At 46.2% G+C, this 119429-nt stretch overlaps 4 protein-coding genes across 5 annotated transcripts; 1 reads left to right on the forward strand and 3 right to left on the reverse strand.

Annotated features, from left to right (window-relative positions):
- Positions 1-24757: 24757 nt before the first annotated feature.
- LOC119456491 (beta-alanine transporter) lies at positions 24758-48837 on the reverse strand. The gene is made up of 10 exons (XM_037718305.2): positions 48578-48837; positions 44708-45119; positions 43685-43788; positions 42028-42182; positions 40722-40890; positions 39615-39741; positions 32601-32698; positions 29243-29454; positions 26561-26742; positions 24758-26473 (listed from the first exon to the last, which is right to left on the reverse strand). The coding sequence occupies exons 2-10, from the start codon at positions 45107-45109 to the stop codon at positions 26213-26215; spliced, it is 1710 nt and encodes a 569-aa protein (XP_037574233.1). The 5' UTR covers positions 45110-45119; positions 48578-48837; the 3' UTR covers positions 24758-26212.
- A 1682-nt stretch (positions 48838-50519) lies between these two features.
- LOC119457093 (uncharacterized) lies at positions 50520-70994 on the reverse strand. The gene is made up of 9 exons (XM_037718919.2): positions 70760-70994; positions 69786-69958; positions 67660-67839; positions 63998-64111; positions 61592-61778; positions 61017-61106; positions 60171-60196; positions 58898-59020; positions 50520-51070 (listed from the first exon to the last, which is right to left on the reverse strand). The coding sequence occupies exons 1-9, from the start codon at positions 70893-70895 to the stop codon at positions 50876-50878; spliced, it is 1224 nt and encodes a 407-aa protein (XP_037574847.2). The 5' UTR covers positions 70896-70994; the 3' UTR covers positions 50520-50875.
- Positions 70995-81410: 10416 nt separating this feature from the next.
- On the forward strand, positions 81411-99799 carry LOC119456492 (trans-1,2-dihydrobenzene-1,2-diol dehydrogenase). 2 transcript variants are annotated; one of them, XR_005193135.2, is made up of 8 exons: positions 81411-81605; positions 88998-89109; positions 91425-91588; positions 91800-92052; positions 94249-94373; positions 94923-95073; positions 99488-99552; positions 99625-99799. XR_005193135.2 is itself a non-coding variant. In XM_037718308.2 (7 exons), exons 1-7 carry the CDS (start codon positions 81510-81512, stop codon positions 99717-99719), a joined length of 996 nt encoding a protein of 331 aa, XP_037574236.1. In that variant the 5' UTR covers positions 81412-81509; the 3' UTR covers positions 99720-99799. The 2 variants fall into 2 exon arrangements, 1 of the variants encoding a protein (XP_037574236.1); XM_037718308.2 differs by lacking the exon at positions 99488-99552 and having other exon boundaries at positions 81412-81605.
- An 11782-nt stretch (positions 99800-111581) lies between these two features.
- LOC125946459 (testis-specific gene A8 protein-like) lies at positions 111582-116955 on the reverse strand. Its single transcript, XM_049669905.1, has 2 exons — positions 115641-116955; positions 111582-112511 (listed from the first exon to the last, which is right to left on the reverse strand). The coding sequence occupies exons 1-2, from the start codon at positions 116340-116342 to the stop codon at positions 112344-112346; spliced, it is 870 nt and encodes a 289-aa protein (XP_049525862.1). The 5' UTR covers positions 116343-116955; the 3' UTR covers positions 111582-112343.
- Between the last annotated feature and the right edge of the window lie 2474 nt (positions 116956-119429).

Consider the following 119429-nt stretch of genomic DNA (forward strand, 5'->3'; position numbering starts at 1 on the left):
AGCGGCAACACAGCCCGCTGTGGAAGACGACGACGACGACGAACGCGGAAGCAGTGGCACGAGCACGAGAGCAATTATCAAGTCCTAATCACAATTCGCGCCTACGAGACAGCTGCGGAAGACGACGACGCTCGAGCCAATGCTGATCACGATAGTTTTCTCTACACAGGCGATTTCGCCTAACCATATACGATTTCGCCTTCACATATAAAGGTTTGCTTAACAAAAAAAAGGAAAGAAAAAAAACAGAACAAAAAAAAAAAACGTTCAGTCGATTGCGGCCTCTTGTCCGGCGCTAGGGGTGTCGTGTTCCGCTAGTCGGCTATATTAAATAGCTTTTTTGCACACATGAGCAGTACAGACCCCCGTTGGTTTCGGTCATTCTATTTTTTTCTTCCCGTTTTCTTCAGATAAGAACAGCTTACACTCCTTCGGTAACATTACGTGGCATCCTGCACGGGAGGTCTGCATGAATTGGTGAAGAGGGCGTTTCTGCGTAGATCCTGCGTGTCGCCACACGACGTTTTTCGGTTGTCGCCCATTGATCCCTCTGCAGTGCACGGTGAGACAAACGTATAAGTCAATAGCGTGCGCACTCAACCCGTGGGATTAGATTCGAAGACCAATGATTTTGCTCGCCACTATCGTTGCGATTTGAGCATTGCTTGCCTTTCTGGGCACGAGCTCACCAATTGAAGACTTGTAAGAGGAAGCTTTAGTTCGGGGCCGTCATCTATTTCCCTATTCAAACACAAGAACACTGATTTGTGTGAAATTTATTGCGTTTGAGAGAAAACGTTAAATTCTAGCAACTCTATCGGCAGTGAAATTTTTATTTACAATCTCAAATATTTTTACAATAGCCTAAAATCGATAAGCTTCAAAAGAATAGAAGCACGAAGTTTACAAATCCACAACTCTGCAGCAAAAACATACATTGCATTTCTCAGAGCTACACCGGTTTGAACATCACAATCAGACAAATTGTACATAAAAGGTAAGAGCTTCACATGAAATTCTTACAATGCTTACTAAGGTTGTGCAAAAGTCCTAATCACAAACTCCCAACATATTTCACATCGGTGAATAATATATCCTTTTTTTTTCGCTTAGATGTATTATTAGGTGCAGTTTGCAGAATTGTAACATTGTGTTTTTATTGCTGAATTACAGGGGTAAAGTTGAGGTTGATGTTTTACGAAATTATTTTCAGAAATTAGTCAAAATACTGACGGCCTAATAAAGAAATACGCTTCATACAATCACAAGATTTTAAATTTAACTTTTAAATGCAACCAATTTCATCAACATCAATGTAGTAGTTGCTGAAAAAACCGGTTTCTCCATTCCAATTTATTTATATAGGAACTAAAGCTTCTTCGTAATTCACAGGTCTGGCAGTGTTCAGCTCTTCAGCGCCTCTATACAAAATATTCATGCAGCCTAGGAGGCTCCTCTTCAACACGAGAATATCCTGAGCGATAATCGTTTATTCAACTTTCCTTCAAGTGTAGCGCCGTTCTCCCTGTGTTCTGTTTGGTTTCTGAGTCGGGAGCAAGGCACCTGTTTCAATTACAGCGAAGCTTGCTTTACTACAGCGGAAATTCGGGCTAGTTGGCTGTTCATGACCATCTAATTACAGCGCGTCAAACGAGGAACGGACATAAGATAGACTCCCGCAAGTACAACTTAGACGAACATAAATAGCGCTGTGTATGTCTTATTTTGATGAAGGAAGAAGAAGAAGACGAGAGCGGATGTGCCCCGCATCGGCTCCGTCTCGTTTTTGAATGATTCTGCAGGCAATTTTGGCAGGACCACGGTTTCAAGCACATCATTGGATTCGTGAAGTTAACGCGAATCGGTGGATACCTTTGGACAAGGTGGGCCAGCTTTTTTCGGACTTTTATCGCCTGCTTGTGTGCATCGAACGTGGGAGCTCCGCTAGGCCTAACGCCACGTAGGCCTAGCGAGCCCGCCAAGTCGGCATGGCTGATACACGTATGGACGACGACGTCTCCTCGGAGACGGAAGACGGCGAGGAAGGAATGGGTTGGTAGGTGGTCACCAACCGAAGATCGCGATCTGCGGGAAAGACCTGGGGAGCTGGTGGAACCGCCCATTTGACCCAAGAGTTGCAAGGAAAGGAGATCGCCAGCAAAGGTGCCGATGGGGCCGACAAGCTCAAGCGCCGGATTGTGAAGGCGTCAAGGATGCCGCAACTGCCAGAGGAGCACAGGAAAATTATCGTTAGGCCTCAGGGAGGGCTCAACCTGAACAAGGTCAGCACTACAGCTATTGGAGAAGCGATCGTCGAGGCGGCCGGACTTACAGAAGACCAAGCGAAGGGAGATATCGTCTGCCCCAACTTCACACAGAACATCGTGGTGGTTAGTACACCGGACTTCGATCATGCCGAAAGGTATGTGCGACTCAAGTCTATTACTCTCATGAAGGCGGAATATGAAGTCAGCGCTTATGAAACGGCCCCCCACTCTACGTGCAAGGGGGTTATTAGAAGAGTGAACCTCAACGACAGTCAGAGTGTTATCACGAAAAAGATCGTGCATGAATACAACCCAACGGCGTTGGCAGCACAGCGTATCAAAGCTACGGGCTTGGTTATTGTGCTCTTCGACGGATTGAAGGTGCCCAATTTCATCAAATATGGGTCAACCCTAGTGAAGTGCTTTCTGTACAGGAAACAATTTGACGTATGTTACGCATGTGGAAAAATTGGACACAGATCAGACGTTTGTCCCACACCTGATGTAGTGTAGTGCAGGGGATGCGGTGTGCAAGACCCAGGGGAGGATCATATATGCTCTCCCAAATGCAAGTTCTGCGGTGAAGATCACCCCACAGGTGACAAAGCTTGCAAGCAGCGGTATCAAATACCGTATGTAGTGAGAGTGAGGAGAAGAGAACGCTTGAAAGAGGACACCGAGATGGAATCGGCTCAACCGACAAAGGAGACCCCTCCGGGCGCTGGGAGGCGCTCACGCTCAAGGAGTGGTTCAAGATCAAGACAGCGCTCACGCTCAAGAAGTAGTTCAAGATCAAGGCAGCGTTCAACATCGAGGGGAAGAAACCGTTCGAGGTCTCGGGAGGCGCAGGTGCGCTTCGAGGAGCAGGAGCTGAAGATCAACAAGAAAAAGGAGCCAGGAGCTACCTGGGCAGATAAAGTCAAAGGTACTGTGAAAGCCACAGGTAATGTGGCAATTGCCTCGCAGATACACAGCAATGATACCAGAGTAGAACAGCTCATCAGAGAGGTTATATCACTAAAGAAAGCAAATGAAGAACTTAAGAAGCAGATTCAGGAAATGAACAAAGGGTTAAGGGCAGAAAGCGGTAATGTGGCAGTAGCTAAGCCGGTGAGTAGAAGTAACAGCCAGGAGGAAGAAGGCACACCGGCGCCAAAAAAAGAGAGCTGTAGTCCCAGAGGTGGAATCAATGTGCTCGGTTCTGGAGGAGATTAAGAATGCAATTAAGGACCTAAAGGACACGGTAGACAGCGTTAACCTTAAGGTGGACAAAATATGGAAGTGGAAGTTAACAGCCGAGAAACGGCTGAAAAAATTAGAGGCCCAAGGAGATGATGAGGAATATATGCCCTCGGAAGCAGAAAGCGTTAGAACACTTCCAGGAGCGGTGGGTAGCACAGTCAAGAGAACAGTGACAGGGGGTAGCAAGTCGGGGGGTAACGGCAATAATAATGGATAGCAGAAAGAGACTTAGTGTGTGGCAGTGGAATTGCAGAGGATTTCACCAAAAAAGAGCGTCAATAGCACAGATAATCAAAACAGTTGAAAATAGGCCAAAATTAATAATGCTGCAGGAAACTCTAGCGGGGGAGATCGGGCTGTCTGGCTTTAACTCGATCTGCAAAGGCAAAGACCCGGGCAGGGGAATCGCCACCCTAATTGACAAGAAAATTCCTTACATCGAGCATGATTTAAAATTAGGGGCGAACAAAATTGAATATATATTTATAGAAATGGTCCTAAAAAGGCACAAAGGTAAAGCGCAAAGCTTGTTCTGCCTCAACATATATAGCAGTCCCAGAGATATGAGACAGAGCTTCAAAGCAATATTTAATAAGGCCATGGGGGTAGCCAAAAATGCGCCCCTCATAATAGGCGGGGACTTCAACGCCCCACACCAATCTTGGGGTTACCACTGGAGTACAAAGAAAGGGGAAGGAATCTGGCATCTTGCCACGGATTTAGGCCTCTCTCTTATCACAGACCCAGCCTTTTCAACTAGGTGTGGCACTTCCACGTGTAGGGACACTACCCCGGACTTAACCTTCACTTCTAACTTACCCAGGGCATACTGGATCAACTCTGGGACGGATCTGGGGAGCGACCATTACATACTACACATAATGGTGGAAACGACGGGGGTGGAGGTAAAGCATTTCACTTATATAGACTGGGATCAATTTAGAAAAATCAGGAAGGACAGAGCGGAAAAAGAAGGAATGGGGCAAATCACACCACCAGAGTGGGTAGCTCAGCTTAGGGAGGACTTGAATGCAGCAACTAAGGCTATACAAACTGAGGAAGAGGTCACACAAATGGACAGTAGATTGGCGCATTTGATCGAAGCGAAGCAATCGATTTTACAAAGATGGAAATCACACCGCTTGAACAGAAGACTTAGGAAGCGAATTGCTCAGCTCAATAGGGATATCGAGGAGCACGCCCGATATTTGCAGAAACAACAGTGGAATGAGGTGTGTAACTCCATAGATGGAAGAATAAAACGTGGAGGCAATTGGAATCTGCTCAGGCATCTGCTCAATGAAAAAGGCACTAAATCGAATAGACGTACGGCAGTGGCGAAGCTTGTACACCAGGAAAGTTAGACTGCAAGCACAGAGAGCATAACGCAGCGATTGGCAGCTAAATACTTGCCTCTCAGGACAGCAGATCAGGAAGTAAGTTACCCCGATTACTTAGGGGCAGAATGCAACTTTATGGATCAGGAATTCAACGAAAGTGAGGTACGCACGGCATTGTATGATTTAAATAGTAGGTCAGCATCGGGCCCGGATGGCATCTCTAACAGATTGCTAAAGAATTTGGACGACGACTCCATAAAATATCTGACCACATAAATTAATGAATTATGGAAGAATGGGGTCTATCCAGAAGAATGGAGGACGGCCTGTACTATCTTAATACCAAAGCCGGGCAAACAACTCAACTTGGATAACCTCAGGCCAATTTCGTTAACATCATGTCTAGGAAAGACAATGGAGCATGTCATATTGAACAGGTTAACGAAATATGTGGAGGACAATGACATCCTACCGTATAATCTGATTGGTTTCAGACCAGGCTTGTCCACACAAGATGCCATGTTGTTAATCAAACATAAATTGCTTTTAGCCAGTCCAAAGCACACTAGAGCTCTCTTGGGGTTGGATGTCGAAAAAGCTTTTGACAAAATTAAGCATAGAGCAATACTTGAGGTCATTTCTGAACTGGGATTAGGCAGAAAACTATATGAAGTGGTTAAAGCCTTTCTTGGCCATCGCTCAGCACACCTTAGATTCGGGGACATTAAATCAAAGAAGATAGATCTCGGTGACAGAAGTAGGCCACAAGGGTCGGTCTTATCACCTATGCTTTTCAACCTGGCGATGTCAAAAGTGGCAAAGGGATTGAAAGGGATAGAGGGCATTAACTTTACCATTTATGCAGACGATGTGACAATATGGAACGCTGAAGGAAGTATAGGACAGGCGGAAAGCAGACTTCAGGAGAGCATTTATGAGGTAGAGTCCATTTTAGAAGACATGGGACTGAATTGCTCTGCTGAGAAGTCTGAACTCCTAGTACTCAGTAACAGGAAAAGGGGTAGAAAACCAAGGGGATATGTTCCCGAGGAAGAACCCAGGTTAGTACTAACCACGAAGGCAGGCAAAACTATTAAGCAAGTCGAATCCATTAGAGTCTTAGGGTTATTCCTGGAGGCAAACGGGGCAAACGGAAAAACAATACAAAACATCACAAGCAAGACTGAGGAGGTAATAAAACTTCTAAGGAGAATCACTAACAGACTCAGAGGGTTGGGAGAGGAGAGCGCCATGAGGCTGGTCCATGCTTTCGCCTTGTGTCACTTCTCATATGTAGCAGGGATGCTTAGATGGACACAGACAGAACTAAAGAAGTTGAACAGATTAATTAAAAGGCTTGTCAAAACAACAGTGGGATTGCCGGTTAGCACACCGGATGATAAATTAATGAAACTAGGGCTCCACAACACAATAGCCGAAATAATTGAAGCTCGGCAAATTGCCCACAGAGAGAGGCTTTCCGAAACAAGGTCAGGTAGAGCAATACTCGAAGAGCTAAGGTGGTACCCAAGCGAATCAGAAAATTCGGAAGACACAGTAGAACTAAAATATAGCGTAAGAGAGATCATCAAGACGACTCCTTTTCCCAGAAATATGCACCCGGTGCACAACCTGGAAAGAAGAAAGGCAAGGGCCAAAGCTCTCCTGCAGGAGATAGAACAGGACAGAGAACATGCGGCTTTTGTAGATGCCGCATGGGTCAGAGGAAAGAAAGCCTTTACGGCAGTAGTAGTAGATGCAGATGGACTCACTCGGGATGCTATTACAATCATGACTAAAGAAGCGACAGCGGCAGAACAAGTAGCGATAGCATTGGCTTTAAGGAATAATAAGTGGACGCGAATTTACAGTGACTCTAAGATGGCTATTAGACATTTTACCAAAGGCTTTGTAACCAAAAGGGCTGCCCAGCTGATCGGTGAGATGGACAGCCAAGGGATCGAAATCCGCTGGTTTCCTGCACACATGGGGTCTGTCGATCCATCTCGGAGGAATTTGAACGAGGTGGCTAACGCAGCTGCACGAGGACTTACTATCCCTGCACTACGCGACCAGGACCCCAATAATATGCTGGAGGAGAACAGGGACCGATTACTTACATATAATGAAGTCACGAAGCATTATTACATGAACAGAAGGGAATTCCCAGTGCCACATGCTAAGCTCAATAGAGCTCAAGCGGTGACTCTGAGATTGTTACAGACAAGAACTTACCCTAGTCCAAACTTTATTAACAAGCTATATCCAGAAAGAAGGTACCAATCAATTGCGAGAAGTGTAATGGCATCATTACTCTGGATCATATGCTTTGGCAATGTCCTGTGGCTTTCACAGACTGCGACAAGGAAAGAGACTGGTGGCGGCGAGTGCTTCACAGTGGAGTGCTTTTAGATCAAGTACAGGCCGTCCAGAAGGCCCACGACACGGCGGTAAGGTTAAACCTTACTGTCCCGACGTGGGAGCCGCCTGCATCATCCTAAGGGTTGATCTTCAGGACCTGAATAAAGTTTATCATACCATACCATACCATGTCTTATTTTTATGTTCGTCCCAAGTTGTATGCGCTGTTATTAGATGATCATCCTCACTATGGCTCTCAATTTCTACACGGTTATTATGTGACTGTTCGCCGGATATCGTACCCCTCCCCTTTTTCCTTTCTCTCTCTCTCTCTTCCAAAGTGTTGTCGATGACGTCCTCAGCTTTGCTGCTGCGGGGAAAGGGAGGGGAAAAAGGGGGGTTAAGAGGAGGAGGGCTCGGAGAAGGAGAAGAGGAGTGTGCGAAAGCATGAGGTATTAGAACGTTCAAGGCGCCATTGGAAAAAAAATATCTAATAGATGTAGCCAATGATAAGTTACCAGCACGGACACACCGAGATGCACACGTAGGGGGTATTTAGTTCCCAACAATCTATAAAGATGGCAAGGCACAATTAGACTATAAAATCAGAGCTTAAAGTTCCGTTATATTTTTACAACATCGATAATTAGCTGGTTTTTTTAAGTTTTCATTTATTCCTTTATTCTATTAAAATTATGAGATATATTCTACCTATTCTCGTATACGTGCCTGTTCCCAAATTTTGTTTGCATTATTTTATAATTATCCGTTCTTATTCTTATATCGAACTACCCGGATCTTGGCCAATCGCGACAGAGCAGGTATGTGCCACTACCATCTAGGCTCTACATCGACACAATTGCCAGTTTTCGCGCGTCTATTGTGGACCGATTAAAGTTGTTTCACTCACTCACCCACATAGTGGTGAACATGAACAACGCAACAGTAGTTCTTTGCAGATGTAACCTCGTTAGTTAGTAGCGGTGCACCACCATACACATTCACTAACTCGCAAATATATTCGTGCTAAAACACCCCCCCGCCATGAGCCACTCGGCCAGTTTTCCTTCTTATGCCGTGTAAGATGAATTCAGCAACGAAGAAGTTGAGGAGAAGCACGTGCAGTGACTGAGAACGACCCTGTCTATTTTTGCATTGTGCATGATGAAAACATCATCATCATATTCTGAAAAAGAGCGACAGGCATGGATCCAGCTTGGGAAGTCGCGGTAAGGCATTCGGCTTTACGATGCGCAACCTAAGATAGTAAGGGTCGAGGAGCTATAGTACAGAGCAATCGAGACGGTATGCGCGGCGAAAGACAGCACAGAAAGGAATGCTACATCAGAACACACCATAGTTTCAGGTGCTCTTTCGTACGCAAGGAAGCTCAGCTGGCACGGAACGAACGGTGGTGATGTTTCACGAGTGTGTCAACACCTGCTGGGATTCTTGGCGCGAAGACATGGTTTCTGAAGATAAGCGGGCACATTTGTCTGGCTTAGCCAGATATTTTGGTGGCTGCGTCAGGTGTAAATGAAACGATCCTTTATATGAAGTATGCTAATACCTGAGCAGTGACCATTTTCATTACGTGCAAGCATGACATATTGCTTGCACGTAGTGAGGAATATGTCAACAAGCGGACGTGATGCGGCGACCTTCAGTTTGCTTAGCTCCCACTCCGACGCCACCGGTTGCAACCATGCCAGTGAGCCACCTTTCGGCAAAGCTTTTGCAGCTGGGTATCACTAAACTTTATTTGTTTTTCACCTGCTACTGTGCAACGAAGCAGAAATGAGACTTAAACGATTCCAAGCGCCGTCAGAACAGGTTAAAGTTGGAACCAATATCTTAATCATCGCTCTATGTCACTTTCGCGTGTGCGCTCTCAAGACTTTGATACCTCTGGCGATGATTCAACAGTTTGCTGGTGCGCGTTCTTGCACTAATGGAGAACAGCACGAAAGTAACACGCGACAGAAACACACTGGCGCAAACGCTGACACTGTGCGCGCCGCGGCGTGCATAGGTCTTCCAGCGGCAAGTGGAGATCCAGGGCGAGCGTCGTGAAGACAACGCGGTGGTGAGCGTGCGCGAGGCGTCATCGCACCAACGTGCGCCGGTCTGGTGGAGGCGCCAACTGATCTGGGTGCTGGTGGGCGTCGCCTGCATGCTCGTGCTGCTCGCGTTCGCCGCGTACCAGCTACGGCCCAAGAGGGCGACAGGTCAAGCCTTCCTCGGCGCTGCCTGGCCCACCACCGCTCCTTCCTGGAACCGCACCACGGCACTGACCTGACGCTGCTGCCCCCCTGACGTGCTGGTGTGCCTGTAGCGCGAGTTGGCCCAACTGGACGCGCAAGGGGGCGCTGTCATCAAAGACAGTTGTGGTCAAAGATCCGCCAATGCTTTCTTCATAGCGTTCCATATCTGGAGAAATGTTTTTACGGACGCGAATGTGCATTCATTCTCTAAAGCCTTGTGACTGCAGTAGAAGAATAATTAAGTGCGCAGTACTTTCAAATGTTACCGACACTCCTTTCCACTTGATTAATCTTCCTTTCAAACTGTTTACGTCGCGCTCCGCTGAGCTCACCCGCTACCCAATTGCCACTGAGTAAAATTGATTGACAGGAGCCTCCAATCGCCTGATAAGGTAATACAACAAGCGTCATACCAATACAAGCCTCGTTGAGCAGAGCATAGATGGTACCACTAGCAACAGCCGCGTTAAGGCGGCCTAGTAACCACACAGAACGGCGTGTGTTCCCCCTCGTCACGCTGACAACACCGCAACAGCTCTCGGCGCAGCAATTGGCTTATCGCATTTTTAAGCGAAGCTTTATAGGCTCACAAGTGTCGGCGGTGGTGGTGGTGTCACGCTGAAAAGTGGGCTGATCCTGGTGATAGTGCAGAAAGGGTCCAAGCTCATTGGCACATACCCCTGAGGGCTCGGGGACCTGTAACGCACCCTTCAACTACCCTTGTCACACGTGGGACCCAAAGACACAAAATTACCAGCCCTTCCCCTGTCGAGAAAATGCGGGTAAGCGAAGCTTGTCGTCCGATTCTAGCCTGAGGGCTTCCGCAGCCCCGGCGAAACGTCAGCGAAGAGCCGCCGACCTTGAGTTTAGGGCAAACGAAGCGGAACGCCTGCGACAGTAGAGAGGTTTAGTTTGTCCGGTAATCGGGTAAACGCGGGCGGATGGGGCGTTTTGCCGGAACCGTAAACGTGAGCGGCCTGTATGGTACTGCCACCTGGTGGCGCAGAAGTCACAGACAAAAAACAGCTAGTATTACAGTAACCAAGTGTATTCTACTTCGCTGCTGGCGTAAATGTTCGATAGTGGCGTAATCGTGTTGCCGCCGAAAATTTACACCAGCAGAGAAGTAGAATACACAAGGTTACTGCAATATTAGCTGTTTTTTTTTTGTCTGTTTGATTTCTGCGCCACCAGGTGGCAGCACCATACAGGCCGCTCACGTTTACGGTCCCGGCAAAACGCCCCAACGCCCGGTCCGCCCGCGTTTACCCGATTACCGGACAACCTAAACCTCTCTAGTGTCTTTTTACAACAAGTTTCGCTTACCCCCATTTTCTCGGCAGGGAAACGGCTCTGAATTTTCTCCCTTTTTTTCGCTGCTGCAGATAACGAGCTCTAACACTTCGATAACACTCGTTTCGTGCGACGACCTGGGTTTTTTGCGATGTGTATGCGGTCCCATCGACCGATGAACACATTTCATTTTCGTGGGCAAGTCGCTTATTTTTGGTATCATGTCTCCACTCTCAACTGCAGCGGCGCTCACATTTAGGGCTAGCAGCTAGCGCAGAAAGTGGACTTCATGAGAGAGCATGTCACAAAAGTGCGTAGAAGCGAGAAGCCGTTTGATGAAACAGAACATTAGAAGACTAGAAATCTTGGCGCGAAACGTCGCCGAAACATTAGTCGGCTACGCCACAAGAATTGTGGCGAGGCGTGGCGTGAACCGGTCGATGCATGTTAAGATATGGCGGTTGTCCTTGTATGGCGGCAAAGAACCGACCAAGTCCATGTGCACGTGGCTGAAACGCGCGTCGGGAGGCCTGAAGGTGCCCAGCGGACTGACGGTGAACTTTCGTTTGCTTACACTGGAGAGAAGCCCGTGTCCAGCGTCAGGCGTCGATATTCATGGGTGGCCACAGGTATCGTGTAGTGACGAGGTGTTGAGTCGCACGAATACCAGGAAAAAAAATTATGGGGTTTTACTTGCCAAAACCAGGATCTGATTATGAGGCACGCGGTAGTAGGGGACTCCGGAAAGTTGGACCACCTGCGGTTCTTTAACGTGTACCTAAATCTAAGTACACGGGTGTTTTCGCATTTCGCCCCCATCGAAATGCGGCCGCCGTGGCCGGGATTCGATCCCGCGACCTCGTGCTCAGCACTCCAACACCATAGCCACTGAGTAACCACGGCTGGTATGAATACCAGGATGCGACAAGGAATGCATGGCATCGAAGACAGTCGGAGCGGCGAAATTGTGGCGGAAAGTAGGGGCGAGGATTGCCCCTACGTTCCGCTAGTCATCGGTCGAACGCAGACCACCGAACGCTGCTGGCCCGCTCGTTCCTTGTTCGACTCATATCCGCGCATGACATGTTACGCTTGCGAACAAATCCCTCTGCCACAGAAATGATTAACGCGACAGCATTTAGGGCCCCGTGTCGCAGAAAATCCGCCGTCGGCAACCGGCGTGTGATCGCGGGGGGCGGAGAAAATCATCCAACCACATCGACCGCGCAGGCCCTCCACGTGGTGCAAGGTTTTGGTGAACAAAAACTGAATTTCTCACAGTGAAATGTTTACCAATCGGCGTTGGATTATAATTTGAATGTGCGAGAAAACCTAATTCTGCTACGAGGAAACTCAAACACAAACCCCTTTTCCAGCATTTCTACCAGACCTGCGAGCGTCGGGGCAATAGCAAACAATTAATAAAATAATTTTAAAAAGGGTGCTAGGACCTTCACATTTTAATATAAGACCACTTATATTGCCCCTGGAAAAACACCTTTCCAGCAATGGATTTCAGTTTAAAAGTGAAGCCGACTTTAAGGTGGCGCTCCCACTCCGGCGGCACGAGCCCCCCGTTTTCAGTACTTTTGGAGTAATCCGCGGCGGCTCTTCTACTTAGGATATGAAGTTGTCGTATAAACAATAAAAAGCTTAATTCCTGTAGATTCCAACTATATATAATATAAAAAAATTGATTGATGTGATTTAGAAATAAATGTTCAAGAACAAGCATGAGATACATGGTTTTTGCGAACTGTGTCTCAGTTGTGACCATATTTAGAAGAAACTACCGCACTTACTGCATTGCGGCTTGCTCTGTAGCTTTAGGACATATTTATCTAGTTACTAGACATAGCAAAATAATTTTGAATTTTTATTTTTTGGATAATTTGCTTTTGAAATTTGCCATATATCGCAACCTTCTGTTGTAAACAGCCCGGAAACTACAGGCTCAAACAAGCCAAATTTTGGATAAAGTAGAGTTCAAGGAATTTCCATTTAGGACGCAAAATTTCATTCATGTACCTTTATTAGTTTCAAACCACAGCTTCATAGCTTTAGTACCTTCCCGCAAAAATGAGCAAAAATAAAACCAGAATTCTAAATATTGGTTAATTTCGGCCCAAATATTAGGAGAACTAATTAAGTTACATGAATGAAACTTTGCGTCCTAAATGTAAATTTCTTGAACTCTACTTTGTCCAAAATTTAGTTTCCTTGAGCATGTAGTTGCCGGGCTGTTTACAACAGAAGATTGCGATATTTGGCAATTTTCAAAAGCAAATTATCCAAAAAGTAAAAATTCAAAATTATTTTGCTACGTCTAGGAACTAGATAATTAACTCCTAAAGCTACAGAGCAAGCCGTAATGCAGTAAGTGCGGTAGTTTCTTCTAAATATGGTCACAACTGATACACAGTTCGCAAAAACCATGTATCTCATGCTTGTTCTTGAACATTTATTTTTAAATCACATCAATCAATTTCTTTATATTATATATAGTTGGAATCTACAAGAATTAAGCTATTTATGGTTTATACGACAACTTCATATCCTAAGTAGAAGAGCCGCCGCGGTTACTCCAAAAGTACTGAAAACGGGGAGCGCGTGCCGCTGGAGTGGGACCGCCGCCTTAATGGGATCGGTGTAAGCTTGGTCTTTGTAAGCTGGCTTTCCGCCGTTCAGTGTTGAAGTCAATGAAGCCTACTTGCCGTATGCAAACGATGCAATGCGAACGGGTCCCGATAACGCTATCGCGTTCAACTCTTAAAGGCGAAGCTTAAGCGTCCTCCAAATTTTTTTTGGCAAGCATGTTCTAACGGTGTTGCGAGGAGTAAAATCAGGGGCCGGAAACTCCCATGGGACGCTCGGTCCCATGCCGATACTAAAGTCCCTATATAAGAAAAGTACCGCCATCCTTTGATCGACGCCGCTTCGCTCTCTCCTGTATCTCCGATTGGACGATGATAGCGCGCGCTTTGACTTCTTTATATTTTGTTGCTGGTTTTTTTTTTTTTTTCGCCTCAGAGCCATGTTGAAAGTCCTCTGCGCAGCCGCAGTTGCCGGCGGCGGCGCGCGCCCGGCCTGAAAGTTTCAATGTGGACTTTCTAGGGCGTCCACCGTCGACTTGCTTTCGCAAGCAAAAAATAAGGAAAAAAGCACGCGCTTTAGGAGAGGAGACGGCGGATGAAAGAGTAGATGGCGATACTTTTCTTATATAGGGACTTTAGCCGATACGCGGCGGCAGCGCCGCTTCCACGACTGGCGGCTGCCGGCTGCTGGAAATAATTTACAAACAAAACAATGGCTCCATGACGTCACTGATGAGTTCAGAAGGTAGAGAGAGAGGGCGTGCAGCCGGGAGAACGCTTTTGTTTTTATTCACACATTCGGTGCTGGAAAAAACTGACCTGCACGCAGTGCGAAAGTGACAATCTACAGAAGCAATTTTCATTCACAACGGAAATTTGTACGTAATCAGTGAAAATAGATTCCAGAAGATCCAAACCATTGCGAAAATTATTAACCACCATGGTTGCGTCTTTCTTTTCTTTTTTTTTTTTCAATCTTGGCTGTGCATGTCGACCAAGAGTGAACAAAATGTATAGCCCAAAAACACGCACTCAAGCCCTTCTTTACAAGTATTTCACAGGCTAAACAAATGAGTTGTGGCGCGAGGAAAAGAAGGAAAACCAAGGGGAGACAGGATAGGGTTAGGGATAGTCTCCGCTTGGTTTTCTTTCTTCTTTTCCTCGCACCACAACTCATTTGTTTAGCTATGCACCAACTCGCCCAACGCACTACCTTGCTAAAGCATATTTCACCGGCAACAGATGGGCTGCCGTCATGACGAATGAGTCGAGCGACACTGCTCTTATGTCAGTCCACTCAGGCTTGCACAGAACTGGTTTACTCATGCAAAATGAATACCTGCTCGGAAAATAGAGTAAAATACTTCTGCTTACCCGTGGTCATTAGGAAACCTGAAAAGCTTCGCAAAATTGGAATTCCCGGTGTTCGAACACCAAAGAGCCGCGCAACACATGTGATGCCCCGATTTAGCCATCTTCGACTAATGCTTGGTCGAGCTGGTTTCCTGCGTTTTCCGTTCGTTGCACGCCTGATCAAGCTTCTCTGTCTTATCTTTCCCATCTTCACACTTGAGACGAGAACCGAAGAAAACGACCAAGCGCGATATGACTTGTGATATCGCTGAGCGAGTGGGAAGGGTGAGCGGAGGCAAGCTCGACGGACGCACGATAGCGACCACTTCCCACGCTTCGCCCGATTTAAAATTCACAAAAAGAGAAATAAAAAAAGATAACGTAGGATGTCCGGCAACCGCTAGGAGCGCGCATGTTGCTTGAAACCGAAACTATAGCTTTACTTTTCGGGGGCTGGTAAAATGCAATAACTGGTTTATTAAGGGCGAACCTTTGCCCTGAAACTAGCTATGTATACGAAGAGTTCACAAGAAAGTTTTGCTTGCTTGCTTGCTTCCTATGCCATGGCGCATACCCACCACGGGGGATTGGCCAAGAAGCCGGCGGTGGAACAGGTGGGTTGAAATTATTCAATGAAACTAACTGATGTTAGAGCCGTATTTTATTTTATCTTATAGGGAATCGTGTGTTTTTTGGAAGGAGATCAAGGTAGAAGGTAATAAATTTCAATCAGTTTAAAAGTTCCACACGAGCGTCTCTGCGCCGAACGCACTTCTTCCTTTTCTCTCAGTGATGGTCCGCGCCACAGTCTCGTGCGCATGCACGAGCAGCATACATTGCGCCACCCCAAGAAACCAAGCAGGCACGCGAGACGTAGCAGACGCTCTTCTGAAAGAGTGGCTCGCTGGCTACCGTCGTAGAAAAGATGTTCAGAAATAAGTTCAGCTGTATTAATTTGATGCTGGGATGTGGCAGCCGTCATAAGTCTGTCCACGGGCGTACAAAATGTGTGGTTAAAATAAATAGAACTTGTTGCGTTCTACGATAGAATAGAACTTAGAGCACTGCACGGGCTCGGGCTTACCCGAAAGCCCGGGCCCGGCCCGGCCCGTGGGCCGGGCCGGGCCGGGTAGAGCAGTTTTCTCACGGGCTCGGGCCGGGCTCGGGCACGGCGGCTGCTTTTTGACCCGGGCCCGAGCCGGGCTCGGGTTTTTTGACGCGGGCCCGGGCCGGGCTCGGGCTTTCTGCGAGTTATTGTCGGGCTTCTCAACTCTGAAAAACATGTATTTTTCGGTCTCGGGCCGGGTTCGGGTCGGTTTCGAGCCGGGCTCGGGACGGGCTCGGGCTTAAGGTAAAGAGGTGGCGGGCCGGGCCGGGCGGGTAACGTAGATTATTTCCGGGCCCGGGCCGGGCTCGGGTCTCGCCATAAAAGTTTTGATCGGGCTCGGCCGGGTGGGCCGCCCAATGTAAAAACGGGCCCGGGCCGGGCCCGGGCCGCAAAAATCGGCCCGTGCAGTGCTCTAATAGAACTTACGCTAAAATAGAACTTATTTTAGCGCTTGTCCGCGTCCCTCACTACGTCCTTGTTTGAATCTTGCGCAGTATATTTGTTTTCCTCGGAGTTGGCCGAGCAGAGGCTCAGCGCGGCCGCCGCCGTATCGTATCGGATATCATTTTACGTTGAACTGCTCTAGCAGTTGCGTGATGCAGTTCGAACGAAACGTGTTGTTTTGTTGAGCTCAGGCGAGTTCACTGGTGCACCACGACAACGCTCGCGCTCGCGCTGCACTCAGTGTGTAGCGCTTACAGACAAAAGCAAGATGAGAATGCTACCGCATTATCCTTATGCTTTCAGTACCGTAACACTTTAGATCTTCAAAACGGAAACGAGGACTTGAAGGAAAGCGCTTTCAAGATGTACAGGAGGCAAAGAAGAAAACGAAAGTATTGAGGGGCATCAATTTCTAGGAGCCACTGAACCGTATTGAATAATAGATAAAACTCTTGGACAACAAGAAGAACGTAAACTTTATTATCAAATCAATAAGATTTGAGTCCGGCGTATTTTTAGTGGGTCTGGGCACCCGCCGCGGACGCGGTTCCGAGACCTTGTCTCGAAGCGGCTTCCTCGGCTCGCTGGACGGCCCCGAGTTGTACTGTCAGGTTCGAGCTGAGCAGTGCGGTCTTCCAACGCGAGCGGAGGCTGGCGGTGGAAGAGACGGAGGTGTCGGCACTGCCCGAACTGTTTGTTATGTCCTGACATTCCCATAACATGTGATTAAGTGTGGCAACCTCGCCACAGGATGCCCATCTGTTTGTAGTGTACGTGTCTGGATACATGGCGTGCATGAGTCTTGGGTTTATGTAAGAATCAGTTTATAATTGCCTGTAGTGTACTGCTAGCGCCCTGTCTAACTTAGCGTGAGGGAATGGGTATACGCGTCTCTGTAACTGGTAGTGTGTCGTGATGTCGTGGAACCTGGTCAAACGATCCTCCCACGCCCAGACGTTTGCAGTACCCCGCGGGGGCTCTTCCTCCGATGATGCTCGGTGAGTGAGGCCTCGAGCAACGCGGTGAGCCGCTTCGTTGGGGGTGCTCAGTCCTGTGTGTGCCGGGATCCATAGCAAGTGCCTTCGGTTATCGACGTCGGCCTCTCCCTGGTGTATGGGATGTCGCTTGAGTATGTCATACGCCTCTTGCGTTATGCGCCCATTTGCAAAATTTCGAATTGCCGTTTGCGAATCGCAGATCACGTATGTAGCCTTGGTTTGTGTGAGGGCTAGTGCTATGGCCGCTTCCTCTGCGGCTTCGGCATATGCCGTGTTCACGGTGGCGCTCGTGAGGTGGTTTCCTCGGTGGCTAGTAACTGCCGCCACGAAACTCTTCCTGTCTCGATAACGGGCTGCGTCGGTGAAGACTGGCTCCTTGTCATTGGAGTAACTTTGGTTCATGGGTTGTGCCCTGGCTTTACGTCTCCCCGTGTGGTGTTGGGGGTGCATGTTGCGAGGCAATGGGGGCACGTATAGTTGCTCGCGCATGGTTTTTGGAATTTGCACTTTAATGCCGTGCTGCGTGTGGTATGTGATTCCGAGCTTTTCGAGCACGTGCCTGCTCGGGCGGGTCTTGGATAGCCGCTCGAGTTGGGACACTTGTTGCGCCTCCACGAGTTCCTCGAGCGTGTTGTGCGAGCCTAGTTCTAGGAGCTTGGTGGTGCTCACTCCGGGCGCAAGTCCCAACGCACATTTGTACGCCTTGCGTATGAGGGCATTGAGCTTGTTTCTTTCCGCAACCGTGCAGTTGTGAAACGCTGCCGTGTACGTTATTTGAGAAATAACGAAGGCTTCTATAAGTCGTATGACGTTGCCTTCGCGCATGCCCGCGTGTTTGTTGGTGATGCGTCGGATCAGCTGCATCGTGCTGGTGGCCTTTGTTGTTATCTTGCGAAGTGCTTCGCCATTGCCGCCCTTGTGTTCAGTCATCATTCCTAGTACCCGAATCTTGTCTACCATCGGGATGGGTAGGCCGTTTGATGCCGTTAATTGGATCTCTTCCTTTTCCGGGGGGTTGTAACCTTTAGGTGGGCGCCCCTTTCTGACCGGTCTATATAGCAGCAGTTCGGATTTTTTGGCCGGGCAGGTGAGTCCCGTGCTCACCAGGTAGTTTTCCACGCACTGGATGGCCTGCTGTAAACGTTGCTCGATCGCTCCCTCGCTTCCCGTTGTCGTCCAGATCGTAATATCATCCGCGTATAGCGTGTGGTGCAGTCCTTCGATTTGCAACAATCGGTCGGGTAACCCCAGCAGGACGAGGTTGAAGAGCATCGGCGAGATGACCGAGCCCTGCGGGGTGCCCGAGCTCCCGATGTTGATTTGATCTGAGTCTAGATGTCCTACTCGCATGCGAGCTGTTCTTCCCGTGAGGAAGTCTCGGATGTAGTTGTACGTTCGCAGTCCGAGATTTAGCTTGTCTATTTGTCGTAATATGGCATCGTACCGAACGCTCTCGGAGGCCTTCTTCAGGTCCAGCCCGAGGATGGCTCTTGGACTCTTGGACAAGTCTATTGCAATTTAGGGAAGTACTATAAAGGTGATTAAAGTTTGGCAATGTTAGCAGAAATATATTGGATATAGATCCAATATATTTCTGTTAACTATTCTCGTTACTTTATAGCCTTCTCTTGTGTAGCGTATTACTAGAATGCAATAAACGTGGTAAATAGTTAATGGTGCTCTGCAAGTGTATTGTCGCAATACCGGAATGTGAATGGTGGCTCTGTCTAAGTGCACGCAGATAACTAAGCTGAGATGCAGTGGAATATTTTAATCATTTATTTTTTACAGTTCTAACTTGCGCCTCTAAATAAAATTATGAATACCTAAACTCGTCTCCTCGAATGACCTGCAATGGTAAACAATTTGCAATTTGCAACGGTAAATTCGGCAAACAATTTGCAAGGTAAATTCTTGCTTATCTTGGGATGAAATAACCTTACAAATACACTTTAAAATAGTCTGGACATGAGCTTGTTGGTATGGCTTACAAATATCTTCACTGAACATTATGTACAAAATGTTCGTTTACGCACAGTGGATCGCCGAGGCAAACGGTGTACAGAGAGGAACAAGTAAAACATAACATGATGGTAACATCAATGCACAGCATTAATGTTTTTAAACAAAGTAATGCTCTGGCGAAGTCTTAATTTTTAATTTGTTAATATAATTTGTCCTTCGTCACCCCCACATTTTGTACACCCGTGGACAGGCTTATGACGTCTGCCACAGCCGAGTATCAAACTAATACAGCTGAGCTTATTTTCGCTAAACAATGACAAATATATAGCACAACAAAAAGCTTATTGATCAGACATATAGCATTGGGCAGCAAAAAACTAATTTCACCGATGCCACCCTGAAAAGCCTTGCTGCTCGTTTTATCCTATAGGAGCACCTTTGAGTTACCATTCATGTATCACGCTACACATTAATTCGGTATCGTCAATAGACAGCGATATGTCACTGAATTTCATTCACGCTGATGAAACGAACAACATTGCAGGAAGCATTGCAGTAGAAACACCTTGCTGAGTTCTGCCTTTGAATCGGATTTTTCATTTGCATCATGAACCTGAAATTATCGCAATGCTGCGTAAAGAAACATTTATAGATAATATATGAACTGAGTGGTATCGATATACTCGCGGGGTAGGTATAGCTGCCTGTGAGTGCGAAGTGTCATGCGCAATACTGCTGAATCCCTCGGTCTCACAGGCGATATCTCCACTGCCAGAGATAAATATTTATTCGTCTACTAGGCTCAACGTCGCCGCTAATAATCTGATTTAGGCACTGAATGTGACGGTTCCTTTTACTGGCAACCTGTTGGTTCAAATCGCAAGAAATGGAAAAATAAAGTTTAAGGCGCTGGTTTTCTCGCCGAAACAAGTGACATATCAAAATTTCAGTTTAAGTGTATAGTATATCTTTATTCAGATAAGCTTTGCTGTTTGCAACTAAATTTCTGAGTTTATGCATTATCAGAAATAAATATAAGAGCAAAAGTACTTTTTCTTAGCATCGTCACAGGTTATTCCAAAGAAGCAAGAAAAAATATTTTTTGCCGCTAACTGCGCTAAAAAAACAGAAAATTAAATTAGGTGATCTTAGACCAAATCATGCAGCTTTCATCAACAGTACAGGTCTCACTAACCCGTACATTCAAAAGTTCGTCAGGTGTAATACTCTTGTAACACAAGAAGGCGAAAGCTTGCTGCACCTTTGGTAATACATAAGTTATACAATCTTTGTAAGACATATTGGTAATGCATTAAGTCATACAATCGGGGATAGACTTCTTGCAAGACACAACGAGCCGCCATGGGAAATACACGTGTGGCACTCAGGCGACCTCCTGAACGCCATGTGTGAACACTTAACGTAGTGCCTAAAGTGCAGCATGTTAATGCACCCACTAGGTCAAACCTTTAGTCAGCGAGTTGGCTGCGACATGACGTGTGCAATCACGCGCGCGATAGGCACACCTTCAGTAAGCCAGAACCGTGGAGCAGCCGTGGCTTCAGGGAAGCGTGCTCGTCTCGCAGCCAGGAGGCCCGGGTTGGATTCCCACACAGACCGAAATGTACGAAATTGTCTTTTCAAGGCCACTAATTTACTTTGTTTGCAGGAACCTCCCTGTGAAATGTGACGTCAATCTTTTTTTTTTTTTTTTTTTTTTTTGCGGCGTCGGCCACTTTTCGTCACGGCGCAGTTTCGCCAAGGTCACCGCCAAGGACACACCAAGGGTACTGCCAACATAGACACCTGAGGCTTTCGCCTTAAAAACGAGCCTTGACTCGAAGGTCTACTTTTGATTTACTCTGCTCTATTCAGCTCCCTGAAGCAAGCCGCAGCCTGTAAAGTGAATAAAGCACTGAACTACTCAGCGATTCCTACTGTAAGAAGTCGGCTTCAGAGGCTTTTTTTCCGCTACGATGCCTTCGTATGCATTGACGTTTGGCGTGCATGGTTAAATGTTTGACACAAAGGAATTTCCTGGGAACGGAAGCGCAGTCACCACTTTAGCCAAATGTGGCGCTGCCATCCTCCTTCTTGAGTCGAGGTAGAGGTGATTCCTAGAAAATCCGACGGTTTTATGAGCAGGAACCACGATCTAATTAAGAGAGACGCCGCAGTGAAGGACTGCGGCTTAATTTTGACCACCTGGAGTTCGGTAACGTGCACCTAGTAGACGGGAATTTTTTTCATTTGGCACCCATCGGTATGCGGCCGCCACGGCCAAGATCTAACCTGAGATCTTGAGCTCAGCAAGCGCAACGCCATAGCCACGGGGCTATCGCGGCGGGCAGACTTAATGAGCCAAATCGAGTGGAGAGAGCATCCCTTGAACAGCTCCCGGCAGAGCGTTCTAGTGTGCAAGAACACTGTGCAGCACTGCGCCAACTACGGGAGGTCGCTAAGTCAAAACACTTAGCTTCTGAACCAGCTGCGCCTGATAACCAGGACACCACTAGGGGCGCTGACCTCCGTTGCACTGCCCACAACTTCAACCTGGAAGACTTTTCTAACCAGCTCAGACCTGCAGAGCAACGACAGCTCATCTTTCAGACACGCAGAAGGGCGCGATCCAATGGTACCCTCAACTACGGGATCGCATTAAGAGAGAGATACCCCACTCTAACAGAAATAGAGTTTCTCTCTCTCCATGCAGCGAAGGTGGCGGCTGCAGTGAGGGTTAAACCAGTAGCAAATGAAACTATCGTAGCGGCGGCTAGCCCATATGTCACTGCTCGCTAAACGCAAGTTATTTCGAACCAGTGGCTTTCGGTGTACGGCGAAAACTTGCATCAGCACGCACTTTCTCTCGACTGACGTACTGGGGGTTTCACTGTAAGGGAGCGCACACAGTATACGACGCACTGACATTATACATGAGTGAACTAGCAATAGACATTCTTCGATCATGCCTATACGCTGTAAAGCGTTTCCTAAAAATAATATATTTCTACAAAGGATTGAATGCTAGTATGACTTAATTGGCAAACAGTGATTTTGTTCTTGTAGCTCGTTACGCGCTGTGTTTAATTTAAAATTTTTGTGGCACCACAAAATGTACGAAACTGCAAGAACAGTTCATCGGCAAGGAACAAGAACCGAAAATACAAGGTATTTACAATGACAGTCCTCCTTCGCAGACGTCATGTTAACCATCACCTCTGGCTTGCGCTTGCGCTTGTGAACAGCCCTGGCATAATAATTGCTTCCTAAATATTTTCACTGGGTCCATATTCAAAAAGCATAATGTCAAACAGTTCGCGAAACTGTTTGTCATTGACCAGCCGGATTTCCTAATCATATGTTTGCTAGCACAACTGGCCGGTATATCTTCTTGAACGGTTCTAGAGTACGAACTGCTTTGTGGGTGCATGCAGGCCTTAGGCCTCTTGCACAAAGCAGTTTACATGCAGCAGTTTTCGTAAAACAGAGTACCAATGACTATAGCTCGTCAATGACTAGAGAAGATAGCTAATCAATAAATATCTTAAAAGGATATACTGATGGACTAGTTGGTATTGCATCATGAACAGTGTATCGCAGACAGCGACAAGAAGACGGCGCTACTGACAGCTGAAGGTTTTTAACAGCGAAGCTGTTTATGCCATCCGTAATTTGTGGTGCGTATACCAAGAACCTGCCGCTCCGTAGCCATGGAAACCCGGAGGAGGAGACCGCGTGCACGCAGTCTCCTCCTCGCCACCTCCCTGCTTTCCCGACCACCGCCTCTCTTCTATCCGCAGTGCGCTGAGCCAGGAGAAAAAAAAATTGCCCCCACCTCCCCGAAGGGAATCGTGAGGAAATGCGAATGCGTTTCTTGCGCCGAGAGTACACGGCGTAGTAATTTTAATGGCGTAAATTAATGACGAGACGAGTATTTGTACCGTAACCATTTATTTACACATTCATCAGCCGCACGCGTTCCTGACCATGTCTGCGTCCGAAGTGCACTGGGAGCGCCTGCTCGAGACTCTGGAGCGGCTACGAGTCGGACCCGAAGGTACGTTCTCGGCTCGACGTTGTCGTCTCACAGCGGCGTATCGAGCACACATTTCCGGATCTTCGGCTCGGCGTTGGCGTTTCGCAGCGGCTTCCTGAGCACGGAGTTCGGTATCGGCAGCTCGCTTCGCTCGCTTGCGTTCGGGATCACGCGCTCTTCGCTTCGCAGCCTTGTCTTCCGCTTCTTCTCCTCCGGTTGATGAAGACGTTGAAGCTACTGCAGTGACGTCACCTCCAGCGAGAGGTGTAATGCTCGGGTTGGATTGTATTACACTTCTTGCTAGTGGTACCGTTGCCGTCAGACATTCGCCTTCACCGACTTCTGCCATCGCCTTGAGAGGCGCCCAGCCAGCGAACGGTCGAGAGTGAGGCGCGCGCTTCACTCCATTTATATATACGTGCGAGCGAGCGAACGGGAGAGTGGGGCGCAGGGAGGAGAGAGAGCGAACGGCAAGAGAAGGAGTGGCGAAGCACTGCACCTACCCTCTCCTACACTCTCTCCACACACGCGGGAGCTCCGCCGAGTTCCCGCGATGCGAGCGCCCTCACACGCCAGAGCGCGCTCCTCCTCTCCACTCACTCTCAGCTACTCCGCCCGCACCACTTGCTCCGGTTGCTAGGAGCGAGGATAAGCGCGCGCGCCCGCAGCTGTTGCTAAGGGAGAGGGAGTGAAAGCGGAGAGATAACACCTGCCGGCGCGCGGACACCGACAGACGCCTGACATGCCCCGACTAAGAAATGCATTCGCATTTAAAACAAAGGCGAAAGCTTGCACTAGGTCGCGCAAAGCTCAAGACACAGCGAAGCTGGCCGATTGATATCGAGCGGCTAGCCTCCAACGCGTTCGGCTTCGGCAAGCAGCAGCGTTCTTGGCACTGTACCAAACTTGGTTAGCCTACCTGCGTTTGTGGCATGCCAGGAGCGCTGTCGCTTGTAGGCGCCGACGCGTCCAGCGCTAGTCACGCGAAATGTCGCGAAAGGGAAGGTGCTTCCGAAAATGATCGCTCGATATTGCCTACCTACATGCGTAGTTCAGTTAAACCAAGTTAATACCTAGCAGTAGCAGCCAGTAAGATTCGTTGTGCCTAAGCTTTGCGCGACCGAGTGCAAACTTGCCTGATTTTTTTATTGCACGTGAGCGATGTATACGTATGTCCCACGTATGAGCAAAGGCTTACATCTGCAGCGCGCCTTTGTCCAGTCACACACAAGGCCTGCCAAGAACAGTGATCATAGTACTAGGGAAATGGTAGAAGCCGTAGAGATTAAGGTTAGTCAGTTGTCCGTCTGTATATTTCTCTGAAAAAGTAATTCTTTTTTTTTTTCGACAGTGACCTAAGACGTATGGATTTCAAGGTTCCTCTGTATGTGCCCTTTTTTCTCTTTTCATATTGTTGCGCGATGACATACGTATATATCGATCACGTGCAATAAAACCATCAGCTATTAGTAGCATCGTGTGCCCCGTCTTTCTGTCGCCTCTTGTGTTCCGCTTGCGCTACATTGTGCGTGAGTAACAAAACCATGTTTTAAAATGAAAACATTTTTTAATTTGGACACGGGGGGCCCACAGAACAGCGGAGCATTTTACGCATACGTTTTAGGAGTTTTCAGTAGCACTCGAGTGTCAACAAATGTAGCTCGGCGTGAATGCAGCGCAATACACCGAAGTGCGCGAAGAAGTGGTTAGCGGAAACATGAACAAACGCGAACGCCTGTGTATCGAACCAGTTACCGCTAACCAGCTCTTCCCGCACTTGCAGTGCTTTGCGCTGTATTCACGCCATGAGCTTGGACCATCTCGCCCAAATCACTGTCCTAATTATGTTCGGGGCACGTAGCACTTCATCCACCAGAGTGTGGTCCAAACGTGCGCCTTGTATCCCCTTTACACGAAAAATGAGATTAGGGCCGGTATTTTGTAGCGATGCCTTTCCGATGCTAATGCCTGTTCGCGCTTTTCGCGCTTGGTCAGTGGTCCGCTCACCTTATCAACGGGATCAGTCGGCCATGAGCGGTGGATGATAAGACTGGTATAGAATAAGGCATAAGGCATCCCTAGAAAATACCTGCCTAGAATAACTCTGTAGCCGTATATAATATCTGCAACGCCAGCAGAGCCAAGAAAATACAATAAACATGTGGTATATTTCGCGTATGTTGTTTGGGTGCCGCTGGTTTATGCTTTTCAAAATTTGTCACTAAGTTCATACAAGTGACAACCATTCTAGTTCACAGCGACCTAAATTCACAACACTTTGGGCGTAGTCTACAGTAATTACATATTGTGACGCAGCAGTTATCAGCGACCTTTATTACGCGTCGATATACGGCGAGCCGACCACGCCCAAAGCACAGCTCACACTCAAGAGAAAGCCCCACAAGCGATGATGAAGACGCACCCCAGTGAACTTCACGTAGGTTATGATGATCATGTACAGATGACAATGAATAGCTTAATAAGTGCCCACAATATATAAATTACGGTGTCTTAGAATACGAGATGAACTCAGGGGTTCGGGCACTGTGGCCTTGGTTCACCTAGCACACCAATAAGCAGTTGCAGTCATACAAAAATCAGCGTTTATGTTTGTCAGACGTGTTTTGGCGATACATTGTAAGTTTACATGACGTTGAACAGTCGCTAATTCGGGTGTTACTTCATTCTCGTGTTAGCAGTGACTCATCGAGCGAAATGTTCTTCGCAACAATAGCCACGCTATTCCAGGACATTAACCCTAGGGCATTGTCTGGCAACCGGGCTGCCACGTGATTCAAGAAAATCTTGCGGTGGCTTAGTTCTCCGCCAATGTGTCCGTCCGCTAGCAGCGTCATTAGCTCTCTTCTTGTGTCAAGCCTGTCTACGACAGTACTTTTTTCTTTCAACGCCGCACTGTTATAATGATCTCATAAACATTCGTGCTCTTCTAATGCGGACTGACACTATCGATAGTAGCTGCAGACATGGTGGACATGCTGCGACCCCGAGTGCCCGTTCCGCTTCGCTCCCGCTTCTTCTCTGCTAGGCACGGGAACCAGGGCTTGGGTAGCTCTCGCATCGCCTCGCCCTCTTCCAGCGTTTCCGGCAGCCGCTGGTTGTTGGTCTCCGGAAGAGGCAGTGTTATGAGCGCCGACGCACAAGACAGCCCGCCCAGTACAAACAGAGGCAGGAAGCGGCCGTAGAACGCCTGTGCAGAGGAGTAAGCCAGAGAAATGAACGAGATACTGTACGTATACTCCGTTTATGACATTCTAAAAGAAAATCAAACGCTCACCAGCTGTACGACTTGAGCGCTGAGGAACTTTCCGAGCGAGCCAAAGGCTTGTCTTATTGATAGCGCTTGCGACCGTATCTCGGTCGGGTAGATCTCAGCAGCGAAAAGGTAGCCCACGTTGTAGGCAGTGGTGAGAGCGAACCGGCCCACCATCAGGATGGCGAATATTGCAGCTGATTTCCCTGAAATACAAGATTGACTGTGTAGCCTTACGCTGTTACTATATAGCTGTTACTTAGCTCTTTCCCTACCATGGGGGAAATAGGTGTTTTTTGTATGTTACGGCAGATGTTTCTTTCTTATGGAACTACTGCACTCAATGCTTAATGTAATACATAAACAGAAAGCAAAATTAATGCACTTTTCACGCATAAAAGTTTTATTAACGAGATGTATGTCATAAAAAATATAAATTGTTAAAATCAAGATTGTGCGATAAAATTGAGCAAAGTTTGTATACTAAGAAAAAAAGTTACGAAAATTATGAGATATACAAAATGTATTGCCGTCTATTAGGCACTATCTCCGAAAAAATCTAATTTTTTTATTCAACGGGTATTCCGCTCCAAACATTTAACCGCAAGCACTACAGTTGGGCGTGCCGGGCTGCGGCCGCCGATGTTTCGGGCTGGTTTGCGTCGTCGTCGCTTTCAGACTCAAAGTCCGACGAAAATTCAGCATCCTCTGACTCGCTGCTATTCGATGCATCGATAAGATCAACCGCAGAGGCAGCGGAATCGCAAAATCGAAGCGCGCGTGCTGTTTCCGGAGCCGGACATTTTTGCGCTCTGCTATGACGATCGCGAAACTTCGGAGCTCGTTTAAAAATCATCGCCTCGCGGGAAAAAAAAAGCGAACTGCTTAGAAATCTAAAATATAGTTCTCCTCTTTCACGTCCGATAGCGCAGTATGTCCGTGAGCGGCGCGGAAGGTCTCGAAAGCGGCGTTTCAAACCATCGATAGAGGGATAACTATGCCCAATGGGCGCGGTATGGAAAGAGTTAAAAGAGCTCCCATTGCTAAAACCAAAAGACAATTTTTGTTTGGCAAATAAATTTCTTATTAATGCCGACAGACAATTCAGGACAGCGCAAAAATGGCTGTGCGCGCTGAGGAGTAGTCCGTAACAGCCATTTGGTGCGATATACCCGGCGTAGGGTAAATAACCGGTGGACCATTATAGTCACAGAATATGTACGAACGGACGGGAAGTGCAGTCGAGGAGGGCAGAGAATTAGGGGGGCGGGGGGCTGATGAAATTAGTAAATATGCAGAAGCAAGTTGGAATCAGCTAGCGCAATACACGGGTAATTGGAGATCGCAGGGACACGAGGCCGCGGGATCAAATCCGGGCCACAGCGGCCGAATTTCTATGGGGGCGAAATGCGAAAACACCCGTGTACTTCGATTTAGGTGCACGTTAAAGAACCTCAGGTGGTCCAAATTATTCTGGAGTCCCCCACTACGGCATGCCTCATAATCAGAACTGGTTTTGGCACGTAAAACACCAGAAAGCAGGAGATCGCGGAGAAAGCAGGAGATCCTTTAGTGGACATAAAAAGAGGCTGATGATGATGATGACCCGGCCTTTCCGCTTGGCTGGTTCGCAGGTGCCGAGAAATGTTCAGCAGTTCTCACTTTTTGCTAACAACGCCGTGAATTCCGCTCGCGATTAGCTGAGTCAGCTAATAGCTTCTGTTGTGCCACATGGACTTTTCGGCGACATAGATGACGAGGAGGCTGAATAAATGCTTCTGTAAACGTTCACGCTCGTTTTTATTTTTTGTTTGACGGCACCTTATGCAAGCATGCCAAGTGCTGGCTTGTCTTTGGTATACATTCTGGAATTTCAGCGATAATAATGCAAATAAATGTAGTCACACATGTAATGAGGCACAGTGGTGCAACAGCGCCAGATTAATTTTAACAATATTTTATTCGCTTATGCGCAGCGTTACGGCCTCCCCACCCGTGTAACAGAACACAGAACACCGCAGTACACTGGCGGTTTGAGGCATGAAATGCTGCGTTACACAGGTTTTTCTTTTTTTACATATATATTTGCTGCAATATATAAATTCGCCAGCAAACCAGGAGCGGTATTGGCAAATTTTACGAACATCAAAAACATTTATAACTGGACGGCACCTTTACATGCGGCAAATTAGCCATTCATATATATATATATATATATATATATATATATATATAAATCCGGAGTTTATTGCCACTTACGACAGCTCCGCATGTTTATGACATCCATTCGTGAATCCAGACAATCCAAATGAAGACTATGTGACGGCGCACCGATCAATTAGCGATCAATTAGCAATGTTGCATTACCGAAGCGTTATGTGCTATATCGAATTCGACACCCGGGCAGCGACCTTGTAGCGATTCCTTCCATTCAATTCTCTGCCACTCTCATCACCACGCACTGTTCACAGCCGGGTGATTTCACTCTTAACGCGGGCGGAGCGTCGCTCTGACCACTGAAGAAGCTCGAAAAGCACAAAAAGAAATAGCATAGGAGAAGGCGCATTGCTTCAAGATCGCGGCCCAGATTCAGTAAATCCCGCAGATGCTGATGCGGTTTTCGGGAGGTCATCTCTTGTTTTGCTGATGCCGCAGAACTGCAGACGAACTTCTCGTCAGTAGCAACAAGAGTCTAGCCCAGCTCACCATAGAAGCCTGCCACGCCCAAATAGCAGAGAGCAGCCAGGCCGTACGCGCACACCATGCTCGGTCGGCGACCCCACCTGTCGGCTAGTGGAAGAGCCAGCCCCGTGGCCAATATGTCCATGGCGTTGGTCGTCGACGTCATCACGAATGGGTCGTCGGTTGCAGTGGCAGCGTACAGCTGCCCGGCCGAGTAGGTCAGGCACGACATCAACCTGCGTCCCGGCACGCCATGTGACGGTGAAAATAACGCTCGCACCATGACTTCTCCGCTAACACGAAGCTTCAGTGGTCCGTTGTTTAGGGGCCATCTTTACACGTACCGCGATGAAATAAAAAAGATCATATAATTAGTTTTCAAACAAAGATTGCTCGTGACATCTGGATCAGAGGAAACGGGGAAGTAGATGCCGCGTAGCCTTCTCTTAAATATTTTGATTCGTCAAGCATTTGGTTATAGATGTTGAGCCACTGCACAGTGTACTGGAAGAAGAAGTAAACTTTATTGAAAGAGCCGGCAGTTTGGTGTTGGTGGCCTCTGGTGGCGGCTCGAAGTCCTTGCAATTTTGGCGAAGCCCTTCATATTGCTCAGGGAGGTAAACGGACGCCCATTATTAGAAAAAAAGTTTTTTAGGTCACAGTTTCGCCCGAAAGGCCAAACATCGTTTGCGATAGCAAATTAGTGTACAGCTATACAAAGTAAGGATATGAGTTTTATTAGCCGTATAAATTTGTAAACATAGGCATAGTAACCAAATTAACAAGCATGGTTTCACGCGCACACAAGCAAACATGAACGCATCTCACTCGATGACCACGGAGACTCGCTGTCAAAACGCTGGAGTGGGTAAGCGCGACAGCAGCAGCAGCAGCAAGCGAATTGACCTTCGTGCTGCCGCTCGCATCAACGCGAAATAAGCCGCTAAAACACAGCGCAGGGCGCACTCAGTCCCCGCCGGAAGATTGCTTTCAAGATATAGCGGCCCAGGCGGGCGCGCGCGGTCCCCCTCCCTACCCACCTTTCCCGAGCGTTGCGCGCTACTGGGAGACGGTGCGCTTCTTTCCCGCTTCCCTCCATTGTGTGCGCGAGATTGAGCCGCGATCGCCGGCTCACCCTCGCACGCTCTCACTCGCACATACAGCATACGGCATGCGCCGACGATTTTATCGCCCTTGGACTTGATACGGAACCTCACGGCAACGTGTCCATATAATTGCTATCGCAATAAAAGTAGTATTGACACGATGTTTTACTTATAAAAGCAACGAAGAGTGTGCTTTAATGCTGAACTTTCAAATATTTTTAACTCTTTTGGTAGATATTTTAAGTCATTTTCTTCTGATCACCCTCTTAACTACTCGCACACAGTCACACACTGTTTGAATATTTATGCGTCCTTTCATTTTGAGTTAAATTTGTTTTTACTTTTATTCCCTCCTTCAGACATGAGGTGTGAACGCACGCATGAGGCCTGACACACACAAAGGGCCACTTCCAAATACGTAAATGAACAGAATACAGTTATAGTTACATATTGCCAGGCTGTAGTGATGGTGAAGAACAAGGAATATTCTCAAAAGTGTGATGTTAGGAGTCGAACCCCCGTATTCCATGCGTGACTTGATTTAAATGACGCCTATTGGGAGCCCGCCGAAAGAAACGCAATGAGCTTCTTGGGCACATTCACGCGAGGCGTCATTTAGATCAAGTCAAGCGTGAGTTTCAAGATGCATTTCTGAATACAGGCGTAACTCTTTATTGGGAGAACGTGCTCCCATAAGACGGGCAACATTGAAATCACAACAGCGGCGACCACGGTCGTCGATCGTCGAAGCTAATCTCACGGGTCAAGTGCATCCGCTTTTGCACATGTCTCACTGTGCATTCCAACGAAATCGCTGGCTACCGCCCAGACACGCCTCCTTCCCTGTGGAATCGGTGACGTACCGTTCGAAAGATTTCGGATACTGTGGGTTCGTTTTGCGCCGAGCCACTTGTTGATAACAGTGATAACACGGTGAAAACGGAAATCCACACAAAGCATTACAACGACGCATGGTAGTAGGGAGGTTTAGAATGTGGCTCTACATCTTGGGGTGCCCCAACAAGCGGCCGCTTTGCATTCGCGGTCTGCCCAGTCGGGAAGGTGCTTTATAAAAGGATTGCGTTATCGTCACGCGATTGCACCGCCCTAACTGCACGAATGCCAGAGAAAAGAAAACGTGAAATATTAAAATATGTAATACTTTACAGGATGAAAAGTATAACTGAGAATTTATTATTTCCAATGAGGAGGCGTTGACGCGTTTTTGAGATGTTCGCGACGACGGTGAGACGACACAAAGCAGGTTTAGGGAGTTTTGCGCATCCACGATATATTTTTTGAAAATGAGCGTTAGGGGCCTGCGAGAACTCAAACCCAAATATACCATTTGGGTTCGGCGCATTCGGTGTGGTGAGACGCTAATGGTTAGGAACCCCCTATTTTTAGGGCCCCCTATTCTAAAACCACCTAATATCAGGAGATTTGCTAGCGTATTACTGTGCAGCCACCTCGAGATACTAAAGCAAACCTTTGTTTGCCGACACCCCCCCAAATTGTTTTTCTGTCCGTCGATCCGCTTCTAACTGAGTAAACTGGCGCAATCCAAGAGACACTGTAATACGCAAGTGCTGAATTGATCACAGTAACGGTGAAGATGCATGAAATAATTTTGTAAGCAGTACTAATGTAAAGCATTCTTGGCGAGTTCAACCCAGTTTTCTGTAACGACTATCTAGCGACTACCTGGCCGTTTTCCAGGAGCGATGCCGAAGATTGTGCAGTCTAAAAATGTGGGCTGATCCCGAATGTACGTGCCACTCGGTATGTGCCGCTCTTCATGAAACCTCTTTGACATCAACTTGGGTCACTGGGTATCACGACACATCTGAGTGATCAGGTCAACCTGTTTTACCATTACACTGGTCACAAGGGCGGGTTTCGCAACAACTAACACCATGCGCTGCTTCTCCGCATCAATTTTCAACACGTCGCAAAAACATTAACCATTCACTGATGAACAGGTGTAATTATGATTCTTCAGAACCATTCTCAACCAAACCGCGAGTGTTTTGCATTACGTAATTGTCAACTAAAATTGAGTCTGTTCAATTTTTTTATGTTTTTTGTTTCTTTTTTTAAGCGTTTAAGTCGAACCATATTTTATGTTCATGCAGACCATGTAATCGGTGCGCCGAGTTTGCTACTCGTTCCGTCGCCTGCCACTATTTTGTATTAGTCGCAGTCACTCCATCGCAGCCACTTCGTGCGAATGCACAGAGCCATATCCCACAAGTGCACGTTTTCTCTTCACTCACCAAAGAAAAAGTGTTATAAGGAAACTCCTGCGGAGTGTAGGGTACCGGAACACGTCCGTTGTTGACGACCTCTTAGAAGCGTCGGTCTTGTTCGGCAACTGCGACATTTAAACACAGATATCATCATCATCATCATCAACCGAAATTTATGTCCATGCACTGCAGGACGAAGACCTCTCCCTGCGATCTCCAATTACCCCTGTCTTGCGCTAGCTGAATCCAACTTGGGCTGGCAAATTTCCTAACACATATATACGCCGGAATAAAAATGAAATTAACTGAAACACGATTGCACTCGCGACGCCCGAATGTGGCGGAGCATAAAGAATTAGAATAGTTTGGTCACGAGGGTGTCCAGAATAAAAATTAAATTAACTGAAACACGATTGCACTCTCGCGAATGTGGCGGACAATAAAGAATTAGAATAGTTTGGTCACGAGGGTGTCCTCTATATTCTTTGAAAGCTCTCCGAACTTCATGCACCATGCACCAGGAGATTTTCGACAACTATAATCTGTATGCATAGAATCAGTCAAAGATATTCTAAAGTAGACAACAAACTCTGACTAGTTTTAACAGCGAAGCTGTTTAAGCCAGCCGTAATTTGTGGTGCGTAGCAAGACACTACCAAGAAATAAAAGAAATTTATTTTCTTGCCGACGCGGGATTCGAAGCCGCGTACTCCCGGTCCCAATGCAAGTGTCGTAACCACTACGCTATCGAGCCACGCTTGCAGAAGGTGCATTTATGCGAACCATATGATTGCGTTCGAGCGTCGTCGTCTTCGTGCACAGCTGGCGTCTTCGTACGCTCGTGCTCTGCGAGGTAAAGAGGATTTGCGCGCTATGAGAGAGGGAGAGAGACGCATTCACGGAGGGGGTCTCCTGGAACGCGGTGTCGGTATTGCAAGCTACGCTATGCAATGCGCAGTGACGGCCGTAAGTCCTAGACGTGCGAAAAGAAATTATCATCATCATGAGTAATAAGATGAGAAGTTCGCGCGCACTTCAGGAAAATGATGGGCAACGATCGCCCAGCTTCGCTGTTTCAAGCGCTGCGCGGTCGAGTGTTTAGTTTATATTCCATGTCGAAAATTGAACCAACCGTCGTTGGTCCAAAAGTTGATAAATAAAAATCTCACAGGCGTGCAACATGCTAAACGACCAAGCACACACAACGCGAACTAACACAGAAAGCGTAGAACGGTGCAAGTTCTGCCTACTTTTTTTTGCAAGTTGCTGTGTTATAATTACTCTGATAACAGTTCAAGATAGTGTTCTCTAAATTTAAAGCTTTGCATGATATATACATAGTATTTTGAGGCCACGTGAAAATTCAGCGAACTTTCATAAAGCAGGAGCCCATAGTTCCTGCCTTTGCTCTTTTCGGCTTGCGCCCTGCCTGCCCAGCCAACATTGCTTTTGTGCCACAATCAGGAACTCCTGCACTGGTATGCAAAAGTGCAGCGTTAGTCTAGTGTTAATCTACTGCTCATCTAGACTTCATTTGGTACACATTTAATATTTTTCTTCTGTTGAGTAATCTTCATGCCACCTTATCCAGCGTTTGTTGATTCCGAAAAAAATGGTTGGATAAATAACTGGTTGAAACAAGCGAGTGCGCTGTATTCAAGTTGTAGCAGAGACCATTTGACTTGTTGAGAAGGGTATCAAACGACCTCCGCAAAGTCCTGAGTAGCAATGAAGTTAAAGTGGCCTGCAGCCGATGGTAGTCGCCAGGAGAAGAAAGTTCTTGGCAGGCACACGTCCTCTCAACGTTGTTTTTCACGTCACGTACTCTTCAAGATGCATATAGTATACGGGTAGTAAGCAGACACGTCGTGACACAAACGAACCCCCATCGCTGCAGTGGCGAGTCGTTAAGGCACCAAAACTAAAGAGGCAAACCATCGCCCAGTGCTATCAGCTGTAAACCGTGGCCCTAGCCACGGAGTGTTGAGATAGTGTGTAGTTGTGCTAGGCCATGGCATGGTTCCACTACATTCATATCTAACGCCCAGAAAGGGTTAAGGGTAAAGCGCGCAAGCACGATATAGACAACAGAACGCCAACTACCCCAGCAAGTCACCCTTCATAAGAAACAGTTCGTCATTCATTGTCTGTTTCTTGTCATTTTATATACACTGGCACCTCGTGCTATCTCTATTTTTTCTCGAAGTTGCCCTGCTATGGTCAAACCATAACTACAGACGTGAATTTATTAATTTTGTAAAATTAACGTATGATGTATGCTTAGAGATACGGGGTAATCATTTTTAAGTTTTACAGAATTTAAAAAAAAATCACTTGTGGCAGATAGAAAAATTGCATTGCTCAAGTTGGCATATTCAAAGAGACGGCCATTACTTGCACAATAAACCGAGACAAATATTCAACCAATTGACAAGGATTCACTAATTAAATTCTTAATTAACTACTTTACGGCACATATTGTAATTTACGAGTTGTAGCCGGTTAGGTTGCAAAGCACATACGCTAGGTACAAATTTTGAGGACGGCACGCGTTTCGAGATATCCGCCAGCAAACTCGCGTAAAAATGCACTGTTGATCCACTTACTCTCTTAACAAAACACTTTTTTATGCATTGAAGCCCAAATATAACAGGAACGCCCATGTATTTCGTTGCCCACGTTAGCAATGAATACCTCGAAACTCGTGTTTATCCTTAAAATTCATTCGAAGTGGATACGCCTTGCAAACTCACTGTCTACAATTCGTAAATTGCAATATGTGCCACAATGTAATACTTTAGAAAAGGTAAATAGTGAGTTTCAGTTAATTCTGTGCGTTGTTGTCAGTGCTTGTAATTATTCTACATTATTTACCTCTTGCTTATAAGCTTATACTCATGCTTATAAGCATGATGGTCTTTTATAGTCTCCATGTAAAACTCCCCCTACCTCGTGAAGTCGTTTATATCGCAAAGAGCAAGAACATGTAGAAAAGCTATGAATTGGGCTAGTTGGTGCGTGTTAATTTTTTCTTGCGCTAAATACTTTAGGACGAAACAGGGACGAAACGAACACTGGATATGAAGCGGGCACGACTTTACACGGGGGAGCGCAAAGGACATATTTATCTATTTCCTAGACTGCAGCAAAATAATGTTGAATTTCAACTTTTTGGATAATTTGCTTTTGAAAATTGCCAAATATCGCAATCGTCTGTTGTAAACAGCACGACAACTACATGCTCAAGGAAGCTAAATTTTGGATAAAGTAGAGTTCAAGGAATTTCCATAAAGGAAGAAAAATTTCATTCATGTACCTTTATTACTTTTAAACCGCAGCTTCGTAGCTTTAGTACCTTCCCGCAAAAATGGGCAAAAGTAGAACCAGAATTATAAATATTGCTTAATTTCAGCCGCATTATTAGAAAAACTAATGAAGGTACACGAATGAAATTTTGTGTCCTAAATATAAATTCCTTGAACTCTACTTTATCCAAAATTTAGCTTCCTTGAGCATGTAGTTGTCGGGCTGTTTACAACAGAAGATTGCGATATTTGGCAATTTTCAAAAGCAAGTTATCCAAAAAGTAAAAGTTCAACATTATTTTTCTGCGTCTAGGAATAGATAAATATGTCCTAAAGCTACAGAGCAAGCCGCAATGCAGTAAGTGCGGTAGTTTCTTCTAAATATGGTCACAACTGAGACACAGTTCGCAAAAACCATGTATCTCATGCTTGTTCTTGAACATTTATTTCTAAATCACATTAATCAATTTCTTTATATTATATATAGTTCGAATCTACAAGAATTAAGCTTTGTTATTGTATATACTACAACTTTATATCCTAAGTAGAAGAGCCGCCACAGTTACTCCAAAAGTACTGAAAACGGGGTGCTCGTGCTGCCGGAGTGGGACCGCCACCTTAAGCGATAAAAAGGAAGAGATAGGCCAGGTAAAAAGCGGTTCTGAAATGATCACGCGAAAGAATTAGAACTGTTTCATTATGTTCTTCTAGTCAGTATTTACGAAGACGAGAACAGAGCAAGGAAACAATGAGCGTAGTGAATTGGGAGCTTGCGCAATGGGCCCACTAGAAATCACTCAAGCAGGCATATTTCAGCAATTGCTTGCACTTGACACCAAAAATTCAAGCGGACCAGACGAGATCCCAAGTGAAATTTTGCAGCGATATGCTGAACGGGTGTCATTTTATCTAACAATAATCTTTAGAAAGTCCTTGAAAACCAGTTCACTGCCTCAAGATTGGCGCAGCGCTGTTGTGATTCCGGTTTTTAAATCCGGCAGTTGAAGTCAAGTTAACAACTATCGCCCAATATCAGCTCACTTCTGTGACTTGTAAGCTTATAGAGCATGCAATAGCAAAGCATATCATTCTTTTCCTTGAGGCTAATAACTTCTCTTCGTCACAACATGGATTCCGAAGCGGTTTATCCACTGTTTCGCAACTCATTGAGATGGTTCATGATTTTTATCTAGCTTTGAATACCCAAGAACAAGTTGAGGTCATCTGCATAGATTTGCGAAAGCCTTGATAAGGTACCGCATTGTAAATTGCTTTTTAAAATTCAGAATGCAGGTATTGCTCCAGACATTGTGAACTGGGTTGTAGCCTATTTGAGTGGTCGTGTGCAATCCGTCCGCACTGAAAACTGCTTGTCTCATTCAATAGAAGTCTTGTATGGGTAAGGTTCCACAAGGATCAGTATTTGGGCCGCTATTGTTCTTAATTTACATCATTGATATTTCTAGTGTTCTCGAATGGCCTGTTAAAACAAAATTTTTTGCCGACGATTGCTTACTTTATTCCACCATGGCAGATAAAACCGATCAAAGGAAAATTAACCGATGCCCCCAAGGTTTATATGACTGGTGCATAAAATGGTAAATGGAAATAAATTACTCGAAATCGACGTTTGCTCATATAACAAGAAAGAAAACCTGCGCTTTCCTTTGACTATAAAATTGGTGACAACCCTTTGTTGAATGCACGTAGCTTTAGATATTTAGGGGTGATCATTCATCATGATCTGTACTGGCGTCTTCAGGTGGAAGAGGTCTGCTCTAGGGCTTACCGAAAACTCTGATTTTTGAGAACAAAGTTGCATCATGCACCAAAAAGCTTGAAGTTAATTGTGTACGAAACATTTGTCCGCCCGGTTTTGGAGTACGCCTCCTCCGTTTGGAGCCCTCATCAACTGTACTTGCGAGATAAACTCGAAAAAATTCAGAGAACCGCTGTGCGTTTTGTTTGTTCGCGTTATTGGAGAACCGATTCTGAACAGTCACGTTGAAATGTTGCGACCTGGAACTGCTAGAAACAAGACGAGAAAAACAACAAATGAAATTGTTTTTCCATTTCCAATAAACAAGGAAACGTACATTCGTCCCCCTCTAAAACACAGTGCGCGTTTAAATCACAGTACTAGTATACAGCCTTATAAAACACTCCTTGATAGTTTCCAACGCTCGTTCTTTCATTCGTGTATTAACATATGGAATATCCTTCCGGGCTGCACTGTAACAGCACAAAATGTTAAAGAATTTTATACTCAGCTAGAATTGTATTACAGGCAACGGGATACTTAAGAATGGATCATGCTTTCTGTTATCTCTTGCATTTCTAACAGTCCTTACACGTGTATACTTTGTTCATTTTTCCTATAATTTGTGTTTGACAATGCTTAATGTTGTTGTATTGTCGGTGATGATATTTATGGTTTCTTTGACAATTCCTCTCCTGTAATGGTCCTCAAGTGAGAGCTACAGAATTCCTAAATAAATAAATAAATGAGCAAGAACATACTTTTTAACAGCGGAGCTGTTTAAGGTCGACGTTGAGCCGTGCCGAGCGTACGCCAAGAATCGGCGCAGCTGGTTGAGAAGCGCGCGCCGGGGCGCAGGTGTTTGGAGAGCGGCGAGCGTGTGAGAGGAGGAAGACCAACACCCCCTAGACTATTTCTAGGGGGTGTTGGGAAGACGCGCGCTGAGCAGCAGGTGGATGGAGCTAAAGAGAGGGTAGCGCTGACGTAGTGGTGGAGAGATCGAGGGAGAGTGTGCGCCAAGCAGTAGTTGAGGCGGAGCTTAAGCGAGAGAGAGAGAGAGAAGTCATGACGTAACCATAACGAGCAGGGTTCTCCTGAGCTGAAGAGAGCGTGCGCTGGCGGCGCAGTCATTCTGCCTTGAGCATGACTAGGACGAAGAAGCAGATTTCTCCCAAGAAGAAGAGGCGCGGCGTCAACGGCGTCGTGATGCTACTCGGGAGCGGCTTCAATGACTGCGCGCAGATCCGAAATTCAGAGCAAGGGCTGCTGAAGCAAAGCGACGGAGGATGGTTGCAGATCCAGAGTTTACAGTGAGATAAGCTGCGTCTCGGCAACGCTACGAAGAAGCTCACCGTGAAGATAGACAAATCGATGTTAAAGCAAAGTTAAAGCTAAGTAAAAGCAAAAGTCAAAGCTAAGTAAAAATTCAAGTTAACGCTAAGTATAAGCCAAGTCGCATGGTATATTTTAACTGCGCTAACCCACACGGACAAGGACGAGGCAGACAAGACGTCCGTGTGGGTTAGCGCAGTTAAAATATACCATGCATGTCAACCAACCAGCCCGACTTGGAGCTCTACATAAGCCAAGTTATAGCTAAGTAAAAGCTAGTATAAGCCACAAGCTCCGCTGTTTCATCAGCCTTCGCGACGTGAAATCTGTGAAGCTGGCTAATTTTTTTTTATTCTTCTTTTATCATTTGTGAGTAATTGTTACGTTATATATCCAACTGTTTTCTTCAATTGCTTGTTTTCTGTGCCTGAACGCTTGTATGCACATCGTAGCAAACGTCTAGTCGCGCCTACTGCACTGCTCGTCAATTTAATGTAAACGCCAAGTCATTGTGTATGTGTGTTCATATGTTCTCGTCTGCTCATTTCTTCGTGTCATTTCTGTATGTTCATTAGGCATTGAAATGTTGCGGGAAAACCGGCGACATTTACCAGCATTTCCAATATCATCAGATAAACAACTCACCTGGAGAGAGTCGAGTGCCGATTCTTCCACTTGCTTGCCGTTAACACGGGCGACACTAAGCAAGATTTTTTTCGCTCTATCGGTCCGTCCTTTCGACAGCAGCCACCTGGTTGATTCCGGTATGAAACTTCGAGAAGAACAAAAACACACAAAAAAATTGTTATCCGCGACATTCGATTGAAATTACCCGCTTATGTAGATTTTCTGCGAGGCCCATATTTTCTCTTTCATCACCTTCTGTTCACGTTTTTATTGAACTGTAAACTTTATACCTATAAGTATCCGGGAGTACGCGACAAGGTGGGAACGGTTGGCTGCTTGAAATTTGGGCAAACAAATTTCTGGCCTCAGAAGTACTCAAAGTTGTCCCATGACTTAGCGCAAGCTCCTCGCTTTTTTCTTTCTTTCTTTCTTTTTTTCACGCTTGTTTCTCCACTGCTCATTTAAATATTGAGAATACTGGGGTCTTTTCAAAACTCCATTGATGTTCGAAGTAATACATCTAGAAGTCAGCGACATACATGTAGATGTTAACGGCATCAAATAATTAACGTTTGTTGATCATTTTTATATACTAATAATATGACACTGCACTCTTTCTTGGGCGTTCCACAAAACTATTGAACACAGGTTACTGCCCATTCTTCTTCATGAAATTTAACCTATAAAATATTTGACTGCTTGGTTAGCCTTTTTTCTATATACAATTTTCATGAGTGTTGCAAACATATGGCTTCGCAAACGTCTAAAATGCCGCTAAGAAAACTCTGCAGGTATCTGCATCGCAAAGTTATTTCATCAGCGAACATCCTTAAGACGAAGTCACATTTACGCGTCGGTCGATTCAAGCTCGTTATCAAAGCACAGTATTACTGCAGGCGTTCAACAGAAATGAAAACACCACAAACGCTGGCTTACAAGTGAAGGGATTCCATAGCAAAAAGCTACTCTACCTAGTGAAAAAAAAATGCGACGCCTTCTGTGGCATATCGCCATCGCTCGATTCCTTTGCACGCTGCCCTGACTATGTTTGTTCCCAATGGAAGTCATTCTAGGTCGAGCAAACTTATCCGTGCCGTAATAATGTGGGAAAGGGGCGATGTTTACATGGAAACCACGGGTCCGGCGAGGCAGGGTAGCACGACGACAGCGTTCAGGAGGCGCCAGTGGGCCAGTGCGTACGCCACCCACGGCATGCAAACTCCCAACAGAGGGTAGGCGAACCGGAAGGCACTCAGAACCAGCATCCGCTTCTGCGCAGGCACATACTCCAGCGCTGCAACAGAACGCGCACACATCCTTTCATCGTGGTCTCGGAATCCAACCCGACGTTTAGCACAACTAACGACTTGTAGCTTCACCTCTTGAACACGTGTCGAAAAATTCCAAGTCAAAGCGCTCAACTTTACTTGCTTTAATGACGTCACTCAAGCTTCAAAGATTTGTTAGGCATGACCAACGATATGAGTTTACGTCAATTCCCAGGGGCCTAATTCACAAAAGTGTTTCTTTCATTAGTGCTGTTTGGCGCTGATTGGCCGCCTTCCATAGTATACCATGTCCAGCAGCACTATTGGCTTCCATCTGATTTTACGAATTGTAGCATACCACCTCTTTCGGGATTACTGGCCCAGATCCTTTCCTGACGTTTCTAGGGTGAAATACCTGTTAGACAGCGTTACATTTGACTAACAACAAGCTACTCGGTGATCGTACCAGACTCAGCGCACGTTAATACAAACTGGTTTCGTATTAGGAGCTGCAGAATACATAGCAGCAGTAGCCAGAGTAAAAAAAAAAAAAAAAAAAGCACTTGCGTCAGGGCCACAGCATGCACATGCGTTTCATTGTCACTCAAAAGTAAGTAGCCTTCCGAAAGGCTCTACAAGTTTTCTTTTTTTAATATTCCAAAATAGACAAAGCATATCGCTCAATGGGTGTGCATAATTTTTTGCGTAGTTAGAAAAAAGAAACACTTTGCAAAATATATTCAAGATTTTGGAATAAGGCTCGTCTGGATAAAATAATTGAGGGAAAATTGTCAGCATTTATCGTTAATAGTGGTTACGATGCCACGTCTTGCTAATTAATTAGAGTAGTAATTTCGGGGTTTTCTTCCTCTTATTTCTCTTTCTAATTCCTACAGGAAAGGCGTCCGGAGATATTTCTATATTTTGCGAGTACGTTGTCATAGTGAGAGGAATTTTAACACAATACACTGCCCTCGCTCAACAAATAAATATGATGTAATTCTCAGAGTTTTCTTCGAGTTGCCCCGCCTTCTTGTACATCACAACATTTTGTTCAACAGTCGTTCTCGCTACTACGCGATACCGTGCCAATACCAACCCAGTCAGTTTAAGCCCAATTTGCTGGGCGTAGCTAAAAAAAATTAAATAGGCTCTGGACTCACCCAGTACGAAAGGGATAATGCTGATGGAGAGGATAACACCTCCTTGGATGATCCGAGTGACCAGGAAAAGATAGAAGTCTTGCGTAAAGTAGGTGGTCACTGCGCCCACCCCTGCCAGGATGTAGATTGCAATCATCACGGGAACGCGGCCGATTCTGCCAGGAGATTGATTCACATACATGTTGACACACCGACTGAATCGTTATACGAATTCACTGCCTTAACAAAGAGAAGCTGAGTGAGGTTGACAGGTCATGTACTACATTCACAATGTGCACCTTAGATGGTAAACACGCACAGGAGCTGAACGTTGTAATTTAATTTGTTTTTGCTAGCAATCCGCAAGGAGAAACAAAACCTCACGTCAATGTGTTCTTATTTCAATGCATAATTTACTTTTATTGTGATTATTATACATGCTGGCTCCAGAAAATGGCGCCAACATCAGCAACAACAGAAATGTCAAACACAACAGAACGCAAGCGGACATGACAAAAATAATCGTGTTTTTCCGATTTTTTGTGGTGCGTCCTGTGAACATATAGCTCTCGTGAGGTATCTCAAGTAATACGATAACATTTATTACAACACTGTAGCGACTGAAGCTGACTTTAATGATAGAATAGTGTTTCCCAAGGAATGGTTTCTTCGCAGCTGTAAAGGATCACAATGAAAGACAGCCTTATCGAAAAAAAAAAAGAAGCCATATGCCCCTTAACTGCCACACTCGATAATGCCATATAATTTATAGCAACACACAGATCCGAATATGGGAGAGAACATGTGCAAATGGCGTTATTATATATATATATATATATATATATATATATATATATATGACAAAGTTTAATTCAATAGGAAAGTAAGTCTCCCGCACACGCTTGGCACAGACAAGAAAAATCGTAAGTTTACAGAGTAGACAGTTCAAACCTTATTGCACAAAAAGAAATCGACATGCATCATATGAATAAATGATATAGCAAGCCGACCTTTGCTTTTTTTAACTTATGTCTTCTCGTTTTTTTGTTTTTTGTTTTTTTTTTGTTTTTTTTTTGACCAAAATACCCTTCCATTTATGACATTATAGACCTGTAAACGGCAAATATTGTCACACTTATCTTGTTTTCCTTTTTGTCTGTAACCGTTTCCACCGCTTTTATCGCTATTATCATCTAATCATTCAGCGCAAAATGTGCTTGCTGTGCCGAAATTTGGTGAAGGTTGTGATCAATTCGGTAGTGAGGCAGGCGTTTCTAATCATATCGGACGTGCAGTGCTAATAGCGTGATGCAATCTCGTATCTGCAAGAGCACCAGTTCTTCTGGAATGTGCACAAAAACATGTATGTACAAATACCGGACCGACTCGAGCCATGGGATCGATGACCGCCGATCGTGCTCGCTACTATTGTTGTCACTTAGCCTCCCAGGCTTACCAGCTTTTATTTGGCGAACTTAAAATTCCGTATTATTAATTCTAGTAGTGCTTCTGCTTCTTCGCCGTCACCGCACTGCGACTTCATTGTCCCTCCGCCTCACCCTCTTCCCAAGCTTTGAGGTAAACAATTCATCGTGTAATTTTCCAGCAGGTCATCCGCTGGAATTGAGATCAAATGCTACTGACAGCCACGAAGACGAACAATGAGAGTCCAACTTACTTGTCGCTTATGGCGCCGATCCCAATCACCCCGATGGACATGGCCCCAAAAAAGAGCGAGTTTGAGATGTACGCTTTCCAGGTCTGGCCACACACCCAATCCATCTTGGAAAAAAGAAAACGAAATCGTTCTCGAGTACGGTGATTGTAGTTTTTAAAAAGTTATTGACGACAAATGCTTGGTTGTTCTTTTTTTTAATGCTGGCACTATTTTTTTGAACAAGTCACACATAAATTAGCGGAAATAATTCCGATCCTTTGAAATCTTTTAATCTTGGCTCTCGGTAGAGTTCTACCAATTCAAAAGCTCGAAATATTTCAATCGGCTCTTTCACCGATTCTCTAAGGATTCCTTGTGCCACTTTAAATGAACTCTTGCAGGGTCTTTAGTGTCAAATTATCAGGGTTTAAACCTCATGATTGTAAAAAAAAAGCATCGGCTTCACCCATATCGATCACTTTTATTTTATTTCTTCCTGTCTGTATAAACATGCATATTATCCTACTTCTAAGCAACGCAACGCTTTTTTCGCCATCATTGCACGTGTAGCGCGAGCACATTTCAAAGAACTGCGATGACTAGGCAGGCCAAAAACACTGGCGTAAAAAAGAAAAAAAAACTTTTTTTTGTAGTGAGCTTTTCACTTCTATAAAAGCAGTTACAACGTGAGTTGGAGTTTAAAGTTCATGGCCAGCTTTTGCTTGCTGATAATACTAATTATAGTACCCACCACAAAAATTGGTAAAACCTCTTGTATATATAAAATAATACAGAAAGCAATTTATTCGGTATATTTGCGAGAAACTACCATAAGAAGAAACTAACGTAGTTTTTTTTTTTTTTCATGCGGCTTACATATGTTTATCGAAATGACTTTTTTATTATTATTCTATAGAAGAAGCAACTACATAAATGCGTGTACCCTCGGCTGGTTTATGTTCACAATGCCCTGATTCTCTGCAGTGTTTTCTGATTCAGCATGAATTGTCATAAAAGGAAGATTCTAAATATTTCGCTGGATACCTCGGACACGATGGTCGGATAGATGACGGAGTGGTCGTAGTGCCAACCGAACTGGCAAGGCACAACGGGCAGCAGGTCTCTGGCGGGCAAGCTTGCATTCAGGTTCTGTCCGACCGTCCAGGGGTCGAGTGCTGTCAAGTTGAACTCGTACATGGTGCACTTGCTCCAGCTCCCGTCGGACTCGCGAGGCACACCCAAGGCTCGAGCTTCCTCGCGCGTCAAGTTGAACACATCTTCGAGTTCGGGCTGACGACACCAGTGCGGCGGCTCCAATAACGTGAAGATGTGTGCGAACAGCGGTATCACTCGCATCGGAGCCACGAACACCACGAGGTACACGATGAGCAGCCATTGGAACACGCCGAATTCACCGACAAGCTGCAGAGCCTCTTCAAACAGCATGTCTCAGATGCTGCGTTACGGAAGCGTTGTGGAGACGAGGTCGCATGTTTTGAAAGAGCGAAAAAAGGAGAGTGAAGTAGGCAAAAAAAAAAAAGAGCGGGTGTAATTGAACAACAGTCCTTTTGAGGTGGCAAACGCATTCTACTGCAATGTGATTGTGTAACGCATGCCGACAGCTCCAAAACCCCGCTTCTTGCATTTACTTTCATTCGGGACAAAATGTATGACGATGCTGCAAGATTGCGCCATCCTATAGACGCCTAGCTTAATGAAAATTTTGCGAAGTCAGAAGATTTCGCGACAATGAGTCGGTAACACAGACACGCGCTCCTGATTAATCGTAAGAAACGTTCAAATTCAGGATATGCGCGAACCAAAAGTGAAACCATAACTGCCAGCGGCGCCTACTCGAGAACAAGTGCTCGAATACGTTCCGGTATTTAAGAGCTGTTTCGCCCAGAAGGCTGAAAATTTCAAATAGACAACTTGGTTGTGTCGTCTTTAGACATTTATCGATCTATTTGTCGCACCAAACCAAACCTTGGGTGTACGCAGCGTCTTAGCGCATGTCCCGCCAACCTGATTTTGATCAGTTCAGGTACTTCAGCGCATACCTAATTTTCGAAACGTACGTGATCTTGCATTGCACCACCACCGGAATGCGGCTGCCATGCAAGAGTGTCGAATGCGCGACCTCGCTCTCATTGGCGGAACTATATGGCAGAAGACTCGCCACTCCGGCTCGTGTCGTGATATGCGAAGCAACAGCCTTTCTTTTTTTAACAGATATTGCGTGGCTGAGCGATTTCCAGTTCAGTATAAGAACAGCCATGTTCACCCCTGCCTACAAAATAGTGTTAAGCAACTCATTTTTAACGGATAAGAAAATGAATTGAATCAAACGTCTCTCGAAATTTTGTACACAATCATTTATTTACCATTACTGTCTGTTCTTTATCGCGCTTGAATTGGAATTTTCACAAGAACAGCAACACTACGGATGTCAAACATGGTCTATGTTACGTTGGACTACCCCCCATGCACATGTATAGAGATAGTAGAACATATAAGGGTCTTTTAGTCAAACGTTTAATAAATTATCAGCGCAAAAAACTAATAACCTTACAGCAACCAAGTTACTTAAGGCCTCCCTTTAATGACAAAACCAATTCAAGACAATCATTGTCATTTTTTTAGGATGCAAGAATCAATTTACAGAACCATTACCGAAACCTCAACTCACACTCAACAATTTCGCCATATTCTAGGCTTCTATGTAAAGTTAAAGAAAATATAGTGGGTATGATTAAAACGTGCATGCTGGCTTCTAGCCGCATACCAATCGAGGTAGCATGAAAGATCTTATTTGAACTGCTCAATGATCGCGTGTAGACAGTGCGGCGAAACCCTCTTGCGTCACAACCGTTGGTGGACTGTGCACACCTGCTTCCTCCACGTCGTTCATCAACCATTACAATCGACTTCCGGGCGAAGCCAGCCGCTCCACAGTGGCTAGTACGCACTCGCGTGCATGGCACACGGGATTTGTTCTAAGCGGTTTTGGAATGTGGACCCAAAAAGCGCAGCTGCTGTTTTCCTTGACTCCGTGAAATTGTCACGCAGCCAAGACGGCGAAAACAGCAGGACAGAGCATCACGTGTTATGCCACAAGGTTCTTCCACATGCGTGATGCTTTTATGTCCCCGTTCCCCCCTCCCCCTGTGCAGAGTAGCAGGCTAGAGCATGCTAGCTCAGGCCGACCTCTCTGCCTTCCTTCAAATAAATTATCTCTCTCACGTGATGAAAGTGTTTCTGCTAAGAATTTTATTACAGTTTTGGTGGCGTCGTCTGCAAAGGAAGTCTCAATGGCGGCAGCATGTGCTTCGGGTCCTCCTTATTTGCTACACATATCAGAACAACGGTGCTCATTCTAGCATTTTAAGCTTCTTGAGTATATGTATGACAGCTACAGACCGGCGATGGCGACAAGATATTCTTGTGTGTGAAAAACATTGTTTATCCTCTTCAGACCATGTGTGCACCACCACGGACAGCGGCTTTCATCATTTTCAAAGCTAAAACATGAACAATAAGCTAAAATAATCGCGTGTAACGTAAAGCTAGATGCGGCACTAATATCTCTTAAGCATGTGTCATATTCCTTTGTTTCTGTTAGCATTATCATTTATTCCTTTATTTCTTGCTGCATAACTTGGTGAAAAGGAGTAGCTGAGGTACTCTTTACCTCAATATCTCCACAGCAACGGCAGCGATTTCTGGAGGCTACCGGACTGAGTGACCGTCGATGATATAGAGCAAACAACTTCCACAACGTCGGCGACATCAACAGGGGTCTTTCTCTCCTTCTCTTGTTCTTTTCCTCCCCTTTTCCCCTTCCCCCAGTGAAGGTTAGCCAACCGGGCTCAGTCCTGGCTAATTTGCCTGCCTTTCATTTATCCTTGTTCTCTCACTCTCTCTCTCTCTCTTTTGTATAGCAGAACAGAACAGAAACTTACCACTGGTTTACAAGAAAATTCATACTTTTTGCGAAATGTACTGCTACTCGTCAGCAACGACGAAAAATGAATGTGTTGTAGATTTCAATTGCCACCAGTGGACGGGTCAATTAAGTACGAAAAGTAAAGGCGAGGAGCCGCCATGTGATGAATCTATGCACGTATGTATCGATCTAACCTATATCTATATGTCTGGAAAACAAAATGCGCTTTTATCTAAACGAACTGGAGAAATGAACTCTTTATTCACACATATAGCAGCTGATATATCATGTACACATCGCGTCTGTCTCACCATAATCGTTTGTTCCACTCTCCCCTCTCCCAGTGCAGAGCAACAGGCGAGAGCGTACTTGCTTAGGCGATTTCCTCGTTTTTGTGTAATTTTTTATTGGTGGTTCATGGTTCCTCAACCATTTATTTATTCATTTGTCCTGATGAATTGCTTCGCCAGCTCCACATATAACTGTGGCGACTGCAGTGGTAAAGTGTGGTGTGAAGTATAGTAAACTCTAAGTATTATGAATTTGAGAACATCTCTATCAGTTATTATGGTGCAGGAACTCGCACCGCCACTCTACTACGCAGTTCTAGTATGTTGTCCAGTTTTTCAAGAGATGCTTGATGGATGGCTGGAAGAGCAAGGCTTGTGAGAATAAAAGCAACTATCACGCAAAAGTAGCTTCAATACTTACGCTTATCTTAAGCGAACATCGCTAAGTAAAATACGCGTTATTTCATGGTATCGTGGTGAAAGAAAAAAAAACAGTAGGACACGTCCTACAGGGACGTTGTATCAAAGCAAAGAGGCGGTTAATTTTTCGACGTCTGGTGAAGCTTACTATGAGAGTGTGAACTCCGAGCTTTTGTTAACTGCATTTCTTACATTATTATTGTCATGGTATGCAATCTTCACTATATCACCATGGCACAAAAACAGATTGAACCTTACCTGAATACTTTCACGTTGGTGATGAGCTCGAAGTTTTCTTCCGTCGGTGTCGTCACCTTCAGACCAATCTTGTGTCTGTCTTCTTTTTGTCGACCTTTTGAGAAGTTTAAATATTTTTGAAGCGACTAATTTTTGTACCAAATGTGGTGCTTTGGAAAAACACCGGTGCAGTGTAGCGCCTGTTGTTATCGTGGCTACCCGTTACTGGCGCAAACACATCGCTGTTCTTTCTCGGTTGTCCTGCAGAAATAATGGCACTCCTTGCGCTGAGTCCATGACGACGTCCGGACTCAACTTATTACTTTACTGCTTGTATCTTGATAAGAAACGTAATTACGCTTGAAGCGTGCCGGGTTTACGGCTCTTATCAGTCATGATCATGCACATTACATTTCAGCGGTCTGCCTCCGCTACTGAGACACAAAAATTCATTATTAGCGACAAACGCTGAAGGAGCGTAGGCTGTCGTATAGCACTGTGGACCGCGGCTTGCACATCAGCCAATGTTGCGGACATTCTATACTAGAGTACTGAGTACTTTTTCTTTCTCATTAATGTATTTAAGGAAGCATGATCGTAAGGGCTCATTCACACCGGCGACTGACAGCGGTCACGCGACCAACTTGGTCGCAAATGGCCGCATATGGTCGATTTTATCGAAAAGCGACCATTTTGGGCCAGTCACTGACTGCTCGATTTTTCAGTCGCGCGGCCGCAATCGCAAAACTGTTGAAGCAATCAGGTGCGCTGAAACAGAAGGTCTGTATATGCTGATACTCATTCTACGTGGTGATGCAATTGTAAGCAGATGGCAAATGGCCTGTCGCACTTGCCGGTGTGAGCATCGGTCGACTCGCCTTCAGTCGCTTTTTGGTCCCCAGTCGCAAGTGGTCGCTCGACCTCCTCAAGTCGATGGTGTGAATTAGCCTTAAAGGTTGCTTAGTGAAAGTCCAAACCTCCATTTTGAAACAGGCTATGACCAGGAGGACACTTTACACTCTCTGTTTATTTGTTTCTCCAAAATTATGAACTCATTGCCACACGACACGACAGGGACATAGGAAACATGTTTATCAAAGAGCTTCACTTAACAGTGAGCTAGTCGTGCTTCTGAAGTAGATCGCGGCCTCCGCCACACCACTGAGATAGCGACATGCTCATTAGTTGCAAGTGGAACATCGCGACTTCATACTAGCGGCTGTTTTCCGTTCATAAAACAAATGACGCTGACCTTACCCTACCGATTGCGAACCCTGAAAGCCCATTCCCATCTCTGTTTTAGCCAAGATGAAGGGACACTCTAACAAAAGCAACAACCCTACATTCACCGTCTGGCAATGACATTGCCGCCGGTACAAACGCATACAGGGAACACCTAGACAATACATTCGCAACGCCCCCGCCCCACCCGCTGCAATAGCCCTGTAAGAGATGGTAACAGTGCCCGCACAATCGGGCACGCGCTAATCACTGACAACGATAACATATACAATAGACGGCAGCGATATTTCGCCACCTATTCGAAATTCTGCCGAGCAAAAAGGGTGTACAAAGCCTGTTTACACTCAACACCTACAGCACCCCCCCCCCCCCCCCTTTCCGAGACGCCGAAGGCAGACTTCGACCATCTCTTTACCGAAACAATCGCCACCGTTAAACACCACAGCCTTGTTGTCGTTGGAGACTTTATTGCGGCTCACCCCGCGTGGGGCCACACAACAGCCTCCTTCAAAGGCAGGATACTCCAGGGAACCATACAACACCGATTCACCATTCTCACTGACTTCCAACGCCACACAAGAATCGTGTCACATATAATAACAGTGTCACCAGAGGCACCTGCTCCGACCTTGCACTTGTTCGAGGAATCCGACATGCCGAATCAGTTAACACAAAGGAAACTCTGGGCGGGGATCCCTGCATCCTCGTCTCTACAATGCACACACATATCGCCTCCCCAAATACAAATAAATGATTCGGCAGAACCCATCTCACGATGACTGTCGACTGTAATGCGATTAGCATTGAATCAATATATACAGTGACACAACGTATTGCCCCCGTCGAAACGAGTTATGTATGATGCGTACTTGTACTAGTAGTGTATGCACTTGCGCTAAACAAACTTTTCCTTGGTAGTTGTGTAAAATGTTTCTCTATTTTATTCTACGCCAACCCCTTCTTTGCCCTCTCTGTCCACCTAAAAAATATACCATGATCTCCGTCGGCGCTTCGCCAGCAGCGGCGTTTGAGAACATTACTCATGTCATGTGTTAACGAAAATGCTCAGATTCAAGACTAATTGACGCCTGCTTCATTCTGTTGGCCACCGGTGATGCACTGCCAGTGCAGGTGCTTTGAGCACATAAGCGCCACCTGACGGCAGGCATTCAATTCCGTGTCCTCGGGAAACAGGTAGGTCTCGCCCAGCGATGTGGCCACGGCGCGCGCTGCTTTGTCTCCGCCGAGTTTCTCAAAGCCGCTGAACATCACCTGCCGCATTGTCACAACAGACAGCACTGTCAGCTTGGCATTACACCGTGTGTCCCAGCTAACGTTAGTGTAGCTGCATAAAGAAAAAAATATTTAAAAACGCAGTACATAATACGATTATAAAACTTGCGTCTATATATAGTTTTCAGAGGTCTGACTACCGAACACCTTAGGTTTTTTCATTATTATTTATTTATTTCGAACTTTTTCCCATCGGCATAAACTATTAAATATATAAATGTAGGCCGGTTTTGGCGATGTACATCAACAGTGCTCGTTGGTTGGCCCCATAGAGCCAAGAATCGTATTCCGGTGGTCTCGTGAGATGAAGGCCCACTATTTGCAGGTAGCGCCATCGGATCTGGTTTAGGCCAAGGCATGTCCACAACAGGTGTTTGATTGTAGCCGCGGACGCTAGAGCTGAGCAATATGGGCAGGTGTCCCCAAATGGTCCACGGAGGGCTGTGGCCAGGCATAGGTGACCGATGGGGGCAGCGCTCACCATAGGTTTTATAATCGTATCTCACGCAATATTTTTAAGTCTTTTTTTTTAACTGCTTGGCTAACGTTAGCTGGGACACCATATTTGATACCATAGAACACTTCAGACACTTCTGGGAAACGAGAAACTTTCTTGCCCACAATCACAGAACGGCAAGTGTTAGCGTACAACAGAAATATGTAAGGATTCTTTTCTGCAGATTTTATATATTTCTTATCAGCTGTTCCACTGTAAACCTGATACTGGCCGTAGCAGACGCGCTACTCAGTACGAATCAATGGCTAAGCACAAGAACCATGGCGAATATAAAAAAAAAAAAAGTGTTGCTGAATGCAGTCTCTGTGTCAAAATATGTTAAAGAGCAATGAAATCACGCGTATAGCGCGAACGACACTAAGGCCGAGATAATGTGGCGATTCTCTTCTAATTCTATTCTGTTTCGCGCTTCGTCAATGGTTCGAGCGTCGCCCTGCCCACGTTATCACTGGAATAACCCAGCCGTGAACGGTGAACGATAAGTAAGAAACTGAATTGAGCGAAAGGGGTCGTTACGCTATACGGGCCTAGGAAGGCAGCGCACTTGTGGACACGTGCACGAACACCGAAACACGAGCGCTATTGTTAGTGTTGCTAGGCATTCGTACCTGTGTCCGCAAATGCGCTATCTTTACAATAAGAATAGCCTTAGCCGACCAATATCTTCTCTGCTGGTAGGGAATTATTAAACCTTAAAGACTAGTGGTGTTTGTCAGAAGAGGGGCTCATATAATATAATGCCGGCACTGTCTGGGATATTTATTTTTCAAGCGAAGCTTGTTATAAGGCACATATTTCGGTGGCGTCCCACGTTGGCGCCCCTCGGCGCAACCGCGCCAACGCGCTCGTGCCATTGCTCCCACGTTCGTCGTCGTCGTCGTCTTCTTCCCCAGCTGGCTCTGTTGCCGCTCATTTTATTTATTTATTTATTTATTTATTTATTTATTTATTTATTTATTTATTTATTTATTTATTTATTTATTTATTTATTTATTTATTTATTTATTTATTTATTTATTTATTTATTTATCTATCTATTTATTTATACTGCAATCCCGGTATCGGGATTATAGCAGGGTAGGAAAAAGAATTAAGCAGTTTCACAAAACTGGCACAATGTAAACAAAAGAAATAAGGGAGCAGGTTGAAGCTCTGCAGCCAGCATCAGGAATACAACATTTGAACAAGATATCAAACAGTAAAAATAAAGTACACAATAGTACAGTAAAGTGATGAAATGCAGTAACACACACTAAGTAATATGTTGTGCGAATATCGTCAGTGACGTTGCAACACTTCGTTGTTAGTGAGGTTATTCCAATCGGTAATCGTTCGTGGAAGAAATGAGTATTTAAAACAGTTATTACGGGTGCGAAAAGGAGTTAAAGCTAGGTGATGTCGTTGTCGGGTCACATACCGAGACGAAAAAATGAATTAAATGGGTGAGTTCAGTTCTGTAATGTCCTTTAATTAATTGCTACATAAATTTAAGTCTTGCGGAACGATTTCGCTTATTTATTGTCGGCAGACCAGCTTTGATTAAAATATGTGTTACCGATGTACGTCGGTAATTATTATATCGAGCATCCCTCTTTTGAACCCTCTCTACTTTGTTTATGTTAGTCTTAGTGAATGGGTACAGCAGCCTAATCTAAGGTAGGCAAAACAATACATTTGTAAGCAAGGAGGCGGATACATGGAGTGGATAACAGCAATGCCCGCCTTAAGAAAAACAATTTACGAAAAGCGTTACACGTAATAAAATCAATATGTTTGTTCCAGCTGAGATTGTTAGTGACCCAGAGCCCTAGATATTTATATTCTGTTACTTCTGCAAGTGTCACATCATTAATACTGTAATCAAATGGTAAGGCATTCTTTTTGTGAGTAGTCCTCATCAATACAGTTTTTTTTTTTTCAGCGTAGAATTTCACTTCTCTTCTGTCATCGTAATGGGGAGGCCACGTTTACGAGGGGCTGAGCCACTTAAGGAACCATTCATTGTCTTACGGGACGGACAGATTTAATTTCATTCATTCAAATAACTTTATTGAGTGCCCTGCGGTTTGGTGAGGGGGGCCTGAACCCCGCCTAGGCTTCGGCCTAGGCGGGGTTCAGCCACCAAAGTCGCATTAATGTATTTAAATTTTCATTCTTTCCGCGAACAATTGCGGAATGGAATTTGCTCCCGGATGAGATAGTGTCTGCACCCAATTTTTCATCTGCCATAGAGAACTTTACATGAATCTCTTGTAGACAATATCTTCTAGTGTACCGTTTCATGCATTGTGTAGCAAATATTATAATCGAATGTTTTTTTTTTCGGTGTGTTGTCTTTCTCTGTAATTACGATTATTGTATTTGTAATACCATAAATGATATGATGCTGTTTTTCTTGAAGTTCAATATATGACCTTTATGTTTGTAATTAACCCCCCTACGATAATGCCCAACTCGGGCGCTGTAGGTATTTGTAATAAATAAATCAGGTTAAAGCTTTTACACAACATTAACAGTGGTAACACAGGAATCGATAAGAACATATATTTAAAACCACCTCATTATCAGTCTAAGAGACGCGACAATTCCAAGAAAAATAAGGGCCAAGGGTTGTTGGCCCTTGGCGGCTTCCTTGACTCGCTGGACGGCCCAGAGTTGCTGCTGCAGGTCCGAGCTGAGCAACGCAGACTCCCAGCGCGCGCGGAGGCTGTTGCTGTTTGAGGCTGCATCACTGTTATCGTGTGCTATACCCGTGCATTCCCATAGGATATGCTCTAGGGTGGCTCTATAGTCGCAATGTCTGCACTTGTCAGTCGTGTATAAATCTGGGTGTATTATGTGCATGATAGCTAGACTCGGATAGGATCTGGTTTGTAACTGCGGCCATTCGACAGACTGATTTTTGTTTAATTTTGGGTGAGGCGGTGGGAATGTGCGCCTTTGCAATCTATGGTGTTGTGTAAATTCATGAAATCTGGTCATTCGATCTTCCCACTCCCGCTCGTCGCTGAAGCGGGACTAACCGAGGCTCGGTCCGTAAGCTCTCGAGCCATGCGGTGCGCCACCTCATTGCTACCGTCTGTAGTGTGTATGGACACTTCTGTCGTGGTTATTACCTAATTTTAGGAGTCGTAGTGCCTCTGGGGAGATTCGACCGTTGGCGAAATTTCGTATCGCCCCAGTCAAAAAAATCAATTAACTCCAATTGGTAAATTTCCAATTGGTACCAATTGGAAAATTTCCAATCGTAAATTAGTACATAACTGGACCAATTGAACCAACTGGAACATGACCAATTGGTTTTTGTTACAGTGACCAATTGTACCCAATGGGTGCCAATTGGTTAGAATGACCAATTGCACTAAGGGGCAATACCAATACCATATATATACCCCACAAAGCAAACCTAAACGAGATTCCAGCTCTCAGAAACAGGTTTGCTATAGCCTTAGTACTGCATGCATATACAGCTATAACTAATTCCAGTTTCCTTGAATGGGTTCATAAACTGAAAGCATGATTTCCCAGTTGGTTACGTTCTAGCTAGTTTATCCCTATTGGTAGTCCAATTAGACTCAGTTGGGAATAAGGTAAGGTGGGCCTAGCTGGTTCAAACTGGCAAGTTCAATTGGACTTAATTGGTTGCATCCCTGACTGACTCAATTGTAACCAATTGGAGGTAAGGAATTCCCAATGGGCCCAGTTGATTTTAATTGGCAAGTCCAATCGGAGTCAATTGGTTTCACTTTGACTCAATCGTAACCAGTTGGAAGTAAGGATTTTCCAATTGGTTCCTATTGGTCCCAGTTCATTCCTATTGGAAAAGCCAATTGGAGTCAATTGTTTTTTGTTTTTTGTTTTTTTTTTTTGTTTTTTACTGGGGCCGTCTGGGAATCACTGATGATTATATCTGCTTGTGTTTGTGCTATGGCTAACGCGATAGCTATTTCCTCTGCAGTTTCTACATGTGGCATGTTGCTGTAGCGCTCGTCGTGAATTTTCCCTCGTAATTTATCACCACTGCTGTGTAGGCGCGCTTGTGTCTGTATCTATACCTGCGTCTACAAATGTGGTGTCCTTGCTGTTACCAAATTTCTTCTGTATATCGCGTGCTTTGCTTTCCCGTCTACCCTGATGGTGGATGGGATGCATATTCTTGGGTGTTGGAGGGACGGTTATCATGCCTCTGATGTGTCTGGGCATATCTACTTTGACACCATGTTGGATATGATTCCCTATACCCAGGCGATCCAATATTTGCCTACCTGTTTTAGTTTTGGACAGGCGTTCATATTGTGCTATGCGTTGTGCCTCGATTAGCTTATCCAGTGTACTGTGTAGACCTAGCTGCAGTAGTCTATCGTTACTGGTGGTCATGGAGAGTCCGATTGCTTGCTTGTAGGCTTTTCTGATTAAACAGTCTAATTTGTATCTTTCTGATGAGTACCATCGTAGGTACGATGCCACGTATACTATTCTGCTTATTACAATCGCTTGGACTAGCCTAAGCAGATTACCTTCTTTCATTGCACTATGTTTGTTGGCTATTCGCTTCAGTAGCCGCATGATTTGAGATGTTATATTGTCTAATTTACGTATGGTCTCTCCATTGTAGCCGTTACTTTCAATGATGAGCCCCAATACTCTGATTTTGTCAACCTTGGGTATGAGCGTACCATCCGCGGTAGTTAGGCGAATTTCCGGATTGTTTCGTTTCTCGTAGTTGCCGTGGTTTTCGGCCACATCGCGATGGAATATAAATGAGGAGCTCAGATTTCTCTGCCGAACACGCCAGTCTGGTTCCTGCTAGGTATTGTTCAACTGCTTCTATTGCACGTTGTAACGTGTTTTCAACCTGCCCATCGTTGCCATCGCTCACCCAGAGGGTGATGTCGTCAGCGTAGATGGTATGATTGAGGCCATCGATTTCCTGTAGCTTTGTTGGTAATCCAATCAGAGTCAGATTAAACAGCATCGGTGATATTACTGAGCCTTGGGCGTACCTGCGCTTCCGATCTGCAGTTCTTAGGAATTAAGGTCTCCTATTTTAATGTGTGCTTTTCTGTTAGTAAGGAAGTCTCGTATATAATTGTATACTCGCTGGCCTAGGCCTAGCTCATTTATTCTGTTTAATATTGTTTCGTGGGTAACACTGTCAAAAGCTTTCTTTAGGTCCAATCCTAAGATAGCTTTGGTGTTCAGACTTGTGTTATCTATAAATTGATGCTTAAGTTGGAGCATTGCATCCTGTGTAGGCAAGTTTCTCCAAAAGCCCAACATTGTATGCGGGAGAAGGTTGTTGTCCTCAAAATAGTTGGCCAGTCTCGTTAGGACAACGTGCTCCATGAGTTTGCTCGCACAGGGCGTGAGTGAAACGGGTCTCAGGTTCTCCAACTGTAGCCGCTTGCCTGGTTTAGGTATTAGAATAATCTGGGCCATTTCCCATTGCTGTGGTATTGTACCGGATAGCCAGCATGCGTTTATATACTTGGTAAGTTGTTCTAGACAGGAATCATCGATATTTCGGGTCGTCTTGTTTGTTATTCCGTCTAGTCCTGTCGCGGATGTAGTATTTAGCTTTTGTAGAGCTGCTCTCAATTCCGCTTCGCTAATCTCTTCGTCTAATTGTCTGTTTTTGGTGCCTGTGTAATCTGGGTGAGTTGTTGGCTTAGCCCGAAATAAATACCTTGTGGCTATCTCATCGATAAAAGCTTCTTCAGTTTTTTCATATGCATGCAAGATGTTGTTTATGTTTTGTCTGTACGAGGCTTTACTTTCCTCAGGATTCAAAAGGTGCCTGACGAAGTTCCACGTTCTGGATAATCCTAACTGATTATCCATATTGGTGCAAGCGGCAATGGCGGGCGGATGCTGCTAACCACGCCGCCGAGCAAACTCGAGACATAGAACGCAAGCGCTTGTGGTTCGACAACTTGTCCTTTATCAGTGTGATCCGCTCCGGTGAACAGCGACACAAGTATGAATAAATGAAGAGATTCTAAGGCAGAATGAAGAACAAGGGCACATTCCAGTAAACATAAAGTCGATGGCAAAGGGGACCGTTAGGTATACAAAGGGACAAGTTTCACTTATCATCCATCCTCACGGAATGGAAGGGCCGACGAATCTCACCGTCTGCCAAATTATGCACCTGTGTGCACGTCATGACGCCTTCACAAGACGCTCAGTTTCATGCGCATACATAGTCAAACGCAGGCATTTAATTCATCATCCCTGCCTCGCACTATTGAACATTGTAACAATCTTTCGGACCACATCGCATCCATGTCAAACCGTGAAACCTTTCGTGATAACCTGAATACGCCGTTTCATAACATTGTATAATGATGTTCCACTATAGGCTACTATTTGTAACATTTGTTTTGTTACCTTTTATTTTATGCTAACTTTCTTTCTGTTCTGTAGAAACTGTTACCCCCCTTACTCAATGCCTTCAATGGGCCTGTAACGTATTATGAATAAATAAATAAATAAATAAATAATATCAATTAGATATTATAAATTCATGTTAAATGCCCTGTTTAATATGAATTTCAGCGAACTGTAAAATTACACCAGCTTTCCATGTAGTCACTTTCACTAAACGCACACTCGCTGGCAAAGTCTGCCCTCAAAGTATACCGCTTCTTTTGGCTTTGTGCGACTTTCTTTGTCAAATTACAACAATAATTATCATTATAGCAGCCAAGGCTTATATTATTGATCTCGGGAATATTTTATAGTAACTCGTAATTTTCTTGAGCTGGTATTTTTAGTCGGGGGCACGTTTAATTACTGGAATAGACATGTTAGTCACGTTTTCCAATTGATTTGTTTGGCACGAGTGGTGTGTCAGTGGGTGTAACTCAGTAGAATACTTATAGACAAGCAATGCGCTTAATATACATGCTTCACGTGTTCAAAGCTTCTTTTGCTGAAACGTCGCATTGCGCGCGCCATTGATGTTTCTCTGTTTCTGTTTTTTTTTTTTTTCACATACACCTACATTTGTTCTGAGTTGTCAAACTAACACTTTGAACGGCGAAAACCACCTGAAACATGCGTCAAGACATGTTTCCCAAGCTCGTCATCATTTGTTGATTAGCGGCCTTTTTAGGCAGCCTCACGACTCCCATAATAATGCAACTATTAAAATAGCACCGTTATTCCCACGTTCGTCAGCGGTGCCTTAAGTTCCTCTTTAAAGTTTTGGTAAAAAGTAACCGAGAACCGACGCCATAAAGCGCGTTTGCCCCCTTAAGAGTTCACTTTAAATTTTCTTCACGCACCTGGCGCTCTTTTCTCCCGCCGTCGTCGGCCGGCTTCTCCTGCTTCCAGCACACTGTGAAGAAACGCCGGTTTGGCTGGTTCGCCAGCCGCATCGGTCTTCCCAGAAGTCCCTGCTGCCCTTCCTGCAATACTCACTCCTATTTCAACCCTTCCTAACTATTAGTATGTTTCTCTATGACACGTATTAATATTCGATGCATGGTAATCGGTTAAACATTTATTTGGTTTCGTGGTCTTTCGTGCCAAAATCACAATCTGATTATGAGGCACGCCGTCGCTGGAGCTCCGGATTTATTTTGACCACCTGGGGTTCTTCAACGTGCACCTAAATCTAACCAGACGAACGCCGTTCTTTGATTTCTCCCCCATAGCAATGGCCGCGGCCAGGATAGAAACCTCGAGCTCAGCATCGCAGCGCCATAGCCTCTGAGCCACCACGGCGAGCCTAACTCAGAGAGTGAATGTTGTCGTGCAAGTAGCGTACAGAAACCAGGTTGCTATCGTAAGGGGGCAACCATTGCTTTAGCGCACAGCGCCGCCTGTACAGATATTGTCTCTGGCATGTGAAACCGCCAACAGTGCAGGAAAATAAGGCAATGCCCATGGTGTTTTGCCTTATTGCAACTCCGAATTTCGCGTTCCCTCATTTGAAGGGAAAGCAAGCATCACAGAAAGAATGAATCGCAAGCTATCTAGTACAGCCTCATATTTGCAGCGGAGAGCGCTGAAGTATGGGACAAGTGATGAGCGTATACACTTTAGAACGTCCGAAGTTTGATGGCGACTTCCCGTAAGCTTCACATAAAACATCAACTGAAGCACCAAAAAAGGATTAATGTGTTGATCGTCACACGCCAAAATCAAGCATTCTAGAATAACGAGCAAGCTGGCCGCGTCTCAGAAGGCTAATTATTAAAGACAGGTCACAGGCGACTGAAGAAACATCTAAGACGCGGCAGTAACACACGTCTACATGGCTTCCTATTAAACAAATGCAATAGCCTAAAATAACATAAATAGCATATCAGTCGTTTCATCATTATCATCAAACCGAATTGTTGCCTTATACATCCAGCTGATATTTGACTCAGAACGTCACTTGAACGTCACTATAAACACTTTTGTGCACGTACGAGCGCCTTTTGTTTGAAATTGTCTTTTGCCGTCTCCTATAGACGTGCGAACAACGCTCCGAAATTTCACAAGGTTTGCGGTTCGACCAGAGCTCTGGGTAAATGCAATAATTAGGTAACCTCGCCACAGAAAACATACCTTGCTGGCGGCGTGAGCCCGATCAACTGCAATTTAAAAAGAAGACAGGTTCTAGCTGTCGAGACACTGCACGTTGGATAAAGTAAAATAATTATCAATATTATTTTAACGGCTTCGTAACTGCTTTATTAGAAATTTTGAATGAGCTGCTTCCAGCATGAAGCATGCGCCAAACTAACTGTGCAACCTCAGACGTATGAATTTTTGAATTTTCTGCACTGACATACAGAAGCGATTGAAGACGGTGATCATAAATCATTCCGCAAGTTTCAGAAGCATTGCGTGAATTGTAGTGCTCTCTGTTGAACGTCTTAGGAACGACTATTGTGGCCGCGCATTTAGTCACACCCAATATAGTAAGATTAAAAACAACGCACTTTCTTCAATCTAACCTTGTACAATAAATAAAACTTGAATGTATGAATATGCAAAGGGGTACAAGCGGACAGATTTTTATTCTTTATAGTAGCAGATGTTCAACAGCAAAATGCTTGTTCTTTTTGTCCTATATTGTATGTGTGGTTTAAATTTTTGGGTTGCTTCCTTTCTATGTTTGGTTATGTAGTAATAAGAGTGCCAAACGTCTTACGCAGCAACTTGCTTAGCATGGCACGTACTTTGGGAGGCAGGCCATGCTGCATAATTCATGAAGAACGTAAGCCGTTTGACCTTCCAGTCAATTATACAGAAACCAGCACTAGCGCATCTGCAAGCGTACATGCGCACTGTACTACCGACAAGCGACGGCCGATGCAATCATCGATGGAACACCGAAGAGATCACACTGCACCGTAACAACAAAGCGTATTGCGGGGACAACCAAGGGATACCGCCACGCACACTTACCGGGAGAACCAGCCGGTGATCCGGCACCTTGTTTAGGGCTGCCGTAAAGGATGACACTCGAACGACTCTGCCGCCGTTTGCTCTTAGCCACTGCGTGGTAAATTAGCGGCCGCGCGTAAGACGCACATCACAAAAAATGGCCTAAAAAGAAGAACATTATGAAAACCTAGGAGCTTCTGGTTGGAAGGCACATCATGTGACATTGAAATTCTGGTTTCGTCAACGCAAATAAGTTAGGAAACACACATACGCAAAATAAAATTAGAAAAATACGTTTTGTGGTCAACGAAAATTTAAACTTGTGCAAATGAAAACCCAGAGCGACATTTCATGCCCGAAAGAGAATGCTTGCAGATTATGTTTGCTTTAGTGGCGTAAAGTTATCCGCGACCGCAAACACTTATAACTCATAATTACTAAAAATAATTGCATAAGATATATTTTAATAACGATATCCTCGATAAAAAAAGAACAGCAGCGCCACGCGCGCATATTCAAAGAAACGAGCGATATTCTGACAGGCACTTGACTTTTCTAACGCGACAAGTCTCGTTCGTGACACACTGTTGCAGTACCGGGTAAGAAGACGAGGTTTGGGTCGAGAGTGCAGCGAGGTACGAATCCGAGCGAAGCCAGTAATTCGGCCAGTTTCTCAGAAACTAGGCTCGCGTCGTGAGGCACGTCCGCTGTGACGAGCCGGTTGGCATCCCTGAAGTATTGCAGCAGGTCGTGCACACTCTCCGTGTACTCCTGGTACCGCTTCTACAAGAACAACCACCACACAACTCACAATTACAAGCGCGTGACGCAAACAGACAATAAAACCAGGGAAAGCACTGGGGAAGTTATTTTTTAGTGAAATGTGGAAATAATAAGGAAACGGGGAAATGAAAGTGGATCAAAAGACAACTTGCCGCAGATGCATGGGTATCGAACGCACATCTTCCGCATTACGCATGCGGTGTTTTATAATTCAGTTATACCGCGGCGGCCATCTTCCTGTTAACTTTCTTGGGTATTTGTGTATGTGTGCGAAATGACTCTTGGGAGCGTTATCCAGCGTCACTTTCTATTTGCTGTCTGTTTGCTTCATATGTTTGTACCTAACGAAAAAAGAAAATTGGAGAAGCTTGCACTAGGCGCGCAATGCTTAAGGGAAGCGGAGCTGATTGGCATCTAGGTAGTCCTGGCCTTTGTTAAGAGATTGCTACTTTTTCACGAGTCTTTCCTAAGTTTTGACAAGTTATATCACGCTTTTAATGGTATTACAAGTTTTTTATCGAGGTTCTGCTATGCAATGCTCGGCGTTGTCGATCGCATTCTCACCTGGCCGCGCGACGCGATTCCCGGTAAGCGGCCTCCTCTTCGGGAGTGCGGATCTTCCTCGGCCTCCCCATCGCTGCACGTATGGCAGGCAAACTGCCGCTGCACACGAGCCGTTTATATCACCGCTGACGTCACAGTCAAAGCCCGACGGAACGTCATGATTAAACTCAGCTATGCGCTGCGCGCAGTGTCTAGGCAGGTGGGCGGAGCTTGGCGGAGGCCTAGCGAAGCGGCGCGGAGTCTTGCGAAGCCAAGCACAACTGTGCCAGCTGCTGCTGGGCAACGCAGGTGACGTCACCGCTCAGCGAGGTTTTTTGTTTGCGCGTGACTGACGGTCGGCTTTAAACAGCTCCGCTGTTAACACCTTCGCTAGTTCACAGGAGTATGTGCCATTGCGCTTGGGCCCTTTCTGCACTATCGCCAGGATCGGCCCACATTTTCGGATTCAGCAGACACATTACGCCCAGCTTAAACAGCTCTGCTGTTAAAAATTAAGTTACTCGGTTCCCCTTGTTCTTCCTGCTCTCAGAACTGATAGTACGACCAGCCGTGGTTGCTTAGTGGCTTTGGTGCTAGGCTGCTAAGCACGAGGTCGGGGATCGAATCCCGGACACGGCGGCCGCATTTCGATGGGGGAGAAATGTGAAAACACCCGTGTGCTTAGATTTAGGTGCACGTTAAAGAACCTCAGGTGGTCTAAATTATTCCGGAGTCCCCCACTACGCCGTGCATCATAATCAGATCGTGGTTTTGGCACGTAAAACCCCATAATATTTTTATTTTTTAGCTCATAGTACGACCTGCTCTGGTGCGATGCACGCTTCATTACATTAACTCGTTCTGGGTTCCTGACATAAGCGAATGCATGGAAAAGGCGAGTGAAGGTATGCTCGTGTTAGCTTCAGCGCAACATGGACGAACACAAAGACGACGCAGTGCGCGCTGTGTTGTAATCGTCTTTGTATTCGTTTGTGTTGCGCTGAAGCTAACCTGCGCGACGCTACACAAAGTCGCTCAACAATGCGCATTAAAAGTACGCTCTGTGAAAAGCGTCAAGTGCCACCAGAAGCAGCGGTGAGTGGGACGAGCGTGTGCCATCTTGCCTTGATTTCGTCAGAATTAAGAAACCCGCAGTAAAACACCGAGAGCACAGACGGATACGACGAGTAAAGGACTAAGTGCAATTATTACGATGTTGGTTTATTCGTGGGTTTATTCATTGCGCTTACGTTAAGCCAGACCATAGGAGGTTATTACCAGACCTTCGAATTATACAAGCGGTTATTCTTTGGTGAGTGCGAAGACAAAGGCCGTAGGCATTGTAACTGTTTCGCGTTAGCGCGGACACCTGAACCGTCACGCGGCGGGGGAAAAGGGGAGATGAATGGGGAGGCTTATAGGTAGAACCAACGTTACTTGACTAGCTTCTCTATAGTAACGTTGGGTAGAGCTACTGCTGTTTGGGCCGCTTTCGAGTATATCTTGTTGCGTTTCTTGCTTTTCATCAACACTCGTCTGAATGTGCTCGATTTTTCCTTTTAAGAAGGTATGCCCACAAGGCCAATATCACAATCGAGTACGTCTCCTGAGATCTGTGCACGAAGCAGCACAGCAGAGAAGCACACAGTCAAAGTGAGCCTTCTTGGCTGGGCTACCTTTGTCTTTGCCACGTCCTTCTCGTCACCTAGTTTGGGAGCACGGGAATGAGATGCAGGTGGGCGCAGTCGGGTCTCCGGAACACACAGACTCAGAGCGAACAGGCACGGCCACTGCACAATGCATGCACAGAAGTCTCAGGGTGCCAGTTAGCCAAAATCCCGACCAACTTTACAAAGCACGTACTCTGGAATATGATGTTTATTTTACCACTCAGTGATAAAATTCCTGTTGACCATGAAAAATAGCGCGAGCTAAAAGAAGCAACTTGTCCCGGCTGTCACTGCGCTGCATTCACAATTTCAACATGGCCTTCGAATGGATATCAGCCCGAGCCAATGCCTTCTTGGGAATTCACCGACATCGCAAGAAGCAAACCAACCAAGTTGAGACGCAGCGATGGCGCAGACATTCCCAGTAAGCGCATCATCGTCGACGCAGAATGGGCTGATTCCTGCTATACGGATGCTGCTACCTTAACAGACGGCGGCAGGACATCATTTCTAAGCCCTATACGCATGATGTCATCAGATATCACCGGCGTTACATATCTGCAGAGGCCAGCGCTCTAGTAATGAAACTTCAAGCCATCCACGACTTCGCGCAAGATGTTACCTCTAAGCTGCCTACACTGAGACACTGGGGAATATTCACCGATTCCTTAGCGGCCGTTCAAGAACTCAAGAAGGTTCAAAAGCAATGGAAATCGGTGAGAGGACACACATCCTGAATCACAATACAGGTACCTGCGCCAAAGTACACTGGGTTCAAGGTCATGCTTCAATTCTCACAACATTGCTGCAGCAAGCCCTCCTACCAAGGATCTTCCGTCCCGCCTCAACCTCACCCCGTGCCCGTAAATGTTCTGTCCGGCGGGACACACGCACTCTTATCCAAGCGTATGTCTGCTCCAACCCCCTTCACCTAACTAGGGCAAAGGAGGCTTCGGGCGGGGTTGGCCCTAACACCGGCTGTCACATCTGGCACTTTCAACTGGCATGCAACGTGTTCACACTGCTCCTTCCAGTGACGGAAGCAGACCGCTTACCATGGACTTGTCTCGGCTTGCAAGCGGAATGCTCCCGTCTCCGTGGGAGCTGGGCTACGCTAGTGCCACGACCAGCTCTAATCGCAGGGTACACGACAACAGATACCACAAAACACTGCTAGAATTCATAAAGAACACAGGTATCACAGCACACATACCATACATTATGCCTTACGGCAAATCCTAATTGCAATAACAAAACAAAAAGAAACGTTCAGGTCATTCTACGCCGAGCCATACTGAAACTCAAATGTGACAAAATTAGCAAAGATGCCCTTTTCATTCCCCTTTCGGCTTCGTCAGTTAGTAAAATGGACGTGTTTTAGGCTCAGTGAGAGCGGTGAGGTTCTGTGGCCGAATAATGTTTAGCGACACGTTGTCCGGCGACTCTGAAAGTTATTTATACGTAAACACGAGCGAGAAGTGCTCCTATTTATTCTTCCCAGTTTAGGTTCGAGGTCTGTGTTGAAAATACGTAGTTACTTTTCTGACAATAAGATGATTGGGTTGTGTAAGATGTAACCATCCATCGGTTTCATTAATCTCTTCTAGGCGCTCATTTACGTTTTGCTTGGGCGTTCTAGCACTAGGCAGGCAGAACCAACGCCACAACTTAGCAATATATTATCCTTCTGAGACCCGATTGCAGCTATGTGGCACAATCGTTTTTCAAGCTGGTTTTTATTGTCTACTGATATGTTAGGAGCGTGAAACGTATTTTCAAAAATTTGTATGCCGTGGTTAGATGCCAAAAGCTGCATCTCCATGTACGCGGAAGAAGTAATCATCTCGTCATGTTCGCTATGGTAAAAACTGCATTTCATTGCCTAAACACAGAAATGAAGGTGGAAATAGCTGTAGTACATTGTCATGTTGCTGCTGCATCTTGAATTTTCACGCAATGTCGAAGAATTCAAACACACATCAAGGTTGTCCGCTGTCTGTGACAACACAGAGGTCTAGATCAATTTAGTGCCAAATTTCTCCATCGCGGATTTCAAAAATATAAGTTAAGAGACAGGAAGAGAGCGGTGTGGATCAGAGAAGCAAACAGGGACAGCCTATATTCTAGTTGACATTATAGAGGGGAAAATGGAGCTGGGCAGGCCACGTAATGCGTAGGATGGATAACCGGTGGACCATTAGAGTTACAGAATGGATACCAAGAGAAGAGAAGCGCAGTAGAGGACGGCAGAAAACTATTCGCGGTGATGAAGTAACGAAATTTGCAGGCGCAAGTTGGAATCAGCTAGCGCAAGACAGTGGTTATTGGAGATCGTAGGGAGAGGCCTTCGTCCTGCAGTGGACATAAATATAGGCTGATGATGATGATGATGATGATGATGATTATGATAATGAAGTAAATCACTTGTGTACAGTTTCTCATGCAGTGTACCACATATCCAGGATAAATGTTTTGAGTAATCACTTCGAAGTTAAGTTTGAAAAAAAAAACGGAAGGCGTCCCTAATCTTTGACTTAGGTGTCTCTTAGTGGCACTCGCACCTCGGCGTTACTTCTAATTAATTCTAATTATTCCAGACACTTCAGTAACTCAACTTGTAACTAAACATATGCTCTGATATCATATCTATAATGAAACCCATGAATTTTGTACTGTACTATCTTTTTATTTTTTTCTTATTTATTTTGAATTGCGTCACCGGTCGTCTCAAGAGGTGAACCGGAAGCGCTGCGCAAGCAACAAGAGTGTCACTCGATGCTCGTGCCACTAATAATTAAGGTAATATGCAATATAATGCACAAGGGGTCTTAGGGGAATATTTAGTGCCGTCGCTTAGAGCAGTTCCTCAAGCATGATGGCCTGCAAGTCACAGCACAATTATGGATTTACTCCCATAACATGAAGCCAACAGAAAATGAAGCCAAGGAAAGCATATATACGGGAAGTTATCGGTTGTATTTAATTGTAGTGCAAGAATGATAAGGTAAAAGGACATAAAAATGCACAAAAAAAAACAAATTGACGCTGGTGGGAGCCACCATACCACGATGTAGGGTGCGGGTTCGGCTCCCACCGGCGGCAAGTTTCGAGAAGCAACACGTCGTGGAGCAGCGATACGTCGTCGCTCCTGTTGCTGTAGGTTGGTGAGGCCTGTCCAGCCGTCGACAAGACTTGTTTTTTTTTTTTTAACCACCGGTTGTTTTTTCTGCAGAAATCGGGCATCTCGGTTCCCCTTCTCCACCCGCCGCGGTAGCTCAATCAGCTAAGGCGTTGCGCTGCTGAGCACGAGATCGCGGGATCGAATCCCGGCCACGGCAGCCGCATTTAGATGGAGGCGAAATGCAAAAACGCCCATGTGCTTGCGTTGTAGTGTACGTTAAAGAACCTCAGGTGGTCAAAATTAATCCGGAGCCCTCCACTACGGCGTGCATCATAATCAGAACTGGTTTTGGCACGTAAAACCCCAGAAAGAAGAAGAACGGTTCCCCTTCTTCTCGCTGATTACTTTTTAACAGACACACAAAAGTATGTAGCGAACAAAATATCTAGCACGAATAAAATCAAGAAGGCAACATCCTTTGGAGGGCGTGTGCCACCGACAACTGCGGTGGCAGGCAGGACACGCCCATGCACGCCGTCACACGTGCCTGCTTCTCGAAGAGCTGCATGTCACGTTGGCAGCGTCGCAGTTGGCGTTTGCTGGGCAGCATGTACCGCAGGTTTGGCACCGGATCGGCCAGGAACACAGTGCCTGGTTGCCAGCGCGAATCTAACTCCTGGCCCAGCAGTTCCAGCAGAAGCCACAGGCTGACGAGATTCGGGTCACCCTGGACAGTCAGCGAAATTCATGCAAGGAGCATTTTCGAAAGGCCTATTCTACAGAGGAGGCACAACTTCTACACATGAATCGTATGCTGTTTTCTTCTGGTGCACATTCAAGTGGCGACCGTGCGCTTGTAACATGCTTATGTGTTTATAAAGAAGAAAAAAAGACTAGGCCGGAGAAGGAGGAAATATGGCGAGCGCTAAGTTTAGTGAAAACCGAGACACATACGGCTTTTAGTGCTATAAACGGGTGCACATGTAACACCTCGTCATACTTAGAAAGTTTTATCGCAAATAAGCAAGGCATTCCTTTCAAGATTGTGTATAAAATTGCAAGTACCTTACGCGTTTGAAATAGATCAGTTTCGCACCAAACCAGGCTTTCTTCCGCATATGGTATCCTTGCGTTAGAGCTACTCAAATATTTATATCTTGTTAACAAACTCATTCAATGCATTTTCGCTTAGTTTCAGTCACAAGTTAATGACTTCATTTCGCATAAGTCTAAGCCGCGAAAAAGCTCGCATTTGAACACTCCTGAAAGCTATCGTTTATTGTGTTGAATTCACTGATCTAACCGTCGCATTCATATATGTGCGAGAACCATCTGTGCTTCAGCAATGCGGAGCACAAGTGGAACGCATCAGCACCACGATCTCAAGTCAATCGAGTCCCTAAAAACGCGCTTTCAATCTACCGTGTGTACCAGCTAACGTTAGCCAAGCTACTCAACGAAACAAAACATTAAGAAAAAGACAGTGCAAGATACAATTATAAAACCTGCGGTGTTAGGTTGTCAGAGGTGTGATATAAATGAACGCCATAACTTTTTAGAGCGTATTTTGCACCGTGATTTTTTTTTTTTCATTGAACATCTTGGCTAACGTTAGTAGCTGGACAGCCTATAGAAAGTCACCTTCGAGGTGACTCTGCTCTTTTGCAATAATTCAGTGATCATGAACTCGGTGATTTGATTCAGGTGCATGCTTGATTAAATCAAACAGTTACAATCGACGCCCATTAATTCGACTCTTGCGGGACAGCAACATTTGGTGAAATTATCCGAAAACAAACGGCCGCAAATTGAACGAATTCAATTTTTTTTCATTGCTTGAAGTAGTCTGTAATACCTTTTTGTTTCTTGCTCATGAAGCGCGACTCAATCAGCACAGAGCGAAGAGCACCATTTTTGTTTAAACACTGGCTCAACGTGACACGACACAAAGTAAGCGGCAACGGGTTGCTTCCCAGGCAGAAAGAGCGTCGGCAAATATAAGTTAAAAATAAATTTATATAAAGCTGCTTCACACGTGGATAAACAGTAGCATCTTCTGGTGAATTTCTTGTGTTTTCAATCTCATAGTAATCGCTATATATATACGCGGTTGATGGGACGCCGGAGGGGTCGGTGTGGATCGAACTAACCGAAACGGCATGCTTTCAATTCAAACTAAACGAGCTTTCCTTCTCAGCGGGACTTTTTAGTGCGTTCGAATTAATCAAAAAGTCAAATTATCCGAGATCAAATTAACGGGAGTCATCTGTAGTTATGCGGGAACCAAGATGACGTATTCCCGAGGTAATTTCGTAGTGGAAAAGCCCAGCGTTGGCGCGCTTATCATATGCCACGTAATAGCCACGCTGTTATCCAAGCGTTCTTGGAAGCCTTGAAATGTCCGATTCAGAACACTTCTCGGCTGAGGTTACTATGCAGACGCCGCGCAGCCTAAATTGGCTGACAATACCTCGGAAATACGTCTGATGTAGTTTAGGTTTCGCGGAACCGATAATATTTTGTCGCGAAAACAATAAATGTACTGCTGACAGCAATGGTGTCGCGGGAAGCAGTTTTGAAATTACATAAACTTGCAATCTTGCAAGCTTGCAACGTAAACGTGCATCTTCTACTTGCAATCGGTAGAAATCAATGTCACTCATGTGTACTTACCTTTAGCATTTCCTCGACATGCTGAGTTGATTCTACGGGCCCTGAGGTCTCCTCGTCCAAGTGCAAGTGACGGGCAAAGTATGCCAGAACAAGCTTCTCAGCACTGACCATCTCGAAGCCGAAGCAGTTCGCCAAGTCATTCACTATTTGACCTTTGCGGGAGCCGGGGCCTCCTGTGCAAATTGCAAGCTGGTCAAGCGTCGGTAGCAAACGTGAGGCGACTAAGACAAGCACTGTGCGAAGCGCAAATTAAACAATTATTTAATTCGCGTACTCGCGCAGTCGATATAATGACGTATCAGAAAATGTTATCTCACAAGTTTACCTCACCTAGAAGCAAGACCGAAAATATGGAGGAATCACGTCTGTAATGTGTTACCAACTCTCTCTAGCAATCACCTAGTTGGACCACTTTCTCGTATGTTATCTTTCATTCGCATGCACGTTCTAAACGTCGATATTGCTTTCAAAGTTCCCCTTTTACATCGCCACATTTACAAACTATTGCCTCGTTTTATCACTGCAACTGCGAATTGTGCAGAGAGCTAGTGTTGTTTCGTGGGGAGTTGGACGTCACTGGTTTCGTTATCACGAAAGCATTGAATCGTATCGGTGCAGTGACGCAACGGTGCAGTGAGCAAGCTTGTGCCGAATATTTGTAATTTTGACCATTCGAAGACCGCCTTATTTTGCTAACTCAGAAAGCGGTATCGTATACGCAAATAAATTATACACTCATACCTCATACATTCAACAATTTCACGTATGAAGGACTTGCAACATCTACATCTGCAGACGGGCTTATATTACAACGGAATTTTCCATGAGAACCACTTCTCTAGTTTCGGTTGTGTCCGCTTTTATTTTTTGCTTGAAGTGAATAATTCGACATCAGTAGAATTTGGACGCAGAGTGATGCATCGGTATATGATTGCAGTAACAAATGTCAGTATAAACGGCCCAACCTCGCTTACCAAAGACAAGGATGAGCTTCCTCTCGGAAGGCAACGCGACAGCCGCTCTCACTTCGCTGCCGACAGCCACGTCGACCGTGGGGCCAGTCCGCCGGCGACGAGCGCCACACGGCGCCTTCAGCGCTGCGCAGCCCATCGCCACCACCTTCGCAGTGGCCTTCTCGTCCGCAAACGCCCGCACGCCACGTCTAACGCACCTGAACAGCCCATGGCGACACTCTACCGCGGCAACGGTCAAATCGGTGTTCGTCACGAAGTGTCTCGAAGGCACGCAATTGAGCATTATTTTTAGCAGCATGCACCCGATCTGCTCGAGCGCGCTACAGGACTCTATTTAAAACAAAACGAGATTATATAACTATTTCTGCCGCACAGGACCCACGAAAAAGTGCTGAATCGATGCAATGACTTTAAACAAAACTATGCATACTGCTGGGCTCAGAAAAGGTGGTGGTATTGCCGTTTTTGCGATGTCGATCAAGCGCCGCTCCCTCCACCCCCTCCACCCTACCCAGCAACACTTTAATAGGGCACACCCTGGTGACGTGTTCCGCTTGCTGCCTTCAACGAGTCGATTGTAAAATTATTCAGTCGCTTGGCTTGGTGTCTTGAGTTTGTTGATACTTAAGCTTTTTTTTTTTTGTTCCTCCAAAAAAGAAAACAAAAACAACTAACTTGATGTATATTTTCGCCTTCATTTGTCCGATCAATTATGAAATTTCAAGGCGGCACGGGCTTGTTTTCATGAACAACTCTTGTCACAAAACTAGGAAATTGAACTAAAATTTATTAAAATAGCCATTGCATAGATCAACGTCATAAATAATGATGGATTTTGATTCGTTTCCCCAAACTTAGCCATCTTCGAAAATTTATAACAAGTTATCATCTGGGAACTGCATTTTTCATTCGCGCGGCTCAGATTTATTGCGTGCGATATTTGGGTCAAAGGTTTTGGGTTGCTTTTAGACTACAATACAAGCAGGTTGGTTGGGTTTGTTTCTAAAGATGCTATCTACTTGTAGACTTTGATTTGAATATTCTGTAACCAACTACACCCCGCCTTTGTTATCAGTACGGCTGCTATATGATCTTTGAACAGGGGTTCCCGAGAAATATTGTGAGCTCTCACTGCCACCAAACCTCCTTCCCATGAATCAAGCCTATAATCTGCCCAACATATACAAAGAAATATACTGGAATTTCACGTAATTTGTCCAGAAGTTGCAAGGCACGCTTTCTTTTACGAAATAATACGACTAACACCACTGTCTCTAATCACACATTAAGCAAACGGGTGTGTTAAAAGCGTTGCTAACCTCACAGCTGGGCTCCGTTGAAGTCTGTTGTTCACCATGCCAGCTTCCACTTCGTTTCAGCATGTCGCCTAACGCACCTAATTAGAAATTACTTGCGGAATTGATTGTTTGTTTGCATAATTCGGTTCGACGAACAGGTTACGTCCTACTTTGAATCGTTCTTGGATTTTCGCTATCAACCACCAAAGTTCTCAGAAATTTTCTAATTTTTTTTTAAAGATAGCGAACAGTATAAGGCTTACGCGGGTTTTATTTTGAACCTATCCGCACGGCAAACACTTCTTGTTACAGATGGACCATCTTCCAAGATATTTGGTAAGTCTCAGTCGACAATTTTCCTTAGACCAGGTGAGATTGAAGTGAACTATTTCCTTACGAAAGAAAAAGAAAAGTTGGGAGGCGATTCAACCTCCAGATGAAATACACGCTTACATCGCAACGCTAAACATGGATATAGACAAGAAATAATGTGGACAGCGCTGACTTTCAGCTGAACTTTAGTCACAGAAAGAACTTATACAGGAATGTGCCATGAAAGCACAAGTACAGAAGCACTGTTGTCATCTAATCCCACCACATAGAACCATGCTATTTCTACGTCATACCAAAGGCACGTTTTATGTTCAACTAATCCAACTGTTATTGGTGGGCAATGGAGGGCAAACAATGACACACTTACACACATATTGCCACATAGCGTCACCTTGGCAGCATCAATTATTTTTCTAATGGTTCTTGCGCCATTCCTGCCTAAAATTATGCAGCCGGTCTGTAGCCTCACTCTCTGCAGTGTACTGCGAAATGCCCTTCTGCGCCTTGCATCACATTATTGTCATGTTCTTGTAGACGGCCATTCACGCTCTGCCCCACGTAGTATCTGCGGCACGAAAGCGTATTCTTGTATTCAGTTGGAAGTGAGCACTGTCCGTGTTACTTCTTCTCTATGGCCTTGCGCTGTAAGCATACGTTTTAGGATGATTAATCACCTAGCCCAAACTTTTGCCTTGCTAAGTTATAACCCCAGTTGAAGTCAATGAAAGACAAAAGCCTTCCTGAGCGAGTTGGGGGTGAGAGTGGGGTGTGTGAACCATACAGTATTTTATTCCGAGAGGCCCGCGGCATCTCATACGACAGCATCTGCTTCTTCGACCAGAGGCACTGCCTCTCAAGGACAACAGTCTCAAAACGCTAGCTGTCACGAGGGAAGAATGCGAAAACGCATACCACCGGTACCACCCGTACCGCGTGGTGGTACTACTAGTTCCGACACCACCGGGAGCACCGGTACCACCGGTACCACCGTACACCGGTACCACCGGTACCAGATCTACGGGATCGGCGCACATTTTTAGAGTGCAGAATCTCCGGAATCGACCAACGATAGAGGCCAGAAACATACCCGATACGGAAAAGTGGGGGTAATTCACCAAGAAAGCCTTTGTCTTTAACAGCTGAAATGTCGGCCTGAACCACTGTGTTCTAGCCTGCTACAAGTGTTGGGATAACGAGGAAAGGGAACAAAAATAGAGGGTGTAATGATGACGATGATCATGAAAAAATATTTTTTTGAGAGAAAGTGATCTAGACATGCAACTATAACTAATGTTTCCAACATATTTCCTTTTTCTTCCTTACAAATGAGCGCTCTACCATCTAAGGTTTTAAAAAATGTTAATGTGGTACAAATTGTTATGATCTATGTAGTAGTGAAGACCAGGCAGCAGCTTGTGCTGAAGTTTTGCTTTAGTTTATCTAACTTTGTGGGATAGGGTCCTAGAATTTGATGTTGCAATATTGTGTCCTGAAAAAGGTTAGTATGGCCCAAACACGGCATTTGCATTCTAAATAAGCGTCCTCAACGCAGCAAGTCGTCTAATATGGCTGTCAAGGTGAGGTGATTATGTTACTCCCAAAGATGTGATACAGTCGAAATACAACAGCTTTATAGTTAAATAAAGCGAAATAATACTTCGTTAGTCAACATGAGTAAATAAAGATCTTAGTACCTGAACCCCCACCCCCGCCACGAATACTTTGTTGCTGAAAAGGATATGCAGCCGCTTTTGCGAACTTTGTGTGTGTGTGTATGTGTGTGTGTGCGTGCGTGCGTGCGTGCGTGCGTGTGTGTGTGGGCGCGCGCGCTCGTGTTGTGCGCGTGTGCGTGCGTGTTTGTGTGTGTGCGGGCGCGCGTGTGCGTGCGTGCGTGCGCGTGCGTGTGTGTGCGTGCGTGTGTGCGTGTGCGTGTGTGTGCGTGTGTGTGTGCGCGCGTGTGTGTGCGCGTGTGAGCGTGTGTGTGAGCGTGTGTGTGAACGTGTGCGTGCGTGTGCGTGTGTGAGCATGTGCGTGTGTGAGCGTGTGCGTGTGTGCGTGTGCGTGCGTGTGCGTGCGCGTGTGTGCCTGTGCGTGCGCGTGTGTGCCTGTGCCTGTGCGCGTGGTGCCTGTGCCTGTGCGCGTGTGTGCGTGTGTGTGTGTGCGTGTGCCTGTGTGTGTGCGTGTGCATGTGTGTGTGCGTGTGCGTGCGTGTGCGTGTGTGTGTGTGTGCGCGCGCGTGTGTGTGTGTGTGTGCGTGCGCGTATGTGTGAGCGTGTGTGTGAGCGTGTGTGTGCGCGCGTGTGCGTGCGTGTGCGTGTGTGAACGTGTGCGTGTGCGTGCGGGTGTGTGCCTGTGCGTGCGCGTGTGTGCCCGTGCGTGCGCGTGTGTGCCTGTGCGTGCGCGTGTGTGCCTGTGCCTGTGCGCGTGGTGCCTGTGCCTGTGCGCGTGTGTGCCTGTGCCTGTGCGCGTGTGTGCGTGTGTGTGCGCGCGTGTGCCTGTGTGTGCGTGTGTGTGCGTGTGTGTGCGTGCGTGCGCGTGTGTGTGTTTGTGGGGGGGGGGGGGGAATCATGCGGATATGCGATTTTTCTTTTTTGTCCAATAATTGAATAGATGCCACGGTGGCGCACGAAGGGCCGTGCTTGGCCTCGGCAATCTCGGTGAATGAATCGGCGATCTCGGTGAATGCCTCGACGATCTCGTGTGTTCGCCAATCTGCGTGCCTCCTAATGATGGTGAGTGAGTGAGAAAAACTATTTCGAATATGAACGATTCGCGTCCGGCGAGTTAGTGGGTTGGGGCAACCGCGAGGTTACGGCCAAGAGTTCTTGTCTCCCGACGGCTTCCTTGGAATGCTGGACTGCCCAGAGTTAGTCTTCCAGGTTCGAGCTTAATGATGGTGGCTTCCTTGAATTTTGGGTAGCACCCACATGGCCGGCAATGCAAAGCCAACTTCGCATTACCAACCTAGCCATGCCAAGCAACATAACTTCTTCTTGGGCATGTTCGTGTTTACTGTAAGAAGCGTGAAATTAGAGAAAAGGAAGAACTAGCGAAAGAGCTCGATAGAGAGACAGCCGCTACACTTACAACTCTCTTTTTTTTTCGAAGCTAACCATGCGACATATACAATAAACAAGTCACAGGCCTGCGCGGCACACGCAGCACAGACACAGCTTAAGCTGATGGAGCGGCTCAAGAGTAGCTTCAATTTCGGCACCACGTACAACAGGGTCTTCGCGGCAAAATTGCTTCGCCTCGTTTTGACGAGAACGATCTGAACTGTCCGCCCGGCGTCGACGGCGAGCTGCGGCTTGTAATGCTCTCTGCACAGCAGTCTGCTGAGCCTGATCCAGCCTGGTTGTAGCCGCGCGCGTAGCTCCACGATTCGCTTCTTCAGCAACGATTCGTACCTTGCGAGGAGACGCCATAACGTGTACCGAAGAGGTATCCAGAATATGTGGCGCACAGCTGGCATCCCTTGACCCGTGGCACGGTACGCTGTTGTTGTTGATGATGATGATGATGATCCCGATTGTTTATTGGAATCTTCAAAATGGGCTGGTGACAAATAGTCACCTAGGGCGCTGTAACGTAAAATGATTCCAAACTGTTTTGATTCTAACTTCTGCAATCAGCCTCCATGATTGGTCAAAACATTTTCGGGCCACTCCCAACTTCGCCGGTCTGTCACGCGACGTCACGAAAACCGCGATAGCTTCCCATCTGATATAACGTGTACACACCGATTATGCATCATTAAACCACACAAAAAAATAATCATTCCTGATTCAACGCCTTTTCACCATTAGCCCTCTGCTATTGGTCCAATGTTTTCTGGCTACGCCCACTTCGCCTGTCTGTCACGCGACCTCACAAAACCGCGAAAACTCACCACGTCAAACTGACGTGTACACGAAAAAAAAATGCATTAATATGCCGAACAAAACTGAAAATTTTTCTGAATAGCCACAGACTGCCCCGTTCCGAAAGGAATAGAAGATGGCTGCCCGCCGATCGCTCAGGTCTTCGCTACTAGCACCTGCCGGTGAGCATGTATTTATTTGCGCATGATAAACCTTTTTGTGTGGCAGTAAAACGTTATCGAGCTCTTTCGGCATGTATACGACATCGCTCTGCCAACTCTTTCTTGCTGAGGATTCGTTTTAGCGGCATTCTTATCCTTCCGTTGCACGCCGCCGCGATTTTCGACCAGCCACCGCAAGCTAAGTAAGGTGAAGCGGGCCAATCGGAGAAGCCGGCACCACCCTCTTCATGCGGTTATCTATTTTCACTGTGCTGGCTCAGCCCCATCGAAGCCCTCTCAAGTAGAGCGTGCTCCTCGCCTCTTGTCAGCCAATTAGATAAGAAAAACCGCTGAGAGTAGACAATGTTACTCGTTTTGAAAACGAACAAAGGTGACCTCCTATAAACGAGGAGAGTGTTTGATTGGGTTGTTCAGACAACGCTGCGGATCACCGCTCGATGCTTGCGTCGGTGATTTCGTAAATTTGACGTCAGGAGTTCGGAATCAAAACAGTTTGTAATCATTTTACGTTATAGCGCCCCTAGCCTGCTTGAGTGAACCAGGTCCAGTTACATGCAGCATGAAATTGCTATATGCAACTTACATGTCGGGCACGCTGCGTTTTCAGGCACCTTAACTAGGTGGCGCCACCATACTGGCGCCATATCCTCACATTAAAAAAGAGAGAAAGAATAATTTATCGAAAGGATGGCTCTATAGGCCCATTTGAGGAAGCAGTTAAGGGGCACAGAACTAAGTATGGCTCATGGTGAGTTGAGTGTCTCTTTGACGTTGGCCCGTGGTCTTACCCAGTCCTTAAGCGATGTCACCTCCTTAGCGCCGGTACATATACCCTGGAATCACTTTAGTCGTTCACATTGGAGCTGATGGACATTTGGAGTTACCTTCCTTGAACCTGCATAACATTTTACTTTCGGACGTGACTGCGGGCGATCGAGGTCATTGCGCTGTCGCCGCCCCTGCCATGAGGCGATGACGTCGTCTGTCATGGCGTACCCTGCTCTTGTCTTATTTGTAAGTAATTGTGCTCCTCGAGAGGGTCCTCTGGGAAGAGGGTCGTCTGGATCGGGAATCGCGGCCAGGAAGTGTTCTCTGGGGTGATTGTGAAGCCAGCGCAGTTCATCTTCTGGATCTTGTTGTAAAGTATCCGGGGACGAGCAGATCAGTTAGGAATATTGATTGAGTTGTGCGCAGCTCGCGGGACCGCTAGTTGCCGGGGTTTCCAGTATGGCTTGGCAGCCACTTTACGGAAATTTTATGACCTGTGTTCCCTAATCTCTGTGCTTTTTAACCAGCCTATCACATACGATCTTGATGTGTTAGGAGCTGATGTTGCTCCGTGGAGGTCCCTTTATATCACGCAGTGTCATAGTGTTGACCTAGTAGAGGGTATTTTCGGTCTGCGCAGGCACTCTGTCGATCATTGATCGAGCCAGATGAGTGCCCTCCGAAATTGTGTGAAGTTACAGTTTTGTAGTCACTGGTTCATTTTTTGAGTCCATCACTCTGGTAAAGGGCATTTGTGTGTTTTCGCAATATTCCGCGACCGCGCCGTTGACGTGCAGTGGCTCCAAGAACTGTCAACGTACTAGTATGCGCGGAGTGTCTGATCTTCGGCATTCGAGGTCACATATGTGCGATGGTTCGGCACTGGTGCGCGCGCATTGGGCGGTTTGCCTTACCTGGCAAGGGCTTCGTGTCGGCTACTAACTCCTCTTCCCAGGGTGGAACGTGAGAAGGCAGGCTTTTCAACTCGCAACATTTATTATAGCCGTCGTTTATGAGCAGAGATTGACCTTAGCTGGTGAGCGCACGGCGTTCCTCTACCCATTTTACTCGGCCCTTTGTCATCGATTTGTGCCCTTTCAGCACCGAACGAGGAAAGCCAGACTTAAAAAGCCACTGGACCTAATTATCAAAAGCAATCTTTATGTGGTGAATGCACGATGTTATAAGTGCGAAACCTGGGAAAAGCTTTGCGATGCCTCTTTTCACTGTCTTCGAGTGGGCGGAGTCATAGGGCAAAAGCTCTTCTCTCGCACCTGGTGAATAACACCAGCAGACATGTTTGTTTAAAGACTTCATATTTAACTCTAAAACCTGCAGCTTGTTGTCTACCGGAAGCTCATTTGTGAAAGACAGACCATTGTCGTGAAGTCGAAAAAGATTTAAAACCTGAAGAAGGTAATCATTATCAGTTGAAAAAATTGTTAGTACACAACAAATAAAAAATCGTCCATATAGCTTAAAACAAGTGTCTCTTCAAAAGCAGTCATCCAGAGTTCTGATCATTTCAGAAAGCAATAGGTCACAAAAACAAAGGTGCTACGCACGAACCGATGTATATGGCCTCTTTTCAAAAAACAATTGGTCGTCAAAAAGGTTAAAAGTGCTATTCAGATAAGCATCCAGTAAAGTCAGGAAATTGTCAGCGCTGAGACTAACAGCACTCAGAAACTCGGATTCATCTCTGGCATCGATACGTGCCTTGAAGGCAACAAACTCGCGATGTGGGATGAAATAAAACAAACTCATCCCAAGCTCACCAAGGGACAAGAAGTCACCTGGCGCCGACTCCAAACGCACTCCTTTCGCCGCCCATAAATATACGCACACTTTTACCCTGACTTGACAGACCCACACTGCTCATTATGTGGGTCCATAGCCTCCTTAAATCATATTCTCTGGGACTGCAGAGAAGATCCCCCCCCCCCCCCCGCCCCCACCAGATCTCCTGGCCGCTCCCTCGCCTGAAGCGTGGGAAGCGATACTCAGGAACTCGAGCCTGGAGGTTCAACTTCGGGCCATCAAAAGAGCCGAGGAGGTAGCTGTAAGGCATCACCTGGTAACCACCCCTCACTAAGCCAAATTAACAAAATAAAGTTGTTTCCTCCTCAGAAGAAGAATAATGAGCAGGCGCCCTCATTTCATGCCTATTCTATCAGCGTACTCGATGGTGGATGAGATGTATGCTGCCAGGTACTCTTGCTCCTGGAATGTGGTTGGGGGGTAGGGACAGGGAGTTGGAGATAGGGAGGTGGGCTAAGGTAGTGCAGGAGGCGGAGGGTGGCATATTCACAGGATATGATGGGTGTTGGAGCGGTCACCGCAGTGTATGCAGTCTGTGAGACCTCAGAGAAGGTGGATGCAGGCTGGGGTGGGAAGGGTGCCTCTTTGTGCCTTGCGGATGATGGTGCCTTGATGACGTGTGATGATTGCGTTAAAGCGGTAATCACATGCTATAAAAGTTGAGTTGAAATTTTAAAAATGTCGCAGTTTTGCCCGAAAGGCGAAGCATCAATTGCGATAGCAAATTAGTAGAGAGCTATTCGGAGTAGGGATAGTAGTTTTATCGACTGCATAAACTTGGACACATTCGCTTACTAATTGAATTAACAAGCGTGGTGTCAGCGCGCACAAGCAAACATGAATAGATCACACTGAATGACCGCAGACAACGACTGTCAAAACGCTGGCAGCAAGCGCAGCCGCCGCAGCGGGTGTAAGTTCGTGCGGTCTATCACTTCAACGGAAACTGAGCGGCGAATGCACAGCGCCTACAAAGGTCAGAGCCGTGTGGAGATAAGAGACGGTGCGGGCGACCGCCACAAGCGCGCAAAGTACAAGCCCAGTTGTTGGCAGAGTAGAAGCTGCCCCCCCTCCCTCCCGCGCTGCCTTCCCGCTTTCTTGCTTTCGCGTACGTGGGAGATAGAGTGGCCAGTTCCCCTTGCGCCCGGTTGCAAGATACGCATTTCGTGCCGCAGCACAGCGTCGCCCCGCCTCCCTCCCTCCCACACCCCCACGGCCTTTCGCGCGACGGTCGCGTTTGCTTTCCGCCGTGCGTTCGCTCTCCGTGATGCGCGCGTCCCCCGCGCGCTTTCACTCACGCATACGGGGCGTGGCGACGATTTTATCGCCCTTGGACTTTATACGGAACCTCACGGCGACGGCAGAAATTCGGTTGAAGTGTCCATATAATTCAATAAAAAACACCGTCCAAGCACTTCGTACAGATCTTTAACCAGCGAAGCTGGAACATGCGGCCCGGTGTTTAGCAGTGGGTTAATCCCGACGCTGTATTGAAGCGTTTCTCAATTATTGGTTACATGTTTGTGTTTCTAGTGGAACGCAAACGCCAATGGCGGGCGGATGCTGCTAACCACGACGCCGAGCTAACTCGAGATATCGAACGCATGCAACACCGATAAGCCGAGGAGGCGGTGTTGCATGCAGAACAGGTACGACGCAGAGAACGACGTCTCTAACGGCGCTACCAATGGCACGCACGCTTTGGTGCGACGTAGAGAACGACGTAACTGACGGCGCTGCCAATGGAGACGTTTTTTGAAACTTGGGACGAAGGGTTTTTAGTTTCGCCTAGCCATATACAGCTTTCGCTGTAAAAAGAAAATTGAGAATATAAACGCCATAGAAAGCACTTAAATCCCTCACTCAGTCCGCATGTGTGCAACAACGTGTTCAACGCTCTCTGTCCTGATGTCAGTATGGGCCAGTGTCCCATAAATTCCTCTTCCCGATATTATGTCGTATTAGGCCGGAGTACAAGTGCTCAGAAAAATACGAAATACATCCCCGTTTCTATTAAAGCGTTTTTGGTACACGAACGAGTCATGAAACGAATTCGGAGGCTGTAGAGTTGTGTGAAAATGAAATGTAACACGGAACGCTTCGTTCCATTTAAAATAGCAGACGACCCGTCCATGTCTCTCCTTGCTTCGTGTTCTTGGGCGTGTGTTAGTGTACGCGCCTTTAAGTTAGCCTGTCACGTTGGGGGACTTGCTCTGAGTGCCGTTGGTAAGGAGGCACGAAGACATACACTTGATAAGAGCAGTGCCAAAGGCATAACCGTACAACAGCTTTATTTTCATGCATTCTTTCGCTCAAGGCCCCCTTGTCGTGCTATCAGCACATGCTGATAAAGTTATCAGCCGCTTCGCTTGCGTCAATATTACTGTACCGCCTGCCACAATCGCAGAGACTTCGTTGCAGAACGTCGACGTCTCGCGTATTTTGCTTCACAAAGTAGCACAATAGAGTGTGAACTAAACAAACCATGAGTAATCCGACGAAATGGGGTGTTGTAGGAGCTGGTCGTATCAGTCACGATTTCGTTGTCTGCCTGCGTAGCATGTCACCAGACGAGCACAAGGTATGCGCCCTTTCGACCCTTCTTTTGCAAAGCACGCTACGCTGCCGCAATGGCTTTTAAACTGCTGTGTGGCAATAACGCAAGAAAACAAGTTACACTACGCCAGTAGTGCATGAACGGTCGTCCTTCACCGCAATGTTGCATATTGCTGCTATGTAAAACTGTATTTGACAAAGCAGGCGCTGTAATTGAAGCCTCTATGATGGTATGGTATGGTATGCCTTATCTGGTGACTTTATCTGACTTCGTTGTCGGTTTCTTCACATACAGTTGTGACTAACAAAAAAGATGGCAGTGCATCCATTCTTTCGAGATGATTGGCGACGCTAATGCTATTGGCAATCTATCTTATGGTTGGTGGGTAATTGTTGATTGTAAGTTTTATATAATCATTTTTATGAAAGGCGGCACATACTCAGTGGCACATACCCAATGACTAAAGTTGGCATGGACCCGCCGTGATGGCGTATAGTGCATTGGTGTTGCGCTGCTATGCCGGAGGGCGCGGGATCAAAGCCCGGCCGCGGCGGCTGCACTTCGATGGGGGCGAAATGCAAAATCAATAGTGTACGGTGCACTGGGTGCCCGTTAAAGAACCCCCGGTAGACAAAATTAATCCCGAGTCTCCCACTACGGCTTACCTCAGAATCATCGTGATGTGGGCACGCAAAACTTGATACTATAAGTAAATTAAGTTGACGTGAAAGAAGCTCACTGAAGTACACCACATACCCTGAGAGAGAGACAGAAGAAAGGGAGGTTAACCATTCCAAGTTGGCCTACGACTGGTTTCGAAACCGGTTAAAACAAGCAGAGCACCGGGCTGCTGCTCTACTTGTTTCACCATGGACTACCTAGCGACCTAAGTTGGCGGGAAAGTTAGGCGCGTTTATAAATATAGATAGATTTACAGGGTGTTCCAGCGAACACGTTCAACATTTTTACAGCGAAGCTGTTAAGGGCTCACTCTTCGATGGTCGCGTCCGGATGTAGAAAAAGACTCTCATTGGCTGTATGCTGTAGGCGCGCGAGGGCGAGGGACGTGCGCTTTCACGGGGAGCGAACGCACGGCGGAGAGCAAACGCGACTTCACAGTGGAAGGGGAGCGGTGGGCGAGGAGGGCATCGAGGCACCCTAGACTGTGCGCGTGCGTGCCCGCTCTCCCACTGCGGCGCATGCGCGCAGCCCTGCCGGCATCTGCCGCCTGTGCCGCCAACTCTCTCTGGGCGCCGGGCGGTCGCGCGTACCGTAACTTGAAAGCGATCTGGCAACACGGCTCCTACCTTTGTATGCGCTGTGCTTTGCCGCTGTTTCCCTTGAATCGATAGACCGCATGAACCTTCGCCCGCTCCTGCTGGCGCGTTCGCTCACGCCATGCAGCGTTTTGAAAGCTGTTCTCTGCGGACACACAAACAACGCGCAGAACTGTTGTCGACGGCGGCGGCGTTTTGCCCGCGTTCGCACAGAACGCGCGCGGCTTTGGTGACGTGTTTATGAAGAACGTGCCAACTTTTGCCGTACACCCTGTGACGGTGTACCGTAGCGAGCATAAGGCCATGATCCCTGTGGTCACTAAATAAATGAAAACCACCGCATCATATATATTTCTCATTCCTTAATAGTTCAAATAATCAATTACACCATCACATCTTAATAGTCATAATCGGAAATTCACAATTCCCACCATAGTACAGCTTCGCTGGTCTTTCATCTCCACCCTATAGTGGAAGGGCTGACAGACTTTTTTTAAGGTTGCCTGTGGCAGATAGCACAATTCTAGCTCATGAGCTGGTCTACTCCAAGAGGCTAACATTACTTGCACAAAAAATTGAACTGCATAATTGACTAATTAACAAGAATTCACTAATTCAGTTTTCAACTAATTAGCTTATGGCCCATATTGCAATTTACAAATGCTAGCCGTAGAGCTCGCAAGGCGGATCCACTTGGAACGAATTCTGAGTATGACACCAGCTTCGAGATATTAATTCCCGAACTTTGAGGAGAAATGCAGTGGCGTTCCAGTTACTTTTGTGCTTCATTGCATAAAACGACGTTTTGTTAAGAAAGTAACTGAAACGGCAGTGCATTTTTACCACAAATTTGACGGCACATATATCTTAAATGGTGTCATCCAATCAATTCTTTTCAAGTAAATATGCCTTGCTATCTCACCAGCTAGAATTTGTAAAATGCAATTTGTGCGATGAGGTTATTAGATAAAAACTTAATTAGTGAATTGTTGTTAAGTAGTGTATTATGCCAGAGCTTATGGGGTTTTTTTAACGGTTCGACATGCACGTCGAAGTCGAGCCCTGCCTTCAATATGGTGTGTAGGCCTCTGTCAAGCTGCAGACCGCAGCTTCTAGCCCTGTCAACCACCCAACTTGTTTTGGAAATAAAGAATTTGAATTTGAATGCATTTATTCTTTATTTCTTTATTCAAGAATTACCCCGCATTGCCCGAAGGCGTTATAGCAGGGGGGTTACAGGAGGGAAAAAAACAAATCTTCATTCGTACAGCACACTTGCTCTTCACACAGCTGATTCCACTCCACAATAGTTTTAACAAAAAAGGAATCCGCAAGCAAGTTCGTCCTGGCACGGTACTCGCGGATTTTAAGAGAGTGGTCATTACGCCTAGAAATATAATGTGGTTGCTTCAAGTAGCTTTCACTGCTAATTCCTGTCTTATTATTAAATATTAGGTGTAAAAACTTTAGTCTCAACTTTTTCCGCCGAGAGGAAAGCGGTTCCCAATTCAATTCCTGTTTCATTTGAGTACAACTTTCTCTCCGCCCATATCGCCCCAGGACGAACCTAGCAGCTCGGTTTTGAATTCTTTCCAGTTTATCAATCAAGTTTTCTTGCGCGGGGTCCCAGACAGCGCAGGCGTATTCTAAAATCGGTCTCACACATGTTAAGTAAGCAGTTTTCTTTAGGTTCGTCTGTGAACATTTCAAGTTCCTCTGAATAAAATTGAGTGCCCTACCAGCTTTTACAATGACGTCATCCATGAGCAGACCATGAGCAGTCAGATGATAACGTCACACCTAGATACTTGTATATAGGTTCGGTTTTTATCAGGGTATTATTTATCTGGTAAAGACTTACAATCCGTTTCTTCTTTCTTGTAAAACATACATGAACACACTTTTTTAAATTCAAATTCATCTTCCACGTGGAACACCAAGTATTAATACATTCTAAGTCTAACTGTAACATGGCAGCATCTTGTTCACTCTTAATTTTCCTGTAAACAACACAATCATCGGCAAACAACCGTATACATGAAGAGATTCAATTTTTTGTGCAAGTAATGTCCGCCTCTTCGTGTGGACCAGCTCATGAGCTAGAATTAAAGGTTGCCTGTGGCAACCTTTAAACATTTTTGAAAGTGTTCGCTAAACATCCTGTATAAAGACATATCGCAAACTGAGTGAAGTTCACAAAGAATGCCAATAGCATCAAAATCGAGCACCTCGGACCCTTTATTATCCTCGCTGCTCAATGCCACTGTTTTATAACATTTTTTTTTTCAAATAAGCTGCTTTGAAATAAGCGTCTACTTTAACCTACATTATGTCATATTATATGTTTACATCAAAGTATAATGCCAAGATTTATAAATCTTGGCATTATACTTTGATGGCATTATACACTACAACAGAAAAGATTGCGCGCTCCATCATGATATCTGAAGTACTCGACAATTTCAGCCAACATAATCTAATAGACAGGTCAAAACGAGTTCGACTACATGGTGAGTGGGTAGGTTTAACCTTTGGGCAGTTTTCATTCCCTTTTTGCATCAAAAATTTCTCGCTGTATGCAAGAAGCAATGTGAGATGTTTGGAGTCTCGATTGTGGGAACGGTTTCGTGGGATACAAAGAAGCAAGAGACTTGCAAGACATTAACCGAGGAACCACGCATAGATGATAACGCAGTATGAAAGTAAAGAAGCGCATAGCTAACTAAAATAAATTTTGAAGAACCTCCAAGAATGCGTTTAGCTTGCTTTGAGAGCTGGTCATTTGTGTTCCACTATGTGTTATGGGTGGCGCTCCCCTTACCAGCGTGCCTTACCCGTACGGGAGAGCCCACCGGTATTTCGAGCGCCACTTCCTCCAGGACCAGGTCGGAACCCCGTGCAGCGTTTGCGACCTGAGCAGCAGCGTCTCGACGATAGCGTCTGCATATTCGACCACAGGTCTCCAAACGCTAGCTGTCACGACTGAAGAATGCGAGAACGCTTCTCTTGTCACCGGTACCACCGTGCGGCTGTTACTGCTCTGTTAGACTGCACTATCTTCGGGATCAGCCCACGAAAATGGTTCGAGAAGAAAAAGCGCTCCTCTACTTCGTTGTAGCGCAGGCAGGACAAGAGGGACTCAGAGAGGCCCATTAGACAACGTGCGGTCTAGCGCTAGCGCTGTGCGTAGTCTAATGTGCCTCTTTGTGTCCCCGTCGCTCCGCTTGCGCTACAACGAAGTAGAAGATGCCACATCAGCAAGCCCATATAGCTGCACTCACGACGCTCCTCGATACCTTGAACCTTAAGACTGCGTTACTAGTCCGAGAGCGTTACGACGGAAGACGACGACTGCGATGATGATAGTCGTGGTGCAAAGTCGCCCTACCCGTTATAGTTACTCTGTATGCCTCGTGTGGGAGCATATGAGGAACATTATCGGATGATTACTTTTATTGGCATCTTTTCCTTTAAAACGACAAATAATCAGCCAGCCTGCTTGACACCGCAGTCTGGCGTGTTGCCTATCTCACCTTTTCTTTCTTCATTAAAACTTAGACCTCTATATTGCGCGACTTGCTTTTATAAATCTATTCCCTACGCTTTTTTCGATCAATACTAAACACGCATCTTGCTTATCTCGACTGCTTAACGCTTCCATTGGCTTTGAATCCCAGCGCTTCTGGTAGGTCCCCTCATGGGTGAATATCCTTACGACGTTCTGAATCGTTTCTCGACTATTGCTGCACGTGCACATTCGGGAATATTTGCTCCGGTATGTTTTTCTCCTCATGCAGACAGCTCGGGCTTCAAATAGCAAGACCATTTGCGTTATCGTACAGATTTTCCCTCTTGGTTTGTTTCTTGTCATGTTTGTAAATCTCCGTGGTCTTTTTGTTTCCATCCATCCAGCTTACCGTCTCTCTTTCTGTCACTTTCTTTTTGATGTCTCCGGGTTGTTTATTCACACTTTCAATTACCTAGTACTTAATACAGAAGGCGCCGACGCCTGCGCCATGTAGTAGAGATAAGGCGAAGCTAAGCGGCCGTCAGCCGACGGACCGCTAAAGTGAGCCCATAAAGCCTATCACGGCAAATATAATAGCGAAGGTCCGAGAATTTAAACACACATGTGCATTAGCAATAATGTAAATGTGGAATCTAGCACCGGAAGAGCGCCAATTACGAACTCACATTGTCCTGAGAAACATACTCAAGGCGCTGAGTAAACGGACAGGCCTTCAAGTTAATTTCTATTTCTTATTCTAATAGTGTGTTAAAGTGTTAGTCTCTTTTGTGTGTGTGCGTTCTTGCTTTATTCGTATGTTGAAAACATGTGCAACTATTCAAGACTCATCGATGTAATTATCTTCATTATATCAATTTTGTTGTAATACTATACTTTTCGGAGTCAGGTTAGAAATGTTTAGATTTTTTCATGTGCTTAATTTCTGCATCCTTTTTTATATAGCTATAGCAATTATATGGACACTCCAAGCGCATTTCTGCCGTCGTCGTCACCGTGAGGTTCCCTATAAAGTCCAACGGCGATAAAAGCGTCGCCGCACACCGTACGCTGCGCGTCCGAGTGAAAGCTTGCGAGGGTGAGCCGGCAACCGCGAACCGCAGCCCAATCTCGCGCACGCGAGAGAGGAAGGCAGCCGGAAGCGCGTGGTCTTCGTTCGCTCGCGGGGTACGTGTGGGAGGAGGCGACGGAGAAGGTAGGGGTGGGGGGTGCGTTCTGCTTTTGCGGCTGCTGCTGACGGAGCTGCCGCTGACGGAGCTGCCGCGCGGGCACCGTATCTTGGAAGCGACCTGCGATGTGGCCGAAGTGTGCGCCCGCGGGGGCCTCATCTCCAAAGCGATCTGCGATGGGTACAAAGTGCATGCGCCGAGTGCCGGTAGTTTTGTATGCACTGTGCTTTCGACATTCGCGTTGAAGCAAGACGAGAGACGGCGCGAAGGTCAGTTTACCCGCTACTGCTGGCGAGCTTTCTCACTCGAGCGTTTTGACGAGTTTCCGCGGTCATCGAGCGAGATGTGTCCATGTTTACCGGTGCGCGCATAACACCGTGCTTGTTTATTAAGTAAGCGAATATTTTCAACTTAATACGGCCCATAAAACTACTATCCTTACTTCGTATAGCTGTCTACTAATTTGCTATCGCAATCGATGCTTCGCCTTTCGGACGAAACTGCGACTTTTTTCTTTTCTTTTCGGCAACCACTGGAAAAAGGTATGCCAACGGCTCTGCTGGCATACCTTTTGCGGCTTATCTTGTCTCCTACCGATAACTACCATCAATCTTGCGTACAGTTACTGTATTTAACATTCTGCGCTCTCCACGTTCCTGTCAGGTATGTCATGCTGATTCGTACACGCCATTCGTAGCCTGAATGTACCGAAGGCGCAGCGTCAAAGACAGGAAATTCAGGCGAGATAGATGACCATTATTGTGCACCGGGCAGAGCCACAAAGGGTCAAATTTGTCTTGCAATGTGTATGCACATTTCTAAGATTTCTTTTTTTTTATCTGAATGTCATATCTGTCATATCTGAATGCCAATCAAGAAATCAAATCAAACTTGTGCATCTCGATGTGCAATGCAGAGCGATAGTGGCTGTTTAGAAATAAGGCACGACTTTCTTGTGCTACCCGACAACTGACCATGCTGTCCTAACTTATATTTTCATGCTCGCTAAGGTCAACAATGCTAGGCCTAACGTTAAGAGACAGGAAGGGAGCGGTGCGGATCAGAGAGCAAACTGGGATAGCCGATATTCTAATGCACACTAAGAGAAAAAAAAATGGAGCTGGGCAGGCCATGTAATGCGTAGGATAACCGGTGCCCCACTAGATTTACAGAATGCGTACCAAGAGAAGGAAAGCAGAGTAGAGGACGGCAGCAAAATAGGTGGGGTGATGAATTTAAGAAATTTCTGGGCGCAAGTTGGAATCAGCTAGCGCAAGACAGGGGTAATTGGAGGTCGCAGGGAGAGGCCTTCGCCCTGCAGTGGACATAAAAATAGGCCGCTGATGATGATAAAGGTGAACAAACGGAGCTGCACAGCAAGTGTCAATCAATAATAGCTTGAATCATGCATGTCAATCATTGTATTCCCGTCTACATCCACCAGGTTGTAGCTGTTGCCGGAAGGAACTTCGAGAACGCTAAGCGGTTTGCAGACCTCCACAGCATCAGCAAAGCATACTCCAGCTATGAAGAGCTGGCGTTAGACCCGAACATCGGTAAGAAGCCGGTATCTAGTTCCCGCACACAGGAGGAGGAGGAGGAGGAAATTTTAGTCAGAAATGAGCCGATGGCGGAATCGTCCGAGGTGGGCGGCGCCCCTAGTCCAGGATGCCGTGGGCTTGAGCCGATTGCTTGGCCCTGTTCACCGCACACAGAACTTCCGAAATTAGCTCATTTTTAAGCACACACTTAAGAGCCATTTCATTCGCATGTCACCCTAGCAGCGTTCTCGCTCCCTGGGCGAACTCATGTTTAAAGCACATAAGCGAAATGCACCCTGGTTACTTTCGCACAGTAGCCAGCACGTCGTCGCTACTTGTGACAGCTAACAAAGCCTTGACTTTTTAGTATACGTGCGTTCCAACTGTACGCAGATAGCGCCAAATACACTGAGCCAACGTCGCCTGTTAAAGCTCTCCAGAGCAAACGCCAGTGCAATCAAGTCCTCCTCGCAGGCGCTAGCTCCTCTCACGTGGCAACTGAAAACTGCCAATGTGTGGTAAACGCAAGGTGGCTGGTGGCAGGGGATCGTGATTCGTATATGTGCTACGCACCGCATCGCCTTGCGCGAGAGGCAGTGACTGCTAAGGCGGTTCATTCAGATTTGTGTGTCGCATTCTTCGCCATATTGGGACCTGTAAGCAAACAGGCCCGTTGCCATTTCAGCCCATTTCATGTGTTGAACAGGATGTGAGGATGCGTCCAGTTAGAATGAGCCAGCTCCTCTGCGACCCGTGTTGTAGACTTAGAAAACCAGGGACCGCATCCGCAGTGCCCTTCATTCATAGGAACCATCTGTCATTTCCAGACGCCCTCGCTATATCTCGTTCAACAATCTGATTAAAGAGCGCCCGTTCTTCCAAGCCGTTAGCGTGAGCTATCAGCTGGTTTGTTAAGGTGGCGGTCCCACTTCAGTGCTTTCGGAGTAACCGTGGCGGCTCTTCTATTTAGGATATAAAGTTGTCGTATATACCACAAAAAAGACGTTCTTGTAGATTATATAAAGAAATTGATTAATGTGATTTAGAAATAAATGCTCAAGAACAAGCATGAGATACGTGGTTTTTGCTAACTGTCTCAGTTGTGATCATATTTAGAAGAAACTACCACATTTAGTGCATTGCCGCTTGCTCTGTATACCTTTAGGACATATTTATCTATTTCCTAGACCCATCAAAATAATGCTGAATTTTTACTTTTTGGATAACTTGCTTTTGAAGATTGCCCAAATATCGCAATCTTCTGTTGTAAACAGCCCGGCAACTACACGCTCAAGGAAGCTAAATTTTGGATAAATTGGAGTTAAAGGAAGTTCCATTTAGGACGCATAATTTCATTCATGTACCTTTATTAGTTTTAAACCACAGCTTCGTAGCTTTAGTACCTTCCCGCAAAAATGGGCAACAGTAGAACCAGAATTCTAAACATTGCTTAATTTCGGCCGCATTATTACGAAAACTAATACAGGTACATGAATGAAATTTTGCGTCCTAAATGAAAATTCCTTGAACTCCAATTTATCCAAAATGTTCCTTTTTTGAGCGTGTAGTTGACGGGCTGTTTACAACAGAAGATGGCGATATTTGGCAATCTTCAAAAGCAAGTTATCCCAAAAGTAAAAAAAAAACATTTTGCTGCGTCTAGGAAATAGATAAATATGTCCTAAAGCTACAGAGCAAGCCGCAATGCAGTAAATGCGGTAGTTTCTTCTAAATATGGTCACAACTGAGACACGGTTCGCAAAAACCACGTATCTCATGCTTCTTGAACATTTATTTCTAAATCACATAAATCAATTTCTTTATATTATATATAATTGAAATCTACAAGAATCGGGCTTTTTTATGGCATATACGACAACTTTATATCCTAAATAGAAGAGCCGCCACGGTTGCTCCAAAAGTACTGAAGAGGGGGGCTCGTGCGCCGGAGTGGGACCGCCACCTTAAACGAAGCCTGTTACGTGTGCACTGTGAGCAAACAACTTGTCCGCTTGCCTTTGGGAAAACATCGTATGCAGTGCGCATTTTCAGTGGCATAGCCAGGAAGGGGAGGTGCGGTTGGGCCAACATCACCTATGGCCCGACTGCCATGGAATCTAATGCTCCCGAGTAAGTAGCAGTGATTTCGACCTCGCCGCTTTCGTCCCGCCAGGCTTGGCAATGGAAATTTCGGGCCAGGTAGCATGACTTCATGGATCGGAGTGAACAGGAGGTGGTGTTGGTTGGGCACGCACTTGACCGGGGACACGTTCCGTGCAACTGGCTATATTCATATCACGGTCATCAGCCGCATACTTCGCTTTGTGCAGAGGTGGTGTACGTGGGCAGCCTGCACCCCGACCACTACGCCACCTCGCGCATGCTGCTGGAGAGCGGCAAGCACGTGCTCTGCGAGAAGCCGCTCACCAGCTGCCGAACAGACACCGAAGCCTTATGCGAGGTGGCCAAGGAGAAGGGGCTCTTCCTCATGGAGGTGAGGCGCAAGTCATTCTATCGAACGCAAAGCGCTTCGCGTACGACGTAATCTGTGCCATAACATGGTTTAATCTGACAGAAAATACCATTGACGTCTCATGCGTTTTGAGCGTTGCATTGTTCGCTAACAATAGCACATAACATGCGCATATGTCGTAGGGTAAAATCAAACAGCGATGAGAAGGTGCGTTGCGACGTACTAATCGCAGGCGCTGTGGAGCCGTTTCCTGCCGACGTACCGGCGTTTGCAGGAAGAGCTGGAGCGAGGTTCTATCGGCGCGCCACGCTACGTTCACATGACCGCAGGCTACCCGATGCAAGGGCTACAACGGGTGTTCCGCAAGGACTTGGGCGGCTCCGCAGTGCTGACCATGGGCATGTACACCACAAACCTGATCCTGCAGGTTTTTGGCCCGGAGTTTCCGATTAAAATTACCGCAAGCGGAGACTTCACCGATGAAGGTGCGTGGTTAACAGCAACACAGAGACACAATGACCTATATGCACAGCCCCATAACACCCTCCCCCGACACCCACCCCTGCACTTTCCTATAGGAGAAGCCTGACACCCCCAATATTTTTCTTAACTGCAGCCGCCACCCCCATTTATAATCTTCGGAAATCATGAATACCGTCCGACAGGAACACAGACAGACAATGAGTCTCTGCGAGCAAGAAGTACTGCTAAATGGACGGTATAGCACGAAGATACGCATGCACAAAAAGTACAGGCAAGGCGAGTGTCTGCTCACCCTTATAGTCTACGCAGAAATATGTCACCTATTTCCCGTTCAACGTGGTATATAAAAGTGCTCGCTTGTATCTTCATGGGCCTCATATAGGTAAGTCCCCCATGCAGTGCAGCCCCATGTCAAGCACAACGCCTCAAGCTCAGAAACTGACCTCCACAGACCTCAGTGGCAAACTATGGTGTCTATGTGCACCTCCTGATGAAGCGGCGTTCTCTCTCTTTATATCATTTCCCTCTTTTTATAAATTAACACCCTTTCATCTGTGTAGCGTAGCAAACCGGGTGCGCGTCTGGTTGACCTCCCTGCATTTCCTTTCTCTCTAACTCCCTTCATCAACTAGCTTTTCAAGAAATAATTACAGGCAAGGAGCAATGTTGCATTTATCTTTTACGGCCGCCTTGACGGCGACAGGTTGCAGCCTAGACTGTTATACAGAATGCTTCAGCGAACACTGTATTACTTGCACAAAAAAATTTAATGCATAATCGATTATTTATAAAAATTCACTAATTAAGTTTTTAACGAACTACCTTATGGCACAAGTTCCATTATGGCACAAGTTCCATTTTACACTGGTTAACCTCCCTGTCTTTCCTTTACCTTTTTTCTCTCTCTCCATTTTACAAATTCCAGCTGGTGAGACTGCAAGGCATATCTAGCTGAAAAGAATTGTGTGGATGACACCATTTACGAGATATGCGCCGTCAGACTTGCGGTACAAATGCCCTGCCGTTCCAGTTACTTTCTTAACAAAACGACGTTTTATGCATTGAAGCACAAAAGTAACTGGAACGCCACTGCATTTCTCCGCAAAGTTCGGGAATTTATATCTCGAAACTGGTGTCATACTGAGCATTCGTTCCAATTGGATCCGCCTTGCGAGCTCCCCGGCTAGAATTAGTAAATTGCAATATGTGCCATAAGGTGATTAGTTAGAAACTGAATAAGTAAATTTTGTTAATTGTTCAATTATGCATTTCAATTTTTTGCGCAAGTAATGCCCCCTCTTCGAGTATACAAGCTCATAGACTGAAGTTGTGCTATCTGCCACAGGCAATTTCTGAATTTTTTTGAAATTATTCGCTGAAACACCCCGTATACTACTACTTTTGCTTATGTGCAGCCTAAAGGTGCAGCTGCATGGACGCTTAGTGCGTCGTTTCAAGCGCGCCGTTGTTCTCGCAAAAACGTTGAGAGCTCATGAAATGTGTAGGATCAGCACTGAAGTTTATGAACCTTATGATGCAAATGAACGTAATCTAACGCGTCTGCTTTTATGATTGCATATACTAGCGAGAAACTTTCATATACGTTACCATCAAACTGAGATAGGCGCTATAAATAAATATAATATTTGGATTGGTCTAAGTGTACATATTAATCTGTACTGACTTTGATCCAAGGTACTGAGAGTAAGCTGTGTAGCGCGCTTAGTCCCTTCAACTTTACCAATAGCCCCGCTTCACATTTTCTTAACCCGCCAATTTCCACTACAAAAAAAGAAGAAAACAAAAAACACACAAAATCTACAAACACCTGCAGAGACGGGACGCGCCAGAGAAATTTCGTACAGTGAAACTAGAACAGTGAAACACTTGCGTGAGTGGTTTTTAATCAAGTACTTTTCCTTCTAACTGTAGCGCTGAGGGCGCATTCAACAGCGGTACGTCATTCATGTCACAGAATCCGCACAAAAAGTACACGCTAGCAAACAGCCACTATTTACGTGGCGTATCTCAAGCTATTGTCTCGAGTATCTCTTACTGTAATGAACTACTAGATAAACTACCTCGATTCACTCGTCCTTTCATGCTAAAGTTCCCGTTACCGTGACTTGTAGCTCTAAGTGCTTGATCATGTGACCAAGTCGTCAAAGCGCAACCGGCATTTTGTTATGTGCCCGCAGGTGTGGACACCGTCGTTGCCGGTACAATGGAGTTCAGCGGCGGGCGCCTTGCCACTTTCGCAATGTCATCTATTTTTCACATGCCATCAACAGCAGAAATCGTCGGAACAAATGGAACTATTACAGTAAGCAAACAAGCTACTCATATGTTTGAACTGAGGTTCGAATCGGAAAGGCTAGACATGCTATTCTTGCGTCTGCATTGTTTCGACTAAACACGCATTCAACACGATCAATGTCCGTAGCAATGGCATGACCACAAGATGTGGGTAGATTGGTCGCAGCAGCGCTGACTGAGTGCCAGAATGTTGCGGAACATGCCTCTGTCATTTACGTTGCATCGTTCCATCTACAGCTCAAACAGCAGGACTTTGAGGACACCTTAGTTTTTCCTTCCTGGTCTCTTACTTTCGAAATAAAGGTGTCCCCATCTTAAGTCACAACTGTGATGAACCATTATTCGTTCTACAATAATCGACCAACGGGCACAGGCTCATACAGGTCGATGGTCACTTAGGGTAAATCACTTGTTGCGCAGAAACGCCGCTTTGCTCATTCAGGTTGATTTCAGCCAAAGAATATATTTGACGGCTATTCCACACACCGCTTCTGGAGGAGCTTCGTGGCGGTTATAGCTCTCGTGGTGAATCTCTTTTGTCTTTGTCGCCCTGAAGTTGGATCCACCGAGCCTATCTCCGAGAGGAATGCAGACGCCGGCTGGACGGATGGACTTTCCCTTCCCGCCTGTCTGCATGCCACTGAATTACAAATTCAGCGGGGGACTTCGCTACGAGGCTGAAGAAGTCAGAAGATGCTTGCTGCGAGGTGAAATCGCAATTCATATTGTCTATTCAAGGCCCCACAGACAGTTTTTCTAAAAGTGAAGCGGAAGGTGAATTTACACTAAACAGCGCATTAATTAAAATCACGCCCAACAGTGATCCCCACTGCAAAAGAGTACAAATATGGGTTATTTGATACATATTCATTGCAAAGTGATACATATTCACTGCATGGTTTATTCGAACGATGAATAAACATACCGGAAATGTGCAAAGCCGAAAGAGAGGAAGTGATGAAAAAAAAAACAAATGGGAAAGAACTTGCATATCTCCCTTGCCGTTAAGGCACGAGATTTCTCCTTCTAAAAGCGATATGGACTGAGAATTCCATAGGTCGGCAAACTCCCGATGCAGTATGATTTACTGCATTCCTCTGTCCTCCAACAAGGTAAACATTGGGCAAACTGGACGCTGCTTGGATCCATGCATAGTCGCGATCAAAAGTTTGAAAACCAAAGGTGCCGCGATTTTTTTTTTTTTTTTTTTTTTTTTGCAGCCTGTGCATTCCAGCTGAAATCAGGAGCGCACGCGTAAGCGCGCATGTTTGACCAATACAATGTCTTAAACCAATTCCAGGCCGCAGAGCTGCGCGTGAGTGGATTTTAATTTCTGGATGATGCCATGGGAGTCCCCAAACTTTTCATCGCGACTGTACGTACTATCGGCGTCAAATGAGACGCGAACAGCGGAGTGCGCGGCCGAAGCACAAATGAAGATAAAGTGCGCGCCGTCCAGTCATCACCATTGAGAGGCGCGTATCCCGATTTGACTGCACTGCGCGATGACGCTCGCCCTATAAACTGCGATATTTTCATTTCTGTTCTGGTTCTCTTTTATTTGAAAGCAAGAAAAGATGACGGCGTAAATTGTAGCACGCGCACCGCTGTTCGCGTTTCATATGGCACCGATAGCACATATACGGCACAGCAAATACTCGCCCTAAACTTCGATATTTTACCTTATGTTTTCTATTATTTTATTTTCTCGCTTTCGAGTACAGGAGAACCGGAACAGAAAACGAAAAAATCGCAGTATAGGGAGAGCATCATGGCGCAGTGCTGCCAAACCGAAAGTGTGTGCCTGTCAATCATCATCAGCCTATATTCACGTCCATCTGCAGGACGAAGGCCTCTCCCTGTGATCTCCAACTGCCCCTGTCTTGCGCTAGCTGATTCCAACTTGGGCCTGCAAATTTCCTAACTTCATCACCATACCTAGTTTTCTGCTGTCCTCGACTGCGCTTCCCTTCTCTTGGTCTGTCAATAGTGATGACTATATATATACACGGTGTCCCAGCTATCACGCAGCACGATTTAAAAAATGAGGAACGGCGTTACATGAAGCAAACCGAGTGCGTATTGTTTCCAGTGCAGTGGAGTAGCCGCCAGTAATTTTTTCGTTGCTGAGATTTAATTAGCTAATTGTAATTAATTATCTAACTCGAGAAGTGCTGTCCTAATTATCAAAGTGTCAATGGGACAATTGTAGAGCAACATGAAAAACTACCGATACAGCTTTCTGTTGCTCAGTACGTGCAACATAAAAGTGTTTTTCCGAGCGTGAAAGAAGCCCGCGAATACACGCAAAGTGCCTCGAGCGGCCAGTCGCGCGGCAATTCTGCGTGTATTCGCGGGCTTCTTTCACGCCCGGAAAAACACTTTTATGTTGCACGTACTGAGCAACAGAAAGCTGTATCGGTAGTTTTTCATGTTGCTCTACAATTGTCCCATTGACACTTTGATAATTAGGACAGCACTTCTCGAGTTAGATAATTAATTACAATTAGCTAATTAAATCTCAGCAACGAAAAAATTACTGGCGGCTACTCCACTGCACTGGAAACAATACGCACTAGGTTTGCTTGGCGTAACGCCGTTCCTCTTTTTTTAAATCGTGCTGCGTGATAGCTGGGACACCCTGTATATATATACACCTTCAGTTATGCTTCGGCCACGCGCTCCGCATTTGACGCCGATAGTAGGCCTGCGCGAGCATTGCAATGAGCTGAAGGCCGCTCCGAGATTACATTTGTCGACACATTGCACAAAATGTGGATGCGTTCCGTAATTTAAGTGCACATCAGTTCTGTATGCTAACAATGACAAGACAAGAGAACCAGGGAGATTGCTGAAGCGTTTTTACAGCGAAGCTGTATGTGGCTAGCCGATTCGTCCGTCACCTGTACGCCGAAAACTATCATCATCAGCAATGGCTCGAGCGTCGTCTTTTTCCACAGCTGGCTCGTTAGCGCCCCTCGGCGCAACCACGTGAACACGCTCGTGCCACTGCTCCCGCGTTCGTCGTCGTCTTCTTCTTCCACAGCTGGCTACGTTGCCCCTCATCATTCCAGCGTAGAATTTCACTTCTCTTCTGCCGTCGTAATAGGGAGGCCGCATTTGTGGGGGTATGAGCCATTGCTTAAGGGGGTATGAGTTATTATTATTGCGATAGCAATTATATGAACACTTCAACCGGATTTCTGCCATCGGCATCGCCGTGAGGTTCCGTATAAAGTCCAAGTGCGATAAAATCGTCGCCGCGCCATATGCGCGAGTGAAAGCGCGCGGGGGACGCGCGCTATCACGGAGAGCGAAAGCACGGCGGAAAGCAAACGCGACCGCCGCGCGAAAGGCCAGGGGGGGTATGGGAGGGAGGGAGGCAGGGCTACGCTGTGCTGAGGCACCAAATGCGTATCTTGCAACCGGGCGCAAGGGGAACTGGCCACTCAATCTCCAACGCGAAAGCAAGAAAGCGGGAAGGCAGCGCGGGAGGGAGGGAGGGGGGCAGCTTCTACTCTGCCAATAAATGGGCTTGTACTTTGCGCGCTTGTGGCGGTCGCCCGCACCGTCTCTTATCTCCACACGGCTCGGACCTTTGTAGGCGCTGTGCATTCGCCGCTCAGTTTCCGTTGAAGCGATAGAGCACACGAACCTGTGCCCGCTGCGGCGGCTGCGCTTGCTGCCAGCGTTTTGACAGTCGTCTGCGGTCATTCAGTGTGATCTATTCATGTTTGCTTGTGCGCGCTGACACCACGCTTGTTAATTCAGTTAGTAAGTGCATGTGTCCAAGTTTATGCAGTCGATAAAACTACTATCCCTACTCCGAATAGCTCTCTACTAATTTGCTATCGCAATTGATGCTTCGCCTTTCGGGGAAACAGCGACATTTTTTTTTGTATCACGTGACGGACAGATTTAATTGTCAAGCAATTTACTTTTCAAGAATCGCAAGCGGCAATGCGACAACGGTGGACTGCGGGCATACCTTCAGTGACGTCGTTCTCTCTGTCGCAGCCGAACGTGTGTGTAACCTCATTAAGAAACACAAAGACGTAACCAATAATTGAGAAAGACATTAATGAACCGTCGGGATTATTATATGATAAGCCCCGGTGTTTATTAATGATAAACACCGGGGCCGCACGTTTAAGCTTCGCTGGTTAACCATCTGTACAAAGTGCTTGGGCGGTAATTTCTTTTATTATTATTAACGAGTACTGGCGATATATGGGTGAGTTGTCCGTCCATATCGCTTTTAGAATGCGAAATGTCGCTCCTTAACGGCACGTGACAGATGTTTTTTTTTTCTTTTTTTTCCACCTCCTCTCGTTTGTTTTCGCTCTTTTCCTCTATATTTAGTCATCGTTCGAATAAACCAGTTTCCGCAGCGCTTGTGGTGTCTACGTGTTCTGAGTCCATGTGTAATGAATGAGTGATCCCCACATCAATTTCAGCGCTCCTTTGCGTCCATTGTGTTTTATTGGTGCGCTTATCGGATTCTCTAGTGTAAAATCATCTCTTGTAACCGGTTGTCACGATTTCACGACATTTAGATTATGAGCTCCTAAATCCAAAAAGGACGCCTAAACAAAAGTTCGAGCATGACATCATACATACAGTTGTCCTGCAGAAAGATGTGGGCGCGCGTCACCATCCCTTCCTTGGGAAACAACGAGCTGCACACGGAGTTTTTAACTAATCTAGCCACTTCAAAGAACGCGCATGGCTAGTGCTCAAACTGGAATCGGAGTTTCTGCAATACAGCTTCTTTACATTCTGCCATACGATGAGCGACAGTTTGACTTTATTTTTCGAGGACGTGAAACCATGAGATTATAAGAACATTGTTCCGCAATATGATGTCATTTCACACTTTTTCGTAGGAATCTCACAAACTTCGTTTATAGGGTAGCAAATGTAAAGCAATTTTAAATGTACCCATCCCACTCCCACAAAAAATATTAAAATATAGATAAAATGTATTGTTCTATATAAGGCAATAAGAGGTTAAGTAAAAATTGAATTTAATCGCTTTTGTCTACTTTGCTCATATTTAGCACCGCTATGAAAGCATTCGTTCGTCGATAAATTAGTTTATTACAGCCAATCTTTTTCCAGGCGAATGAAGCTGACCTGTTCGTGCAAACAGATACTTTTCTTAACTCATACAGAAACCACTAAAGGTACTCGCACAAATATTCTCACTGTAAAGCTCGTATTTCATCAAATTTTTTTTTTTTTTACTTTTCCCACAGGTGCCAAGGAGAGCCCGCTAATGCCACACAAGGACTCGATCCTTATCGCGTCCATTTTGGATGAAATTCTTAATCAGATTGGTGTGAAGTACTAACTGCGTGGGCTGTCGCGTAAACCTTTGCAAGTCCGAAACGACTCGCTGTAGAGGAAAGAGACCAACAAAAAAATAAACTTCAACGGAAAAGGACTACCGGTCTTCAATCGCTCCGTCTGTCTTTGTTAACTAGACTGAGCTTTGTGACAAGCCTGAGCGTAGTCGGAGGTGAAATCCGCCAGCCATATATAGGAGGGTGCGTGGTTTCAATACGCTCCGAGATTCCCGCACGACTTCCTCGTCGCCCGGACACTATATACCACAGGACACGAAGATTGCCCAGAAAGTATACGTTCATATAGGGGAAGAATGTGCGACTTACTACCTTAAAGAATGACAACGCAAACGAGGATGTGATATGTGCAATATCTCGTATTCGAGCGGCGAAATCGGACCGAGGCGGCCATTTTGTGATGACAAAATTTGCAGCACGAGCGCCCTGGTGCGTCACTGGGGCGCGACGAGCATGCGGGTTGCGGGACGTTTGCTCGGCGCGTCGTGACTCTTGAGTGGCAATTTTGACGCGTGCCCAGAAAGAAATGCATCAAAAAAACATTGCACATTGTGCAATACAGAACAGTTAGTCACTAAGGGAGCGAATATACATGTGTGCATCGTGGAGGGTAATGAAGCATCCGTTATATGTTCGTTTTTACGTAAGCAAATAAGCAACGACAACTAAGCTGCTTGCATGGCTCCGTATTAGTATAGTAATTTCAAAATGGAGGAACTCAGACCTTCCCTCTTTCTTGTCTCACTTGTGACGCCCACTCAACGTTCAAGTATAAACAGTATTGTATCAATTATAAACATTGTCACTGACCATGAAACGATCAATGAAACTGACGTTTCGGTTTCTGCGTTGGTACCTCGTTCGCAGACATCTTGCTCAATATTAAGTTATCCGTACGAACACCGAAACGTTAATTCTTATTCTCATTTTTTGGCTAGCTACAGGTATTATGATTTTCCACTCTTCGACACACCTCCTCGCCTTTCGTTTCGTTCATTACCTACACTGTGAAAGAAAATTTTGTTTAAACATGCTGAAAACGTATGATAATTTTAATGACATATTTTTTATGTTTTATGTAGTTATTGTGAAATTTTCTATTGCCGGATTTTTCTGTCATTTTACAGAAACATTCGTTAGATAATTTGCTTATGGGAGTAAATTTTACTCCGCTCCTAACTTCAGTTTTCAGTAACAAAACATAGGTTGTAACAAAAGATACTAGATAACCACAGTTTATAGAACATATGAGAAGCGACAACACACCCGGCATGACGCGACACATCCAATGATCAACTCTACTAGCACATATAGCCATGCTCTGAGTGGCATGACTGGCTTGGTGAGTAGCTGTATCTTTTTCAGAAATTAAAGGCCAAACTACACGTACGCGTGCCGGCGCGCGAAAGCTCGCGCCCACGCGCCTTGCGTTTGCCGCGCCTCGCGCGTAATGGCGGTTTGAACCTACAAGACGCGTGCCGCCTCGCGCCCACTTGGCTCACATTTTCACCTTGGTACACATCGCTACGCGATGACAATCTCCGCAAGCGCCGGCAAGAAATCTTGACGTCATAATTTGAGCAGGGTTCATTCGCAGCTTGTTGCTCTGATCTCTCCGAAGATTTGCGGTCATAATCATGTTGTGTAATCCCAGCTCCAAATAATGTTCGATCTTATTTTCACTGGCATCACATTATAGAGAATAGTGGAAGCAATATATTATTGCGTCTTTGGTAAACTTTCCTTAGTCGGCAACATGGGTGAAATAGCGCTTGAGGAACTGCTCCTAAAAGCGTCTTTCGCCCACCAGCGGTTTGCACTGCTGCTCTTGTCGGCGCTGAGAACAATCTGCGTTAGGACCCCGTGATTTATAGTTCACAGCGAAGAAATAAGTGTGCTTGTTGGTCTTCTCTGAAGCAGAAATACGGCCACTATTTGGTGCGGACTCCGCTTATTCGCCATCGGAGATGAGCTTCCGCTAACCGTGCCGCTCACCTTTTCGTCGTAGAGTGAGTGAGTGAGTGAGTGAGTGAGTGAGTGAGTGAGTGAGTGAGTGAGTGAGTGAGTGAGTGAGTGAGTGAGTGAGTGAGTGAGTGATAGTGAGTGAGTGAGTGAGTGAGTGAGTGAGTGAGTGAGTGAGTGAGTGAGTGAGGATGAGTGAGTGAGTGGAGTGATGTGAGTGAGTGAGTGAGTGAGTGAGTGAGTGAGTGAGTGAGTGAGTGAGTGATTGAGTGAGTGATGTGAGTGAGTGAGTGATGTGAGTGAGTGAGTGAGTGAGTGCCGTGAGTGAGTGAGTGAGTGAGTGAGTGACGTGAGTGAGTGAGTGAGTGAGTGAGTAGTGAGTGAGTGAGTGAGTGAGTGAGTGAGTGAGTGAGTGAGTGAGTGAGTGAGTGAGTGAGTGAGAAAAACGTTATTTCGAATCAGAACGATTCGCGTCCGGCGAGTTAGTGGCTTAACATATTCAAGCTTGAACATGTTTTCGCAACTTGCAAACACGCAATAACAGAGACCTGCATGTGTCTCCTCTTTGCAGAAACTGACGCTTACAGATGACAGTTCTCCGCTCTGCGTGCTTTAGTTATTGCGCACCGTCAGCCAGTAGTGCCAAACGACATGCGCCGCTGAGCATCGTTGTATTGCGCACCGCGCCGTTTTTGCGTCATGATGCGTAGAAGTGACCAACTCCGCCCCAGACGGGTCGGTCGGCACACCTAATACTGTTATTGCTATGCGAACGCGTCTCGTTAGGCCTACGGGCACCGGAATCGCAGAACGATCTCAGAAATCGGACGCGCTATGCGCCCATAACTACCGTTTCAGGTAAGCTTAGAGAAAGCGAAAGCTCATTTCAATAGTTACTGGCGATCGATCACTACGAGTGAGAACGTCGCCATCACGAGAATTCACGCTGAAGTGGGAGCCATGGGTGCCGCCATGTTTGACAATGCTATTTCTTAGCGTGTGTAAACACAGCCTCTATAGTGGCGTAAACCTGAGATATCTGTGCTCGCGCCGCGCTTCGACGCGTACGATGTCCTGCACCATCTGCGCATGCGTGAGGCACGTGGTTGCGAGCTTTCGCGTGCCGTCACGCGTACGTGTAGTTTGGCCTTAGTGATTCGTTCGCGCGTATGTGATCTGTCGACCTACACATACAGGTACGTGGGTGGTGAAACTATACACAAATATAATTGAAGTAATTTCGCTTACAGTATTCATGAGAAAATTTCCATTCTACCATATAGTAACCAATTCTGTAAAAATCTCGAATTCTGTCCATCGCCGTAAACAAAAAAAAAACTTTTTTAATGACAGACTGTAATTTCTGTTCATAAATAATTGCTATAGTAAAAATACAAGTTTCATGTTTTGTAATGTATTTATCGCATTTTTTTTTTCAGTGTGTTTACCGCGAAATAGACAAAGGAAACCAGCAGAGCGCAATTTATGTCCATGACAAAAATAATATTAGAGCGACAAAAACAATCAATTAATGTGATTCGCACAACTTCCTAGACTGTCACAGAAAGCAAGCGGCTTCCATTGTTACTTAAATTAAAATACTGGCCCGCTACGCACTCAGACTTCTTCCTCTTACAATACGAACCGCTATCACCATTAGTGCTCACCCTAGTACTAATCTAATTTCTCGGTCGTTAATTTTGATTCTGATTTTGAACTGACTATAGCGAAGGGGCCCTTCAATATTGGCTTAACACTATATATGGTGACGGGGTAACAGCCGCTGATCCAGAACTTGTGAAATAGTGGACGTTTCAATGCGCCGCGCCAAAGCGGTAAACTTGTGATTGCAGAGTCATGGAAAATTATGCGTTAATTATGACGTTACCCACGACTCTGCACTATTATTTTCCCCGTTGGCTTCTCTAGCAATAGTTGTTCTTTTGTCCAATGCTTCACCACCACGGCTGACACAGAGGGCCCCTGCCAAAGGGATCGAAACGGTGCATTGCGTTGCCCGGGAGGGGTGGGGGGGCTTAGGTAGATGTCGCTTTAGCGGCCGCAGACCAATTCATAATGACGCGTTGTTACGTTGTTGCTGTGCGCCCCAGTTAGATGGGCCCCAACCTCCGACTGGCGAAACTCTGTGCACATAAGATGCGATGGAATAAAACGGAGCCCCCTAAATTAAGCAACTACACTGTGAGGGAGCTCGTCATAATAGTGTATAGACTATTATTACGGGCCCCCACCCTGTTGTGAGTACCATTTAATTTTTCGTTTCTCGCCTATCCCCTTACCTCACAAATGCGGATCATCATTATCGTAGTGTGGCTGCTGCATCCCTGAAGGGAAAGGGTGCAGCGCGGCAGCTGCACATCTGCTGAGAAAATCGTCACTTCACAAGTGAGTGTGCCTCGCTCTCCTTCCGTTGGACGGGAACACGGCTAGCGTGTAAAAATCTGTTCCTTGCGCCTGAATACACGCGTTGTGTACGCTTTCCTTGTGCGCTGGCGATTTCCTCAATATAAGTGCTGCATACCCATTAACCGAGGTTGGCCTCGCTTTGTGTGACGGACGTACAATCAGAAAAAACGGTTTGAATTATAAAATGACCAAAACAGCAAATAATAGAAACAAGACACGTAAATGAGCAGAATGAGATTGGAATCAACGTGGGAAAAAGTCGGATCTGAATAGAGAGAGGCGGAGAATAACATAAGAAGTTATCATTTCAGTGAATGAGACTAAATCAAGCTTCCCATGGCGATCTGGATCTTGTATCCGAACTTGATTGCACCAAATGAAGCGGGACAGTAACCTAGAAGCTATGACCATAATGACGCCGCAGTGCCACACGGAAGCCTTCTGTGTATCTATATATACACGTGCATATTTTGGTGCAGCGCGTTTTAGTTGTTTGACCGATGCACTACAACGCCCTTCTATATAAGCAGATGGTGAATGGTTACATCTTCTCTTCCAACGAAGATAAATAAACATAGTTGTAAACGTACCGCTTTCAGATAAAAAAACTGGTATGCTCACTGCAGTTCTCTCTAAGCTTTACGAGGATTGCAATTGTACGCCGTTTCAAAAAAAGTTGACAGTCACTTTAGCATCCGCTAAAGAGGATGAAGGCGAAAGCATCCATGCACGCTCACGAGACACTAATTAAATTGCTTGACATTGTCACTTCCCTATTACATCACATCACATGACTTTATTTCTTTAAAGACCCTTCTAGGGGGTACTACATAAGGGGTAGGTTTACAATATAGCCACATGACGTCACTTACAAATAAAATAGTTTACATCATTCAAGAAAGTTGATGGACAAGCGATTGCAGCAATTTGGTGGTTTCTCATTTTCTCCCACCAAAGGTTCGTGCCTTAATAAGCTCTATCTTAACTGCGCCTTAACACCAAAGGTCGTGGGCTCGACCACCAATGGTGGCACCATCAATTTTGGTGCCATTGAATTTTCCGCACGGTCAAATTTTCGACCCATGAGCCATCTAAGGTTTCGCCTTAATAACCTGTCACTAGACTAGAAGCCATTGCTCTGGCGCTCGACACTGACCAGAGGAGGCTCTTACATGGAGAAGCACGCGGCGAAGCTGCGTACGCATTCGTATGATCGCACGAGTCCAAGGTATATGCTGCAGGCGCCTCAAGGGATAGAATCTTGAATGACAGGATCTAAATGAGAACAACAAAGGAGGACGTCTAGTGCGATGACAACGCTCCGAGAAGAGCTTCGCCAAGGCAACAACGAGCACCGGCGGCACAGTTTACACAGGCTCCCATTTCAAAAGAACTGGAGGCCGATAGACTGCGTTGGGAGTTAGTGCGATAGGTTATGGCAGTAGCACGGTATTGCGCGGTCATATCATGCTCCAGCGGACGCTTTCAGTAGACAACGCTCCTGCAGTGGGATTCAAATATATTCGCCTTGTCTGAAACGAGAGGGAACGAAACAGTGACCAGAATAGAGTGTTCAAGCTAGAATGAAATCCTCCCTTCCCCCCATACACATAAACATAACACGCACTCACGCATGTAACATACGCACAGAGTGGTGGGCAAGTTCGAACAAGTTGCGGAGGCAGATGCACTTGAAAAGGAGACACACACTACGTGATGTGAATTAGACAAGAAGCAAGAACATATTCATAGCCTAAATCAAAAGTTTCCTACCTACAGCTGGTATATTTCATCATTTTCCTTGAAATGCAACGAACCTCATCAAATCCGCCTCCGTAGATGCCGAGCGAACGATTTTTGCGTTCTCGTGTATTTAGATAAAAGCTCATGAGGTATAGAGTTTCCTCTTGAGCTAAATTTGAATATCTGGCGGAGCCACGATTCATGCTCCAAGGAGCGTCTCGGAACACCTCCCAGACAAAATTCTGAATCAAGTTCGTGTACGACTTTCCAAATAAGACCGGGAGTTCCCGTGGATCCAGGCCATCACTCACGAATACTCTTTTTTTTTTTTTCTTTCTCATCGGCATATGGCGCATCACTTCTACGCAACTATAATCGGTGCAGTTTTTGGCGTTCTCTTTTTTTTTTCGTCTGTTTCTTCTTGAAGAGAATTAAATGCTGATTGAACTCCACGTGTTGCAGAAATGTCTATCACATGCCCCATATGCTTGGCTCTGAATATGCAAGCAATGTTAAAAATAAAAATAAACGACCGAACAAGAAGATATGCGTGTGAGTGAGTAATGGCACGGCTTTGTCTTGTCTCTATAGCAGCAGCCCTCCTACAGGCTATACTGCAGCCATTGAAAATATCTCTATTCGGTAGAATGTGGAAGCAAAAAACTCGCATTTTGGCGTCGCTTCTATTTTCAAGTGACCTCTATTTTTTTTCCAGTGCCTGAATCGTAAGTGAGCGTTGTTGCGCCTTTCAAACTGCTCACTTTTATTTTCTTGATGATTGTATGCGTTTGGGTGTGTATGCGTTTGTTTGCAAGCTTAATCGGCAGGTTAACTACTGCTTAACAACTTGCGTGTACAGTATTAATAAGCATAAAAGCGTCGTTTGTACTGCTACCACTGCAACGTCATCCAAAAGTGAATTACACCATCCCCTCAGCGCTACTACACGAATCGACCCTGAGCCATGGCCGTGAGAAGCATTGCTGAGGCCTCAGCCTTGCAAGTCCCGGCATTCGTCACTTCACTTGCTTTGACAGTATGTAACGCATGCCGCTGAAACTAACTGAACGCAATAATTCTGCTAGCGATCTAGGTCCACAGCTGGACGAAGGCTTCTCCCAGCGATCTGCGATTATGGAAATTTTATTTCGACCTACCCGTTTCTTGGCCAATCCCACGGAGTGGATACGTGCCAATATATCCCAAGGATCGACATCTACATCTCCAATTACCTCCTTCTTGAGCCATCTGACACCACCTTACGCCTGCAAAGTTCCTCGTTTCATCACTCCATCTAGCTCTCTGCCTTCCTTGGCCCCCCCCCCCATCCCGTAACTCCAACAGGCAACCAGTAATCTGCCCTATGTCCAGCCTAAATCTATTTCTTCTTAATGTCAACTACATTATCGGCTACCCCCGTTTGCTCTCTAATCCACACCGCTGTCATTCTGTCTCTTAACATTTCGCCTAACATTTTATTGCGATAGCAATTATATGGACACTCAAAGGCAGATTTCTGCCGTCGGCGTCGCCGTCGCCGTGAGGTTTCGTATGACGTCAATGGAGATGAAATCGTCGCCGATGATAAGTGGTTCTTGAGGGAAAGGGAAAGGTTGGCGCTATCTTCTGCAGCCCTTGAGGGAGCACGGCTCAGCGCCAAACGTCGAACGCTGTATGTGCGAGTGAAAGGGCGCGAGGGACGCGCGCTTTCACGGGGAGTGAACGCACGGCGGAGAACAAACGCGCGTTATGCGCTGTGCTCCCTTAAGGGCTGCAGAAGTAGGCGTCCCTTTCCTCCTCTACAATCACCATATATGTAGAGCAAACGTGCCTTCTTCCGACGCGCGACAGGCTGTGGGGGAGGGGGGGGAGGGAAGGGAGGCGACGTTTAGCTGCGGCACCAAGTGCTTATTTATATCAGAGGCTCCGGCAACAGTCACCAACGCCGCACGCATTTTAAGCGAACGCGGGCAAAACGCCGACGGCGTCGACAACAGTTCTGCGTGTTGCCGGTGCTGCTGCATGTCCAAGTTTATACAGCTGATAAAGCTGCTATCATTACTCCGTATAGCTCTCTTCAAATTTGCTATCGCAATTGATGCTTCGCCTTTCAGGTGAAACTGCGACAACTTTTTTTCGTTCCATTGCTCTTTGCGAGGTCTTTACACAGTTTCTTCTCAAGCTCTTTGTTACCCTGCAAGTTGCTGCCCCATATGTTAGTTCTGGTACAATGCAATCATTGTGCGCTTTTATTTTCAATGATAGCGACAAGCTGCCAGTCGTGACGTGGTAATGCCTACCGTATATGTACCCATTTTTATTACATTCCTTCTCATGATAGGATTCCCTGTGACTAATTGGCACAGGTTTTAGGGGCTGACTACCAATTACAAACTCGCGTTCTCTTGCCAGGCTTTTAACATTGATTTAGTATTCTCATTTTCAGACCTACTAGTACATTTTTGTTGGCTAAGGTGCTCATCATTTGTTGCAAATCATCTCCATCATTGCTGAACAGGATATTGCCATCAATAAACCGCTAATTGCTGAATGCTCCCCTTTGATTTTCACTCCTATAAAGTTCCCATCTTCCTCTCTCCTAATCCTTCTAAGTTTGCCAATTTTAACATTTCTTCTAAGCCCGCAGTGAGTAGCATGTCCAGAGAGATTGTCCCTCCTTGCCTGACCCCTTTCTTGATCGGCATTTTTCTTTCTTTCCCTCCGGAGAATTAAGGTAGCGCTAGAATAGTTATAGATATTTGACGCGACATTCACGTAGGTTTCCTGTCCTTCTTTACTACGCAATGTCTCCATGACTGCTGGATTCTCTACTGAATCGAATGCATTTTCGTAATCTATGAAAGTCTGATACAGAGCCTATAAAATCCATACGGACGGCGGCAACTATAGAGGCCAATCTGCAGCTCGTCATCATTATTAGCCCATCTTATGTCCACTGCGGGGCGAAGGCCTCTTCCAGCGATCTCCAAGTACCCATCTTCCACGTACTGACCTCATCTTATGACTGCAAATATCCTAATTCCATCACACCACCTAGTTCTCTACCATCTTCTACTGCTCTTCCCTTCCCTAATTGGAAGCTGGTACTCATCCTGTAACTGGATGGTCTCTATCTGCCCTGCGCATTACATGACCTGCCCAACTCCATTTCTTGTTCTTAATCTCTAGAATACTTCCCCCGCCCCTTCCCCAAGGCGCTGAGTCGTGCTCCTTAAAGGGCTGCAGAAAATAGCGCCTCTTCCTCTTCACAACCACAATCTCTCTCTCTAGAATATTGACCCCAACCCTGTTTGCTTATACTTTCTTATGTTATGCTATGCTCAGTAGTGTTATGTTATATATCGTAAACCGTAATCGTACAGACTGTGCACGTTTTTATTCCTGTATAATCATAAGAAGCCAACAAGCAATACTACCAAGGACAGCATAGGGGAAATTATCTGCAGTACTTAATTGAACTAAAGAAATGACAAATAATTGGCAATGAAAATGGATCAACGAACAACTGGCGGCACGTGGGATACGAACCCACGTCTTCGCATTACGTGTGCGATGCTCTTACCAATTGAGTTACGTGGCGCCGTTTCTCCAACCACTTTCTGGGGTATTTCTGTTTATCTACTAGAACTAACCTTGGGAGCCAAAGCCAGCGCTACCAGTTCACGTACACGTGACGTCTGCGGCAGAAAGGATGGTCCACATTCACCGTCAAGGGCCTGAGTGGTGGCGCTGGCTAACATTCGCAGGGTTAGTTATAGTAGATAAACCCAAATACAGCAGAAAGTGGATGGGAAAACGGTACTGCGGTAGCCCAATTGGTAGGAGTATCGCACGCGTAATGCGAAGACGTGGCTTCGTATCCCACCTGCGGCCAGTTGTTTCATCCAATTTCATTTCCATTTATTTATGATTTCTTTAGTTCTACTAAGAACTGCAGATAATTTTCGTTATGCTTTCCTTGGTGTCATTGTTTGTTGGCTTCTTATATACCTAATAAAAATCGGGCCCCCTCGGTTTACTATTTCACGTTCGTTCACTTTCACCATATATATTGGGATTGATTGATTGATTGATTGATTGATTGATTTTACTAGAGTTCCGCTTTCGCCGCGCGGAGGCCCTGGCGGGAGAGAAAGGCGGTTCCCCGGCTACGACCAAGGAGACGACGACAGCTGCCGGCAGACACAGCGCCAAGAGTGACCCAAACAGAGCTGGGGAGCAGCCGGCAGAGCCGCTGTCCACCACTTCGGTGACGCCGGACGAGAAGCCGCGCTGGAAGTTCGGCCGAAGACTCTAAACGTGTGCTCCCGTAATGGTCGCAGAGTTCCCAGGTGGGGGGCCACAATAAATGCTTAACGCACTTCTAAATGATAACGCACTCCGCAGATATATTTAGCGAGTGAGGCTTTTAAGGCTCGCTTTCTGAATGCGTTCACGTGCTTAACGTCGAACAGAATGCCGAGCGCGCGCGCTCGTTTTCTCCGCTTACCGCTGCACCTCGGATTTCGTGTGTGCGTTTTTGCAGCGAGCTATATTCAAGCTCGCGCCACATGACACTTACTTGGCCACAAACAAAGAAATGAATTACTCAACATTAGGAATTCGAAGGCTGAACCTCACAATGCACTAACGCCTCAACCATAGGCGTGCACAGGGTTACCCACCAAAGGGGACCAAGCCCCCACCCACCACACAGCGACTCTCGGTAGAAAAAAAAAAATAGCAGTGGCTTAGCTCGGCTATGCCAGGGTATACGTAGCGTAAGCTACGTCGGCCACATCGTTCAGAGCCGGTAGACCTGGTGGCATGGGTGGGCAACGATACCCATTGGTAACGCTAAAGAGTGGAATCTTCTGCATAACGAGAAAGTTCTTGCACGTTGTACAAACCCGCGCCAGGGTTTCACCCCACTCAGGCGGCGCCGCTAAACTCAACGTTTCACGCATGGCACTACTTCGGCGTCAAGTGTTTCATGTGCGACAGTCTTTCACACACGTCGCATACATATCCAAACGGATTGTTCACGACGTCCGTCTCGAAGGTCCGAGTCGCACTGGCGCTTTCGCTAAGTTTCACCGTATAGTCAGTCAATCGGCGAGCCTTGAAGTCATCGACGGCGTCTTGTTTCTGCTGCTGCTGAGATGGTCGGGCACGTCGCTCAGCATCCTGGCGACGCCGCTTTGCTAGACGTTCCTCCCTTTGCTCCGGTGTCTCTGTAGCACGTTCAGCCTTATTCTGCTCGTTCTTCCTACGCTCAACCGCAAATTGTCAGGCAACTATTTCGGGATCCGATGAGTTAAGCTTCTCCGCTGTTCTGCGCCGCTGAGCAGCAATTTAGCTCTCCTTCTCCATGGCTATACCACACTGGCAAACGCCAAGCGCAAACGCCGGGCACAGCGCATACGTCCCCGGCGCGCCAGCTGTGTGCCGTGTGACGCCACTGCTCCTCCCGCATGCGCCGCACGGCTCTCCAGGAGCCACGCGAAACTGCTCAACTTCGGCCAGTGTAGCTCACGCTACAAAAAGGCGCATTAAAGTTGATTGAGGCCACACTCCCTCGGCGCATTCCGCCAGGCGGTGCGCCTGGTGGAAAGCGCCGAGGGAGTACATAACGGAAAGGTAGTCACGTAACGAGTGTTTTGATTGAAAAAGCAAAAAAAAAAAAAAAAAATACTTTGCAGGGCAGCCTACTTTAAGAATTTTGCAAGTGGTACATTTGTGCGCCCCGCCTCTCCTCCTCATAGGCCTAGGAGGCAAATGTCCCCCCTGCCTCCAACCTCGGTGCGAAACCTATGGCCTCCACGTCTCTGCGGGTTACGCTTGACGAATAATCATATCAGACACAACACGTGACAAATTCCGCACTGATCGCGCAAGCGTATAGGGAGAAGCCAGCGGAATTATGAAACATGCGTTCATAATGCAATTAACAATGTCGCGAACAATAGTCAGTGGAAATTTAATCTCTAGAACATCGGCAACACAAACATATAATGGGAACAAATGCGAGCAGGCGTATGGTATGCGCATGCATGGTCGGATATACGCACAACAAACGCAAAATGTAATAAAGTTGAAAAGCTAGGGTAAACAATAAACTGCAAATGTGCTACTCAAAATAGCACAAACATTGTTCTACATACGCCTGGCTTCTACGCGTGCTGCCCGACGGAAGAGCGTGGGCGGCGGGTTGTCTGCCAAAAGCGTGTAAAACGAAAGCGTCATGTCTATTAATCCCGTACAGATACAGGACCCACGGCTAAGCGCGACGACCCAGTGCCCGTCCGCTCAGTTCATACGGGCCGTTTCCCGACGTAGGCCAGCACAAGTGGAGCGCTGTACCGCCGATACAGGTCGCACGCACTCCACGCCATCGTCCCCACGGCCAGGCACGACTCACTGTCGGTAAAATCCGCGATGCTCGAGCAGACCAGCGCCGGGGACAGCAAGCGAGCCAGCTAGATCGTCTGCGTGCTATTTGCACAACCCTGCCCTACGCACACGGCGACGTCGGCGGGCGCGGCGCGAAGCTGCTTGAGGATTGCCACCACCAGCACGAAGACAATTATGGCCACCGCAGCGATGACCACAGGGCGCTTCGACTCTGGTCTCTCGTCCTCGTGCACCTGCGACGTTTTAAAGACTCAGTATCGGTCATTGGCGTTGCCAGAGGGAGGGTTTGGGGGGTCGAACCCCCCCCCCCCCCTTACTCACGGTTCAAGAACACAGATGAACATCTGGTCACTGCCCCATCGCTCAACAACATACGACCGTGGCCAGTCGCATATATCTGAGGCTCACCTACCCGTCGTAACACGTGCTGCTTGCTGCGGAGAGCCCATCCTAACTAAACGTCGCAGCAATTTTCAGAATAGCCGGGTGTCAGTAAACACGACACTTTCAAATCTCTCGGAGCTACTGCCCTTTATTTTACTGCGAACTACGGACGCCGTAATTTTCACAAAGGCTTCTAAACAGGAAGCAGCCCTGCTTCGACTGTCTGCAATAACAATATGCGTCGCATGATGACTACACTACCATTGTCGAAAGTTACTTCCAAACATCTCTTCAAACAAATCGAACAGCAGGTCACCGAAAGTGAGTAAAACTTGCATCATATGACACTACCGAAGTTCAAGCGCAAAGCTTCGTTCCTGTATTTTTAAATCTAGAATAATATGGCATGCCCACAACGCCGAAAACACGATTAACAGGCGACTTGCGAAATAGTGTCCGGCCTCTTCCGTACGTAGCCGTGGATGTACCACTCATTAGAAGATCTGGCTGGAAAACAATTGGTTATCTCCACTGTTACCGGGGCTGCAAAATGCAAACAAAACAAGTGATAATGCGCTTTCTTGGTCTTGCTTGGCCCCGTTCTTAGCGCTGTTCGTTTTTCCAAGTCAGGTACCCGCTATAGGTCATCAACCATATACATTGTATAAATGAATCAATTAGTAAACGAAATTTTAGTTTTTTTATATATTTCTTTCAAAAATAGCATTATTTATTTATTTATTTATTTATTTATTTATTTATTTATTTATTTATTTATTTATTTATTTATTTATTTATTCATTCATTCATTTAATACCCACAGCGCCCATTCAGGCATTACAGGGGGGGGGGGGGTTTACAGAAGAAAAACAAGCACAAAAATAACAATTGCAGGTTTGCATAAATTCGTGTAAATGAAGAACAGATTATTAGGATGATAGCATAATTTGATGCGTAGTGGCTGCACGCTTTAGCAATGAAAGCTTTTGTCAGAAGTTAAGCAAAGTGTTGTTTCTGCAACGCAAAGACGTGCATCCTCGTTGTTAAAGCATTCTTGTCCGGGGAGTCCTAGGAGTTTGACTTTGCGTGGTCTACAACCTCTCTCTCTCTCTCCACACACACACACACACACACACACACACACACACACACACACACACACACAGAGAGAGAGAGAGAGGGAGGGAGGGAGGGAGGGAGGGAGGGAGGGAGGGAGGGAGGGAGGGAGGAAGGTGAAAGAGCGGTAATTGCGGGCGGGGACCCCCCCCCCGAAATAAATTTCTGGCTACACCATGGTATTGGTCCATGCGAGAGAAATACGTAGCGACTAAGTAAAGCAGCTATACAGACACAAGAACTGATATGAAATTGCTCATGTAAAATCACTGATTCATGTACCCGGTGTTAGAGTAAATTTCGAGTGTCTGAAGTTCATATAAGCAGTGCGACATTAACAAAACTGAATCTGTACAAAGGAAAGGGGGTTCGTTTTATTCGTCATCGCTACGATCGGGAATATTCGCCCTCATCTGCCCTGAATTCCTTCAATTTGCCCCTTACTATTCACCAGACGGCACGATGATATTATGGAACTACACTTCATTGTTCCCTCGTCTTGTGCATCAGTGTTTTTCCAACTAGAAGATGCCGCAGTCTCAACATCAAGCTTTCCTTTGCGCTTCCTAACTTAAAACATTTTATTGCGATAGCAATTATATGGACACTCCAAAGCATATTTCTGCCGTCGGCGTCGTCGTCGCCGTCGTCGTGAGGTTCCGTATGACGTCAACGGCGATGAAATCGCCGCGCTCCGGACGCTGTATGTGTGAGTGAAAGGGGGCGAGGGACGCGCGCTTTCACGGGGAGCGAACGCACGTCGGAGAGCAAACGCGCGTTCTGCGCCGTGCTCCATGAAGGGCTGCAGAATCAAACGTCTCTTTCCTCCTTTCCATATATAGAGAGCAAACGCAACTTTTTCCGTCGCGCGAAAGGCTGTGGGGGGACGGGAGGGAGGGAGGGGAGGCGTCGTTTAGCTGCGGCACCAAATACGTATTTATATAAAAACGCCGCGTGCGTTCGGTGCGAACGCGGGCAAAACGCCGACGGCGTCGACAACAGTTCTGCGCGTTGCTGGTGCTGCTGCATGTTCAAGTTTATACAGCTGATAAAACTACTATCCTTACTCCGTATAGCTCTCTACTAATTTGCTATCGCAATTGGTGCTTCCGCTGCCCATACTTCAAACATTGTCGAATTTAATTTTCTTTCTTTCTTTTTTTTTTCTTGTCGACAGCGTGCCAGAGAAAGCAGTTTTTAAATTTCGCAAAGCTTGTCCAAATAGTGAGAGGTTAGAACATTGTAGAATTCTGAGTTTTGGTTACTGCTAAAGTCGAGCCATTGCAAAAAGAAAGTACCTGATAAATTATAACAGCCGAGTTCCAGCCTTTTTGAGCCCTTTTTCAATCAGGATGTTACTAAATGCGCGCATCCTCTGCGGTCAGTTGAGACCTTTACGTGAACGAATGGCACGATAGGGCATACCATAGCAAGTCTTGTTACTCCGAATGTAGTGATGCATAAAACTTCGCCGACTCCACTAATGCAGCGTCAGTACCCTCCCTTATCTGCGAGACTGACAGTAGAAAATTTGGGACCATTTGTCTAGAAGGGTTTTCAGAGAATCAACACACGACTCAAGATAGTCGTCAGTGGTGGAACTACAAACGGCGAAGGCCAATGACCCTATCGAAGGTCGTAGATAGTGGGGATACTTGTACTCCCAGGCCCCTACTACTCCGTCCCTGGATATCAGCTGGACTGAGAGCACGGCCATGGACTGAGCGGTCCGAATCTGGGCATCTTAGTTTGAAAAGAGTATCCCGGTATATTTTCAGACAACAGGACCTACTCATTAATTAAATTGCCCTATGGCATCGAATTACTGGTCTTGGAATGCACGCCCGCAATGCAATTGGTACCGGTGCGTTGCTGAAGCGCGCTGTCTGGTGAGCCTCCGGCCGATGTTCAGCGGCGTCCTCGGCCTGCTGCTGCTCGCCCGGAGCTGCTTCCGGTTGAGGTTCTATCGCGGTGGCCTGCGTTCCCGCCGGTGCTTCTTCGAGTTGTTTGGAAGCACGCCTTGTTGACGGCTGCGTCGGGTTACCAGGGGCTGCCGGCGCAGGCTTTTCGGAGGTCCCAGTCTCATCCTGCTGCTGCACGGGCGCGGATGCCGACGCCGCTGCTGCGGCCGTGTCGCCAGCTAACGGAAGGATGACCTGAGGGGATGGGGCGACCTGAGGAGGCGGCGCGGCTTCAATACTCGGTGTGACTTCAGGACGCAAGGAGACCTCTAGAACAGCCGCTTCGATCTCGACGCGTGCGGTCGCCTTCTCGGAAGGCACCGCCTTGCTGGAGTCGCGGGACGCGGAACGCCGACTGCGACGGGAGTTGTTCGAACGCCGCGAGAATTGAGACCGGTCATCGGCGGCAGTCATCACGGAGCTCTGTTGCGACCCCACGGCCGCGTCACTACGTCGGGAACCCTTGTCGCTAGCCTGCGACACCTCATGGCTGTCGGCACGTCGGCGAGAACGTTCGTCCCGCCTCGATCCCGTCCGCTTCTGCGCGGACTTCGCCTTTTCGGCTTTGGGCGTCACCGGCGGGTCTTTCTCGGGAGCGTCCATCACCTCGAGCCTGAACGAACGATTGTTGTTCCTCTTCACAAATGGTACATACCCACCGTGGGGGTATGTGTTTCCCTCACCGTGGGGGGAACTGTGATGATGCTTGTGGCGCGCGAGTTGGCTGGTTGGTGCCTGGTGGCTCAATCCACTATATACGGAGGATAAGCCATGAATGCGTATATAGGGGGAAAAGGGGGAAAGAAAGAAAACTAAAAAAGTGTAGTAAATAAATAGAAGATAATAAAGTGATAATCGTATTCCTTAATGAATGAACATGTTAAAGGGGTTTCATTATCTGAACTCGATCCTAATATGAATTTTAGAGATATGTTAAAGTTCTAATATTGCACATTCTGACGGCCGCGGCTGCTCATTCGGCACATGGACATAAGCACCCATTTTATTTTCGTGCGAATTAGCATCTTCGTGCAAGAATGGTAGAAATTCAATTACTGATCTAGCATTTCAGACAACTCTCCAGAATTCTATTCATATGTATGCCGCAGCAACGATGTTCCTGCTATACTCCGCTAATTCAAGGAAGTCGCGTCATTGCGCGAGACCTGCGTGCTTTCTTTACTTATATTGGTCTAAAAACTCGTTTCCGGGCTTCTTGGTACACTGCTATATTGAAAGGCGAGTGTTGCCGTGCGAAGTCTGGGCAAATAAAGCATGCAAATGACACATACGGCGTTGTATTTGTTTTCTCCAGTGTTCTTGCGCTGAAATACTCATTTTAAAGGAGATATGCAGTTTTTACAGCGAATCTGAGGCACGCGCCGCTGGATTCCTTGCAGCGCCAGTAGATGGCGCTCGCTCCGCGGCATCATTAGGGTGCCTCGATGCCAGCGCCGCCGTTCGGCGCTGGGCATCGAGGCACCCTAGGCATCATAAACCCCTCGATGTTGGAAAGTAGCGGCGCTCTTTGATCTACGCCGCGACACCCTCACCGGAGCCGTCAAGCTTCTCTTTTAGATGCGAAGCAGCTTATGGTCGATGCTATGTCACTCTCTCCCTCCATCCATCCGCCGTGCGGCGTCCACATCCGCACTGCGCATCCTCCTCCCCCTCCTCTCTTTGTCTCATCTCCTCTCGGCATTCCTCCTCTCCGACGCTCCTCTCCGGATTGCGCAACGAATGGCAACACTTGCGGCTCCGCGCGCGATAATGTGAAGCATTACACGCAATTTCCCATTTCGTAGTTCCGGTAAGTGAAAAGTTTGGTAGTTACCATGGAAACCAAACGGTAAATATAACGGTAGCTACGTACCTCAACCTAACGGAAACGACGAACTGAAAACTAATGGGAACATGAGTCGACCCCATGGCTGCTTCGCATACTACTCAGGGTTCCCCTGCGGGAAGATGGTGTAATTTTTTTTCTCCCTCTCTTTCGCGGAGCCAGCGCATCCGCCACGCTGAATGGCTGCGGTGCGCAATACTACCCCGTCAGATGTCCACTGACGTCATGAAAACGGCACGAAACTTGCTTTCGCGCGCTTTTCGTTCCTTCCGCCCGCCATGCGCCTTCCAAGCGGTGGTCGCCCTGCCGCTCCGAACGTGTTTCCTAGTTTTTTCCGTCTTTATGTGGGAATCTGAGCGTCGTTCTCCGTGGAAATACCTGGCTGCTGCGCGTTTCAATACAGCAGCAGGTCAGAGAAATGGCTAGCATTATTTTCTTTCCCCCGAGAACGGAATGTCGTGCGCCGGAGCAGTGGCTCCATAACAACGCGAATAAGGATTTCGCCGCTTCTAAGCACGTCGTTCTTTGCGAGGTGAATCTTACAACTTGCCTGATATTTGTGGGTGAAGTTGCATGGAGATTTTAGTGCTCTTTGCATAACCGGACTCTTCGTTCAGCATATGGTGAGTCACTGCACTTTTTTGTTGACTCTTCGTGCCGTGACAAAGCTTTCTTTTTGTGCTTTCGCGTGTACTGTAGTTTTCAAATGTATGTAATTTATAAGTTAATGCCTGTAACACCTATTTTGTAAATGTGTGTGTGTGCACGCGCGCGCGTGTATGTGCGTGCGTGTGTGCATGTAATTCTTTCTCCTCAGGACCTAAATAAAGTTCGTACTCACTCATTCACTTGTGTGATCCTTGCGCGTGATACTTGTGAAACCAAGGAACTCTTGATTTTATTGCGTGCAGCTTGTATGTTTACAAAGTTTGAATACGGTGAGCATTTTTCCTTTTTTTTTTTTGCGTACGCTTGCGATGGCATGAACCCCAATATATAAATAGATAAGTGGCATTTCCTTTTAGTTAAATGTATAATAAAAATGCGCGTGTTTTTGCTGTCTTCCTTTCCAAGAGTGCAAACAAATTTAAATGGAATAAGTTTGCTTCCTACCATGCGTATACTCAGAGATCACTGTCATGTTCAGCTCCATTTTACGAACGATTAGTTTTAGTCGAAAGTATTGGAAGCCTATGGAAAGAAAAAATTGAAGCCCAACGCAGTTCCTTATTTGTTCTCGGATCGGCCGGCACCAAAGTAAAGAAACCTCCCGGCAAAGAAATGCTCAAAAAAAAAAAAAAAACGTAAGACACGCTTCAGTGATATTATACTTATTAATTATAGCATTCGTCCGCGTACCGCAACTACATAATGAAACACAATGGACGGCGAAATACGGTATTTAGAAATGAGACCATAATGTGGAACAGGGATTAACGATGAAATACGCACACACAGCGCTGAAATGCGGAGAATATTACAGTTTATTTGCCATGTATGCCGTATGTAACATGACACCATAGTGGCACTTTTTTTCGAACCTCCTACCGGCCCGGCCCGCAATCTTCGGCGCCGCCAAGATCATTCTGTTCAGTGCCATCAGTTGTAAAACACTGGTAGCTACCTTCATCGTGGAAAAAGTGCATATAGGCTTATGAAAGTGAGTTGGTTAAGCTAAAGAGTCAATTAACAACCGCTCAATGATATCTTGGCAGCAGCCGTGAAGTAAATAGCCATACGTACGGAAGCGAAGTTACGTATCGGGCGTGTACAAGCCACGCGCTTTTCATAATCTCCCTAAATTCTGATAAACATTACATCTTGAATTCTGTAACTTAATTATC

This window comes from Dermacentor silvarum, chromosome 6 (genome assembly GCF_013339745.2).
Source record: "Dermacentor silvarum isolate Dsil-2018 chromosome 6, BIME_Dsil_1.4, whole genome shotgun sequence".
NCBI lineage: Eukaryota > Metazoa > Arthropoda > Arachnida > Ixodida > Ixodidae > Dermacentor > Dermacentor silvarum.

Coding starts and splice junctions, on each gene's coding strand:
- LOC119456492 (XM_037718308.2), top strand. CDS start 81,510: ATGAGTAATCCGACGAAATGGGGTGTTGTAGGAGCTGGTCGTATCAGT. Junction 89,110..91,424: donor GGCGTTAGACCCGAACATCG/GTAAGAAGCCGG, acceptor CGCTTTGTGCAG/AGGTGGTGTACGTGGGCAGC. Junction 95,074..99,624: donor CAGAAGATGCTTGCTGCGAG/GTGAAATCGCAA, acceptor CTTTTCCCACAG/GTGCCAAGGAGAGCCCGCTA.
- LOC119457093 (XM_037718919.2), bottom strand. CDS start 70,895: ATGGGCTGCGCAGCGCTGAAGGCGCCGTGTGGCGCTCGTCGCCGGCGG. Junction 67,840..69,785: donor ATGTCGAGGAAATGCTAAAG/GTAAGTACACAT, acceptor CTGACTGTCCAG/GGTGACCCGAATCTCGTCAG. Junction 64,112..67,659: donor TGCAGCTCTTCGAGAAGCAG/GCACGTGTGACG, acceptor TGCATTGTGCAG/TGGCCGTGCCTGTTCGCTCT.
- LOC125946459 (XM_049669905.1), bottom strand. CDS start 116,342: ATGGACGCTCCCGAGAAAGACCCGCCGGTGACGCCCAAAGCCGAAAAG. Junction 112,512..115,640: donor CGCGCTTCAGCAACGCACCG/GTACCAATTGCA, acceptor AAAACGTCGCAG/GTGCACGAGGACGAGAGACC.
- LOC119456491 (XM_037718305.2), bottom strand. CDS start 45,109: ATGCTGTTTGAAGAGGCTCTGCAGCTTGTCGGTGAATTCGGCGTGTTC. Junction 29,455..32,600: donor CTTATAACACTTTTTCTTTG/GTGAGTGAAGAG, acceptor GCCGGGACGCAG/GTTGATGTCGTGCCTGACCT. Junction 26,474..26,560: donor GCGCTCAAGTCGTACAGCTG/GTGAGCGTTTGA, acceptor TCCTCTGCACAG/GCGTTCTACGGCCGCTTCCT.